Source organism: Martes martes (assembly GCF_963455335.1).
Source record: "Martes martes genome assembly, chromosome: 12".
Classification (NCBI taxonomy): Eukaryota; Metazoa; Chordata; class Mammalia; order Carnivora; family Mustelidae; genus Martes; species Martes martes.
The window spans coordinates 93,401,990-93,539,048 of NC_137900.1; the positions used below are offsets into that span (position 1 = coordinate 93,401,990).

At 62.7% G+C, this 137,059-nt stretch overlaps 2 protein-coding genes across 3 annotated transcripts; both read left to right on the forward strand.

Annotated features, from left to right (window-relative positions):
- The first annotated feature begins 16,859 nt into the window (after positions 1–16,859).
- Positions 16,860–81,900, forward strand: NACC2 (NACC family member 2). Of its 2 annotated transcripts, XM_080820581.1 has the most exons (7): positions 16,860–16,899; positions 54,803–55,230; positions 55,594–55,750; positions 73,364–73,528; positions 75,289–75,394; positions 75,755–75,852; positions 77,162–81,900. In XM_080820581.1, the coding sequence occupies exons 2-7, from the start codon at positions 54,865–54,867 to the stop codon at positions 77,665–77,667; spliced, it is 1,398 nt and encodes a 465-aa protein (XP_080676707.1). In that variant the 5' UTR covers positions 16,860–16,899; positions 54,803–54,864; the 3' UTR covers positions 77,668–81,900. The 2 variants fall into 2 exon arrangements, with proteins under 2 accessions (XP_080676707.1, XP_080676706.1); XM_080820580.1 differs by having other exon boundaries at positions 54,803–55,750.
- A 23,422-nt stretch (positions 81,901–105,322) lies between these two features.
- On the forward strand, positions 105,323–125,106 carry UBAC1 (UBA domain containing 1). Its single transcript, XM_080820582.1, has 10 exons — positions 105,323–105,592; positions 109,645–109,765; positions 110,667–110,740; positions 114,192–114,299; positions 115,326–115,428; positions 115,741–115,849; positions 116,497–116,725; positions 119,839–119,925; positions 120,589–120,727; positions 124,510–125,106. Exons 1-10 carry the CDS (start codon positions 105,455–105,457, stop codon positions 124,623–124,625), a joined length of 1,224 nt encoding a protein of 407 aa, XP_080676708.1. The 5' UTR covers positions 105,323–105,454; the 3' UTR covers positions 124,626–125,106.
- The last annotated feature ends 11,953 nt before the right edge of the window (positions 125,107–137,059 follow it).

The window sequence follows — 137,059 nt, forward strand, 5'->3', positions numbered from 1 at the left end:
AGGGACGCCGTGTGGGGCTTCAAGGGGCCCACCTTGACCTTGCGGCCGGGGGTCTGTCGGGACGACAGGGACAGTGTGGCCGCGCCGGCAGCGGGTCCCAGCAAGGTCCCCGGGGCCAACTTGTACCCACCAATGAGGGAGTAGGGTCCTCACGGGGCCCGGGAATAGGTCCCTGACCCGAGTGCACAGTGTGAACTCCATCCCGGGGAAGATCCATCCGTGTGCGCGGGGAGGACGCTGGCTGCAGACCAAAACGGTGGCTCTTGTTTAACCCAAAGCCTTGGGAAAACGAGAGATAGGTGGTAACACATGGTATCTTTATTTTGTAAACGTCTCCGAGCTTCCATGCGGGGATGCCCCTGTTCCTCGCCCATGACAGCGACCCCCCGCCACGCTGCTGCGCTGGCCAGAAAGTGCCACGGAAAGGCCGCCGACCCGCTGCTTCCGGGATTTTGTGGAACTGGGTGTTTTCCCAGCAGAAAACAGCCTCAAAGTTGTTCCGGGGTTTGGCTCGTGGTGGCAGAGCTGGTAAGCGGCTGCGGTGGCTGCGGGCGCGGGCGCTGGCGGCCACCAGAGCCGCGGCCCTAGCAGGCCAGCTTAGGATGGTGCTTGGTGAGCGAGAGGCCTCCTCCACCGGGTGGGCCTCCGGCCAACTCCCCCATCCCATCTTCAAGGACGGCGTGCGGAGCCATGGGCCGAGCAGTGGGAGAGCAGGGCTGGGATCCGAGGCTGCAGTCAGGACGCTGCCACCCAGAGAGGGGTCTCAGCCTCAGGGCATCGTGGGGTAGGGTGGGGGGAGCGACCTGTGAGGGCAGCGGCTTCCGGTTGGGGGCATTCTGCTGAGATGTCATTTAGAGCAGACCGTGTGCTCATTATGAGCTCCCTGTCTTGGGAAAAAGGACTGACCTGCAGGCCTGAGCGCAGGTCCCAGGGCCGGGCCGGCAGATGCCAGGAGCTGGAGCGGGCTTAGGAACCAGGAGTCATCCTTACAGAGCTGCCAGGCCTCCGTGGCTCCTGCCGCCTCCTCCCTCCCAGATGGCCCAGGCTGCCTTCAAGGTGGGTGGGGGAGGGAGTGACCCGGGATAGCCACTATGTCAGGCCGAGTGAGCTGGGAGGGCAGGGAGGGCCCCTGCTGCTCATGCTGGACCCCCGTGGGTGAAGACGGGCCCAAGGTGGGGCGGAGGGAAGAGAAGAGGAGGAGGGTACCCGGAAGGTTCTGCAGGTGCCAGGCTGCCCCCAGTGACAGCGCCTGGACGCAGGTGGTGGCAAGTTTGTCCTTGACTGGGGAGGTGGGGGTGAGGAGCCGGGGCTCCGCTAGAGCGGGCTTGGGGGAGAGGGGGCTCCAGGAGGTCTCCTAGCCTGGCAGGGGGATGGTCCAGTCAGGGTCAGGCTGGGTCTGGAGGTCAGGGTTAGGACAGAAGTCGGGGGGGGGGGGAAGGCGGGGGGGCAGAGAGGGAGTGGGAGAGGCGGGAGGAGAGAAGCAGTTCCCTTGAACAAAGAGCCGGGGCACCGAGTCCCGGTGTCCCTGAGGCGGGAGCCAGGGGCGGGGGGGGGGGGGGGGGGGCAGGAGGAAAAGCCCCAGTGGCCACGCCCTCGCGCTCCGGCTGGTTTCCGGCCCGTCCCTCTGCTGAGGGCCTCCCAGGGCCCGCGTCCTCTGCGGCCAGGAGGAGGGTGCGAGGGGCTGTCAGGAGGAGGGGAATCAGCCAGCAGAGGGGCAACGGCGAGCAAGGGTGGTGCTTCGGGAACTTCCAGAAACCAGAGGCTTATGTGAGAAAGTCTGGGTGCCGTCCAGACCCGGGGCAGTAGGGACGTCTCAGGAGATGCTCTCTCTGGTCCTGCGGGCACTCCTGGCAGCCCCCAGGAGGTCACACCTGGAGGGGCAGTCGGACCCCTGTGTCTTTCCCGTCTCCCCTCCCCCCTGCAGCATGGTGGAGGGCTGCGGGGGAGGGACACAGCCCCGCCCCGGACGATGGCTGTGCAGGCGCCGCCTGCTCTGGAGCAGAGTGTGAGCCCACTACTGCGGCGGAGGACAGGGCGGTCGGCTGGGGCTGGCTGCACAGACATCGATGGTCCCTGACCTTGAGAGGTCCCTGTCACTGGCAGCCTGTGATTGGAGGAGGGAGCTGGCGGAGGGCAGGCGCTCTGTGCTGAATCAGCCCTTTCTGGGCCGGAGCGAGCTTCCTTCCCTCCGCAGAGCCCAGTGCTTCTCCTTTCCCCCCCTCCCTGCTGCTGCTGGGAAAGGGCCTCTCTGGGCCAGCCCCTCTAGGACGGCCAGCCGCCCCATCCCCTCGAGGCCCGCCTGCCGCTCTGCACCAAGCTGCGCCCAGGAGCCACTTTGCAGAAATCCCAGCAGTCTGGCGTGCCTCCCTGTGCCTCCCTGACAGCTCCCAGAAGAGGGAGCGCCCCGCCTCACCAGCATCCTTGCCCAGAGGGGACAGGGAGGACGGGAGGGAGCCGCTGAATCAGCGGCTCGTGGGCTGCGCCCCTCCCCCCACCCCAGCGGGCAGCGTGCCCAGGCCTGCTGGCAGCTGTGTCACACGGGGCCTCTGGCAGAGTGGCTGTGGCTCTCGCTGTGTGGCCGCCTCTGCGCCTGGTGCTGGGGGAGGGCCTGCAGGAGGGTGCATGGTGAGACGGCTGCCTCGGCCTGGGACGTAACCATGGCCTTATCCAAGAGAGGCCAGAACGCCGCTCCTGGCCGCCAGGCTTGGGAGCCCAGGTTGAGGCAGACCCCCTCCGCCTTTGACCGGTTCAGCCATGTCCCCTGCCACCTTGACCTGGGGCTGGACGCTGACCCTGAGCCCTGGGCCGGGGATGGGCTTCACCGGTGGGAGGATGATGAGGCTAGGTCGCTGGGTGGGGCAGGCAGTGTGGTTGAGCAGGGCAGGGCCTGGGGCCCCCCGCCCGAAAGTGGGCATCCCTCTAGAGGGGACAGCCATGCCCCAGCCTCCGGAGTCGGTCAGTGGGAGAACGTCTCCAGAGGAGAGCCCTGCAGGCCTGTGTGCGAGCCGGAGGAGCACACGGCCATTCGCTCTGCGAGGAGGGGCCAGGGCTCCATTCCGCTTTCTGAGCACATGAGTGCCTCATCCAGGCTGCGGCATGAATATTCATGCAGAAATCAGTCGGTCCAGGCTGACAGAGATGGGTGATGGCTGGGGAGAGCAGCGGGGGGTGGTCAGGTGGCCTCCCAGGAGGCGTGTCCCCTGCCCCGGGTTGGCACCAGGTCCACTGGAGGGGGGGGAGGGGGGGCTTTCCTTCCAGGGGCACCCAGAAGAGGTTGTGCAGGTTTTGCCGTGGACGACGCTTTCTCGGGTGGGCAGGGAGGGGTGCTCTTCCTGCCCTCTCTCGGGTCAGGAGACACAGTGCACATGCCACTTGGGGCCTACCCTGACCCCCGTGCCCCACTGGTGGGGATGTTTCTGCCCACGCGCTGACCTAGGTGAGCAGAGACGGTGGGTGTCCAGGTCTTTGCAACAGCCCAGCCACACCCCTGCTCCAGGGCCCCTCTGCCCTCTCTCCACCCCCCCACCCCGGCCCCTAGGCTCTCCTCCTCCAGGACTGGAATGCCGCCCAGCCGCTGACCTGCCCTTCACCTTTCAGAGCCGAGGGGGCCCCCACCCGCTCCCTGCCAGCCCACACCAGGCAGGGGCAGCCCTCGGACAATACAGTTCTGAGTTTTAATTGTGAACTCGTTATTGACAACAACATCCTGACATAACGTCCTGGGAATTATCTGTGTTTTTCCAACTGTGCTTCGATCTCCCGCTCGCTGCGTTCCCGGCTCCCGGGGGTGGCGCGAGGACCCCCCTGACGGCGCCGCCTGCAGCTGAGTCAGCCCGAGCTCGGCACCACCTGCGTGGGGAGCTGCTCTCCTCTGAGCAGCTGCAGCCCCCTCGACCCGCCAAGCCACGGGGGCGTGTGTGTGCCTGCGTGTGCGCTCACATGTGTGCGTGATGCATGCGTGTTTGCCACAGCCCGAAGTTCCGAGTCTGTCCCTGCGCACCCCGAGAGCGGGCAGGGCAGGGTGGACTGGAGCTGGGCCTGCCTCCCTGCCCCCGCGGCTCCCTCCAGGCCTCTCAGAGAGGAGAGGGAAGCCCCCAGTGGCCCGCTCCGTTTGCCTTTCCCACGTTTGGCTCAGACGGCCACCGAGCCGACCGCATGGAGGGCATTGCATCCTCGCCACTGCCCTGTGCGCGTCTTTGCACCTCTCCGGGACCAGCTTTTCCTGCGACATGTGGGAGTGGAAAGCAAGAGCAGCTAGACACAGTCTAGAGTGGATGGAGCTGCTGGCACACCTCCTCCTGGAAGGAGGCTGGGGTTTCCTCCCGGGAGAGCTGCAGATGGGGGGGGGGGACTCCCGAGGAGCCCAGACTGCCGCAGGGGGCCAGAGCTCCGTGTGGCCCTCTCCAGGGGCAGGTGCTGGAAGCCAGGGGCGGAGTCTGCAACCCTGCCCCGGGGAGGGGAGATGACTTTCTGCCCTTTGCGGCCAGGACCTGTTCCTGGTCTTGACCTCAGGGGCAGGCTGGCAGACCTTCTCCCGGGACGCGGCGCATTCACACAGCGAAGGGCCGAGGGGGCTGTGCTGTCTCAGTCCATCCCCTGTGGCTGGGACGGAGCGCCACGGCCGGGCCACCACCACAGCTCTGGGGGCTGCTAGTCCAGAAGCCCGGCGCCCGCACAGTCCGTGTCTGGTGGGGCCGCTCACAGACGCGACTTCTCGCTGTGTCCTCCCGTGGCGGGAAGGCCGCAGGGGCCTCTGGGGTCGCTCCGCCGGCGACCTCCTCCCCTCCCAAGGGCGTCCTGACACCTTCACCCGGGGCGGGGTTAGGCTTCAACACAGGACTTTGGGGAGAACACAGAGTCTTTTTTTTTTTTTTTTAAGATTTATTTATTATTTGAGAGAGAGAGATTGATTGCATGTGTGCAGGGTAAAGGGGCAGAGGCAGAGGGAGAGAGAGAACTGTAAGCACACTCCGCACTGAGCAAGGAGCCCAATGCAGGACTCGATCCCAGGACCCTGAGGTCACGCCCTGAGCCGAAGCCAGACTCTAACAGAATGAGCCACTCAGGCGCCCCAGGACACACATTCTGATGACAGCACGCTCCTCGTGCCCCTAGGGCCTGACACCTTCTGAAAGATGGTGTCCAAGGTCGCACAGCGCCCTGCAAGCTCAGCCTCGCAGGTGGGACGCCTCCCTCCAGAAGCGTCTGTGGGGACAGATGCCTACAGGGGGTGGGCTTCTCAGGGGAAGGTACTGCCCACCCCCCCACCCTGGAACTGGCCCTGGAGAGCCTGCCCTTAACTCGGCAGGGGTCCCCCACTCTCTGCCCCGGCCGTGTGGGTGCCTGACTCACCTGCGGCCGCCCCCCAGCGGTTGCGCCCACCCTGGTGTGTCCGGCCAGGCTCTGCGGTCCCTCCCGGGGGAAGGTGAGTCACCGCCGCCACCCATCCCTCCGCCCGCCCGGCAGCAGGAAGCAACAGCTGCGTTACAGCCGCACAAAATGTTAGAGAGAAATTTAGGACAAAAGAAGAAGAAGATTGGAGCATCCAATTTAAACCAAGGGGAGGCACACGGAAGCCAACGCGGTGCTGCCCTAATTCACTCGCACGGAGCACCACGGGCTCCGCAGCCGCTGCCGCGAAACCAAAATATTCACCCAGTTTCCTTCTGTGGAAGGGACCCGAGCTGGCCTCCAAGGACTCACAGATGTCCCCGGGCCCCAGGGCGCGGCCTCAGATGGCCCTGGGGCCTGCAGAACCCCTGGGGCCGTGGGGTCCCAGGCAGCCCTGGCTACCAACTATGCATCCGGCCCGCAGGAGCTCACGGCGCCCCAGCCCTGCACACTCCTCCTCTGTCCATCACTGCCCTGCCCGAGCACGTGTTGGCCGGCCAGCTCTGCCACCCTTGGGCGGGTGTTCCCAGCTGGGGGAGCTGGTCTGGTGCAAACAGGGGCTGCCCTCGGAGAAGGGCTTTTCGGGAGTCTGGGTGGGCAAGTCTTCATCTCCAGGGCGGCTGTCGGGCATCTCCAGCCACTACAGGAGGACCCACCTCGTTGGTGCAACAGGGGGCCGAGGGCTGGTCTGCGAGCCGGTGAGTGGGAGGCGGGCGAGCCGCAAACCCAGCGCCGAGCTCCTGGTGCCCCTTCCAGCCTGGAGCGGGCTCTGTGTGCTGATGCTGAGTGGGGAGACCATCCCTGCCGGAGCGGGCGCAGCTGCAGGCGGACCCGGCCGTCGCCTAGCCCCCCACCTCTCGGGGAAGTTTAGGGACCTCTGGCCTGCACTGCAGACATGTTCCAATTACGAGAATTAACTTCCTAACAACGTGCCGGCTCTGCCTGGGGTTTGAAGGAGAGGCGGATTACACGAGGAACAGTCTTAAACCCCGGGGTCTGTTCAGTCCTTCAGCAAAATGCCCTGGGCAGATCGTCCCCGGGCAGCTTTGTAGGGGGTCAAGAAGAGGCGTCCGTACCCGCTCACACACCCACCTGGGGCCGGGTGCTCTCCCCGCCCACGGGAAGCCCTGGCTGTGGCCGGGCCGGGCCCTGCACCCTCACGCACCTTACCCCTTGCTGGGAGTCTGGCAGGGGCTCTCGCCTACCTCCCCTGGCGTGTCGTTCCAAGCACAGGGCGGGCACAAGCTCGTCGGCTGTGCTCCCTGAGATGTATTCCTGAGCTCCTCGCAGGCGAGGTTGGGGATGGGCAGGGATGCAGTGCTGGGCGGTGCTGGCTTCTGGACCCTGCCCTGCGGTCTGTGGGATTGAAGCCAGTGTCCCTGCTGATGCCCCCCCACATTGCACAGAGGTACCAGCGCCTTCCCAAAGTGCTCTGGAATGTTCCAGGACGCATTCCTGGAAGCCTGGCTTCCCAGTGGTGTCGTAAGTGCCTTGAAGGTCCCAGGACCCAGCAGACACAGGGCTGTGGGGGGCGGGGAGTTTGCTGGTGGGGCTGGGGCTCCAGCTGCCACGGGGACTTGTCCATTAGCACAAAGCCCAGGCCTGAGTTAAGGCCACACCTTGTGACCAAAAGGCCAGCTCTGGCCCGTTGCCCAGACTGACCGCCTCATTTGGTTGGCCAGAATCAGAGCCACCAGGTCCTTACCCAGAACTTTCCAGGGCAAGGAACAGATGAAAAGGACCATGGCCATGGCCAGCAGGGACTGGGGCTGTCGTCCCACCTGCAGTCCCAAACACCACCCAGAGCAGACGGTTGAGTCCTCGAGGGGCCGGGGCTGTCCGTCCGTCCCTCACTCTTGGCTCCCTTCTCTCGCGGACCCCGTGGGCCACATGACCCACCCAGGCCGGAGAAGGGGGACAGTGCACAGCCCTTTGGACTCCTCCTCGGAGGTGAGGTTGTAAGCAGGAGGCCCCTCCCCTGGGCGGCCACACGGAGTGACTTCAGGAACGTGCTCAGTTAGTCCTCCTGCCAGCTCTGGGCCACCCTTCTCGACGACTAGCTGCAGGCCATGACTCCCGCTCCTGCCCACCCGAGCCCTGGAGTGTCACCTGGGTCAGGGGTGGAGAGTAGAGCCCTGCCCTGGAGTGTCACCTGGGTCGGGGTGGAGAGTAGAGCCCTGCCCTGGAGTGTCACCTGGGTCGGGGTGGAGAGTAGAGCCCTGCCCCCTGTGCTGCTCCTCTGAGCAAGACCCTTGGCAAGACTGGGGATATGGAGCAGAGGACTTGGTTCTCCCGCAAGCCAGAATGGGGGGGAGGGGAAGGAGGAGTGGGAGTCACGCCTGGGGTGTCCCACGGAACCCCCCGCTCACCTCCCTGGCCCCAGACCTCGTGCCATCTCCAGAGGCCCCGGTCTCAGGGTCAGGCCGTGGCTGTGGTGGGCCCAGGAGCAGGGACACGGCTGGTGGGGGTTTGGAGGGGCTACGCCCAGCACTGTGTCCAGCTCCTCTGAAGGGATGTGCCCACCGAGGGGCAGAGACCCCGAGCATGAGCTCCCAGAGTGGGAGGGCTGAGTGGGGAGCCTGTGGTGAGGGCACCGCTACCCCCTCAGGGGGCCCTGGTTCACGGTAGCGTTCACCCCGAGGGCTCCATCTGGGTGCGGTTCCTCCTGCGGGCGCCCAGACCTCCCCCGAGGTCGGGGGGGGGCAGCCCGTCCCGGAGGGTTCTCCTGGTGGGCACACCTCGGATCCCAGTGCAGACCCCACCACCCCTGGCTGGGCCTTGACAATGAAGTTTAGTTTTCCTGTGCTCCCAGACCCCCAAGCACCTGGTCTTCCTGGCAAGACCAGACCCAGGGTTGAATCTGCAGGGCCCAGCCGCCCGCGGGCTGCCTGGCGGCAGGAGGGAGTTCCTGGACAATGCGCAGTAGCGTGTACGTGCGACCCCAGACCCAGTGTTCCTGCCCTGCCGTGCTCCATCATGTCCAGCGCACCCCCCGTCATCCCCGAGGGCTCTGGGTCCACGGCTGGCTGCCAGCCCCGCTCCTGCAGTGGGGAGAGCAGGCCAGGCCAGGCCCCATGGCACTCTGCATGGATCCCAGCAAGGACAGGCACACTCAGACCCTAATGGGCATCCTGGCCACCTGAGGGATCCCCTCAGCAGGACAAGGGCCTGGGGTGGGCAGAGGAGGAGGGGCGGGAGGTGGGGGACCACGCAATGCAACAGCGCGGTCCAGAAGCCACTAAGTGCTTGTGGGGGCGGGCAGTCCGACCCTGTGGCCAGATGCTGAGATGTCAAGGGAAGACCGGGGCGCACCACTGGACTTGGGGCAGTGATGACCCCCAGTGACAGGAGGGCCTTCCATCCCCGTGCACTGAGCCCTGGCCGCGTCTGGTCCGATGCCGGGGGCCGTGTGACCCAAGCGGGAACCACCCAGGGATTACTGCAGCCCACAGAGGAGGCTTGATTCCCCCAAAATGTCCTCCCATCTTCCCATCTGGGGGAGTGGGCATCACAGGCCTCCCACCTGGGTCCTTCTGGCCCCCCCCCCTGGGGTCCTGGGAGGATCCCCAGCGCGTCTCCTGGAACCCAGCAACCAGGAGACCTCTTCCCCACATGCACGGGGTCAGGAGGCTTGCTTGGCATGGGAGGAGTGGAATCCTGGCTCCGCTGACTAGGCGGTCCCTTCCCTCCACACCTCCCACCTCCCCCTGCGCCACTGGGAGCCTGTCCCCCTCCACAGACACTCAGCCAACGCCTGGCAGGCTGCTTCCTCCTCTCATGTCCACGCATAGCATTTGGTGTTTTCTCGTGGAAAACAAGTATCAGATTCATGTCTTCCCTGCTTTTAAGCACAGAGCTCTGGGGCGGCCCACGTGCTGGGCAGCCGTCCCCAGACCGCGTTCATCTTTCCGCAGTGAAGAGTTGCCATTGAACGTGGACCCCCTGCATCCCCTGCCCCCCTCCAGCGGGTGACCCCTTAGGGATTTTGGTACGTGGGATCTGGACACGGCCCCGCTGCACGGGGAGACCACGTGTGGATGTCCCGTCGAAAGACACCAGGCTGTGTGCACACCTTGGCCGTTGTGAATGGGGCCATGAGCACGGGGGCGCGCAAAGAAGGCTTTGAGATTTTGACTCACATCAGAAGCAGAACTGCTGGGTCGCATGTAATTCTCTTCGGTTCGTGAAGAACTATCCTCCTTTCCCTACGGCGGCCACTCCAGCCGGTTCCTGGTTCCGGCTCCACGATGGCCTCTCACCGTGTGCAAGTGGCTTTCTGGGCCGTGGCATTCTGGGGGTTTAACTGACTGCGCCCCCGTCTCAGACAGAAGGCCCAGGAAAGCTGCCCGGCCCACCCTGCTCTCCCCCCGTGTCCCAGGGCCGAGTCCCGGGCCTGGCACACAGCCCTACTCATGGACGACCTGGCCTCCTGCTCTCTGGGGGCAGGTGTGCGGCCTGTCCACCCCGCACCAAGCGACGGGCCCTGCCTGCCACCCTCCTGGGCTGCCTGCGCTCTGGCTGGGCCTGTCTCCTCACCCTAGGGGCCAGGTTAAACCATCTGCTGGGGTGTAGAAGTGAGTGCACCCCAGGAGGAAACCCAGTGCAGTGAGAGCCAGCCTGGGGGTCCGAACGGCTTCCCTGAAGACCCGAGTAGGGTGGAACCTGAAGTAGGACCTAAAGGATAAACGGGTCAGAGTTCACGCGCCGACACAGGGAGAGGAGGGATCCCAGGCAGGGGGCTGCAGGTGCAAAGGCCCTGGGCACAGACTGGCGGGCCCGTGTGCTACAAGGACAGGGTGGGTGGGTGGAGGACAGAAGCTGGGCAGTGGGCAGAGGCCGGCTGCTCAGGCCTAGAGGGAATTCCCTGAGCACAGGGTGAGGCCCCGTCAGCCCTTCTCTCCACTCTGGCTGCCCCCTCCCCCTCCCCCTTCCCCCGTGCTTCTCATCCTTGGACGCCTCCCTAGTTCCCAGCTCCTGTGTCCACAGGACAACCAGACTCTCCATTAGAAACATGGAAGTTTGAAATCCCCCTCGTAGAGGGTCTTCATCACATGTAGGAGTCTGTTGCCCGATTCAGTACAGAATGCGATTGGTCCCCCTTCCGGTGTGAGCCGATGCCTCCTAATGCGGATGCCGCACAGACAGGATGCGGGGCCTGGCAGGCGGGGCCCAGAGCCGCCAGAGCTTGCACGCCGCCCCGGGCTTCTGAGAGCACCGCGATGACGCCCGAAAAGGGCCACCGGAGACCGCCCGTGCCCCTGTGTCTCAGGCCCCCATGAGTACCCGCAGCCCTGCGTGTCCCCAGAGGGGAGAGGGGGACTCCCAGGGGCGGAGGGGCTGCTGATTCTCCAGAGCCGTGGTAAGAGGAGGAATGACCGAGGGACCCAGGGGCCTGGCTCTGGGGCAGCTAAGCTGCTGGCCCCTTCGCTGGAGGGGCCTGGAGGCTCACCACCTGCTAGCACTTCCCATTGTCCTTCCCCTCCTGCGGGAATCACACGTGCTGCCCTGCACGCAGGCCCCCCAGCGCCCAGGAGCCGGGCCAGAAACAAAGTGAGGTAGTTTCCTGGGGAGGGGTGTGGGCTGTGTTCAAGCTTGCCCCCTGACAGGAGCCGGGGCCTGATGTCTGGAGCTGGGCCGTGGCTGGATGGTGGCCCGGGGCCCTGGGGCAGATGGCCCTGGACGTCCCTGCCGGGCTGAGTCAGGGACAAGCAGGGCTGCGTAGGGAGAGAGGAGCAGGGTGCTGGTGCCCGGGCTCACGGCAACCGGATGTGAAGACATGGTGGACGTGAGGAGACACTGAGGACATCAGGGACGGTTGGGAAGGGGTTCCCTGCTTGCGCTTGCGAGACTAGGACAGGCCGCTCCCCTCATGTGATACAGACAAGATACTTACCAAGTTCTCTGGTCACTGTTCTAAAGAAAGGCCGGCCCTGGAGGCCCTGCAGGCAAGCCATGGGGGACGGTCCCTGGAGCGAGAGCTCCTTTTCTTTCCTTTCTGTTCTCACCTTCGCTTAAGAACCTCTCGCTTCACCTCACCCTTTGGTGGCCCCGAGATCCATTCTCCGACTCCACGAGACCTGAATCCTGCAACATGGCCCAGGGCGGCCATGAGGTGCGGGCAGCTCTTGCTCCCTCCATCCTGCGGACCTGGCTCCCCCCGAAGGCTCCCCCAGTGCCAGTCCGGGGTCCCGGGCAGACGTGCTGAGGAGGGTAGGCCACAGGATCCGGTGGGACCGTTTGCTGGGCTCGATTCGAATCCAAAACTGGGGATGGGGTGGGCAAAACCCAACAGGGCACAGTGGGGGCCGGACTTGGCCTGCGAGTCTGGGGGTTGGGGTCTGCGGCATCGCTGGCTCCTGCCCCGCTTAGATCGACGAGGCAGGTCTGCTCCCCGAGCCTGGGGTGAGACCGGGGGCCCTGCTCCAACCCTGGCTGCGAGGGGACGGCCCGAGCGCCCAGGCGTTCAGCGACACCCCCCCGCCCCCCCGCGCTGCCTGGTTGGCACAGAGCAGGATCCTAACAAAGGGGTCCTTTGTGGGCCGCTGGCGTGTGGCCGCACACGGGCGGCCAGGGCCTCTCCTGGAGCTTCCCGGGGGAGGGGCCGGAAGCGGAGCCTCATGGCTTTTCTTTTTTTTTTTTTTTTTTAAAGATTTTATTTATTTATTTGACAGGCAGAGATCACAAGTAAGCAGAGAGAGAGGAGGAAGCAGGCCCCCTGCTGAGCAGAGTGCCCGATGTGGGGCTCGATCCCAGGAACCTGGTATCATGACCTGAGCCGAAGGCAGAGGCTTTAACCCACCGAGCCACCCAGGCGCCCCAGCCTCATGGCTTTTCTGGCAGCTGCCCGGTCTCGGGGTCAGGGTCGTCCCTGAGTTAGCCTCTGCTGGGAACGCGGGTGCTCGGGGCGATGGCAGGACACCCCTCCAACGGCCGCTCCCCACTGGGGCTGAGGAAGAGCCCACCCGGGGCAGCTTCCCAGGGAGGGTGAGGGACCCACCATCAGTCAGGTGTTTACTTTGGCTCCGGTGAACTCCTCCTTGGACCATAGAGAGCAAACCCCACGGCGTCGAAGGCTTTCTGGCGTCCTTCTTCTGTGCCGACAGGCCAGCGTGGGATAAGGAGGGCAGACACCCTCCTTCACTGCCCCTGCGCGGGCCTGGCCCTGGCGCCCAGGTGCAAGGACGCGCGGTGGGCACCCGGCTCCCACTCAGCTCAGGCCGACAGGACTCTGCGTGCACCTGCTGGGGGAGGCTCCGTTTTCCTGCTCAGCCATTTATGGGGCTGGAGTCTGTTCTCATGCCAGCAGACCCGGCCAGGGTCTGACCCTGGGGTCCCCTGCCTACTGCTTCCCGTTCTGCCAACAGAAGACTCTGGACACTCAGGGACCCCCAACTCAGGCAGGTGGACAGGGGCTCCGGCCCCTCATCACTGAGGGCACAGCACCCCTCAGACTCCCACACTCCCTAGACATCTATGGTCACCTGACCTGTACCAGGCATCCCACTGGGCCAGGGCTAGGGTGGTGAACAATATGGGGAGCTGGTGCCTGTGGGGGCGGGGGAGAAGGGGGCTGTGAATGTCAGAGTGGATTAGCACCCGGGGTTGGGTCAGGGAGAGTCAGTGGGCAGCGGCCCATCTGTCACTTTTATATGGGAGGGTTGGGAAGGCCCAGTCTCCTGGGATGACTGGGCAGAGACCCAAAGGAAGTGAATCGTCAAAAGACATGGCGGGGGGAGGGGGAAGGTACGGGTAGTGGGAAGGGCAGGTGCAAAGTCCCTGGGGCAGAAGGATGCCAGCAGTTGGAGACACAAACCAGTGCGGCTGGAGTGGCGCTGGGCGCTGGAGCTGCATCACGACGAAGTAGGGGGGAGTGTGGGCTGGGGACCTGGGTCTTGGCCGTTGCAAAGACTTGGGCTCAAGTTCCGTGTGGGAGGGAGTTGGGGGACACTGAGGGATCTGAGCAGAGGGCATCTCTGATCTGACATGTTTAGAGGCATCTCTGTGGTCCTGTGTGGTACAAGACCTGGATGGGGCAACGGGGTGGGGGGAGCCGGGGGACCCCAGCTTCGGGGCTGCCGCGGTCACTTGAGGAGAAGGGGATTGGACTGGGAGGGTCTACGGAGAGATGATGGGTATGAGAAGGGGTCAGCTGTACGGTGGAGCTGCAGGCCTAGGGGACCCACGGGACCCGGGATGGGAGAAAGGTGACCCATAAGCTGGTGTTTGGCCTGAGCTGCCCAAAGGGTGAGCGGCCATTTGCTGAAGCAGAAGAGGCAGGGGGAACAGGCCTAGGGCACGGTGAGGGACTCTGTCCGGCCATGGCACGGAGACGGCCATCAGCCACCCAAGTGGGCAGTCGAGGAGGCAGCTGGCTGAGTGCATCTTGAGTCTAGGTGTGTTTGACCGTCCTTAGTCCTTCGAAACAAGCCTTGGATGGAGGAGGTCAGTGTCTTCCAGAATATATGCAGCACAGTGCGCAGACCTGACCCCCAAAACCGCTCACGGAGGACGCCCGGGACAGAACCGTGGAGGAAGCAGAGTTTGGGGTATGTGTGGCTGGAGGAGCCCTGGGAGGGGAAAGGTGCCCCCCCCGGATCCCTCCTCGATGGATGGCCAACCCCGGGGTGGTCAGGTTTGCACAGAGCACTGAGCCACCTGCAGGACCTGCCAAGGCTTGTGGCGTCCGGGGGAGGACAGACAGGTGGCCAGGCACTGGTCCTCTGCCTTGCTCTCAAGTGTCCCTGGGGCCCCCACCCGAGACACCCCCCCCATGGCTTATCTGTTTGCAGATTTATCTCTTGTCACGTCCCTCTCCTCGCCCCAGCCCCCGCCCCCAGCCCTATGCTCTCTGCATTAGCGAAGGACCTGACACCAGGCCGGGCTTTCCTGAGCTGAGAAAGCCCCCATTGGCACAGCAGAGGGGCTGCGGCGCTAATCAGATCCCTCAGGAGGGGACTGTGGCCGCCCCGCCCGCCTATCAGGCCACACCAGGCTGACTGCGCACCGCGACTAACTCAAACGCTCACAGCGGAGGCGGGAGGCGCTCGGGCGCACACCCCGAGTTCCTTGGTGACCCAGGCTGGGAGCCCTGGCTGAGCCAGGCCGGGGCTGGCTACACGTTCGTCCCAAGCTGCGTTATTCTCGTTAGCAAAACAGGAGCAGGAACAGAGCTAACCTCACAGGATTGTCGGAACAGAAAGTTGGAGCGCCCAGAGTGCGCCCAGGACACGCAGCCCGGGCCTGGAAGTGAGTTAGCGGGCGAAAGCATTCGTATCTAAACGTCTGGGTGGCTCAGTCGTTAGGCAAATGCCTTCGTCTGGGGTCACGATCTCGGGCTCCTTTCTGCAGGGAGCCTGCTCCCCGCCCCCAGCTTCTGTTCCCTCCTACGGTCTCTCTCCCCTTCAAATAAAAAATCTTTGTTACAAAATAAAAAACAAAATGTGCTCGCGCAGTAGACTCACACCCAGATGCCCAGAAACCGCACCGAATCCTGGTAGTTACCCTTGGGGAATGGGTTTCTGGTTCCCTGTTGTCTTTTAAAACTTCTCAGTGTTTTCCAAATGTCCTCCATTAAAGAAGAAAGACTTCCTTTGATATTTAGAAAACAAAGTGAGGGAAACGATCGGAATGTGGGAAGTGTGAACCAGCTCCCCAGGTGAGCAGGGTCCCCCAGGGAGTGCGCAAATGGAGGTCGCGGTGCCCAGTCTTCACTGCCTGCTGGGGGGCGGTCACCCCTCCAGACCTTCTGTGGGGCCTCATGGGCCACCAGGAGAGGACCTCGGGGGCCTAGTGGATGGCTTCTTTGGCCTCACCCTGGGCTGCAAGTGCCCAGAGACTAGTCTGTCCCTGCTCACCATGTCATCCGTAGAAGCCCCAATCTCCAGGGGGCTTGAGGAGAGGGGTCAGGGCTGGGAGGAAGGATGCGGGGGCGGGGCTGGGGGGTTTGTGTTTCCACTGCCCAGGTGGTCCATAGCACTTAGGAGTCAGCGGGAATCCCACGGCTGCGGGGGTGGCCTGGAGGCACCCAGTCCCCGGCCCGACCTGTTCCAGAGCCTTCTGCAGACAGCCCCTGGGTGGGTGCTGGAGGTTTACCTTCGCCTCCCTCACCTTACCTCCGGAACCACGTGACCACGTGCCAAAACACATGACTGTGTCTCTAGTGGGTAGAGAGAGGCCCCCTGGACATGTCAGACTGCCCCATGGGGTTGGAAGGGGCAGTAGACTGGACTGGTCTGGAGGTGAGGAAACCAGAACCCTGTTTGGGTCTGAGGGGTGATCTGGGGGTGTCATACTCACCCTGCCAGAAGGCAGGGCAAGGCAAGAGCGAGCTGGTGGGAGGGTGTTTTCTGTGCAGACCCGCAAGTTGGGGTTGGTGGTCTGTCTATGATCAGGGTGAAGGACCCAGCTTGAGGGTGGGGACGGAAGTACTTGGACCAGCTTCTAACCATTGTCCTATGAATGACCTTGGCTAACTGGCAGGGCTTTAGCCCTAGCCTCTGACTCCCAAGGGGTCTAGAACATTCTCTGGGAAGGCGAGTGGACACCTTGTTCTCCACGCTAATCCCCTCCTCCCGACCCCAAGCTCAAGATGACTGTTCTGGTCCCTCCCTCATTTTCCCACGAGGACCCTTGTGGGAGGGAGGGAGCCACGCTGCCTCTGGCCCGGGAGGACCACTGTGGCCTCTCCTGACCCCAGACCCCAGATTAGGATGGGGGCGACTGAGAAGGGGGCGTTCGTGGGTCCCTTCCGATGTGTGGCCTGTTTCACTCAGAGGCGCAACTCTGTCCACAGGAGCGAACCTCGGACAAACCTGGAGCCGCAGGGCTGGGAGGGGAGCGGCGGACGGCTGGGAACGCATCCCAGTACTCGCCAGTGTGCCCGGATCACGCCAGGCCTGAAAGCAGCCCCGGCCAAGTTCCCGGCGCGAGCAGGAGGCCCCGGTGCCCGGCGTCGGGTTCGCCCAGCGGCGCTCCCGCATCCCCGCGGTCCTGGCACGCGCTCCCGCCGGCGCCGCCTCCCGGGGGCCGCTCGGTGCAGGCTCGGCCGCCGCGGGGAGGGGGCGCTGCGGAGCCCGGACCCCCCCCCCCGTACCCCCCGCCCCCGGCTGCGCGGGTCCGGGCGGGGGCCGGAGGGCGGGGTGGGGGAGGGCGTGGGTCCGGCGCGGGGCGGGACGCTGGGGGCGGGGGACGGAGGGCGGCGCGGAGGGGCCCAGGACCCCCGCCCCCCGCCCCGCCCCTCGCCCCGGGACGCCCCGCGCCCCCTCCCCCCTCGGGCGCCTCCCCCCGCGCGTCCCGGCTCCCACCTGGCGGCGGGGCGCGCACCCCGGGGCGGCGAGTGCGCGCGCGAGGCCGGCGCGCTGTCCCTTTAAACGGCCCGCGGCGCCTCCCCGCGCCCCGCCCGCCGCGGTGCGGCCGGTGCTGGGCGAGGCCGGAGAAAGTCCATGTGAGCCGGAGCGCGGGGACGAGACTTCCTGCCGCCGCAGGCCGGACCGGGCCGGGCGCCCGCAGGTACGCCCAACTTGGCGCCGCCGGCCGGGCCCCGCCGCCGCACTTCCCGCAAACTCCGCGGCGCGCCCGGCCGCCTCCTGCCGCAGTGCCCGCCGGCCGCCCGCAGCCCAAGTTCGCGCGCGCGCCCGCCCGGGGCCCGGGGAGGCGGCGGGGCCCGGCCTGGGGAGGCGCCGACCCGCCCGCGCCCGTCCCGAGCGGGGCCGCGAGCGGGGCCCCGGGCGCCTCCCGCCCCCCTCCCGGCCGGCGGGCGCGGGGCCCCGCTCGGGACGCCCGGCCCCCGCCCGAGCGCGCCGCCCCGGCCCGGCCCTCCCGCGCGCCGAGGCCCGGGGCCAGGGTCCGAGAGCGGCCGCGCGGCTGCGCATCCGCCGGGCCGGCGCCTCTCCCTCCCGGCCCCGGGGGTGGGGGGGGTGCTGGCTTGGGCGTCCGTGCGCCCCCCCGTCCCTCCCTCGTGCGGACCCCGGCCCGGGGAGAACCTGGGCGCCGGCTGCCCCGGGAGGGGGCTGGCACCTGTCATCCGCGGCTCTGACCCTGCGGAGCTGAGGTCTTGGTGCTCAAGCCCCTTATCCGAGGACCTCAGAGGTGACCTCTGAGGCTGCTGCCCGCGCCCACGCCCATGGCCCCGGGGGACGACCCAGGTTCTTCCGAAGTCTGCCGCGTTGGGGGCGGTGTTGGGGGGGGTCATGAGGTCAGAGGTCACTTCCCGGCCCTTGTTCCGGGCCTCTCAGAAGTTTGGTCTTGGGGCTGGTGATTGCCAACTCTCTCCTGCCGTCCTTTAATTAAACTGTGGGTTTGCAGGTGGTAGGTGTCCTGGGGCTGGCCTTATAGGCCGTCGGCCCTGCACCCGCCCTCCTCCTCCTCCCTCTGGGTCGCCTCCAACTCCGAGATGATGTGGGCCATGGGCAGTCGGGCTCCTCCTCTCTAGGGGTAATGCTTGGGGCTCCCGGAGCACCCAAGTGTGTGTCCCCTGGTGGGCGTGTTCTAGCTGAGCCTGTCCCCGGTGGGGGGAGCTGGGGGGGGACAGTGGGCCCTGGAGGCCGGGGTCCTGCCTGCCCCCAGTGTGCTGGCCCTGGAGGAAAGCTGCTCGTTCTCTGCAGTCTGCAAGCGTTCCGCTGGGCCCCTCCCCAGGCAGCGGGAGCAGAGACCCAGGCCCACGCCCCCCCCTTCCCGCATCCTGCACCCGCAGGCCGTGGGCCACCCTCCCGACTGGTCTGGTCTGGTGTGGTTCCTTCCGCAGGTCTTCTCGCTCCACCCCTACCCCGTCCTCCTCCTCCTCCTCCTCCTCTGGAGCCCCTGAGCGCCGTCCCCTCCCCCTCCAATGTGCCCAGAAGCAGGGGCTCTCCGCACTGATTCACTTAAGTCTCCTGAGGAAGCCGGACACACGGCCTCTGTCGCTGGCTGTTTCACAGGTGAGGAACCAGCTTGGCACGCAGCAGCCAGGCAGAGGGTCAGGCAGCGGGCACTGCCTCCCACCTCCCGAAGAGCCACCTTGTGGCTTCTCCTGTGGCCCCCTGTGGCGCCTGTCCCTCCCAGGAGGTCCTTTGGCATTTCAGTAGGGTCATTCCATTGTTGGGTGGCACCTTGGTTGGAGCCGGAGCCAAGGAAGCAGGAGGAGGAGACCCACGGTGTGGGGCCCCTGCTCGCTCCGCGAGCCTGCTGGGAGGAGCGCAGGACACCAGGTATCACTTGTCACCTCGCCCAGAGGTCTGAGCTCAGTAGCCACACCCAGGGCAGAGGCGGTGCTGACCAGAAGCCTACTCTGCCCACCCCTCCTGCAGCCCTACAGAGGTGCCCCCGCTCCGGCGCCCCCGGGCTGCACGAGGCTGTCTCTGGGATCTTTCCCTGGTTTCCAGCTGAATCCCGAGCACGCGTGCCTCATGGGCCGGGGTGTCGGCACAGGCTGGGCGGGCATCTGGAGCCAGGGTTCCTGGTGAACCTTGGCCTCAGGGTCCCACCTGCCTGCCTTGCGTCCTGGGCTAAGGTGGGCCTTGTAACCACCAGGGGACGGGAGATGAAAATTGTGGCATTGACCCTTTCCAGAACTTTCCCAAGGCTCCACCCCACACCACTGCCTCTGAGGCCTGTGCTTCCTGGAATGCAGAGCTGGGGGTGGGTGGGGAGGGTCAGCCCCAGGCCTCCGGTTGCCCCAGCACTGGCCGTCGCCAAGGGAGAAGTTTCCATGTCCTGAGGCCTTGCTCCCGGGTGCCCCGAGCTGCCCGGTCCGCGGCTACCCCCCCCCCCCACCCCGGCGCAGCACCGGCACCTTCCATCTAGGCTCCCCTACCTGGGCTCTCCCTGCACTCTGTTGCCCGGAGGGGAGGGCTGTAGGGGGTGGGAGCGGCCCCCCAGGCTGGGGGCAGCTGTGGTCGGGGTCTGTTGAAGCGCAGCCCGGGGGGCCATGGGGAGAAGGCACGGGGTGGCTCTTCCGGAGGCGAGGCGGGAGGCAGCGCCCACTGCCTGATCCTCTGGCTGCTGCGTGCCAAGCTGGTTCCTCACCTGTGAAACAGAGCCAGCGACAGAAGCCTCGTCTCCTGGCAGCGTCCTCGGGAGACTTAAGTGACAGTCAGTGCCAAGAGCCCCTGTGCCCTTCTCTGGGCACCTTGGGTGGGGGGTTGGGCTCTGGAGGAGAGGAGGGAGTTGGAAGGGGTAGGGATGTAGAGGGAAGACCTGGGGAGAGCCACACACTACCCCAGGCCACGCCAGGTCACGGCCCTTCACCCGGGAACACTGCACGTTGCAGTGGGCATGCCGGGGACGTTTGGCAGAGGCTAGGTTCCGGGGACGCCACGAGCTGCCTTTCCATTCGGGGTAGCGTCAGCCACTTGGTTTCTGCCTGAGGCTGGTCTTCCAGGCCTGGGCTTTTGGAAGGGAGCAGGGCCCTGTGATGTGCTGCTGCTGGGGGAGGGGGGGCGGGCGGTCCCAGGGCAGGGGCGGGCGCGGCTAGTCTGAGCTGCTGCTGGGAGCGGCGTCAGCTCTCAGCCGCCCTGCTTTGGGAGCTAGTGAGGTCCGGTAGGGGCTGGGGTCTGCCTGGGGCTGGGGAGTGCCTCGGGATGGTTGAGGGCTGGCTGGGTGGGGCCTCTTGCCCACCCCAGCCTGCAGGGTGGCCTGGGCCCTCCTGGAGCCCCTCGCCCAGCGCCGTGCTACACACCTGCCTGGCCCGGCCAGCCGCCCGGTCTTCCCCGAGATGAACAGTCGGGCTCTCGGGTGCTTCTGCAGTTCAGCTTGGGGCTACAGCCCGTTGTCTGCTCGGGTCTGCACCTCAATTCAGGGGTGTGTGGGCCCCACCCTGGGACCTGTGGGTGAGGCCTGTGTGGCCGCGGGCCGCCGCGGGTGTGTCTGAAAGGTCTCGCTCCTCCGTCGCGGACCTGGGCTCCAGGGACCTCGCGTGTAGGCCGGGGAGGGCAGCGAGCGCCGCTGTCCTCAGGGCAGGGCAGGGATCCTGGCGATGTCGCCTTCTAGCCAACGCTTGCTCTCACCAGGCCTGGCTCTCCGGCTCTTCTGCTGGCCAGGGCTCCCTCCTCGCATCTCCTTCCTCCGCGGTGACCTCTGGCCTTTGTGCTTTCGAGTTCAGGTTTTGGAAATGGGGCCTTGATGGGGCCTTGGATGAGGGTCTGGCGGGCTGTGGGTGGACACAGAGGGGTCTGGAAGTGGTCATAGACGTTTGGGACGTGAACTTTGGAGTGAGGCTTGCTGGTGGCCGCCGTGGTGGTTAGCATCTTCAGAGTGGGGCAGCGTCCTTGAGGGCAAGGGCAGCGGGAGCACATCTGAGTGGGAGAAGGAATGGAGGGGGGTCTGACCATGACCCTGGGCTCTCCAGGCCCCTCCCCAGCCCCCTACCGTGCATGCCGGCTGGCCCTGGGTTCAGGCAAGGAGGCCGTGAGGCCTGACACAGAGCTGCAGGGGCTCTCCCAGGTCACATCCCGCCTGGAGCTATGTGACCTTGGATGCTGAGCGCACCCTCTCTCTGCCCCACCCTGGCCTGTGTGTTTCCCTGTGAAGTCGTAGCTTCCTTGTCTGCTCTTGGGCTGAAGGTGAGCGCGCCGGCCTCGCGCCTCTGCAGGTTGGGCGCAGCCTGGAGGCGCGGTCGGGTACCCTCCCTGGAAGTGAGCCGGAGCCAGGGAGGGGCACGTGTCCCTTTAAGGGGAGCCTGCTTCTCCTTGGCTCTGGGGAGGACGCAGGCATGCTTTCCTCCAGGCCTTGTTCTGCGTCCCAGGGGGAGGAGAGGCTGGCCCCGGGTCTCTGAAGGAATCTGCCCCCTCCCCCTCGGCCTGGGGCCCTGGCATCCAGGAGGGCACATGGCCATGGATGGGCCCCGCCCAGCGCCTGCCTGTGTGCCGGGGAAGCAGGCAGGTCGGGGGCGGGACCGCAGGGGCCTGAAAGTGCCCATATATAGTCACTGGGTTTGAGCAGAGTGCCGCTGTGAGCTGTGTCCCAGGCCCAACCCCCTGCCCGACTCCCGGGTCCCCCGGTGGGAGGCCTTGCCTGGGGGTGGGGTGGGCTGGGGGGTGTTGCTGAGAGGAGGTGGATTTGGGGTGACACTATCATGCAGAGCGGAGGTGCTCTGTGAGTGTTTGTTGATTGCAAATAAAAATCTCTTGAGCCCTCCACAGTCAGGACCAGGTGCATCTCTAGGAACTGTCTTTGGGAGTTGGAGCTAGCACTCTGTGGCTGCCACACCCAGGAGAGCTGCCCGGGCTCCTCGCCCGTGGGTGTTGGGGGTGGGACGCCCCAGCCCGGGCCCCACAAAACCCTTGTGTTATGGGGATGCCCCTAGACGCCCGCTCCCCACCCCTCCAGCACCAGGGCCGCGCACTCTGATGGCTGCGTGCTGTGGATGTCGCATCCCTCCTGGTCTGCCGGACGCTGATGGGAGCCTGGACTGCGGGGGTGGCCCCATGCCTGTGTTTCTGGCCTGCAGGCCTTCCTGGGGCTCTCCGGCCTGGCTTCCAGCTTCTGCCCCTGCTGTCTCCTTTCTTTGCCCCGTCCCTGTCCCTGTGCCAGGAAGGGAGAAGTACCCGCATTCCTGACTTCTGTGCCGTTAAAATATCGCAATGTTAACATAGTTCTGCTCGTTTAATTTAGTTTCCATCGCGGTGCCGAGCGCCTCTGAAATTGAGCATCCTGATACTTTTGTCCTGTCAGCAGTTTTTTCTTCCCTTTTTTTGGGTATAAAACCATTAGAGAGGCAAGATTAAAAAGATACATTACAATTAAAATGTTAATGAAATCTGCATCATACAACTTTTGGAGCCCTTTAGGCATTAATCTTGCCTCTGTCATGTCCATTAACTTCGGCTAAGCTTGTTCCACACTGACCCCTGCTGAGAGATTTGTGCTATAATTGGATTTTTTTTTAATAAAAAGGAAAAAGAAAAGGCTTTTAAGAAAATAAAGGTTGAGTGGTGGCTCTGGCTCCTAAGCGAAGGGAGGGGGGAGCAGGGGAGTACTCAGCCTCCCCCTGGAGGGCCCCCCCTCTGAGCAGGGTGGGGACCCCTGCCCCCCCAGCTCCAGCGCCCCCGCGGCTGCCCCAGGGTCCCTCGGACCATCCACTGGGGGGGGGGTCCCTGGGACAGGACGGCCTCCCCGGGGTGTTGGACGAGCTTCTATTTGGGAACGGGTGTGCAACAGTCAAGGCTAAGCTCACCTGCCTGCGGAGAGGGTGCAGAGCCCAGGTGCTGGGTGCAGGGGGGACGGGGGCATTGCCAGCCGGGCCCTTGGTGGGATGAGGAAGGGCCGCGGGCACCAAAGCCTGGGGTTTTCTCAGGATTGTGCATCCCCGGAAGGCTGGCCTCCTGGGCACTGGGGTCTCCAGCAGGAGGCTGGGGCTGGGGCCTGTGGGAAAGGGGAGCCCCTTTGGCCTCCTGTCAGGCAGTTGGGATCCCTGGTGAGTGTGGGTGGTAGGTGCCCCCACGGAGTTCTCTGTGTGGACTTGCCCTGGGTGGGGGCGGTGCCGCAGCTGGACAGGATGCCCCGGCCTGGGTGAGGCTGGGGTCGGGGGTGGCCAGTGGCCAGTGGTGTCTGGGTCCAGCCGGAGGGGCGGGCTTTCCCGGACCCCAGTGCTGCCGTCGCAGCCGTCACCGGGAAGCTGGTCAGGTGGTTGGCAGTGGGGCTGCTACAGACAGATTTCATGTCTGTGTGTTTTTGCAACACCTTTCTATAAAGGGAAACATAATTTAAAATATGATTACTTAGTGTTGTAACAGCCGCCTCAGCGCTCCACGCTATGCCGAGATCATTATCAGAGGCTGATATTAACTTGCAAAGAATATTATGCAAATTGCCTGCTGGCTCCTCCGGGAAGCCTGCTCCCGGGATGGGCGTGGGGCGCCGGCCAGTGCCTCCAGGGGGACGCTGAGGGACAGCAGGAGCAGGGGCAGCCCGGACCTGGTGGAGGCTTCAAGGGGCGTCAGGATGTTTGCTGAGCGCGCATCGTCTCCGTGCTGGGACCTGGCTTTCCCAGAGGTTCCCGGGATCCATGCAGATAGCCGGTGTGGTTCACTGTGACCAGGTCTGGGAGGAGCTGGACCTGGGGGTTCATGAGCCCCAAGCACTTGTCATTCCCTGAGGGAGGGACTGAGGTCACAGACACCCCCCCCCCCCGGGTGCTGAGGCTGACTTAGCACCCTGGCCCAGCCCCGGGGGGGGGCGCAGTTTAATGGCTTCAAGGTTTCCTTCCAAGTCCCCTCTCCTTGTGTCTGGAAGAAATTGGACAAAAACACCCCTGACCTCACGTGGCAGACGATGTCCACTTGGAACTGGAAGCCTGGTGGCGCCCCACAGCCTCAGGTCCCCCGTGCTTCCCATGATCGTGGTCACAAGTGGGCAAGGTCAGGAAGGCAGGGACCCGGCCGGGGGTGTATGTCAGGCCCCCGCCAGTGTGGACGGGAGGCTCGCTCTCCCTGGGGTCATAACGGCCAGGAAGAGGACTGAATTGGAAGCCGCTGGGGCTGGACGGGACCGTGACAGTGCCCAGGATGCTGCCAGGGCTGTCCCCAGGCTGCGCCCCACCAGTAGCCACTTTCTCCAGAATCTGGGCGTGTCATCTTGGGGTTTCTGAACTCCGTTCCTCACTGTGCTGCTGTCGACCCTAGGTAAACACGGTGGCCTCCCTGGGCCTCGGTTCCCCACATGTAAAATGGGGGAAGGCCAGGCCGTCCCCGGCCCGCTGTTGCCCCCACTGACCCGGCAGCTGCTTCTCTCTTTCCTGCAGAGATCCTCCTCCTCACCCCCCCATTTTGTGACTGCTGCTCTGAGGGGTTCCCTTGGGTCCTGTGGGCTCCAGGAGGGGAGTGATGTTTGCGTGGGGGGAAGTCAGGCGGGCAGGGAGGGCATGAGCCCTGTGGGCACCTGGTGGGTGTGGCCCCGGCAACAGCTGACCCTACCCTTGGTGGCTTAACAGCGACACAAGTTTGTTCTCGCCACCGTTCTGGAGGCCAGAGCCCAAAGTCAAAGAGTGGGCCCGGCTGGTTCCTTCTGGAGGCTCAGGGCCGAATCTTGGCCTCTCCCAGCTCCTGCTGGTGCCGGTGGTCCTCGGCCTCCCTTGGCTTGTAGCCCCATCCCTGCTGTCTCTGCCTCGATGGTCACACGGCTGTCCTCTCTCTGTATGTCTGTGTTCAAATGTCTCTCTTCTCACGAGGACACCGGTCCCAGGGGCCGGGCGCGCCCTAAGTCCACAACAGCCTCGTCTCCGTCCTTAACTGATCACGTCCGCAAAGACCCTGTCTCCAGGGAACGTCCCGCTCTGAGGCCCCGGGTGGACATGGGTCCGGGAGATGCTGTCAGCCCAGTGTGTATGGGGCAGGGGGTGGTCACAGATACCCTCCCGTGCCTGGCGGCGAGGAGGGGGGCTTGCTGGGACAGGCCGTTTGGTTCTGCCCTGTGCTTGCCTGGGAAGGTGGGCATCCAGACACGCAGACAGTGGCCACTGCTCCGACAAGGAGCAGACGGTGGGGCCGAAGGGCCAGTATCAGTTGGGATGTCTAGAAGGACCTTTGTTCTCGGGACTGAAGCCGGGGTCGAGGGCAGGAAATGGGGCCGTGGGCGGAGGAAGAGTTTCCTGAGACAGTGTCTGGTTATATAAGTTTCGGGACGGGAGGCAGAATTTGTGTTAATTGTTGTAACCTAGTTTAGTTGGCCAGTCCCTGTCACGTGAGGGGGCCAGGGAAGGCGTGTCGGTCACAGAGGAGTCCCCAGGGCTGGGCCTGGCTGTGTGCTGGCTCCCAAATGCGGCACACACTGGGGCCACTGGGGTCCGCTGGCCCGTCCTCCATCCCCCCAGAAGAAAAGTGAGCTCCTGAAGTGAGGGGGGGGTAATCCAGGAGAGGAGGCGGGTCCCCAGAACGGGCTGGGGCAGCAGAGCGTGGGAGCAAGAGCTGGTGCTGTCCTTGGGGTCCACACCAGGCCGGACCTCGAGGGGCCCCCCACTCCTGGGCCCGGGACTACAGGAAGTCGGCGGCTGCCTCTGGAGAGATGAGATGCGGGCCTTGGGGCCTGCCTTGCTGGAGGAGCAGGGTCCCCAGTCTCTCCCCGCGCCCCTCCAAGCCTCGCAGACCCACCTGGGCCGGGCTGGGCTGCAGAGTGAGGCCCCCAGGTCGTGGGGGGCTGCCCAGTGGTTCTGCTCTCGGTCTCTTGTCAGATTCTTAATAACTCAGGAAAACGGAAAGGGAAACGACTTCTGGAATGATTTGAGAGTAAGTTGCCCTGAGCGGTCACCGCGTGCCGTGTGCACGGCCTCTGGTGGGGTCTGAGCGCGCCAGCCCGGGGCGCCCCTTGCGGCTGGGGCGGCGCTGTGGGCCCGCGGTCCAAGCACGGGCCAGGGCTACCTTCAGCGTTGTAATTCAGAAAAATTCTAGTTGCTTATGTATAAATTTTGTCATTTTAACCAGTTTTAAGTGCAGTCCAGGGGTGTCAGGCCACTCACACTGTTGTGCGCCGTCCCTCTGCCCGTCCCCTCCGTCCGTCCCCAGAACGTGGTCCTCTGCCCAGACTGGACCGCGTCCCAGTCCACACGGGCCCCCTTTCCCAGCCCCCGCCCCTCCCCCAGTCCGCAGCGCCAGTGCCTCTTGAGTCTTTCTCTTCCCGCTCTCCCTGTGTTGCGGGAAACACAACATCGCGTCTGCTATCTTGACCGTTTTTGAAGTTTTGTGGCTCAGCGGTGCCAAGTGACCGGCCACCGGCCACCTCCGGGACTTGTCCTCGGGCAAGTAGGAAACTGGTCCCCGCGAGACAGCAGCTCCCCTCCCCGTGTCTGTGGGTCCCACGGTCCCGGAGCTTCACGGGGGCCGGTCCTGCGGTGTTTGTCCCTCTGCGTCCGGCTGCTCTCACGGAGCGCGGTGTCCTCCTTCACGGAGCACCGCGTGGGCTCCCACCTTCTAGGGCTGAGCCACGTTCCACGCGGTAGACGGACCACGTCTGCTTGCCCATTTACCTGCCGATGGACACTTGGCTCATTTCCACGTCTGCGCTTACTGAGGAATGCCGCTGTGAGTGTGGGTGCGCTATGACGTGTCTGAGCCTTCCTGTGTCTTTTAGGCTCCCTCAGTCTGGAACCTTCCGTGCTCTTTCTTGGCCCTGGAATCCAGGCCGGTTTTGCAGAATGCCTCCCAGCCTGGGTTTGTCTGAGGCTAATGTGTGGTAGCCAGCAGGCTCCCGGGAGTGCATCTCGGGTGGGGAGGCCACGGTGCGTGACCGTCCTGTCCGCCGGAGGTGGCCTCTTGTCACTGAGGGACACTCTGTCTGCTCTGTGTGTTTCCACGGGTAGAAGGCAGTGGGTGCCCTCCACCCGTGGGCTCACGCCGCACCCCTCCCATCCTGCCTCTGGCCACGCTCCTCTGTGTGTCCTGTGTGTCACCAGCTCCTTCTCAGGACCCCCTCGAGCTGGTGAGGCCTCCTTTGGACTGGACTGACCATGTCTGCAGAGACCGTGGCTTCAGTAAGATCACATCGTGAGCAGCAGTACAGGGGCGGAGGCCCTGTTCCCGGTCCCACCGTGCCACCACCTCGCTCTCTCCTGCCCCTAGTCTCGGAACGGCAGAGCCGGCCCCTGACCCCCTGAGCAGGGGTGTCCCTCCGTCCCTGGGCTGGGGTTGTGCCTCTGACCTTCCTCCTGGGCTCCCTTCTGCTGGGTGTCGGGGAGGGTGGTCTCCCTCTCTGGAGCTGAGGGGCGCCGCAGGGTTTCCAGCCTGGGATCGGGCCAGCACATGTGGAGTCCTGCTCTGGAGGGGGGCCGCCGAGTCTGGTGACCGTCGTGTCTGCCCGGCTCAGACGGAGGAGGAGGTCCTGTAGCCAGAAGACAGGGCCATTCCTCCTGCTCCAAGATTGGATGGGATTGAGGCAGTCAACAGCAAGTCCTAGTCCTGAAGGGGGCCATACACGAAGGTGAAGTTAGCAAAATAAAATTAGCCACTCTTGGAAGACATGTTTCTCTTTGGGAAGAAGGAAGGAAACCAGCACCCAGCGCTCGAGGATGGCCGGCAGGACTGCTGGGCTGCCAGCCAGCCCCATGGGGGGCATTAAGCCGGGTGCACAGGACCGGGGCCGGGGCTCTGCATGACCCGCCAGCTGCCGAGGGGCACTGTGCACCGTGGACCTGTCCCTAGGGCTCCAGGAGGTCCAGATCTTCCCACCGATGGCCCCAGGGTCATGGTGTTCTCAGGAAGGTGCTGCCCGGGGCAGGCTGGTGCCTCTCCCTGACTGTGGGTGCTGTGCTCTGGGCTTTATAGGCAAGGGCGCCCCAGGCTGGGGTGTGCATGGGTCAGCCTCCCCCGGGGTCAGGCTGCTGTCCCCAGTGAGGCATTGGGAGGAGACAGGAACCCTGGTGTCCAAGAGGTCCAGCCACCAGCTTAGGGCTGCAGGCCGAGGCTTGGGATGGCCCCGCTGGTTGCTCCCCTTGTCTCGGACACCTGTGGCCATTTAGGAGGGGACCCCCACCCCCCGCAACAGAGGGCCTGGGCAGTCACGGCTTTACTTTGGAGTCGGCCCAGAGCTGCTGGCTGGGGGGTCTCTGGAGAGCATCTGACACTCCCCTCATTTTCTGCAAGGGACAAAGAGCTGAGCAGGGGCCGGTGATGACCGTCCCCACTGATGGTTTTCTTGGGGTCCCAGGGTGCTGCTCCGGGGGAGACTTGGGTGGTTGCTAGCTGCCCGCCCAGCCCTGCCCTGGTCCCGGATCTGCCTGGTTACACGGGGAGGTCCTCCAGTCAGGCAGGCAGGATGAACGGGGGGCTGCTGCCGGGGTCAGGACGGCCCCACCGGGGACCCTTAGGAAGGGGCAGGTGTCCTGGTCTGGGTGGGGTGGTGCGGCGGCGGCTGAGGCCACAGCCACAAGGTGGGGCCGCCCCTCTCCTGGCCGGCGGGTATTCCTGGTTTCCGTTAGTCCTCCCTGTTTCTTAACTGCGCTTTCGTAACAGTTATAACCGAACGGAGCCACGGGGCGGGCTCGTTCGAGCCCCAGCAGCTGTGATTACATTACAGTCGCTGATTTCCAAGAAACCCCACGAGGGAATTCGTTCAAGCCCGCCGTGGAGGCGGGCGCCCTGCACATCTGAGCTGCCAGGCCTCGAGATGCCGCCCCTGTCCTCTGACTGCCGCCGAGCAGGGACACTGCAGGGACAGAGGCCCCCGCCAGCTCCTGGTGGCGACCATGTCGGCAGGTTCTCAGCTAACACACAGCCTGACCCCGTCCAGCCTTCGCTCGGAGCCCCTGCTGTTGAGCTGGCTGGCCTGGGGCTCCGGCCACCTCTCTCCCTCTGCGTTTCTAGTGGCTTAGGGGCCTAGAGGTTCCCCAGGTGGGCATCTGGGTCCTGAGTTTAGTTCAGTGTCCGCCCTTGGGGACTCTTTCCCAGGCTCCTTGTCCTGGAGTAGATGAACACGCGTGGCTACGTCATGTCTTTTCCCCTGAGACTGTTGGAGATCCTTGACCTTGGGCTGTGGTGTTCTAGGTCAGCCCCTTCTGTTTGTTGGAGCAGCCACCCGTGGGGTTGGCCATCCCTGGGAGGGGCTGTCCAAGGCTGTCCCCACACACACTGGCTCCTGCTCACGCTGCTGGGCCTGGGCTGGGGGCTGCTCATGGTGGAGGGGGGTTTTCCTGGTGCCAGCCTGGGGCCCAGAAACACTGTCCTTGCGACTATCAACAACACAGCTTGTTCTTGAATGTATAAAGTCAGCTTTACACTCGTGCTGGAAATGGGGTCTGTTCACCCGTTACTGACGTCCCAGCCAGTCTGGGAGGCCGTGTTGCCGCCCGCCGCGTGGGGTGGGTGCTTTACTGAGTCGTCCCAGCTCAGGTCCGGGTGGCCGTGCTCTCCCCGAGCTCCTTCTGCCTGGGAAATCAGAGGACCCCGCCCGTGTCTGGAGAGGAGACCCCCCACCTGGTCTACTCTCTGCCCCCCTAGAGTAAGGTGAGCGAAAGCCCCACACGGTTTCCTTTGTCGGCTGCGTTCTGCACAGCCTGGGTGGGGGTGGTCTGTACGTTTGCCGTAGAGTTGATGACAGTTGAAGAGCCCAGTGCGGTGGGCTGACTCGGGCAGGGCCGACCACACAGCTTTCCCTGGACAGAGCCCCACAGGGCGGCGGAGGGAGGGAGGGCCCCATGGCCGCAAGTGGGACTCTACCTGTGCGTGGACCCGGCCTCCGCCTTCGTCCCAGAGGCCGCGCTGCTTCCCCCCTTTCTTGCTTGAGGGCCAGCTGAGGCAGGAGGGGCGGGCCGGGTGTCCCTTGTCCAGGCTGTGCCTGGACGGGTCACAGGCTGAGAGCCAGGGAGCTGGGCCCCCCTGAGGGTATCCTGGGCAGCCTGGGGTCTGCAGGCTCTGCCCCACCGGAGCCGAGCCAGTGTGAGGTGTCCCCTGTGAGAAGCCAGACGGCCACACTGGTGGCTGGTCCCACAGGGGAGCTGGCTGGCTGGCCTGGCCCCGTGTCCCCACAGGCTCCTTGTGGCCCTTGGCCCTCACTGTGGCTCCTCGTGGTTGGTCTCGTCCGGGAGGAATGCCCAGACGTTCGAGTGGGTGGTTTTCAGGTTCTCTGCCCTAAACTGATAGAGTGTGCACTTTGTTTTAAAAAGCCATGATTGAAGTCAAATTAACATATTTACCTTCAGTGCTCCCAGGGGAACCGTTAGGGATCGGGGAGGTGCGGCAGCGGCGGGCACAGTGACGGTGGCTGGCGGCAGTGGCGGCGGTGGCGCCGGCTCTCCCAGCTTCGGGGACAGGTGCGAGTCCCGTGCTGGCCCCTGGCTTCCCCACCGTGTCGCGGCGTCTCCTGGGCACCCTGCCCCTGGAGGAGGTGGAGACGGACTGCGCCCTGCCCCCCCCCCACCTTGGCCCCCCACGCCTGGGCCCTTGTCCCACTAGTTCTCTGGCACTGGGGTGGGTCCCTCTGGCCCATATGGCCTTGGTGGCTTGTGGCCCAGGAGCACTTAGTCCCGGAGTCCTGCCTGGACCAGGAGGCCTGATGTCTGCTCTCGAGGTGCAGGTCCGGTTTCTGGGCCAGCGAGCCCGTTCCTTCCCAGCCCAGACCCTCGGTTTCCCGGTCTGTAAGAGGGGGACAGGGTGTCGCACTGGAGCTTAGGTAGAAAAGCCAGCAGGACCTGGACGTCGCGGCCGCAGGCAGTAGGACCGGGATCCTTGAGCCCCTGCCCCGTATGTCAGCTTTCCAGGGGGACATGGAGTTCTGGGGTCTTCGGAGTTTGGCTGAGGGGGTGGCCATCCTGGGGAGCCCCCTGCGGCTGCGGTGCAGGGTGGGGGTGTGGGGACGCAGCCTCTGGCCCCCCGCAAGAGTGATTTTTTAAAAACGCGTGCATGGATTGCTGAGATAACTTGCAGAAATGTTCTTCGCAGAAGCGGGAATGCAGCGACATCACGTACCCGATTTCCTACCCTGAAAGGCACGGTGTGGGGCGTGGAGTGCTCGGCGACTGCCCCCCACCCTTCAGTGCACAGGCTGCGGCGTTCACCTGCTCTGTTAGGCGCACCTGGCCATACGACGTACAGAAACGGTCACGCATCCTGAGTGCGGACTTGGATCCGTTCCTCGGCAGCTGACACACAGCTGGGTGTGCGGAGGGGAGGGGAGAGTCCGGTTCAGAGCGCCCTCCCGGACCGTTGTCCCCGCAGCCCGCCTGCCAGCCCGCCGAGCTCCCGGCAGCTGGATGGGTTTGCTGGTGTTGAGTCTCCAGTGAGGGTGTGGGGTGCCGCTCCCTTTGCTCTGCGCCCCGGCCGTCACTGCGTCCCCGTGGGCACCTGTTGTCCTGGGCGTGCTTGCTGGACAGGTGTCCCTGGGGGACTCTCCCCGTCTTCAGCAGCCGATTTGTTGTGGGCTCTGGGGTTGGTCCTGCTTGGGGGTGCTGGCAGGCAGCCTCTTCCTGGGGCATGGGGGGTGCAGGTAGGTGCTCCCCTAGCCCTTGCTCTGTCTCCCCGGTGACTAACCCTACCCTGCCTTCTGCTTGGTGCCTTTGGATGTCCCCCCCGGTGTCTGGTCTTGGCTCCCCGCTTCCTGCTGACGGGCTTGTGGAGTTCTTGAGATGTTCTGATCGTAAGTCCTTGGCTTTACAGGTCCTCGTCGTCGGTCCTGCCTCCACACCAGTCTTTCGAATTCTCGATTTCTGTGCAAGGCGGTTCACCAGCCTCTTCCTTAATGGCTGGAGCTGCGTGTCCTGCTTGGGATCTTTTTGCCAAAAGCCACGTTTTTCTTCTGTGCCTGACGTTTGACTCTTGCACCTTTCACACGGAGGTTTGAAAGACTATCAGTTAAAAGATTTTAATGGTGCAATAGACATGACATAAAATTTATCATTTTAAGCATTTCTAAGTGCACAGTCCGGGGGTGTCAGCCCGTTCACACCGCTGGGCACCCTCCCTCCGTCCATCCCCAGAACGTGGTCATCTGCCCACGCTGTACTCTGTCCTGTTAGACATTGACCCCCGCCCCCGCCCAGTGTCTGTGGTCTGACTCCTCTGGGGCCTCCTGGGAGTCGATCCTTCGGGATCGGTCCCTCTGTGCTGGGCGGACCTCGCTGGGACCACGTCCTCCTTGTTCATCCGCGGTGTAGCCGGTGTCAGGATTTCCTTCCTTTTTAAGCCTGAATTATGTTCCGTGGTGTGGACGGGAAAGCTGGTTCAAAGAGCATTTGAGGAACTGAGTATTTATAGTCACTGAAGGAAGAATGCTGGGGTCCGGCTGTTCGGTTAGTTACAAAATTGCTTAATGTCCCCAAGGACAAGAAAGCCAGAGCCTTCAGGGTTCTCTTTGCTCCTGGGCAGAAATCATCATTTGTGTCTCTTTCGGGCACAAGTCTAAGAGCCGACACCACAGGGTCTGGGGCGTGACCATCGTCAGACAGCAGGTCAGGCGGGGATCTGAACTGATCTCTTCGTGAGACCAGACGTCCTGGGTGGGCCTGCGGACCCTCCCCCCATCGCACTGGAAGGGCACACAGTTAATTAACCCTCTGCTGTCTTTCCAAGCTTCGGAAAGTTGTTCTTAGCAGGATCCTTTTGTGCTCCTGAAAGATCTCCAAATACAGTTTTATTTATTTATTTTTTTAAACTTTTTAAAAATTTTATTTATTCATTTATTTGACAGAGATCACAAGTAGGCAGAGAGGCAGGCAGAGAGAGAGGAGGAAGCAGGCTCCCCAGTGAGCAGGGAGCCCGATGCGGGACTTGATCCCAGGACCTTGGGATCATGACCTGAGCCGAAGGCAGAGGCTTTAACCCACTGAGCCACCCAGGCGCCTCCAAATACAGGTTCAAAAGGCGTGTTTGGCTGCGTTCCGTCAGGTCGATTGCACGGGGCGGCAGGGGCCCCCGATGGGTACAGCTGGCAGCCCCAAGGCCCTGGTGCCGGGCAGCCTGCGAGCCCCAGCAGCCTTGATGACGGAAGGAGACCCTTGTCCTCTCCTCGCCCTCCCCCGCAGAGCCCGGGACCCTGTCGGTGTTCCGGAGACCCGCCTGGGCCTCGCAGTCAGCCCACGAAGTCGCCTGGTCCAGCTCGTCGGGTGCGAGGGGGGCAGGCTCTGCAGGGGCACTGCACGTGGCTCGGGAAAGGGCGAGCGGCCCCAGAAACGGGGAGCAGCCCGGGAAGGGCATTGGCTTCTGAGTCATGAGACTGGGGAGAAGGCGCTCGCGCAGGGCACAGTGTTCCCTTGGGAATGTCCCCACACCGTGTACAGAAGAGGGGCTCGGGGCTGGTCTCCGCAGGGAGGGAGGGCTTTCAGGCCCAGGATTTCAGGACCAACACTCAGGTTCCGCGTCACCCTCCGCGTGGTTGGTGTAGGCCTTGGTTTGCAGCCCGTGTCCCCGTGGACGGAGAGGCGGCTGGACGCCGGGTCCCCTTCCTGGAGGCGGCCATGTGGCACACCTCCTCGCGGGTCACCCGCTCCTGGCCAGCGACTTCGGGGAGCAGAAGCCCCCGCCGATGAGCACGAAGGGCCGGTTCCTCTCCCGGGGACCCCGCAGCGCCAGCGAGTCGTACGGGAAGGCCCGCGCGTGGCTGGGGTGTGACGGCTCCCTCCCCAGAGGCAGGCCACAGGTGGCAGTGAGGAGAGGCCCAGCCCGGAGGGCCACTCGGGAGGACTGTGCTCCTGTGTGCGGCGCCCGCCGGCCCAGGCTCAGCCCGGGAGCGAGCTGGCTGCGGGGCCGCTGGGGAGGTGGCGGGGGGGGGCTCGGGTGCAGCGGGAGCGCCCGTGGGCCCCGAACCTCTGTGGCGGACAGAGGCTCGTGGGAACTACAGAAGAGGGTCTGGGGGTCACGTAGGGGGAGGTCCAGCCGCGGTCACTTCAGGCGCTGATTTGGAGGAGACGAAATCCGTGTCGTCAGGGGAGACCCACGCTCTACGGAGCGGGACAGTGCCTGGCTCTGGCCGGTGCCCGTGGATCGAATAATCCTAAATGACCTTAGAAATGACGAGGGCCTTTGTAAGGAAACCGAGCTGCTTTGGGATAGAAGAACTTCATTCATTCATTTATTTTTAGAAGTGCGCATATATTTTTTTTAAAGATTGTGTTTTATTTGACGCAGAGAGATCACAAGGAGGCAGAGAGGCAGGCAGAGAGAGAGGAGGAAGCAGGCTCCCTGCTGAGCAGAGAGCCCGATGCGATGCGGGGCTCCATCCCAGGACCCTGAGGTCACGACCCGAGCTGAAGGCAGAGGCTTAACGACTGAGCTGCCTGGGCGCCCTGAGAGAAGAACTTTAAGTTAAAAAAAAAAACAAAAACAGTCAAGGTCTCGCCACAAGGGGTTGGGGGGGCGGAGACACGCCTGGGGGGTTGAACCTCTGCCTGCAGCTCAGGTCATGGTCTCAGGGTCCTGGGATTGAGCCCCACGTCGGGCTCTCTGCTCAGTGGGGAGCCTGCCCCCCACCCCGCCCCGCACCTGCCTCTCTGCCTGCTTGTGATCTCTCTGTCAAATAAATAAAATCTTGGGGAAAAAAAAAAAAAAGATCTCAACACGGTCCACGCAGAACAGCAGGAGCTGCTCGGAGATTGGGGCTCCGCCGTGGGGCTGCAGGGGAGGGCGCCGTCGTCGGTGCAGCCCCGGGGCCGGGCTCACGGAAGTGCGATGCTGGGCAGCCCAGGACTCCCAGCACCTTAGAAAAAATTCTGTTCTGTAATAACCCACCAGAATGGAGCAAACTTGCCAAATTTTAATATTCCGTGCCGTCTCTTCCGTTACTGCTGACAGGCATCACGAAGCAAGGGAAAGAAAGATCTCTTCCGGCCGACCTCCTCCAGCTCCCCGTTTATCTGTTTGAAGTGTTTTGTCCTCTGTCCCTTTCACAGTCTGGAACAAGCAGACGTCTGACGTAAGACGAGACGCCTCTTCTCCCCCCGATAACAGAAGCACCCCCCTCAGTGTCCTTGCATCCGTAGACCCGCGTCTGGGCCGATCGTGTCCCGTCCGCGTCTGGGCCGATCGTGTCCCGTGCTCTGATGCCTTCAGGCTCGGTGACTACCTTCTCTCCGCCAAAGGGGCTGCGGTGAGCAGTGGACCTACCCGTCGTGCACCATGTCCCAGCTCTGGGCAAAGCCAGAGCACGCTCCCCGGGAGCCCCTCCGGTGTGCGAGCACGCATGTGCAGGCAGACGCGCACACACACACACACACATACCCTGTACCAGTGCCTTTCACACCTCGTCAGAGTGGCCAGGAACGTGCCCATCGCACCTGTGGTGAGTGAGGTCGGCCGAAACACCTGCTTCCTGCTCGCCGTCTCGGTCGTGCGGAGCTGGCTGGACACGGCTGGACGGTATGGACGAGTGGTGCTCTGGGGTGTGGGAGGGAGCAATGACTCTGGAATCCTATTTTATGGTGACACACCAAAAACCAACATAGTCGCTTTTTTATTTTTTTAAACTTTGTGTTTTGAGATGTTCCTAGATTCACGTGCTGTTGCGAATGGTCAGAACGGAGAAACAAGGACGTTGTGTAACCCTATATGGGAATGTTATTTGATCACAAAAAGGAGTGGGTGAATTTTACGGTCTATGGATCGGATCTGGCCAAGTGCACCGTCCCCAGGAGACGCACGGGGTCCCTCCAGCCCCGGTCCCGTTAGCCTCTGGCGGCGACCACCGTGGTCTCTCCGGTCAGCCATCCGTCTTCCATCCTCACCGGCATTTGGTGGTTTGGTCGTGTCTCTCGTGGAGGCATTCATTTGCGTTTCCGGTTGGCTGTGAAACCTTCCATGCGCTTGTCTGCCATCTGTGTGTCCCGTGCTCTGAAATGTCTCCGTGTCTTCGGCCGATGTTTAGTCGGACTGGGTTTTCCTGTCGAGATGTGTAGCCTGTGTACTAACCTTTAGTCGTGTATGAGCCCGTGCCAGGTCTTTTCATTTTCCTAACGGTCTTTGGCTGAGCAAAAGTTTAACATTTTGATAAAGTCAAGTTTACGAGTTTCTGCTTAGGGAAGCGCGCTGTGTCTAGCCCTAGATTCTGGAGTTCTTCCCTGTCCGTATTTCTCATTTTCAGTCACATGCGGATCTCAGTCCATTTTGGATTAATTTTGTACATGGTGTGAAGTCAAGGTTCATTTGGTTTGCCTCTGGGTGTGCACTTCGCCCCGCACCATTTGCTGAAAAGGCTGGCTGTCCCTCACTGACTTTGCTTTTGCGTCTTCGTCAAGGGTTCATTGGGCTTCTTCCTGGGTCGTCTTCAGGGTTCTCTCTTCTGTTCCCTGATCTGTCTCTGTCTGTCTCGTGCTGTCTTTGTTAGCTGTAGCTGTCTGGTAAGCCCTGAAATTCAGGCAGCCTGGTTCCTCCCACTGAATTCTTCTTAGAAGTTGTCTTAGGTCTCTTGGGGGACCTTGGGGGGCTCAGTTGGTTAAGTGTGTGACTTCAGCTCAGGGTATGATCACGGGATCCTGGGATCAAGTCTTGCATCAGGCTCCCTGCTCAGTCGGGAGCCTGCTTCTCCCTCTCTCTCTGTCCCTATACCTCCCCCTGCTTGTACTCGCTCGCTCTCATGAATAAGTAAAATCTTTTTTAAAAATTCTTAGTTATTTTAGTTCCTTTGCCTTTTCAGATACATTTTAGGTTAATCTTGTCTATTTCTATGAAAAAACATGCTGGCCTGTATTATCAATCTGGGGAGAACTCTTTGGGGGAGAATCTTTCCATCCATGAATATGGTATGTCTCTCTGTTTACTCAGATGTAGGTTTCTTTCATCGGCATTTTGAGGTTTTCGGCATACAAGTCCTGTACATCTTTTGTTTTTATTTACATGTCATGTTTTTAAAAAACTCTACTCCCTACATGGGGCTGGAACTTAGAACCCCGAGATCAATTGTCATACGTTCTACCGATGGAGCCAGCCAGGCACCCATTACATGTAGATTTTTTTGAATGATCATAGGTTAGTATTGTATTTTTAATTTTTGGTGATTAATAGTATATAGAAATATAATTGTTTCTGTTTTATCTTGTAACCTTGATAAAGCCACTTACTAGTTCTAGGAGTTTTTTTTGGTGGATTCCCTGGGATTTTCTATGTAGACAATCCAGCCATCAGCAAATAGGGACAGCTTTATTTCTTCCTCTCCAATCTGTGTATATTTTCTTGCCGTATTGTGCTGTGTTGAGAGTAGTGAGGGCAGATGTCCTTGCCATGTTCCCCATCTTAAGGAGAAAGCACCAACTGTAGGATTTTTGTAGATGCTCTTCTGTTAAGTTGAGGAAGTTCTCTGAGAGTTTTTTTCATGGGTGGATGTTGAATATTGTCAAATACTTCTGCATTGAATGGTATGTTCATGTGATAGTGGGTTACATTGACTGATTTTAGAATATTGAATCAGCCTTGCATCCATCCCTGGAATAAATCCCACTTGGTCATGGTATATAACTTTTTTAATATATTACTGAATTCTATTTGTTCATATTTTGTTAAGGATTTTGCATCTCTATCATGAGGAACATTGGTTTGCGGTTTTCTGTCTTTGTGCCATCTTTGTCTGGTCTTGGTATCAGGGTAATACTCATTTCATAAATGAATTGGGAAGTGTTCCTTCCTTCCTTTTCTATTTTCTGGAAAAGATTGTGTACAAGTAGTGTTAATTTATCTTATGATGTTTGGTGGACTTCCCCAGGGAAACTGTCTGGCCTTAGAGATTTCTTTTTTTGACAATTTTTAAAAATTACAGATTCATTTTCCTTAATAGTTAGAAGGCTATTCAAATGTTGTGTTCCATGTTAGGTGAATTGTGGTAGGTTTTTATTCCCTTAGGAACTTGTTATTTAATTTAAGGTGTTGGGTTTATGTGTGTGAAATGGTCATTATTCTTTTTATGTTTGTGGGGTCTGTAGTGATATCCTGTTTCATTCCTGATACCAGTAATTAATCTGTCTTCTCTCTCTCTTTTTCTTTGTCGGTCATGCGGGAGGTTTGTCAACTTCATTGACCTTTTAAAAGAACCAACTCCTTGTTTCATTGATTTTTTTTTTCTATTTTCAATTTCGTTGATTTCTCTCTCATTATTTCCTCGGAGTTTATTTTGCTTATTTTTCTAGGTTCTTGAGGAGAGAGCTTAGATTATTGATTTGAAAATTTCCCTTTTTTCTACTGCAAGCACAAGTGCTATACATTTTCCTTCCAGCCCTGAATTGCTGTTCACACATTCTGATATGTCGTATTTCCTCTTCACTTGACCTCTTGAGACTTCCTCTGACACGTGGGTGACTTTGAGGCACAGGTGTTGCTTCTTCCAGATGTCTGGAGATATCCTTGTTAACGTTTCTGCTAATGCATTCCTTTTTATTTTTATTTATTTATTTATTTATTTTTAAAAGATTTTATTTATTTATTTCACTGACAGAGATCACAAGTAGACAAAGAGGGAGGCGGGGGGTGGGGGAAGCAGGCTCCCCGCCGAGCAGAGAGCCTGATGTGGGGCTCGATCCCAGGACCCTGAGATCATGACCCGAGCTCAAGGCAGAGGCTTAACCCACTGAGCCACCCAGGCGCCCCGCTGATGCATTTCTAACTTGGTTTTATTATGGGAGAACACATGGTGTAATTTCTGTTCTTTTAAATTTCTTGAGATTTGTTTCTTGGCCCAGGACATTGCTCATCTTGGTGTAGGTTCCACACACACTTGAAAAGAGTGTGTATTGTACTGTTGTCGGGTGGGCGGCTCTGTTACATGCTCATCCTGTTAGTTGACTTTGGTTCTCTGTACCTTTGCTGATATGCTGTCTAGGGCTGTCTGTTGTTGAGAGAGGGTTGTTGAAGTCCCCAGAAATAATCATGTATTTGTGTTTCTTTTTTAGCTGTTCTGTTGTCCATACACATTGAGGATTGCTGTGCCTTCTGGGTGGATTAACCCTTTGATCCTTGTGAATTGTCTTTCTTTGTCTCTGATGATTTTCTTTGCTGAAATCAACTTTATTTGATATAGCAACCCGTTTTCTTTTGACTGTTTTTGCATGGTTTATCTTTTCCTGTCTTTTTCTTTTCAAATGGCCTGTATCATGTTTGAAAGTGAGTTTCTTGTAGACAGCATATAATTGGATCTTGTTTTTTCATTATTCTGCCAATCTCTGTCTTTTAATTGGTATATTTAGGCCATTTATATTTGATAGAATTATTGATATGCTAGGGCTTAAGTCTGCCATTTGACTTTTTGACGTGTTTGTTTTGTCCTTTTGTTTGTTTCTCTGTGCCCCCTAGACATTAAAATTCCCTAGACATTAAAATTCCATTTTGACGTATCTGTAATTTTTTTCTTTTCAGAAGAAAGCTTTATTAAGATATAATTCACATACCATACACTTACCTATAAGGTACATAATCCAGCAGTGTTTACTCAGAGTTATGTGACCATCATCACAGTCAATTTTAGAACATTTTCTTCAACCCAGAAAGAAACCCTACACCTTTTAGCTGTCACTCCTATTCCCTCTTTTCCTCCCTGATCTTCTGCCACTTCTGGCTCTAGGCAACCACTGATTTGTTTGTTTTAATTTAATTTAATTTAATTTTATATTTTTAAGATTTTAATTTTATTTATTTGACAGACAGAGATCACAAGTAGGCAGAGAGGCAGAGAGAGAGAGGAGGAAGCAGGCACCCTGCGGAGCAGAGAGCCCGATGTGGGGCTCGATCCCAGGACCCTGGGATCATGACCTGAGCCGAAGGCAGAGGCTTTAACCCACTGAGCCACCCAGGCACCCCTTAATTTTATTTTTTTTTAAAGATTTTCTTTATTTATTTGACAGAGATCACAAGTAGGCAGAGAGGCAGGCAGAGAGAGAGGAGGAAGCAGGCTCCCTGCTGAGCAGAGACCCGATGTGGGGCTCGATCCCAGGACCCTGGGATCATGACTTGAGCCGAAGGCAGAGGCTTTAACCCACTGAGCCACCCAGGCACCCCTGTTTTGTTTTTTTGTTTTTTTAAAAGATTTTATTTATTTATTAGACAGAGATCACAAGTAGGCAGAGAGGCAGGCAGAGAGAGAAGAGGAAGCAGGCTCCCTGCTGAGCAGAGAGCTCGATGTGGGGCTTGTTGTGGGGCTTGATGTGGGGCTCGATGTGGGGCTTGATGTGGGGCTTGATGTGGGGCTCGATCCTAGGACCTGAGATCCTGACCTGAGCCGAAGGCAGAGGCTTTAACCCACTGAGCCACCCAGGCGCCCCAGCCCTGTTTTGTTTTTTAAAGATTTTACTTACCTGGCAGTGCACCAGCAGGGGGAGTGGCAGAGGGAGAAGCAGGCTCCCGGCCAAGCAGAGAGCCTGATGTGGGACTCGATCCCAGGACCCTGGGATCATGACCTGAACTGAAGGCAGATGCTTAACTGACAGGCATCCCCACTGACCTGTTTTATGTCTGTAAGTTGCCTGTTGAAGACATTTTATATAGATGGAACCGTATAATAATGTGGTCTTTCGTGGCTGGCTTTTTGTACTTAGTGCAATGTTTTTGGGGTTCATGTCGCAGCACATGTCACTACTTCATTCCTCTTTATGGATGAATAATAGTCCATTGTGTGGCTGTGCCACATCAAGAGTTTATTCACTCATTGGTTGGTGGACCTGTGGGTTGTTTCCACTTTCCGGCGATTGCGAGTAACACTGCTACTCATATACCGGTTTTTGCGTGAACATTTGTTGTAATTTCTCTCGGTCCTACCTAGGAGTGGGGCTGGGTACAGCAGGCGGCAGCTCCGTGCTTCACCTTCTGAGGACCTTCCAGATTGTTCTCCAAATTTGGCTGCACCCGTTTACGTTCCCGTCACATCCTCACCAACACGGTTCATCTGTCTTTCTGACGATAGCCATTCAGCTGAGTGTGACGGGCTCCCTCATGACGGTTTTGATTTGCATTTCCCTGATGGCTCGTGGTGTGGAGCATCTTTTCACATGCGTGTTGGACATTTGTGTATCTTCTTTGGGAAATGTTACCGATGCTTGGCCCATTTTTAAATTGGGTTGTCGTTTTATTGTTGAGTTGTCAGGGTTCTTCCTGTAGTCTAGTTACAAGTTTCTTATCAGAAGTACGATTCTAGATATCCCCTCCCATTCTTTGTCTTTTCACTTTCTCGATGGCTCCTTGGATGCACAAAAGTTTTTAAACTTAATGAAGTCAAGTTTATCTGGTTTTCTTGTGTTGTTTATGCTTCTGGGCTCATATCTCAGAATCCGTTGCCTGACCCAGGGTTACAGAGATTTACCCTGCGTGTTCTCTCAAGAGTCGTATAGTTTTGGCTCTTACATTCAGATCTTTGATTTGTTCTAAGTTAATGTTTGTATATGGTGTGAGGTGAGGACCCAACTTCCTTTTTTTTTTTTTTTTTTAAGATTTTTTATTTGACAGAGAAAGAGAAGGCACAAGCAGGAGGGGCAGCAGGGAGAGGGAGAGGGAGCAGCAGGCTCCCCACTGAGCAGGGAGCCTGATGCAGGGCTCGATCCCAGGACCCCGGGACCATGACCCCAGCTGAAGGCAGACACCCAGCTGACTGAGCCACCCGGGCTCCCCTCCGACTTCATTCTTTTACATGCGGATGTCCAGTTTTCCCAGGACCATATTTTGAAAAGATTATTCTTTTCTTATTGAATGGTCTTGGCCCCCTTGTTTCTGGACTCTCCCTTCACTCCACTGATCTGTGGGTGTGTCCTCATGACGGTACCACACTGTTTGGATTACGATAGCTTCATAGTAGGTCTTGAAATTGGGAGGTGTGAGTGCTCCAACTTTGTTCTTTTTGAATAATGTTTTGGCTGTTCTGGGTTCCTTTTATTTCCATATGAATTTTAAGATTGGTTTGTTAATTTCTGTGACGATATCTGCCGGGATTTTGATGAGGACCACACTAAATCTGTGGGTCGTTTTGGGGGGCACTGCCACCTTAACAGATGTTAGTTCTTCCAGTCCATGGGGTGTCTTCTCATTTATTTAGATCTTCAGTTTCTTTTGACAGAATTTTGCAGTTTTCAAAGTGTAAGTTTTTACACTACTTCTGTTAAATTTATCCCTAAGTATTTTATGTTTTTTTTAAGTTTTTTTTTTTAATTTATTTGACAGAGCGAGATCACAAGTAGGCAGAGAGGCAGGCAGAGAGAGAGAGAGGAGGAAGCAGGCTCCCCACCAACCAGAGAGCCTGATGTGGGGCTCGATCCCAGGACCCTGGGATCATGACCCGAGCCGAAGGCAGAGGCTTAACCCACTGAGCCACCCAGGCGCCCTATTTTATGTTTTTTGATCTTAGAAGTGGGATTATTTACTAAATTTGTGTTCAGGTTGATCATAGCATGTAGACATCGTTTTGAGTTTTGTGTACTGATCTTCTGTCTTGTAACCTTGCTGGATTCGTTTATCAGCCCTAGTAGTTTTTGATCAGTTCCTTAGAATTTTCTGTGTTACAAGATCATGTCCTCTACAAAAAGGGATAGTTTAACTTTTTTCTTTCAAACTATTTTTATTTCATTTTGTGCCCAGTGGCCTCTGCTAGACCCTGCCCTCCAGCGTTGACCTCCTTGTGTCCGCCGCACGCTCGCAGAAACAGCCACTCTTCTGATGCGTGTGGTGTCGGTTGTGGGTTTTCCCGTATGCGCTGTCTTCAGGTTGACAGAGTCTCCCCGATTCCTGCTTTGCTGAGTGTCTTTGTGTTGCTTATGAGCTCCGTGTCTGTGGATGACAGGTGTTCGAATGACCTGACAGACTTCAGAGCCTCACTCCAGGACCCCGTCTTCCCGGAACTGGAAGTCTAACACAGTGTTCATTCCAGTTTTTACATCAGTTTGAATTACTTAATAGAGTTGACAATAAATTTTCTATTTCTTTGTGGTCTCGAGCATAGTGTTAAGGTAATGCCAGCTTCTCTGGCTGGTCGAACAAGGAGTTTGGAAATAAGGAGAAATAAGGACTTTAGGAAATTCAGATTAGCTACTTTCCTCATGAGAAAACACATCCAGATCTTGACAACAAAATGCACGCTAGATTTTCAAGTCAAAGAAAAGACATCAGTGCCCCCCACCCCCACTACCTCAAGTTATCAGAGCGGTCTGATTTGTTAAGGATTGTGGAAATTTGGAGTTTTATAGGGAAATAACTTTCGAACTGGTTGCTTCTCTGAAAAGGGTCCCCTCCCCCTTAAATGCTAGCTCATTTACAACATTTGAGGTTCCTTTTCTTTATGTTTGGTGAATTCTAAAGGTTTTAAATTTATAAAATTGTTTACTATCTACTAACGTGGAAGGAAGACACAGCTCTTTCTTTAAGAGACTCTATAAGTCATGAACACCGATCAGAGTTAGGAAAAATTCCAACCCGATGTGAGAAGGGGCGCATCTCGGGTCTAGACACAGAGAACCTGCAGTGTTAACCACGGGTCAGAAGTAAACACAGAGAGCAGCTCACCTTTCCTTGTCCGACAAGAGAGAGTGGTTTCTCACACCGTGGACCTGAGCTGTGGCCTTGATTGATGAGCAGACAAAACGGATGGCACGGATGAGACCTCTCGTCTGCCCCGCACAGTCTCATCATGCTCAGACCAGAAAGCCAGACCACAGGCACCTCTGCCTCCACCCGCTCACTGGCTCACAGCTCTGGGGGTGCCTCTGGACAGGGTGGCCTGGACTAGCCTCGGTCCTGGTGACCACTCCTCCCTGGTCCTTGCCCTGGAGAAGGGACGTGGCCCGAACCCCAAGTGACACAGGGTTCAGGTGGGCAGACTCACTAGGCCAACAACCGGAGATAAAATGGTCTTGGAGGAAGAAAGAAACTGCAGAAGCACAAAGACAGCTCAGGCTCCCTCTGGGAGATGGGGTCTCGGCACTGTCCCTGCAGGCCAGGCCCCCGGTGGCTGTGTTTTATAAGGTATGAACAAGAGCCTGGGGCCAGTACAGCATTGCAGAGGTGTGTTGCCCCTGGGGGAGAGGCTGGTGGGGCTGGAGGCTGCCTGGGAGGGCGGGCACTGGGCGAGCAGGTGGTCTCCTTGCCCCACTAGGCTAGTGTCCTGCAGAGCAAAACTCCTCATCCTTGGGGCTGTCTTTTCCTGTAGGGAGAGAGCTTTGCGTCTTTCCTGGACAGAAACGAACGTGCTGGTGTGTAACTTGACAGAGCCTAGCTGGACAGTGAGTCGGAGGGTGTCCTCCCAGACGGTGCTTGTCTTGGAGCCGTCTTGGGGGAGGCCCTGCTTCCCTGTGATGGTGAGGGGACATCTGCTTTACCTCCAAGTGTTTGGTCATTCTCGGCACAGCGTACCAGCCATCTGGACCTGATGCTTATCTCCTGAGCCGCTCCCCTCCCCTGCTGGCCTGCCTGCTCGGAGCCTCGCGGCCCTTTCCGACCTGGTCTCGGGTGTCTCAATGGGGCAACCCGTTGGCTCCGGGTGCCACACGGGCCTCGGGCTGGCAGAGGGCAGCGTGTCCCCCCCATCCACCATTCCCCACCTGCTCTCTCGGCTCCTTCCTCTGTGGTCTCGGAGCTTCCCTGGCCCTCCAGCTGCTTCTGCGGGGCTGAATTCCCAGCTGACCCCTCAGTGGCCAGGGCCCCCCAGGGAGAAGGCCAGACCTGGGAAGCCTCTTGTCCTTCAGGACCAGGCCAAGCCTTGTCGTGGAGCGGGTGCCCACTGTGGGTTCGAGGGGCTGGAGGTGGTCCGTGACCCAGGCCAGTGCTGCTGGGATAGCAGGAGCCCTGACCTCGTCCGCTCCACCCCCACCAGGCAGTGAGTCGGTGGCCGCGGCCTCCCCGACCTCCGTGGGATTCTAGGGCCTCTCCCCAGCCCCTGAGCGGGGTCGCCTCCATACTAGAATGTGGTACCGGCGGGCCTTGTCCCGACTCTGTGACAATCCAGGATGAGTCGCGTGATCTGAGGTGCGGGTGCGTTACGCGCGCACACACACACCTGTCCCCACCTCCTCTGCTCCCCTTCCGCCTGTGCAGATCCCCCCGCCCCCAGGCTCTCGGGCAGCGTTTGGGTCTGGGAGGGCTTCGGTATTGGGGGGAGGACGCGGTGAAGGTGTCGGCCCATGGCCGGGTTTCCATGGCTGGATACCCAGATAGCCGCTGCCTGGTAGGGGGTTGAGCCGGGCAGGGCCGGGGCCCCGGAGTCCGGAGGGTGGTGAGGCCAGGCCTCTGGGCCCTGAGGGTCTCCGGGGAGCGTGGTACCCACCCAGCGGCGTCCTCCATGGTCTCGCAGGCGTGTCCCGTTGCTGTTTGGTCCTGTGTGTCGACTTCTGTCCTCGAGGTGTGATGCGCCTGTGGGTAGGGGTGGGCTGGGCCTCAGCCCGGGGGCCCAGCAGGCGTGGCTGACCCTCGGGGACTGCACAGAAGGCCTTTCACCCCCTTGTGTCGGCTGGCCAGCCTGTTCGGGGGTCCAGCCCCTCCCAGGGGTCCTGCCCTTCCCGGTGTGAGCACTGAGCCCTCCGTTCCCGGGCACACCGGCCGGCTCGTCAGCCGTCTGTGCCACAGCTTCTGCGAGGTCTGGGTGTCTGCAGCCCCACTGCCGCCTTGCCACGGGAGCCACGAGAGACATGGGGCGGGGACTGACGTGAGCCCTGATGGGAGGGGAGCAAGGTCCTGCCCACGGTCCTGGCGCTACGCGGCATTCCCCGGGCTGTAAAGTTTGGTATTTATGGTCTTTATTTTTCCTATCAGTAATTACCTTTTATGGCCCCGGCTGTAAGCCGCAGCCCGTGCCTCTGATCGTGGGCGGAGCGCAGACCCCCCCCCCCCCGCCCCCACGCAGCAAGATGCGTCTGCCTCGCACGAGGGCTTGGGGAGACCGGGGTTTGTGGTTATGAGCCTCACACTGCAGCATGAGCACAATTACGTGCGGCTTTTATCCGGCCCCCAGGATTCTTAGTGCATTATCCGTATTTCCTTTAATTTGTGGGATTTCTAGTAAATGGGCTTAAAAATAGGTCTGGGCGTGATGCCAGGCAGATGCGGGCAGCAGGCATCTCTGTGTCTTCTCTAAAGGCAGCGTGGGGCAACCCCTGTGTCACTTGGGCCCGTGCCTCCCACGGGTCCCCCGAGGTAGTCCTGCCACCGCACCCAGGAGGAGCAGGGCTGTGCCAGGGCTGCAGCTGGGGCCAGGGCGGGGCCGGCTGGTGCCTGGGCTGCTCGGGAGGCAGAGCTGGGGGCATTTGGGGTGTGGGTGAGGGCTGGTGCCGGGCTGGGCCAGGTGGAGGCTTCTCTGTGCTCCCCGGCTGGCCTCTTTGCCCCGGGGCCCCACATGTACCAGCTGCAGCCCGTCCCGCGGGGATCTGGAGATCTGTCCGTCAGTGCCACCTGCTGGGGTCCTGGATGCCCCTTTGGTGCCCACCTATGAAGGTGGGCACTGTGTTGGGCCCTGACCAGCTGGTGTGGCCTCTGTCCCCCTCTCCCTGGCCCAGAGCCTCCTGTCCTCTAAGCCTCTGTGCCGTGTCTCCTGCAGACGGAGGGTGGGCCCAGACGGCAGAGCCGAAGCCCACCCAGAGCGGGAGCCTCCTCGGGACTCGAAGACCCGCTCGCCCATCCCCGGCCCTTCAGGGCCAGGGTTCCATCCCCCAAGTGGGCATCGCCCCAGGGGGGGGACCTGTCTGGTTCCGCACTCTGCTGGGCCAGCTGAGCAGGCAAGAGGGCCAGAGTGTCCAGGGGGTTCGACACGGGGACAGGGCGATGGAGACAGCCCCGACCCACGGGGTACACCCTCATGGGCCACGGGGGCCTCCGTGAGCCGGGCGGCCACGTCAGGTGGGTAGCTGGGTGTCCTCGGGCAGGGAAGAAGGCGCGTGGCTGGGAACCCCTTAGGGAGAAGCTGAGGCCGGCTGGCCGGCCTGGGGCGTGCCCCTGGGCTTCTGCAGGCCTCTCCTCAACCCCACACTCGTCTCCCACTTTAAGGCCAGCAAGGCTGCGTTGGCTGGGGAGAGGCTGGGGACCCTGCTGCCCAGCCCTAGGTCAGGTGGGCCACCGTCACCAGCAGGCAGCTTGCCTGGAGCCCCCAGGTGGGGACTGCTGCGTCGTGGCCCCCGGCTCTGTGTAACCCCCCCCCCACCCCCCGCGGCTGATTTAGTATTTCTGTGTCGGTCTGATTTACATTAGGTTTTTAAGCATAATTAGAAATGCGGGGAGCTTTGTGTCTTACCTCGACTATTTATGGCACGATATGCAGATGAGGAAGGGCTATGAATATTAACGGACGGGGGTGGGGGCGGTGCGCCGTGGAGTCCCTGTGGGTGAGGGGTTGGTGACCGGCACCAGGCGGCGCCGGCCTCCGCCTGCGGGGGACCCCCACCCAGCCCCCAGCTGCTCTGGGACCCCCCCACCTCCCCCCACAGGCCAGTGGCCAGGGAGAGTGCCCCGCGGGCTGAGGATGGGGCCCAGCTCCCTGGGCCCGGCCAGCTCAGGCTGGGCAGCCCCCGAGTGCCCCGGGGGCCAGGAGTGCAAGGGGGGCCCCATGTCAGCCGATAAGGGAGGAGGAGGCCCGTCCGCAGGCGTGTGGAGCTCGCTTTTTAAGTTATTAAACTATGCCCGAGGGACACACTCTTCCAGCTTACGTTATTGAAATTACAAATACGGTGAGGGAGATCGTCGGCTCTGTTCAAAACAGTGCTTCCTTCTCCGGAAGCCTTCCGGAGCCGCTCTGTGGCTCGTGTGTGCCGACCTGAGGGACCGTGCACGCCGTGCTCTTGGCCCCCAACCCCGCACCCACACTGAAGTCAAAACATTTGAGAGGGCAAGGGTTGGTGGCTGGCGTGGCGGTGGCGGGCGGTGGCTCGGCGGAAGGAGCCCGGCAGAGCCGGGCTCGCTGGGCCACACCAGCCACTGGACTGTACCCGTGTCAGAGCCTGCACCGTGGACGCCTGTCGAGATGCAGGACCCGCTGTCTCGACCGAGGGGTGTCTTCCCAGCCTGAGCCCAGCCCCCTGGCCCTGCCAAGTGGCTCTGGTGGCCATTGGTGGCCTGCCCGGCGCGCCCTGGGTCCTTGGGCGTGTGCTGCCTCTCTGAGGACCAGCCCTGTGTCTGTGGCTCTCTCCTTGGAGGGGGGCAAGGGGAAGGATTGATAAGCACATGTTTGAATTTGCAGATTCTGGCTTGCTGGCCTTTTCTGTTGGGGAAAAAAAAAAGGTTATAGGCAAACGTGTGTTAAAACTGGCTCTGAGGCTTGATGCTGTCCAGGCTGTGGTCTGGGGCGGAGGCTGAGCCAGGGCAGAGGTTTCTAGGGGCCTGTGTACCCCTTGCCCTGGGGTCTCCTATGCCGCCGAGCCCTGGGGGCCAAGTTGCCCCTCTGTGGCGGAGCTAGCCTGCCCCAGCTTGGTGCAGGTGCGGAAGGCTGGGGAGGGGTGGGTCCCGGCCCCTGGCCCTGTGCAGGGTCACACTGTGGGTGCCGCGGTCTCCTCGTCTCCGCACCCACCCGGAGAGCAGGGGCGGGGATAGAGGTGCAGCTCGCTAAGCGCACAGTACGTGTGTGTGTGGGGGTGCTGCACGTGGGGGGCTGTGCGGGAGGGGCTCCTGGCTGTGGAGACCCCACCCCTGCTTCTGCTCGTCCCGGTCCAGGAGGGGTGACGACGGGCCCTTCCATTAGCAGCGAGGCTGAGGCGGCGCAGCCTGGTTTTATGATGTACTAAAAGTTTAATGCAAACCTGAGGCCCAAGCTGGCTGGGGCCTCGCCCGGTCTGGGGGGACCCGGCCCGCCCCGAGCTGGGCAGTGGTGAGGAGAGCCAGAGACCTGGCCCCTTGACCCCAGAGGGGCCTGCCTCCCCCTGCTCTCGGAGGAGCTGCGTTGGGGCTGGAAGGGAGCTTCTGCTCCCATAGGCCGGAACCAAGCCCGCACTGTCAACTGAAAAGCCGAGGCCAGTGCTCCTCGGGCCTCTGTCCAAAGTGCGCCTGCCTCCCCGCCGACCCCTCCTCACCCTCTCCTCACCGCCCGGCCCTGCTTGTGCTCATTGCTGTCTCTGGGGAGCGCCTACACTTGGAGGACCGGAGGACCGTGCTTGTGGCTGGCTGCTCCCAGGACTGGGGGGGCTCCACGGGGCGGGAGGCAGGGGTGGGTTCCACTTGTCCTGGTGCGCCCACCTGCCTGCCTGTCTCCCTCCCTGCCGCGGTGCACTGGCCCCGCATTTGCTCAGGCCCGGGCCTCTTATGAGACCGGAAAAGTTAAATCCTGCGCGATGATTGTGTTTAATGTCAGTTACTTGCCTCTCCTTTCCTCGCTGGTGGTGACCCTGAAGAAGGTAGACGGTGCATTTTTCTGCTGGGGCGGGGGGGTGCTCCTTGGGTTGGAGGGCGGGGCCGGGAGGGTGAGGGGTGGCAGGCTGGGGTCCTGCAGGGCTTCTGAGGAAGTCTGGCCGGGACCTACCTGCAGACCTTGGGGCTGTCTCGGTGGGGGCCTGGGAAGGAGGCCCCTCCTCTTGGACTGTCCATATGCCTCCGGTCCTCCGGGCCCCAAAGGGAAGTCCTTGGCGTGCTCCTGGCACCCGTTGAGGCCCAGTGTGGCTGGTCTTGGCCTGGCCACACCCCAAGAATCCGGGCCCCACCCGCACCCTCTCTAGGCCCTCGGGCCTGTCCGGGAGCCTGTCTGCAGCTCCCGGGGCCCATGGCCCACCCGCTTCTCCTCGCGCTCCTTCCCTCGTCCACCTGCAGGCGGCGCTGCGCTTGGGGGGCTGGGAGGGGCTTCGGTTGACAACCGTAACCCCAGGTCCCAGATCCTGGCTCTCCCTCAGGGAGGGGAGTGTGAGAGGAGACCCCCCCCGTTACCCATGTTTCCTCATTCTGGGGGAGGTCTGTATGGGGTGGGGGCCCCCGGGGCTGGCTCAGCTGCAGGGGCTGGACTCTGGCTTTGGGATTTCCCAAAGTGGGTTCCGTTCTGCAGGGCGTTATGGGGGGGGGGGGGTTCCGTGGTGCGGTGGTTTTGAAGATGGCTGGAATGGATGGAGAGATCTCTGAGGTTCTTCCTGGCTCTTCAGAACCTTCCGGATGCCCGCGGGCGGAGTGACTCTTGCTGTGGGGGGGACCGAACGTGTGTTCCTTGGGAAGCAGGGAGTTGGGGAAACTGAGGCACAGAAGGGGCAGGTGTTCTTGGTAGGGCTGGGCCCCGCCGCACAGGGAAGAGCGAGGGGGTGACCCCGCTGCCCTCAGCCCTCTCAGGTCCGGGGGCCCTCCTCTCTGGCCACCGTGCGCCGGTCGGCCATGGCCTGTCCTGCTTTCAGGGTTCTGGGCACGTAAACTAAGCCTTTATTTTATTCTTTTCTCCTGAAGTTCAGCTTTGTTTGCATCCCAGTCAGGGCTTCTAAGAAAGACTCTAACACCGGCGCCCCCGGGGCTCTTGGGGGGGTGCTGGGCTGTGGGGCAGCTCCAGCCTGCAGGTGGCTTGAGGACACAGCGGCAACGCCACCGCGGGCCTCTCTCCCCAGAGACCGGAGGGCCTCATCACCTTCCAGGGGAATAATGGGCCGGCTCTGGCCTGCGGGCTGGCCTGCGGCCCTGGGGCACGGGGAGGCGGCGGGGGCGGGGGGGGGGGGGCGCGGGTGGTGAGGGAGAGAGACCCACCTGCACTACCGCCTCCCGTCCAGGTCATGGCGGGTATGCGTCCTCGTGGTGCCGTTTGCTAACGCCGTCGCCCTCCACCCTGGGGTGACCGTCCAGGGTAACCCTGGCCCCTGCTTCCCGGACGAGCTTCCCAGATGGGGTCCCATTTGCTTGAGGCCGCGGGACGTGGACACAGAGTAGTCGGGTGGGGCTGGCCCAGGGAGTTGTCCTGCGGGGACCCGAGATCGCAGCCCTGCTGACCAGGCGGGACCTGCCGTGTGAAGGGACAGGCTCTGAGGGCCTCCCGCTGTCCCTTGCTCTCAGTTGTGGACCTGGTCACTGTTCTGCCCAGCCCCAGGCAGTTGGGACCCTCTAGCAACTGGTGCCCAGTGCACCTTTGCTGGCCTCTGTCCGCCCCTGCCAGCCTCAGCCCCAGAGCCCTGGTCTGGCCCCGGGGAGCGTACCTGGCTTTCTGGGAGACTCCTGGCAGCCGGAGCTGCGGGTCTGTGCAGGGGCCATGCGGGGGGCTCCCCTCCAAAGCGCTATGCACAGGCCAGCGCAGCCCCACTCCTGCAGCCCTCCCGGGCGTGCCCAGCATTTGGCTAAATGCCCACCAGGCATTGTGCAGACCCCCCTGGCCTCGCTCAGCTCAAGAGTGGCACCTGGCGGGCTTCTCGGAGGAGGTGACGAAGAGGCAGAGTCCTGAGGTAGGCAGGTCTGTCTCCGGGAGGACAGGCTGTGTGTCCGGGGCCCGGGGCCTGAGTCCTGCACCCAGGCCAAGGCTGGCCCTCCTCTCCCCTCCCCTCCCCTCCCCAGCACGGCTTCCACCAGTTTTTGGCCTCTGGGTGTCCCCTTTCCCCATGTCTGCTCTGCCTGTGGCCTGGTCTGCCTTCCTTTGTGCCTGGGTGGCATGTCGGGGCTGTGTCCCCAACCCCCACTCCAGGGCTTCAGCCCCCTCATCTGGGAGCCATTGGGCCTCTCCTGGGCCCCAAGAAAAGGGGACTGTACCTAGTCTGGAGCCTGACAGGGCTTCTGGTGGGGGCTTCCCTGCGTCAGTCCTTCTGGGTCTGGATCTAGGCAGGCTGGCAAGGATGCCCCCCACAGCCCCCACCCTGGGGTTGTGCAGACTTGAGCATCCACGTGAATGCCCGCTCGGGGCTGTTGGTGCCCAGGGCAGCCGAGTGGCCGTCCCCCAGGACCAGGGCAGCGGGGACCAGGCTGGGACGGGCGTGTGGCCCGAAGCCCGCCCGGCCGCCGGAGCTCTTCCATCTAGGTAGAGGCGAGGGGGGGGCTGAGGTTTGGACTCGCTCCGTCACGGGGCGGGGGGTGTGGGGGACTGAGGGCTAGGCCCCCGGGTCCCCCGGCTGGCCCCCGGGTCCCCAGAGCAGTGAGCGGGGACCATTTCTGTCAACTCTGCAGTCGCAGGGCTTGTCACCCTCCCCCCCAGGGTAGTCCTCTGAGCCGAGGTGGGAGGCCTGGAGCCGCCCCGGGGCGCTTCCCCACACCTGGATTTCTTCCTGTGCCGCCTTCCGCTTTATCTGCTCTGGGAGGCTGAGCCCGCGTGTGTGAATGGGGAGGCACCAGATGGCCCTTTCTTTCTCCGGATGCCACTCGCCTGTGGGAGGGCTGCTGCCCACCCCCCACCCCTGCCGGCCCCTCCTGGCTGCGCCCACCAGGGTGTCGGGCTGGCAGCACACCCCCAACCCCGGGCCGGGTGCTGCAGAGGGCCAGACCGTAGCCACTGCCAGCCTCGTCCCTGCCCCTCTCTGTAGGGACCTATGCTCTGCCCAGGGCCACGGTTGGCAAGAGGGGAAACCGAGGCTGGGGGGGTTGCAGGTGGTGTGAGCCCAGAACGGGACGGCAGAGGCAATGTCTGCGAGGTCTGTGGCCACCCCCCACCCCGCCCAACTGCACTCACAAGTCTTGACAAGACCCGCCTCAGGGCTTGGGGGGCAGGGGGACTCTCCCGGGCCAGTGGGCTGGGGTGCTGGGCTGCCCTGATTGGGGCTGCTGCTCTGGGGACCCCAGGGCGAGGTGGGAGGTGGAACGGGGCGCTGCGGGGCGCTGGGCCTCCCACTTCTTTTTCTTCACCTCCTTTCTCATCCTCTCATGCTGCTCTCCCCCCCCCCCCCCCGCTCCTGGGGTCCCTACCCTCATCCAGCGCCTGCCCTGTTTGACCCGCCCCCTCGTCCCCCATACCCTCTGGTCCCCCTTGTCCCCCGTCCCCTCATCCCCTTGTCCACCCATCCCCTTCCATCCTCCTTGTCCCCTACCCCCCAACCCTCCATACCCGTCATGCCCTTTGTCCTCCCACCCCGTCCTCCTGCCCCTACCCCCTTGTCCCCCCATTCTGACATCCCTCTATCCCCCTTGTTCCTCTGCCAACTTGTCCCTGTCCCCCTGCCTCCATCCCCCTCATCCCCCTCCCTCTCGTCCCCTGTCCCCCTGTGCCCCCTGTGCCCGGTCCCCTTGTTGTCCTCCCCCCTCCCCCACTCTCATCCCCCCCACCCCTGGTCCGCCCCGCCCCCGCCCGCCCCGGCGGAGTTGGTGGCTCTGCCAGCCCTGCAGACTGTTTGGAATAGTTTAAATGCTTTGACACTCGGGCTGTCCTGGATGGCAGAGCGGCGGCTGACTGGGTAATTCGCATGCAGAGCTGCACCATAAATCTGGGCGCTCAGTTGCCGTGGTACCGCGGAGCGCTCCGCGTACAGTACAGTATTTCTGCCATCTTTGTTTGCATTGCGGTGAGTCATCAAAGTCTGTCTTGTACCAACACCCGGAGCGTGCATTCCTGTGGCACCAGCACTCCACTGTTTTGAAAGCCGGGGCTGGAGCTGGCATTTACTGGGCTCCCAAATCAAAGGCGGCATTCATTCCGGAGAGCCGCCCGAGTGTCCGTCTGCATCCGGCCTCTGCATTTAGATGCTGTGCGCTGCCCCGGGAGCCGGGCTGGGTGCAGCTGAGCTGCGGCCGCCGAGCCCAGCGCCCAGACTCCCTGCCCTGCTCCCTCCTCCCTCCTCCTCCTCCTCCTCCTCCTCCTCCTCTCCCGGCTCCGCGCGCCCTCCCCACCCCAAGGGCTCCCGCTCCGTTTGCTGCATTCCCGGAGCAGCTGGCGAGCCTGCCCCTGCCAGGCTGAGCGGGCAGTGCCGGGCCCCCGGCGGCTGCCGCCCAAGGTAGGTCTCCCCCGCGGGCCGGTGCCACGGCCGGCCGGCAACTTCTCCGCGGCGGGGGCACTGCGGGCCCTCCCCCAGCAGCCACCCATCTGCCCAACTCCCGTCGCCGGGGTCCGGGCGCTCCGCCCTCCCTCCGCCCGCCCTCCCCCGGCCCCCGGCGCCTCTGCGGCCGCCTGCACTTTCCTCCCGCGGGACACAGCGGCCCTTTGTGCGGGCGCCGCTGTGCGGAGTTGGGCCGGCGCCTCCTCCCCCCTGCCGGCCGTCCCCAGCCCCCCCACCCGTGAATCCGGCATCAGATCAACCTCCCGGAGCCCCGTCCCCAGCCCCTGGGGCACCCGGCGAGCCCTTGCCGGTCCCTCCCCCAGTCTCCCCCGACCCCTTTAGTCACCTGGGTTGGGACCGAGCCAGCAGGGATTGGCCGGCGTGGGGAGCTGGGGGACTGGGAGCGCGGGCAGGTGGGGCTGCGCCAGGCTCCCCAGTGGTGGTCCAGCTGTGGTGCGTCCCTGGCGGTGTCCGTGGCCTGGGGAGCGGGTCCCGGGGGAGGGGCGGTGGCGGGCGCGCCCGACTTCTAGCTTCGGCTCACTTCCCTGGGCGCCCCACCCTGGCCCTCCTCGCAGTGGGGCAAGGGGCCGGCTTCTCAGCCAGTGGAACGGGACTCCCCCCTTGAGGGCCCTCTGTGGGGCAGCTCCGAGGGAAGAGGAGAAAAACAAACCAGGAACCAAAAGACCCCCTCGCAGGACCCGCTTGGTTTGGGTTCCGGCCCCCCCAGGGGAAGGGCCGTGTGGGGCCCTTTGCTGCGAACTTTTTCCTGGGGAGAAGAGCTTGCAGACGGGGCCCCGCCACCCCCACCCCTCCCAGCCGCCGAGGCTGGCTGTGCCCTGTTCCGTGTTCTGTCCTCTGTCCTTCCCGTCCTCTCTGTCCTCCCGGAGTGCAGGCCTCCGTTTCTGTTCCTGACTTCTCCTAAGACGGCGCGTTCCTGCCCGAGGGCTCTAGCGCTGTCCTGGGGGTGGACTCTGGGAGCTGCACAAGGTGTCGGGGGCATCCCCCCTCCACCACCGCCCCCCGCTGGAATGTGGCTGTGCAGCTCTGAGTCCGGTGGGGTGCTGGCCCAGCCAGGGTCCCGCTGTGAGGAGCTCGGCCCCAGGACCTCCCCTGGGCCGTCTGTCCACTGGGGAGGGCCCTGCTGGAGGGCCTGGGGCGGGCGAGGAGGAAGGGCGGGGGGGGGTCGTGGGCCTGCTGGGGTGAGCCCTGGCCCTCCAGCAGCCTGATCCGGGTGTCCTGCGCCCTGTCTCCCTACAGATGTGCCCCCCTCGGGCGCTCCCGCGCTGACTGTGAGGCGAGCCCTCCAGCGCCTGCCCACCATGTCGCAGATGCTGCACATCGAGATCCCCAACTTCGGGAACACCGTGCTCGGCTGCCTCAATGAGCAGCGCCTGCTGGGCCTCTACTGTGATGTGTCCATCGTGGTCAAAGGCCAGGCTTTCAAGGCCCACCGGGCCGTCCTGGCCGCCAGCAGCCTCTACTTCCGGGACCTGTTCAGCGGCAACAGCAAGAGCGCCTTCGAGCTGCCGGGCACCGTGCCGCCCGCCTGCTTCCAGCAGATCCTGTCCTTCTGCTACACGGGCAGGCTGACCATGGCGGCCAGCGAGCAGCTCGTGGTCATGTACACGGCCGGGTTCCTGCAGATCCAGCACATCGTGGAGCGCGGCACGGACCTCATGTTCAAGGTGAGCTCGCCCCACTGTGACTCGCAGACCGCCATGATCGAGGACGCCAGCTCGGAGCCCCAGAGCCCCTGCACCCAGCTGCAGCCGGCCGCCCCCGCAGCCCCCCCCTACGTCGTGTCCCCCTCCGTGCCCATCCCGCTGCTGACCCGCGTGAAGCATGAAGCCACGGAGCTGCCGCCGGCCGCCGGCCCGGGCCTGGCCCCCAAGCGCCCGCTGGAGACGGGGCCCCGGGACGGCACGACGGTGGCGGCGGGTGCCACGGCGGCGGGCGCAGCCCCGCTCAAGCTGCCCCGGGTATCCTACTACGGGGTGCCCAGCCTGGCCACCCTCATCCCCAGCATCCAGCAGGTGCCCTACCCCCAGGGAGAGCGGACCAGCCCGGGGGCCAGCAGCCTGCCCACCACCGACAGCCCCACCTCTTACCACAACGAGGAGGACGAGGAGGATGATGAGGCCTATGACACGATGGCGGAGGAGCAGTTCGGCCAGATGTACATCAAGGCCACCGGCAGCTACGCAGGTAACGCGCGGCGGGAGCCCGGCCCGTGCCCCAACTGCCGCCACCGGCCAGTGGGGGCGGGTACTCCTCTGGGCCCTGTGCGGGCACCGAGGTGGGGCTGACCTCTGGCCGTGAGCGCTCGGGGAGGCCGCTGTGCCAGGGGAGTGCAAGGGACGGTCCCCAGCCGAGGCTGAGGACAGGACACCTGACATTGGGTGAAACCTCCCCCCGGAAGCCACAGCCTGGGCCTCACGAGAGGACAGTGAGGACCTCAGTGGCCCAAGGGCTCATGGGGTACCGTGCGACCCACCTGCTCAAGGCCTTAGTGACCCAGTGGGGCCCTATCTGCCTGACCTTTGACCTCAGCCCTTCCCTGGGACTCAGGAAGGTCAGAGACTCCCCTGTATCCGGCTTGTGTGCTGCTGCCTCCTGGGGTCCAGCACCAAGGGACAGGCTGGAAAGTGCTTGTTGAACTGAGTGAGCGGCCCCCCAAGGTATTTGTGGGGGGGGTCCCCCACTAGGGGCCTGTGTACCGGGGATGCCCTGACTGGACGTGGCATTACATACTACGTCCCGGTTCCTGGAGACTGTTTGGGGTCTGCTGGGCAGAGGGTCCAGGAGTTGGGGCCCCGGATCGGGTGTCCACCTGCCTCCGTGTTCCCCGAAAACTGGCTGTGTGCCTGGGCCCGCTGCCTGCTCATTTGCATGCAGGGCCTGTGCCCAATGGATCGGCTCTGGACACGTGGTGCTGGTGGGAAGTGACGTCCCAGAGCTGCGGCCCCGAGGCACAGTGTGCCGACTTCCCTCCCCTCTGTTGCCCTGTGTCCTGGTGCCCTGATGGGACAGATGCTGCCCGCCACCCTCATCTACTCCATGTCCAGCCTGGAACCGGCCAATCCGACCTGCTGGGAACCTCAGGACAGCCTCTCCCCGAGAGCAGCCAAGGACGGGGTGGTCTGGCCAAGCTGGCGCCTTCTCAGCACTGTGGGGAGCAGGGAGTCTCTGCTGGGGGCCCCCGCCTGCCTCCTCGGGGCCTTGGGTGGACAGTTTTTCCATAGGACTAGTGAGTTCGTTTGAATGCACGTGGTGGTAGTTAAGTGGCTTCACAGGACAGGAGTGCAAAGACCACGTTGATCTGGGCGTGGTTCTTCCTTGGGGCGACAGAGGGAGGGGTTGGTGTCCCGGTACCAGGATACAGGCTCTGGGCTCGGGCCTTAGGGGGGCCTCTGGGAACCTGTCCCATGTGTAGTTCCCTCTGCCCACTGCTAACAGCCACCCTGGGGGCCCGGGAAGGGCAGTGTAGAGCCCCAGACTCAGCTGAAGGGAGCCAGAATCTGCCAGGGGTCCAGGGGCAGGGACTATCCACTAGTGGCCCACCGTGGGACGTCATGGATCCAGGAGAGGACCCCAGTCTCCAGATGTCTCCCTCCAGTGTGGCCATGGGCCTTGGCCAGAGTGGGGTGCTGAGGGAGAGGGCGAGGTGTTGGGACTGCGGAAATGAGTCCGGGGCCTTCTCAGCTGGACTGTAGCGGCCTGCCTCTGTGCTTGGGTTTTCCAAGGAGCCATGGGATGGTGGCCATGGGAAGGGCAGGCTGGAGGTTGGAGGCCAAGCTGTCCTGGACCGCTCTGCTTTGACCGTGACCTGGCTTTCCCACCAGCATCCCCCCGAAACCTCCCCCCAAGACAAGATGCCGGGGACACACGCCTGGCCCAGGGCCGTGTACCTGCAGGGGGTCACTCATCCATCAGAGCCCCTTGCCGCCTTCTCCCTGGGGATGTTGGAGGCAGGATGGGAAACGGGAGAGGACAGCAGGCCTCGGCGGGCAGTGCCTGGGGCCGGCCTAGGGTGCTACAGTCTGGGTTTTCTCCTCGGTGAGACCATAAGTGGGGCAGTGGGGGGAGTGCGATTTCTTGGTTAAAATCTAGGTTATTGGCAGTGACGTCGCTGGCATCGCCGGGCGCCGGGTGAGCTGGGAAGAGGGTGGTGGGGGAGGGGGCCGTGGGGGCAAGCAGGCAGCGAGAGGGGCCTGCCCTCAGAGGCTGCCTGCCCACGCCCCAGGCTCCCTCTGCGCGCCGGCTTGGTCGGGTTGGGGGACATCCTCACAGCCCCTTGGGCAGCTGGGCAGCCACTGCCCTCAGTCTGGCGCCCGGACTTGGGTTGGGCAGGCTGTTGAGCCGGTGCCATCGGGATGTTCCAAGGCGCACCCTGCCACATACGGACACGCGGGACCCTCTTCCCAGCCCGTTTCCCCACCTGTCCAGGGAGAGCTGGGCCCGGGCGACCTCCCAGGGTCTCTGGGCCAGCCTCGTCTGTGCAGGAAGGTGTGGGAGCCCACAGGGGTGCCCCCATGTCCACCCTCCACCTTGTCAAGACCAGCTTCTGTGTCCCGAGCCTCTTGCTCTAGAAATGAAGGAATTAAACATGACAGATGAAGTTAGGGGACCGTTCCCCAGTGGTCCCGCCGTGTCCCCACAGGGCCTGTGTCCCCTGTGTCTCTTGGGCTTCTCGTCCATCCGGCGGAGACACTACAGCTGACTTACCTAGTCCTCAAGGACACTGGGGTTGTTCTGAGTTGCTGCTCTTAGGACTGAGTGACCAGGAGGGTGCTGAGCAGGGGCAGGGGGCATCGGTAGGGCGGGTCAGGCTCCCTCCCGTCTCTCCACAGCCCCCGGCTTGGAGCAGGGTCTCCTGGGGGCCTAGGAAGCCCCTGCCCCAGCTGTGAGCCAGGGCAGCGAGCGGAGGAGGCCTGCCCTCTCTAGGCCGTGGGGGTCGGTGGTGGGGCACAGAGGTGCTGGGTCTGCTCCTGCCAGCCACCCTTGCCACGCTCCTTGGGCACATGTGTACCCACGGGCCGTGACCAATGGTGGCCCAGACGGAGAGAGACAGCGAAGAGGACCTTGAACAAGTATTTAATCTTGGCTGGGGGTCACCCTGAGGCAGGATGGGCGGGAGTGATGCTTAGGGGTGGGGAGAGTGAGCCAACCAAGGGTGCCCTGGGAGGGGGTCCCTCTGCCACCTCTGCCGGGGGGTGGCTCTGACTGGAGGGGCCACTTTCTGCACCACTGCCCCCTCCCCCCACCCCGTCAGGGCTCCCGTGGCACCTTCTGCCATAGGCTCAGCCCCTCCTCCTGCACCTGCGGGTGTCAGAGACAACGGCCGCGAGCCAGGCACTTCCCACCGGGCCCTGCTGGCTCCCGGGAGGGGACCCCCGTGGGCCGCTGTCCGAGGCGCACAGTGGCCCCACCACCCGTGCTTCGGCTCCCCCGGGGCCTACCTGTGTGCCCGACCCTGGACCCGGGATGGGGTCCTACCTGCGGCCCACGTCTGTTCCCTGTTCCGCCGGCCGGGAGCCGAAGCTGCAGGTGACCCCTGGGACTCCGGAAGGACAGAGAGTGTGTGCTGTGTCCTGGACCCGGCCCCGCCCGGCGCCGTCCGTGATGCTGGTTCCGTGCCGTCCCTGAGGGAGGCCATCCCGCGGCTGTCCATCGCTGCACCCCAGCCCCCTGCCTGTCGGGGCCGCACCCACCTGTAGCCCCGCTTCTGGCCTGGGGGTCTCGCAGAGAAGGGGAAGGCAAGGTTTGCTCTGTGAATCCCAACCCCAAGCTGCCCTCCCTGCTTCCCGGCCTGGGTCAGGGCGTCCACACTGCTGGAGCTCAGCCCCAAGGCTGGGGGGGCCTGGGGAGGAGCGGGGCTTTTTGTCCCTGGTCTGGAGAGGGTCGGGCCCCAGCAGGGGTGGGGCGGGGGTTCCCTCCCTGTGAAGGCAGTGCTCCAGCCCGGCAGGGGAGGTGCCGGCCCTGAGGGCAGGAGGCTCGGCTCTGCACTCCAGCTGCAGTCTGGGGCTCGTCCCTGAGAGCCTCCGGCGGTGGCCTCCATGGTTTGCTGGTCCTCAGCATCTCCTGTCTCGGGGACAGGACAGAGCCCGTCATATGTCACGTGTAACCCTCCAGCCTGAGGACCCCGGGGTTTCCTCCTCTGTCTGTTCCCGGGGTCGGTCTCTACCTCCGTGCAGTGGGTGTGAAAGGCGCCTGTTCTTGTCTTGGCTGTGGCGACAGAGCGTGGTCACTGCCCGCCCCGGCGGCCTCCCAGAGGCTCTCTGTCCGTCTGGACATGCCGGCCTGTTCTAGAATGTCAGGGGAAGCATCGTGCACTAGGCACTCCCGCTTCTGTCTGGGCAGAGTGCGTGCGGGGCTCGTCTGTGCTGTGAGGGTCAGTCCTCGGTTCCCTCCCCAGTCTGGTGCTCAGTCAGCTGTACGCATACCCAGGCCGGTTCCGAGCATCATGGGTCTGGTGACTAGAAGCAGTCGGGTCCCGCGGTCACCGTGGCACAGGATACGGACCTGGGCTTTGACCACGTGGGGCTGTAGCTCCTTCCACGCGACCCGGGGTTTGGACTGCGGGTTCCTGCGGTCCCACCATCCGTCTTTTATCCGAGGCCCTCACGTCCACGGGGTCGGACTTTTGATGGAGCTGTTTCAAGTCTGTCCTCGTGGCCCTGTTCCTTTATCCTCCTGCCGACACCTCCTTTCACCTGGGTGTGTTTTACGATTTTATTCATTATTTGAGAAAGAGCGGGTGCGTGAGAGGAGGCAGGGGAACAGAGGGAGAAGCGGACTCTGCACGGAGCACGGAGCCCGACACAGGGCTCCATCCCACGACCCTGAGATCATGACCTGAGCCAAAATCATAAGTTGGACACTCAAGCTCCCCTGCGGACACCCCGGCGCCCCTCTGCCGGCACCTTTCGGGTTGAATGTTTCCTTCTTGGCCCCACTGTTGACGCGCTCCGTGCCTCGGACGCCTCCCTCGGCCGGTCCGCTTCCTCTGCAACGCCGCCCCTCCTGCCGCCGCGCGCTCCTGTCCCCTCTGGCCGGGCCTGCCGTGCACCCACGTGCTCCCTGTGCTCCCATGCAACGGCCTCCCCCTGCGCCGCTCTGCCCGCCGGAGAGAGCCGACTCTCTGGGTTCGGTTTCTAGTCCGTTTTAAAATCTAAGTCCGGGGCCGCCTGGGTGGCTCAGTTTTGAGCGGAAGCCTCCGACTCTTGATCTCAGGGCTGGGAGGGCGCGCCCGGCACTGGGCTGCAACTGCGTCTGGACCCTGCTTAGAAATAGACAACAGGTAACAGGTAATGATCGGTGAGTAACTGACGTCCATCCTGCTGCTCGGTTCTCCCGTCTCACCGCCGCGGGTGGTCTTGTCGTGGCCTCTGTGCGCCAGAGCCCCTCCCCACGCCACCCTCGTCGGGTCCCCGGGGACCCCGGCTCCCCCGACTCTTGCCCTGCTGCTCTGCGTTCTCCCGGGGATGGCCCGGGGGGGCCGGACCGCATGGGTGTTCCGTGCGCCGTGTGAACATGTGGCCACAGCGGTCGGGCTGCTCCTTCACCGGTCACGGGGCGTTTCCGTGCCTCCTAGTCCCCAGTAGTGAGAGCGAGGCCGTGCGCACCCTCGTGCTCCTGGAGGCTCCCGTCCCGCGGCGTGGGCCCCCGCGGTAAGGCGGCGGTCGCGTGGCAGGCATGCGTCTGACTGGGGGACGCTGTCCGGCTCTCGCCGGCCACGGTGCCGTGGGTCACGCTGCAGCCAGACGGGCCACGCATGCGCCGACGCTGGGCTCGCCGTGTTTTAAAGCCGTTGCTGCTGGGCCGCGATGGTGTCCCTGATGTCGGCTTCCTCCCACGTGTCCGCCACCCTCGTGCCGCCTGCCGCCGTGCCCCGACCCTCGGCCCTTCTTCCTGCTTGTTTGGCTCCCGGGCCCCGGTGGCAGTTGTGCGTTCCTCGTGGATTCGGGAGGAGCCTCTGCTGGGTGCGTGAGTTACCGACGTTTTCTCCTGGACTCCGTGTTTGTTCGTCCCCTTGACAGTCTCTGCTAAAACACATCCTCAGGGCGCCCGGGGGCTCCGTTGGTGAAGCGTCTGCCTTCGGCTCAGGTCATGCTCCCAGGGTCCCGGGATCGAGCCCTCTGTCGGGCTCCCTGCTCCGCGGGGGGTCTGTTTCTCCCTCTGCCTCTCCCCCGCTTATGCTCCTTCTTTCTCGCTGTGTCTCTCACATAAACAAAATCTTAAAAAAACACAAAACAGACATTTTTTAATGTCGATGAAATCAAGCCACTAATTACAGTTGACCCTGAACAGTCGGCTTTTAACCGCTGGGACCCCCTCCTGCGCGTGTGGACGGTCTGCGGCCGCCGCCGTGAGAGCGTGTTCGCGTCCCTGTGGTCTTCCTGGGTGGCACTTTCTGTCCTCCAGCTGACGTCACGGGAAGAGCAGGTCACGCGGGGGATCACGTTCGCTCACAGACCGTGCGCTGTCGTCAGGCTTGTGGTCAGCGGTGGCTGCTACGTTGTGGGGGGGAAGGTCAGAGTCACACACGGGTTTTCCACGGCGTGGGGGCCCCTCGCCGTCACCCTGTTCACGCATCGGCTGTGTTTCTCTGCGTTGTCTTCAAGTCGTTACTCTCAAGAGTGCAAAGGTTCTCCCCTCCGTTCCCGTCTACGTGTTCTGCGGCTTTGGGTTTTACGTTTGGTCTGTGGGTCGTTCTGGGTTAATTTTTGCAGAAAATGTGAGGTTCTGTTTTCTCTTTCATGTGATGTCCAGTTTCTTTTCAAAGATATTTAAAATACAAAAGAAAGCCCAGGTCGCCTGGGGTGCTCAGTGGGTTAAGCCTCTGCCTTCGGCTCAGGTCATGATCCCGGGGGCCTGGCATCGAGCCCCGCGTCGGGCTCCCTGCTCGGCGGGGAGCCTGCTTCCCCTCTGCCTGCCGCTCCCCTGCTCGTGCTCTCTCTAATAATCTCTTTAAAAACATGAGAAGACCCGGTTGGTATTTATTTTGTGTGGACGCGGGTTTCCGTCTGGTGCCGTTTTTCTTCCGCTTGAAGAATTTCCCGTGACGTTTCTCACGGCGCTGACGCCAGACCCGCGGTGAGTTCCAGAAACTCGCGGGACGGTCTCAGAGGCGCCTCCGTCAGTCGGCCTCGCGGGCGTGGGACGTGCGGGGGTGCCCCTGCCCTGGGCGCGGGTCTGTGCTGGCGTCCCCGGCTCGCGCTCGCGTGTGATGGACGCCGGCCTCCGGCTTTCCTCCCGGGAGACCGCAGGAAGTCGCCGTGTCTCCGCGGGCACCCGTCTTCGTGGCGGCTCCGTTTCGCTCCTGATTCGGCTGCCCCCGGCTCCCCTCCTTGGGCTCCTCTCGGCTCAACGGCGGCATCGCGGTTGGGTTCCGTCGCTGGGCTAAAGCCTCCGCCCCTCACGCCATCCTGCATCATTTCTTCACCGGTTTTTCTCCTCGTTGGGGCCACCTTTCCGGGTTGGTCCCGTGTCCGCTCATTGTCAGTGGATCTGGGACTTGGTGCATGTCGCCGTGTGGGGCGCCCGCAGCTCGTGTTTCCAGGCCTCTCACGGTGGCGCCGAGTGGGACTCAGTAGCAGCCTGTGTGGTGGCTGCGGGCGTGGTGGCCTGTGCCGGGAGCGTCCCCTCTCGTGGGGGCAGCTGCCTGTCCTCACTCTGCCTGTCCCGGGTGCGTTGCGGAGACGACCCCGCCCGGCCTACGCCTCCCGCTCGGACACGAGAGGTTTATCCGCTTTTCTTTATGATCAGTCGGTTTTTGTGTTTTGTCTAAAGAAAGACCTTTCTCTCCACATTGAGATATTGACTTTCCTCTGTGCTCCTTAAAAAAAAAAAAGCCAAAACTTTAGATTTGAAATCATTTTAAATGCGCAGAAATGTCCCCACACGTGCCGTCTGCTCGGACGCGCTTGTGGGCTGGAAGGTGCCGGGTCCGCTCTGCCGCCCCTTCGTCTGTCCCCGGAGAGGCTGTGGGGTCTCCGACCCCCCGAGAGCACGTTGCCAGAGCCACGCCCCTCTGCCCCCCCGGCAAGTGCTCGTGACACACGAGGACAACGTCCACGGAAGCACTGTGCTCCCGCCAGCTGTGAAGCAGGGCCCTCCGAGCCGCGGTCCACGGGGCGTCCCCGCGGTCCCCTCCGCCCCCCGCGGCTGTTCTTGGGCCCCGGCTCGGGTCGGCGCGATTGTGGCCGTTCCCCGCCCTCCCCTGAGTCTGGGACGGTCTCTCGCTCCTTGTCCCTCAGGACGCTGGCCTCTCTCGGAGCGCGGCTCAGCCACGGTGCGGAGCCCGTTTGGGTTTGGCGGGTCTTGCGTCGTGACTGGGCTCGGGTCGTGCGCGTCAGTGGAGCTCCGCAGGGGCCACGTGGGCGCCTCCCGGTGTGGCCTCCAGGAGGCACCTGAGGGCGTGACGGGTGACCCCTGCCAGCGAAGCCGGGCTCTTCCCTTGGCGAGACGAAACCGTCGCCCCCTCCCAGCCCCCAGGTTCAGCGCGCGCCGAGACGGCTGCCGGCGGCCGTGGTCTGGCTCCTCAGCCTGGGGTTGGCTCTCCGGCGTCCCTGCCACGGACGGCGTCCCTGCGTCCCCCGTGTACCTGCACTTGTACTTACTGCTAGCATAGAGGGTGTTTACAGCACTTTTCACCCCGTCTTATCCCACGAATGTTCCAGGATCGACTCTTTCCTTTTGGGGGGTCGGGGCCCGTGCCACCGTCCCCGCCGTCGGAGCTGGGATTCCTGGATTCAAAGCCACGTGGTCAGGCCGGTGTCTCCAAATCCGGTTCAGTCCCGGGGTCGTCCTGCCCTCCCCTTGCGCCGGTTCTCCTCCTAACAGCCGGGATTCGGACGCAGGAAAGGCTTTAGTGTCTGCGGCACGTCTGGGATTGAGGTTTTCATGGGCTGCGACGGGGCCCAGCGCTGACCCTTACCCTGCCTGACTCCCCAGCAGGTCAGCCATGGGTCCGCGGGAGACCACCTCCTCCCACGGCATCGCTCCGCGAGCCTGCCTGGGCCATGCCCTCCCCTCCCCCACCGAGTCCCCCCGTGCGTCCCCCCACGCGTCTCCCCGTCCCTGGTTCTCTTCCTTATGATGGCCGGGCCTGCCTCCTCTTCGCGTTCTTACACACACGCCTTTTAGAATCGTGTTGTCCGACGCCATGCCAGGCTGTCTGCTGGGGCTCGGCTGGGCTTTGCCGTCGCCTCCGGCCAGGCCTGGGGCACGCTCAGGTCCCTGCGGTGCTCCCTGTTTCCCTCCACTTACGCCGTTTCCGGACTTTTCCTGGGACTGTGATGGTGGTCTCTGCCCGCCCGTTGTCAAGTTATTTAATAGAAACTCATTTTTTGTTTGAATCTACATGGTATTTAAGTTTCCTCTTTCTTGTCATTGGTTGTTGTGAGTGTTACAGGAACAAATGAGGTTTATTATTTAAAGAAAAAATCTGGCCTGAGCTCACTTACGTATTCTGACCGCTCACCTGCGGATTCTTCCAGACTCTCGGGGTGTGCAGCCCCGGCGTCGGCCCGCCCCGGGCTTCTGCTGCTGCTCCTGACCGTGCGGCTCCCTCTCTGCCCTGCCGGACTGGCCCGGGCTTCCGGCTCGGCCGCCGCCTCTCCAAACGCGGGAGCAGCTTGCCATGGTGCGTCTTTAAGTGGGGTCTTCGCTCCAGGCGCTTGGGGTGCGCGTTGGGAGAGGAAGGACGTTCTTGTTCTAGGCGAAGAGTGTTTTCTTCTTCTTTTTTTGTTGAGTGTTAAATTTTAACCAAAACTTTGTCTCTAAATATTGAAACGGTCACGTGGTTCCCCTCTTCTCCTCTGCTACTTCTCTGAGCTATGGACGGGTGGGGGGGGGGAGCCCTCTTGAATATTCAAATAAGACAGAACCAAAACCTCACACTCCTGGAACCCGCTCAGCCTCGTTGCCGTTGACGCTCACGATTTGGCTTCCTGATTCGTTTTCTTTTTCCCCTGTGTCGGGTGACTGCTGGGGGGCATGCGGCACTGCCCGGGGTCCGACTCCTGGAAGGGGCGTCGGGCGGAGAGGGCAAGTGCAGAGCCTGCGTCCGGCCGCTGGTGAATCGGGGCAGGGGGGCACCCGCTGTGGTCGGAGCCCGGCCGGGGCTGCGTCCTGAGCGCAGCCGACGCACATGCAGCCCCGACGGCCTCTTAACCTCGGAACTTTGCCGAGCCCTGTCCGGCAGGCTCCTGCCCCGCGTCCTGAACCCTGTTAATTTCTGCCCTTTGTCCCTTTCTTTCTCTCAAAGAAAGATTTTGGGATTTTGTTTCTCTATTTTACACCTTTATGTGTGTTTTCACTTGAGTTTGCTTCCACTTTCTGGGTCCCACTGCCTCTTGTCTCCCCAGTGCCGAAGGCAGCCGTTTAGACGATCGGCTCCTCCGACTCTCCACTGTGCGCGCGGAGGGCCGTGCGCTCCCTGGTCCGTGCGGCCGCCTTCCGGGTAGTGCGTTTCCCTTGTCGATGGCGCAGACCGCGTCCCCCGTGTCCCTGAGCTGACCCACGGGGTGGGCGGCCGGGGTGCGGCGCTCGACTCCCAGACACGTGCCGGGCTTTCCGGTCACCTCTTCGCCCCCGGCCAGAGGGTGTTCAGAGCGGCTGTCCGCCCCCGCGCCCCAGCCATACCTACGAAGAGCACGAGGGCGTCGTGCAGCCTGGAAAACCGTCCCGGCCGGGTGCGCTGCGCACGCTCTGCCGCGGTTGCTGTCCTCTCCCCGTTGAAGTGGCCGTCCTGCCGCTCCGGCGAGTCCTCCGACGGCCGGCTGGGAGGGTCAGCGCGCTCTCCGGCTGGCGTGGGCTGTCGGGGCGGACGCCGCGGGTCCGCGTGTGGCTTCCAGCCTTTCCTTGTCCTTCGCAGACTTCCAGTTTTAAGTCCTTTTTAGCCCGGTCCAGTTACATTTCGTGTAATTACTGACAACTCCGGGTCTCCTGTCCCGTCTCACTGCTCCCGTCTGTTCCCACAGACCCCCCCACGCTCCTCTGTTTTCCCTCTACCGGTCGGTCAGCCTGGTTCTCTTTCTTTCCCCTTTTCCTCTCTTGTTGTAAGTCCGTGCGCTGCTGTCTCCAGGGTTAGCGTTTCACGTCCATCCCGACGGACGCTTCTCCTTCACGGACCTGCAAGCCTCCTGACCGGGCTCTGTCTTCGTTCTGGGGACGTTTTCAGGGCCCCCAGCCCTTCTCGGCCGTGTCCCGAGCTGTGCTGACGCTTCCCCGCACAGTGTCCCGGGGCTCTTTCCCCTCTTCCCTCTCCGTCTTCGCTGGGGCCTCTCGGCCACGATGGCCTCCGTGCACACTGGCCGCTTCCTGGGCTCCCGGGACATGGGGTCGTCCTCTCCCCTACATTCAGTGTCACTTTGACTCTTTCTTGGGACTCTCCTACTTCCCTTCCCCTTCTCTGCCTCAATCTGGATCGTCTTCCAGATCGAAAATCTTGTCACCTGCTCTGTTCCGTCTCCAGCACGGATCCCGTGTCCAGGGTCTGATTCTGGTTTTCCGGTGAAGTTCTCCGTCGCGTCCCCACACTCCCTGCGTGTGTGCAGAGCTCTTGTCCGGGACGGATCCCCAGGGGGGTCTGATCTCATGTCTTTTTGTAAATTGGGGTTTTATTACTCATTTCCCCGTGTTCCTGGTAATTTCTTACTGAACGCCGGACCGTGTGTGAGAATGAACGTCCAGGAGCCCCCACCGGGGCTGCTCCAGAGAGAGTCTGCTGGGCCCTCCCAGGTCTCGGCTGGAGCTGGCAGGATGCCCTGCGCCGTGACCAGTCCTGGGTCTCGGCTGAAGGCCTGCGGTCCCCAGAGCACTTCCTCCTGGCAGGCCCCAAGATCTGGTGTCTGTTTATCTTGTATGTGGACACCGCGTTCTTGATTTAACTTTTTCTTAGTTTCTTGGTGGTCATTTTTCTGAATCTCGTCCTCCACATGTGCTGCTTTGTGGTGAAAGGAAGTTGAAGGAAAGCCAGGAGGTCCCCCGGGCTGGGGCACCTTGAGTCTGCACGCTCCAGGCCCCGCGCCCCTGCTGCCCGGCCCCATGGCCGCTGACCGCTCAGCTCAGGGGGCCTGGCCCTGAAAGTTAAGCAACTTTTATGCAGCTTCTGGAGTTGATGATGTTGGGGGGACACTCCATGGCCGGGCAGGCATCTCTGGGGAAGTCAAACACATTTATATATTTATTTATTTGACAGAGATCACAAGTAGGCGGAGAGGCAGGCAGAGAGAGAGGAGGAAGCAGGCTCCCCGCTGAGCAGAGAGACCAACGCGGGGCTCGATCTCAGGACCCTGGGATTATGACCCGAGCCAAAGGCAGAGGCTTTAACCCACTGAGCCACCCAGGCACACCTAAGCACATTTATTTTTGGGGTGCCTGGGGGGCTCCGCCATTAAGCATCTGCCTTGAGCTTGGTCAAGATCCTGGGGTCCTGGGATCGAGTCCCGCATCGGGCTCCCTGCTCAGCGGAAGCCTGCTTCTCCCCCCCACCCTGCTTGTGTTCCCCTCTCTTGCTGTATCTCTATGTCAAATAAATAAAGACTTAAAAAAAAATCAAGTCAAATAAACACATTTATTTTGGCATAGCTGATGTACGTCCATCATCGTGAACAGAGACCACACCAGGGAAGGCTGTCCTCCCAGCCGTCCCTCTGCCTCTCGCTGTCTCCCGGAGGCCTGCGTCTCGTCTTTGTATAGCGCGTGCACGCGCACTTTACCTAAACATGTTCCCCAGGCACAGAGCCCTGCTGGGTTTTCATGGTGACCACTGTCGCCTGGTGTCCTGGGCCGTGACCTGTCCAGTCGTGTGCAGGGGACAGGGGACGGAGAGGCGGCTTGCATCTCGAGGCCGGCGCTGGACGAGCCTTGGGAGCAGACAGAGGGGTGGCGGGCAGGAGGAGTTTGGTCAGATGGGCAGTGACAGAGCGCCCCTGGCTTTGCTGGGACTCCGTTCGGGGGCTTCATGGGGCCTCCCGGGGCCAGACCTGGGTGCTGGACACAAGACTAGCGGAGCTTGTGGAGTCTGGGCCCAGGCAGCGGCTGCGGCAGGTTTGAGTCGGATGGGGAGCTGCCCAGGGGACATTTTGGGCATTCTGAGCTGGAACCAAGGGGCGGGGGCTGCGGCAGGAGGACACGGCTCGGGGCTGCACCGGGTGCTGTCCGGGTGGAGCGGTCTCAGTCCTCCCCTGTGGCTGGCTGTGTCTGTGCCTTCCCGAGCGCGGGGACCCAGAGGCCTGCTGCGTCCCTCTCTGTGCTCCCGGGGGCCCTGGGCAGCGGCGTCTGCACACACGTCGTCCCCACTCCCGGCCTCACATCTCTTCCCACTTGTGTTTATTTCTTCTGGGCCTTCCCAGCCGGACTTACTTGTGCCCAGCGTGTCGTGTCTGCTGGTTCTGAGATGCCCTGTGTCCTTGCCCTGGAGCATCCACGAGATGGGGTGATCTTGCCGTCGGTGGGGGACGTGGCTTCTCCACGCGTCCGTGATGACCCCCAGCACCCCAGGCCCAGGTGCACCTTGGGTAACCGCCGCTCCCGGGGTGCTGATGTGGTCGTGTCCTGGGGTACTGCTGCCGGTCTCGGGGTGGCCCTTTCAGAGCTGTGGGTCTGGTTGGTGCAGAGCGGGGAGGCCGCCTGGGGCCGAGCAGGGACAGGGCGGGCGGGCGTGGGGGCGGTGTGGCACGTGTTCACTGTGCAGAGCAGCTCCGTCGGCCTCCACGCGGCTGCCATCGGTCCCCCGGCCCCACGCTGTCCTCTGTAGTCACCGGTCAGTTCTCTCTCCCCAGAGTCCTGTGTTTGGGACCCGGTCCCACACACCAGGTGTGGGACCGTGGGAGACCGGCCCCTTCCGTCCCACCGGCGAGTTTGAGGCTCCCCTGTACTGTGCCGCGGTCTTCCCGACGTCCATGTGGCGGTGACCTGCTCTGCGGGCGCTTGGCCGTGTCCGCCTGCCGCCGCGGGGCCCGGGCTGTCTCCAGCCTGGCGCGTTGGTGAGCGGAGCGCGGTGAGCCCCCTTGCTGGGGGCCTGTGCAGACTGTGTCCATGTCTCATTTCTCCTGGGTGAGTGCCTCAGGTGGGACCGCCGGCTCCCGGGAAGCTGTGCACCTGTGTCCCCGCGTGCGCGCCCGCCGGCCGGGGCCCCCTGCCCAGCTGCTCCGCACCCTTGCGCCATCCGGTGCGCCCGGGGTTCGCGAGCTGCGCTGCTCCGTACGCGTGAAGTGGGGTCTCTCTGTGTGGTTTCTGTGCTGCTTTCCAATGGCCGATGATGTGGAGCATCTTTTCATGTGCTAATTGGCCATCTGGACCCTCTCTGGCCGAGTGTCTGTTCAGATCTTTTGCCCATTTTAAAAACCAAACCATCCGTCTTCTTGCTCTTGAGTTTTGGGAGTTTGCGCTGGATTTTCGGGGCAAGTCCTGGGTCAGTGTGGTCTGCGGACCGCTCCTTCTGGACTGCGGGGTGGGCTTGTCTGTGCCTTGTCCCCACACGGGAGGTTTTCGTCCTCATCTGGTCGGTTTTAACCCATTGATTCTTTTGTGGGTTGTGTCTGAGCTTTTAGCTGAACCCAGGATCACAGAGATTTTCTTCCAAAAGGTTTACGTTTTTGTGTCGTACATTAGGTCCATGACCCGTTTTTACTCTTTTTCGGGTAAGATGTGAGGTTTAGATCCAGGGTAGTTTTGTGGTTTCCTTTTGCGATTTGCCCACATACAACCTGTTCCAGGGCACCCCGTGTCAGAGCAGCTGTCCCTTCCCCTGCGGCGGTGAGTGACCCTTTGTCACAAGTGAGCCGAGTGTGTCTGTGCGGGTCTGACTCGGGCCTGTGGACGGGGGTGTCCCTCGCTTGCCCTCATGAACCTCGCAGGCTTGGTTACAGTCACTACAGTCGTGAGAAGTGGACGGTGTGATTTAGCGTTTTTCTTTCCATTTGGTTGTAAGTTGTATTTCCCCATATAATCACGGACCAGGGGTCCCTTTTCTTCCTCTGCCATTTTAACAAACGGTGCACACTCTCATAGGGTGGCAGTCCCCTTCTCTGTCCCCCACCTGCCCGCCCGCCTCAGTGGCGCTCCGTCCTCTGCAGGCGGCCACTGGCCCTGGTGGGGGCTCCCCATGCCATCCCTGAGGTGCACCTGGGGACAGGAACAGAGTCGGCCCCGGGGTCCCGCAGGCTGGGGGATCTGTGTGCTCTGCTTGGGGAGAGAGCCCAGCACATTTTCTAGATTCCCAGTCAGGGAGCCACGGGAAGGGGAGGAAGTGCCGGAGAGGAAGCTGGGGAGCCTGCCGGGGTCCCTCCAGGCCCGCCTCGCCCACTCTGCCCTCTGTCGGTCCCCCCCCAGCCCCGTTGTACTGAGGTTGAGCTGACAGACGTCACCGTGTGAACCGCAGAGTGAGGACCCACGTCCCCACGGTCACTGTTCGTTTCTCAGGAGGGCGGCTCTGTTGCACCAGGACGTACACACTGGGGTTTCCTGTCCCGCTGGTGTCCGGTGCACCGTCCAGGGCCCGCGGGCGCGCTCGCGCTGCTCTGCTGCCGTCCCCTGGTCTGTCTCCAGGACTCTCCATCTTCCTGACCTGAACTCTGCCCCGTTACACACAGATCTCCCCTCCTGCGGTCCGTCCCTGCGGGTCTGAGCCCTCTCGGGCCCACACAGCGGCAGAGTCTGGCGGGATCTGTCCTCTGCTAGACTCATCTCCTTCAGCGCAATGTCCTCGAGGCCCCGTCCGTCCTTCCTTGGCTGGACTGTGCAGCGTCCCCAGGTCTGGGAGCGCTTGGGGCCCTTCTCAGTGCCCAGAGTTCCCCGCAGGGTCCATCCTTGCGTCTGGTCACAGCTCTCTCTGTCCAGTGGTCTGAGGGGCACTGTTCGCCTGTCCTTGGTCCCTGTCCCCTTTGGCCCAGACCAGCTGCTACTCCAGATCCTTCCGCGCAGGCCCTTTCGATGGTGACTCACGTTTCCCGCACTGAGCGATGACTCCCCTCTCGGTAGAGATAGCTAATCGCTCTTTCGTGTGCCTCTCTCCCCATTCCACGGTGCCAAAATGTTTAGAGCCCTCAGTCCTGGAAGCCGGTTAAAAACGGGGCCATCGATGGGGACGGGGGTGGGGTGCCTCGATGCGATCTGCGGGGCGGCCCGTGGGCTGCTGTGTCCCTGCCCACAGCCCACCGAGGGGCCCCCCGTCCCCTGTGCCCCCACGGCCCCCGCCTCCGTGCCCCCCGCACCCCCTGCGTGTCCCCTGCGCCCCCCACCCCCCGCACGCTCCCCCAGGTCCACCAGAACCTGGTCACACGCTGCCCTCTCTTCTCCGCTCAGCTGTGGGCTGCTGCGGCGGGAGATCTGGGGCCGGGGAAGGGGCGGGGAAGGACTCCAGAGCACCTCTCCAGATGAGCCACCGCTCGGGTTCGGTATTTTTAGCCGGCGCGGTATCCGGCGCTCGGCAGAGCAGAAATAGAAGAGGCTCTTTTGGATGTTCTGGATATGCCGCTCCCTGCTCTCGGGAGCCGGGCTGGGGGCTGGGGGGCTGGGGGGCTGGGGGGCAGGCGTGCCGGGTGCAGACAACTTCTGCTGTTCAGAGAGACACGGCAGGACGCGCGGTGGATGGCGGGGTTTCTGCTGGTGAGCGCTCTGCACGTAAACGCCGCGGGCCGGCCGCGCTGCGCCGCGTCTGCGTGTGTAGTCACAGCAGGCCGTGGGGGGACGGGGGCGGGTAATTATGTTTTAAAATATCCGGGTTGTTTTCCCTGTGCTCCCTGAGCCTCCGGGCACGCCGGGTTTAGAAGAGCCTCTGGCGCTCTGGGTGGCTCCGTCCCGCCCGGTGCCCCGCACACACCTGCTGGGAGGTGCGCCCGGCCCCCAGAGCGGCCCAGCACCCTCCGACCCGTGTCCTGGTCCGGGCTGGATGGGCTGGAGCTGCAGGCCCCCCTCAGCTCTGGTCTCAGCCGCCTGCCCTCTCCGCAGAGGCCCACCCGCAGTGTCCAGGATGCCAGCCCCCCAGCGGCTGAGTAGGTCCTCACCTCTCCCCTCCGGGAGCTTGAGGCTGCACCAGGCCTGGAGGCCTGGGGGCCGGGAGGGTCTGCCCAGGACCCTTCCTTGCCATCCTCCCTCCCAAAGCCCCTTTGCAGCAACCCCCATACGGCTTCCCCAGGTGCTTGGCCCAGCCTGGCCCCTCCCGCCCTCAGTGCCCACAGGTGCTGATTCTTCCTATAAGCCCTAAGGGGGAGTGGGTCACAGTGCAGAGGGGACAGCTGAGGGGACAGACTGGCCCCAGCCTCAGTGGTAGCCGGGTACACCTGCCCTGGGCCTGCCTGATGGAGAGCAGGTTCCCACGGCCAGACCAGGCCTAGGGGCGGGGGTGGGTGGCGGCCACCTCCTTGCCCACAGCCTGCTGCCCTCGTGCTTCCCTGTCCCCTGCCCCATCGGGGCCGCGCACGGGGCCGGTGCTGTTCCCGGCCTGTACTTCGTCCCGCAGAGGGGCCGCTCTCCCTGGTCAGACCACGGGTCTGGCTCCCTCGCGCTGGCCACTGTCGTTCCTGCCTTGTCTGCAGGCCTCTGCCTGGGGGACACCTCGCGGGCGGTCCCCCCAGCTCGTTTCCGGATCTGGAGGCGGGCAGCCTTCCCCTGCCTTCCTCCGTTCGCTCACTCCCTCTTGTCCTCCCCGCCGGGCTCAGGACCAGGTGGGCAGGGAGAGAGAATGGAGGGCGGGCACGGAGTGGGTCTGACCCGGGCCCGGGCGGGAGGGAAGGGCGTTCTCCAGCTCCGTCCCTGTCCTGGCGCAGCCCGAGCGCGCCCCTAACCAGATCGGGTCTGTGTCCACAGTGCAAGAGAAGCCGGAGCCCGTGCCCCTGGAGAGCCGCTCCTGCGTCCTCATCCGCCGCGACCTCGTGGCCCTGCCCGCCAGCCTCATCAGCCAGATCGGGTACCGCTGCCACCCCAAACTGTACTCCGAAGGGGACCCCGGCGAGAAGCTGGAGCTCGTGGCAGGTGAGCGTCCCTCCCCGCCCCGCCTGTGTGTGCAAATGTCCTCTCCCGCTTTCTCCTTGGAGCTGTGAACAATGTACTCATCACCAATCAGTCAAAAAACAGAAGACAGAACATCTTAAATTTCCCCTAATTTCCTTTTAGAAGAATGTGTCATTAAGAGGAGTTATTCAATTGAATTAATTTAGCATTTTAATTGAATCCCCTGGGCCGGCCGCACGCCTGATTGGCAGGGACTGCAATCACGATTGTGTTTTAATTTAGGTGGCAGATAAAACCAAATCGAGTTCGCGCGCTGGTCCCCTCCCCCAGCCCCCAGAGTGTCCCCACCGGATGCAGCTCAGAGTCGGAAATGGAGTTTGATGAAAACAGACGGCACCCGTTGGGGCCGGGTGCCTTTGTCAGCAAATGCCCTCCTCCCCGCGTGGGGCCGTGCCCCTCCTGGCAGATCTAAGGCTGTTTGCGGGGAACCGTCACCCATGCTGGGGGAGGTGGAGCCATTTGCTGGGAGTGTCCTCCCGTGGTCACTGGGGGAGCCCCAGACGGGCCGGCCAGCACCCACGGGCGCCATCCCTCCTCCTCGGTGCTGTTGCGCACCCACCGGGAGCCTCTGGGTTCCCCCAGTCCTTTTTGCCCCTCCCGACTGCCGTACCCGGGGTAGTGCTGTGGGGCTCTGCCCGACTGTCCCCTCTGCTGGGAGCCACGGTCCCAGGGGGCAGCCGTAGAGCAGGGCAGAGAGGGGTGGGGCACACCTGTCTGTCAGGGTTTGGGGTTGGGCCGGTGAGGGCTGGCCCCCTTCCCTGGCCCGACCCACAGCTAGACATCGGGGGGCGGGCCCCCCATACCCCAGCCCCTGGCACAGAGTCCCTTCAACAAGGGAGTGCCCAGCCCGTGTGGCCCAGGTGACCTGCTCTGCTGTCGGCCTTGAGCCTCTGACGGGAGACGGCCTGACAGGGGCCTTCGCAGACACTCGGTCAGACAGCATAGACCCAACGCCCCGATGGTGGTCTCCATCCAGGGCCCCCCGGGGCTAGAGCACCCCCACATACCTTCCTTCCACCCTGCCCCGCCACTTCCCTCCCAAGGTTGTGTGGGGTCTGTGATGGCGGGTCCTCGGGGAAGTCCTGACGGGGACGGTGGGAGTCCTGAGGACCCCACGCACGTGCCCTTGGTGTCTCCTTCTCCAGAGTCTGGGACACTGAGCGACACGTGCGTCCGCTCCTTTCCCCGCGAGCAGAGTCCGGCCCCACGCTCTCGGCGGGCTCTGGCCTCGCCACTGCCGGGCCCTGCTGGGTGCCTGGGGCTGGATGAACAGGGCCGCATCAGCTCGCTGAGTGCACCCCTGCCTGTGGCGGGCTGCACCCTCCCCCCGCATGTGCTGGGCCGCTGACCTCCCTGATCCCGCCTCCCCCCACTGCCTGAGGGGCTTTGGTTTTGGGGAAGGGACGGAGAGGCGAGGAGGCAGAGCGGGGGACGCCCTCGAGGCCGGAAGGGTGACCTGGGGACCACGCTCGGGCACGTGACCGAGGGCACCTCCTGCAGGTGACAGGGCCTCGGCACAGTGAGGGACCCCTAGAGCGATGTCCCCAGCCTGTGGGCTCCCAGGCCCCAGGGGAGCGCTGCTGTTGAAGTCAGGGCGGCCTGGCGCTGCCCCCTGCTTCCCAGCAGCCCCCGGCCCGGGCGCGCCTGCTCTGGCCCCCGCGGCCCCGGGAAGCTCGTGGGCCCGGGTCGTGGGTCACGGCCTCTCTGTCTGGCGGTCGCAGGCTCCGGGGTCTACATCACGCGCGGCCAGCTCATGAACTGCCACCTGTGCGCGGGCGTGAAGCACAAGGTCCTGCTGCGGCGGCTCCTCGCCACTTTCTTCGACAGGTGCGTCCCTGGGCGGCTGTGGGGGCCGCGCGGGCCTCTTGGCGACGCGCTCACCGCGGCCTCGGGTCCACGGCCCCCCGCCGTGCTGATGTCCCACCGTGGGTCGGGGACGCGCGAGGGGACACGCGCATCGGAGGAGGCCTGGCTGCCCCGGACGCCCCCTCCCCATAAAATAGGAGCCGCGCGTGCTTCGCGAGTAGGTCAGCGGAGCCCGTCCCCGAGGGGCATTGCTTCCCTCCCATCTCTCGGAGAGTGGTGGGGTTAGGGTCACCCGACCCCCGAAGTCAGTAGCAGTGCAGGGGGGAGGCTGGGAGGGCAGGCCCCCCGGCCAGCGGCCTCACTTCCCTCCCGCCCCCCCAGGAACACTTTGGCCAACAGCTGTGGCACGGGCATCCGCTCCTCCACGAGCGACCCCAGCCGCAAGCCTCTGGACAGCCGGGTTCTGAACGCTGTGAAACGTGAGTGCCCCGGGGCGCCCGGGGGTGCTGGGGGGGCTGGGGGAGCTGCCGGTCCCCTGAGCTGCAGACCGTGGCTGTGGGAGGCGGCGTCTCCTGCCGGCCCTGCAGGGCTTGGGGGCGGAGGGGGGAGAAAAAAGAGCAGCTCGCGGGAGCCAGGTCTCGAGGTGTTAACGTTCTTGGTGGGTTTCCAAGCGCGATGGATTCAGCTGCGTGCGGAACTATTTTAATATGTGAAATAGATCTAATTTTCCTTTTTGAACAAAACCCCTTATTTACATTTCGAGGTTATTTTGAGCCTTTGCCATCTGCTCGCCGGCTTCTGCCTCCCGCTCCTGGGCGCGGGGGTGGGGTGTCGTGGAGCCCGGTCCGTCTCCGCGGCTGACTGCTGCCCCCGTCCCAGCCCCCCGGCCCCAGGAAGCGCGGCCGCCCTGCTCGGGCCACCCTGGCCAGCCGCGGGCCCTCCGGTGGCAGTCAGCACGCGGAACACTGTCTTACTTCCTTGCTTGGAACCCATGTCTCGTGAGACCGATTTTGTTCTAGAGCAGGGAGGGCCCTTTGTGATCGGTCATGACAGTCCCAAAGCTGGCGGCCGGCTGGGCTCCGGGAACCGGGGTTGTGCGGCGATGCTGGTGTGAGGGGTTTGCCCCAGGGACCTGCGTGCCGCCCCCAGGTTGCTTGCAGAGCTGGGTCCTGGGGCCCCCGGGGCAGGGGACTCTCAGTAACATTGGAGTGTGGGTGCGGCCCCGGCCGTCGTTTCCTCCTGGTGGGGGCTGGGTGCAGGACAGGTGTGGCCCGGCTCCCACCACACTCCTCGTCCAGGAAGAGCCTCTGTGAGCCCCCAAGAGGCCTGAGCCTCACAGTGGGTAGGTGCAAGGGCCACCTGACTTGGGGCCCTGCCCCGGTTGCCCTTCTGGCCAGAGCAAGGTCACTGAGCAGGCTTGTCTCAGCAGGCCCTGGGACCCAGGGTGGGTGGGACAGAGCAGGAAGGTGAGGCCCAGAGATGCTAGGGACCGGCCCAAGGCCACACAGCCAACCGGTGCTCAGGAAGGGCCCACGGTCTTGTGCTCCGATGCTGACTATCCCTCTTCTCCTGGACATTCCGGCCCAAGGGAATAGGGCAGGGCCTCCAGGATCAAGTGGTGAGAAGGGTGACCACTGGTCTGCCAGCTGAGGCCAGGATGGACCCTGGGGCCAGCGGCCAGCAGGGTGGAGGCCCCCTTCCCCGCTGGCCCAGGAGGACGGCTGCAGCACACGAGCGCCCCGATCCCCGGGTCGCTGACACCGCCCCTCCCCACCCCCATGTTCGCAGTGTACTGTCAGAACTTCGCCCCCAGCTTCAAGGAGAGCGAGATGAATGTCATCGCCGCGGACATGTGCACCAACGCCCGCCGGGTCCGCAAGCGCTGGCTGCCCAAGATCAAGTCTATGCTGCCCGAGGGTGTGGAGATGTACCGCACGGTCATGGGCTCCTCGGCGGCCGGCGTGCCCCTCGACCCCGACTTCCCGCCTGCCGCGGCGCAGGTGTTCGAGCAGCGCATCTACGCGGAGCGGCGGGGGGACGCGGCCACCATCGTGGCTCTGAGGACTGACGCCGTGAACGTCGACCTGAGCGCCGCCGCCAACCCCGGCTTCGACGCGGCCGAGGAGGCGGACGGGGCCGGCTCGGTCATCCAGGAGGTGGCCGCGCCCGAGCCACCGCCCGCCGCGGCCCCGAGCCCCCCGCAGCCCTTCGAGCAGGCGGGCGCGAGCTCCAGCCGGCCGCAGACGCCCGCCGCGCCCCGGAGACCGGAGGCGTCCTATGCGGGGACCCTGTAGAGGGGCCGCCGGGAGGCTCGCGGCCGGTACTAAAGCCGCTTGCATGCGTTACTAATACAAACAGATGTGATCAAGCCACTTACTACGGAACTGCTACTGTTGCCTGAAAAAAATGTGATTTTTATCCTGCTTGTATTTAAAGTTTATGAAGGAAACAATTGCGTTCGTTATACTGTAAAGGGTTAGTCCGCTGGTGACCTAGTTGCGAGGAAGGTCCCAGGGCTCCTTTGATACCTGCGAGGTCCGTCTCCAGGCCGTGGGCCCCTGACCCCGCTCCGGGAGGGGCGAGAGCCTGCAGCCCCCAGTGCCCGGGAGCCGGATCGGGGGGCCTGTGGCCTGGGGCCCGTCTCCCAACCCTCGCTGCTCACTCGGGGGACCCTGCCAGCCCTTTGGGGCCAGGGGCCAGGGTTGGGCCTGCAGGGGCCAAACTCCTCCTTTTCCCTTCTTCCTGAGACTCGGGGGTCAGGCCTGCCGGGCCGGCCGCGTGCGTGGGGCGCGCGAGCGCGTGTGTGAGTGTGCGTGTGTTTGAGTGTGTGCGGGGGCAGCGGTGTGAGCACAGCAGGGGGCGGGAGAGCTCCGTGCACCTCCACCCTCCCGCCCTGCGCCCCGGGGCCCTCCCGGCCTCCGCAGCTCCACGGCCTCTGGTGCCCCTGGGCCCCACGGGCGCGGCCGCTGTCCCGAGTGCCCGCCAGCTCCGCCCGGCTGCCCGCCGTCCTGTGGTGCAGCCCCGCCGCCCTGGGCCATGTTGGGATTACATTTGTTTGTTTTTGTCTTAATTCAGATCTAGTTCATGTATGGTTTGAAAACTTTCAGACCCAAGAGAGCAAAAAATTAGGGAGGATTTGGTGTCCCTGCCCTCAACCCTCTATGCCTGGGTCTGGGTCACCTGTGGACTGCACCCCGCCCTGCCCTGGCCCAGGTCCCAGGGAGACGCAGCAGGGATGTGTGACGAAGGAGGGGCTGGAGGCCCCGTGGCCAGGCTGGGCCTGAGCGGGTCCCGTATCGTGCTGCAGACCCTGGGCCCCGGGCTGGGGTGCCGGGTGACAGGCGGGAGGAGCCCGGCAGCAGCAGGGCGGGCGATCCGGAAGGTGGGGTTGGGGGGCGCAGTGAGGAGGGGCCTGAGAGAAGACGTGGGCTGGTGAGGCTGGAAGGCTCACTTCCAAGTTCAGTTGCCGGTCTTTGGTGAGCGAGGGCGCGGGTTGTGTGCACGCGGCCAGTGGTCGGGACGCTTCCTCCTGAGTCCCAGGCGCCCCCCAACCACCTGTGAGACCAGACGCCCTTCCGTTCCCGGATGAAGGGGTCTGTTGCCCCCCCCCCCCCCGCCCAGCACGCTGCCTCCCCCGACCAGGTGCAGAGCAGGCCGGCAGCCCCTGTTCTCAGCCTCCCTGGGACCCACAAACCTGAACTTCCCCCAGCTGCGGGCCTGCCCTGCGGGGCTGCGGCACCCGCGTGCTCGGGTGCCCTCTGACCACGGCCCTGCGTGGAGAGGCTTCCGGGAGAACCGGGCTGGGTGTGGAGCCCCCAGGCCTCCTCCGGCCGGGCCACACATGGGCCTGCCCTCCAGAAAGATCTGAGGGCTCCCGGGAGGGAGTGGGGGCACCTCGGGCAGGCCCGTGGGAGCTTGTCTCAGCCCCTGTGCCCGAGAGCAGCGGTGGTGGGGGGTCTGGGCCCGAAGGGGCCGCCCTCCTGACGGGGATCCGAGCCAGCCTCCTGGCCCAGAGGTGAGCCACACTGTCTCCGCCTCTTTCTCCCCTGACCTGGGCCCAGCTGGGGTTGCAGCTGCACGGGCCTGGGGCCCCAAGGCCACTCAGGACCTAGCCCTCCTGGAACTGAGAGACCCACCCCCCAGCCCCCTCAGGCGGCCACTGGGGGTGTGGAGGGGAGGATGGGGAGGCTTGGCCCCCATCCCTCTCTGCGGCTTCCCTTCCCGACCCTGATGTGCACTTTAATTTGACCATCCCTGAGGACCCTGGGGAGACGCGGCTGGCCTGTCCCGGCCATCAGCAGAAGGGCTCGCGTGCTCGCTCTCCCTGTCCCCCCCACTCCAGAGTGGGAGTGGCCCCCGACCTGAGGCCGGGACACGAAGGGGTGACGGTGGCGGCGCCCGCACAGAGAAGGCCTGACCGCTGTTCAGGCCAGCACAATGTCCTGTGACCTCTGTCCCTTAATCGTGTGTAACCGCCGTCTGTTCCGTTGTTCTGGGTCGGGAAGGCAGGAGCGATGCGTGAAACTTCAGTACTTCAATGTGAATGGGTCCTGAGCTCCCCCTGAGCCCCGGGCGGGCCAGGCCGAGCGTTTTGCACTAATGTGTCCCGCGGTGGACGTGGGTCCGGAGCGTCTGCGGACGGGCGCGGCTGATGATTGTATCTGCCGGGGCGCTCCCTCCGTGTCCAGAATGTTTCGCGGGGCGGGCGGCGGCGGGCCTGGGCTTGGAGGGGCCGTCCAGAGTGCCTTAGAATCTTCTGATCATTTCCCCAAGGAAAACCAGTTAAAACCGGACCCTCCCCTCCTCTGTTTACAAGACGACTAATCCCTGTCCTGTGAGCGTGATCCCGACTCACCCAGACCCTGTAGAGCGAGAGACAAGCCACTCAGTATTTATGACGCGTCTGCACCTGACCCCCCAGCTTGACTAGTAGCAATACACATACACTACGTAGACTAACACAGAGCTGAGTTAGACCCGCGCCTTCCTGAGGAGGAGAGAAGGGACTGGACCCCGTCGGGGCGGCCGTGGCGGGGGCCGGCTGGGCCCCCACCCTCGCCCGCAGGAGGCAGTGGGACGGAGTGCAAAGGTCCAGAAGCAGGGACGGGGAGATGGGACGGGATACCGTGAGCTGGCGGGGCTGCCCGGCCGGCGCGCCTCGGTGCTTGAATTCTGTCTTGTGTTCTGTGCCGTGTCTGCTGTCACCCAGAGTTCTCTGTGGTCGCTTAACTTCGCGTTGGATTCACGCGTCTTGCCTTGCCCCTGACTGTGGCCGTGGCTGTGGATGCGTGGCCGCGGGGAGAGACGGTCCTGGGAGCCCCCCGGCTGCGGTCTGGTCTGTGGCGTCTGGTTCTGGGGCGGTTGTGTTTGGAGCTGGGAGGGGGGCAGGGGGTGGGGGCTGGGGGGGGGGACGGGGACTCTGGGGTGCCCGGCCCTGACTTCCCCTTGAAGGGCGGAAGGTTCTAGAATCAGCCCTGTGCCACCCCCGGCCACTTACTGCTTAGCTCCCCCTCTCGGGTTATTTTTATGAAAGTATCTTGATGCCAGTGGAAGGCCAATGGCCCATTAACCACCTGAAAACTGTGAGAAAACCTCTGTTTGCCTTTGCCAGCAGTAAATCCTAAACACAGACCTGGGAGTCTAGAGCTGCCATTTCAGAATGTTGCTGGTGCGTACGTTTGTCCTTCTGTCAGCCAGGCCGCTCCGAGCGCGTCACCCGCCGCCGGCCGGAGAGCGTTAGGGCTTTGGTACAAGACGTTTCTAATGCGCCAAAATGTTTTGGGTTTTGTTTGTTTGTTTGTTTTGTTTCTTTGGAAAAAAAAAACATGCAAAGGAAAATTACGCAGAATCTAAAGCGTTCGGATTGGACAACCTGCTTGAATTCCCATCAACTCCTTCGTTGTTAGCGTTTTGCACATGATTGTAATTTTTATGTCAAAAGAAGCCAAAACTTGCAATACTATTTTTAGCAGACAAAAAAAAAAAGAACTAAGTATAAAATGTATAAATATTTTTGACTTGAACATTGGATGGCACTGGGTGCAAACAGACCGTTCATCCTCTGGACGGAGCGTTTGGGAAAAAGAGCCTTTTTACAGAGACGGTTCCTGTCCAGTCTGGGAGGGGTTAAGTCCTGCTGTAACTCACGACTGTTAAACAATAAATAAATGAAATCACTGTTCCTTGTGCCGTGGAGCAGGTTTGTTTTCCTAGAACCACCCCCCCCCCCGCCCCGTCCACGCCCCCCCCCCACAGCGAGCAAGCCCGTTCCCCCCGCCCCTTCCCGCAGGTGCGTCCTCCCTCCTGCCGCCCCCGGGCCCCGCCGCTCAGCAGAGTCAATGCTGTCGCCTTTGCTGCCGCACTAGTCACAGCCTACAGAGACGTCCACCGGCCGCCAGGAAACCCAGGGCTTCCGCGGTGAGCCGAGCCCGAGCAGGACGTGAAAGTCCTTGCAAACAGAAGGATGCGATCGTTACTTGTAAAAGCGCTTTGTAAAATTCACATTTACAGAATAATAAAGTCAGTTCAAACCCAAGTGCCTTGCGCTTTGCTCCGTCAGTGGGACTGGGGGAGACATCGCAGAGCCGAGGAGAAAGCCGGCTGTTGGGCAGGGTGGCCTGGTGACTCGGGGCACCCCCAGGAGCCAGGATCACCAGGTGGGGGCAGGGGCCTGCCCAGGCTTACTGCCCAACAGGCGCACTCACCTCCCCTTCCCCCAGGGACGTATCTTACATGGGAAGGGGGCTGGGTGGGCAGGATGCAGGGAGGGGGCGTGTCACATGCCCGGGCAGGGCCTTGGGCTGGCCTGGGAGGGGCCCCTTTTCTTTGTATTGTCTGCAAACTGGGAGAGCCACTTCACCTGGCTCACCTGCCTGCCACCCGCCAGGTGTGAGGGTACCTGCTTCCGGTCCCCAGCCACCTCCTCCTGGGCCAGGTCCGCCCCACATGGACAGAGGGAATTGCAGATGAACGGCAGGTCTCCTGGCCTGACCGGGAGCCCCTGGTGCCCACCGGGTCCCTGCTAGGCCAGCTCTGGACTGGAGTCCTCAGATTCAGGCCGGGCCGCTCCCTGCCTCCTTGGTTTCTCTGCTGTGTCTGCAAGGACGTGTTCGCGCTAGGCCCCTCGCGTGTGTTTCCCGAGACACCCGGACACCTGCGAGGTGGGCTCCTGTCTTCCTTCTCTGCTACGCCGCTGGTCTCTGGCTGAGCTAAACCATGGGTGTATTTGCTCCCTTGTTTAGCGAGCTTGTCCCAGGGACAGGGCGCTTTGTGGACGTCCCCAGAATGGGGTCCCCTGTATCCACGGCCAGCACATCACACTCTCTCCCTGGGAATGCGCAAGGAGCCTGGCCCTCACAGGGCTGGGGAGCTGGGTGTACGTGTCCCCACCCTGCTGCCGAGCCCAGCTCTGGCCACGGGGACAGCGTGCCACTTCGGTCTTGTTTCCACAGCCACCCCCAACCCAGCTGACCAGTGTCATCTCGGGCCTGTGCCAGCCCCTTCCCACCCACGCCTCCAAGCTGCTGGACAGGGTGGACTCCCCTGTCACCTCCCTGGGCTGGTAGAGACACCCGTCTCTGGGCCACAGGATGCCCACAGGCCTCCAAACGCCCGATCCAGGCGGCCTAGGGCCAGCTGAGGCCCACGCGGGACGGGAGTACGAGGAGGGTCTGGGCTTGGAACCCAGTTCTGCTGGGACCTGTGACATGGGGCCTTCTGGTGTTTCAGGAGGAGCGGCCAGGCCCCTGTGGGCGGTCCCCCCGCCGCCGCCCCTGTCCTTCAGCCGGCCTCCCTGCCCTCACAGTCTGGGCAGAGGCTGGCTGAGGTGTCAGAAGCTCAGCCCTTTGTCCCTCCTGGGAGGAGGGTGCGGCTCAGCAGGACCAGAGGCTCTGCCCGGGGAGCCCTTTGTCCCCAGCATGAAGTGTCAGAGCCCCTGGGGTGGGGGTGATCCTGAGCCTGTGGAGGGAAGGCCTGCTGGTCCAGGCTGTGCGGAGGTCAGGGTGAGGGCCTGGCCGGTGCAGGGGGCCGTGCAGGGGGAGAGCAAGGAGGAGGGGGGCGGGGCGCTGGGAGCTCCCAGTCGTCATTGACGAGCTTTGAGTGGCGTGTTCTTCACAACCCCACCGGGTGGGCACCGTCCGTCCCTGGAGGGAGACTGCGGGCCTGCCCTGAGCACCCAGGGCCGTGCGGGCAGTGGCCTCCACTGTTGCCCAGGAGGCTTGGGGCGGGTCAGTCTCAGCTCTGCGTCATGTCCTCTCTATCAGGTGGCCCAGGAGGGCTGGGCAAGAGGGTCTGCCGGGAAGTGGACACAGACACTTGCGCAGGGACCACTGGAGGATCTCTGTTGGGACAGAAAGGGGAACCGTGGGCCAGTGGGCAGTAGATTAGGGCCCTGGGCCGGGCAGGGAGGGATGGGGTGCTGAGATGCCCCCAGCTTGGAGACATTTTGGCTACCGCACACACAGGGGACGCGCACACGGGGGGTGAGCAGGAGGTGACAGTAGGGCTTTACAGAGGTCTGGCCGCCTGTGTGCCTGGTGGGGGGATGCGATGCCATTCCCCCCTGGGTGCTGCTTCTTGGGCTCCCCAAGAGTGTCTGTGGCCAGGGGTGAGGGCCAGGGCTGGGGCCGGAGTAAGGTGCGGGTCGGGGCACCCCGGGTAGCCTCAGGGGAAATGCAGCCATGAGGGCAGGCTAGAAGGGACCTCTGGTCCAGGGCTGTTCTTCTGGCCCCCTATGACCCATCTCGAGGGGGCCTCCATCAGTCCAACGGAGGCTGTCCTGGGTGGGCCGGGGCTGTGAAGGCTGCTGTGATCCCAGGTCCCCACCCAGAGCTTCCTGGGCCTACGGAGAGAGGGTGCGGGGAGGGCAGAGGAGCCGAAGGGGGCAACATTCTGGCCCAGGCAGCGACGGCACCGGGGGGGACCTCCTCGGGTTCCCCCCCACCCCTCCCACAAACACAACCCACACCAGGGGGGTAGGTCTCACTGAGCAGACGCTGCTCCCAGCCCCCATGGGACCCATAATTGACTAACTGCTCCAGACAGACTGCAGAGCTGGGAGATGGATGGCGTTGCCTCAAGGGGTGGGGGCGTGTGGAGGCCCTGATTTCCCAGAAAGGCAGCCTGCTTCTCCAGGGCTGGCCCTCAGGGGCTGGGGAGACCAAGGCCTTGACTGGGGCCAGCCAGGCTGGGACAGAGCCCGTGCCCCAGGCTGGGTGCATGGCCTGGGGCCGGCCGGCTCCTGGCTCGGCTCCCCCTTTCCTGGAGGGGTGGGCTGGTGTGTGGCTGTAGCCCAGCTCTATCAGTTAGGGACAGAAGCCACCCTGGCGAGGAGCCGGCCATGTGTGTCTCTCTTGCCTCCCTGTGGTGGGGCAGGTTCTGGCGAAGGGCTCCCCCAGCAGCCCTGGGTACCCGTTCAGGAAGCAGCTCTCCCTGGTACGGGAGGTTCTGGGGGCCCCACGCTGGCAGCCCAGAGGGGCCCCACCTGCTCGTAAACCACCCCTCGGGGCGTCCAGCTCTGCGGCCCTCAACCTGCTCGGGCCCTCGGCCAGCCCTTCTGCAGCCGGGAAGGGACAGAAGTTCACCCCCAAGGAAGAAGTCATGGCCCCCAGTTGGGGGGCTGCACTTGGGCAGGGGGGGCGGAAGTCACCCGCAGTGGCAGGGTGTTCAGATACAGGCCCTGGGCAGCCCCCAGGGACAGTCTCAGCGGCAGGGGTGGGGAAGGTGACCTCCGGGGCCCCGGAGGTCCGGGTCTCCGTCCTGAGCTGCTCCTTCCCCTGGGCACACAGAGGCCTGGATGCAGCTTGGGGCTGGGAGAGCATTTCCTGCCCAGAGGGAAGTAGCAGCCCCGTGGACCCCGAGCCATCCCGGAATGAATACTCCCAGCCTCCCGGCCAGCTGGGACCCTGGTGGTTCAACTGTCCCGTCCCTTCCTCCATCGGCCTGGTCCCTCTCCGGGCCCCCGTCCTCGACGCCCCAGTGATGTGGCGCTGAAGGGACTCTCCAGGTTTGAGGTCCAGCTCAGGGCCCGGGCTGTGAGACGGGCACACGTCTGCCCATCCCCGGACTGCGGCTTCGGTCTCCAGACCGCAGGGTCTCTGCAGTGGGCCCCGCCCACAGGGCTCCCCAATCCCTCGTGGGGAGGCCAGACTCTCCCCTGTGCCCTATGGCCTGCCGAAGCTGAGGCCTGCGGAGGGGCGGGGCCGTGGGACACAGCCCCGCCCCGGGCCCACCCCCGCAGGCCGGGGTGGCCCCGAGGGCTGATGCCAGGGCAGGAGCTGCAGACCGGGCAGGCGCTCCTGCGAGGCACCTGCGCCACACAGACAGGGGACCGGGGTCATGTGGAGGGCGATTGGGGTGCAGAGCTTGGGGCGGAGAGGGATGGCCTTCGGGCCAGGACGGACTCCAGTCCTCAGGGAGGGGATCCGGGCTTGGACGGGCAGCTTCTCTCCCCGCCCACGGAGTGGGGGTGAAAGGGAAGCTCTGCTCTTTGTCCGAGGAGGAGGACGTGGGGCGAGGCAGTGGGGTGGGAGCGGCAGGGAGGGGAGGGAGGGGAGGGGAGGTCTGCAAAGCTGGACTCACCACCTGGAGGCTCTGCGGGGCTGGAAAGGGTCCCCCTGGACTCAGGGACCGGCTGCAGGGGTGTTGGCCTCTGTCTCCACACAGGCCCTGGGCAACCACTGGGCTTTACGACCCCACACACCCCTTCCAGTGCCTCCCCGGGCCGGGCTCCGTGCAGACCCAGAGCCTGCCTAGGCTGGAGGGCTGACTTGGGCCCTGGCTTCAGCCCTCATGGGGACTCCAGTCCCAGGGGACATGCCAGGAGGACGCGCACTGCCCAGTGCGGGTCCCGAGAGCATCTCCAGGACTGAGTGGGGGAGCCTCTCCCGCAGGGGACCCTGGACTTGGGCTGGAAGGGAAGCGTCAGGCCACCGCAGCCGAGAGAGCAGGACTGGCAAGGCGGGCACGTCTGGGAGGGAAATCAGGACCCAATGCCAAAATGCTCGGAAAAGCCCGGCCTTCATCGGGCTTTGCCGTAGACCCACCCCAAGTGGGAATACATCAGTGATTAGGCCTAAAAGCTCGGGCCATTTAGCTTTTATTCGATTGGCAGAGAGGCCCTCTGTGCCCTCTGCTTTTTGCTGTTTGATTATATGTCCGTGCTCAGAACACGGTCCTGGAGTGCAGGCCGGCTGCAGGACTCATTGGGATGGAAATCAGTTTGATTAGCTGCGGTCCATTCCGGGAGGACGGGGGCTGTGATCCAGGCGGAAGCCAGCTCTGCAGACTTGGAACTTTCTGAGGACACACTTGTGTGGAGGGACCCTCGCAGGAGGAGCCGTGGCTGGACGGGGAGGGCGCGGGGCCCCTGGGAGCACCCAGGGCTGGTGGTGTAGAGGGCTCCCTGCTGCTTTCTCCCTCCTTGGCCCTGGCGAGCTCTCAGCTCCCCTGGGCCTCAGTTTCCTCCCCATCAGATGGGATCTGGGGAGGAGTAGAGGGCAAGACAGCCAACCAGCAGGCCAAGGGAAGGGATCCAGGAGCCAGGAGACTCCCCGTCCCAAACCCCCAGGATGTCCCCATGTGTCCTCTACCCATTCCCAACGTCCGCGTTCATCCATGAACCCCAACCCCTGCAGACTGTGGGAGGAAGGTGCTCCATCCCCCCCAGGCCTGTCCCCCATCTTGTCCCCCTTCCAGAGAGGTCCTGGAGTCGGACCCTAGCCACACAGGTTCGTGGAGAAGCCCCCGTGTCCCTGAGTCCAGTGTCCAGGGTGGGCTGTCGGGAGGTTTCCCTGCAGAGCCTGCGGGCCCGCAGGCGCCCACGGTGCGCTCGCGGGACACCCTGCGCGTCTCCAGGGTCCATGGCGCTCTGGGCGGCGGCTGAAGGCCAGGAAAGGTGTCCTGCTGGGGTGCCCCAGAGCGGGCCCGGCAGGACGTCAGGGCAGAGGCCCAGCAGGAAGACAGATAGGGCGCCGGGCCCTGGAGAGAGGGGTCTCCTGCGGCCTCGAGTGCCAGGCCCACGACACCCCATCTCCTGGCAGACTCCCGGTCTGGTTCTGGGGTTGCGCTCCCCGAGACAGAGGCCCGGGCGGGCCTGCTGGGGCGGGGGTGGGGGGCGCCCCCCAGGAGCCGCAGCTGCGCGGGCGAGTCCCAGAGCCCCGCTTCTGCGCTGCTGAGTCACGTGCGCCCGGCGTCTGTATTTCGTGGAGCAGATGGTGGGCGCAGTAACACTTTAAATTAAGGATTCTAGAAGCACATTAAATTTAGATTTAATAAGACAGTTATTGTATGGAAATTAAAGACCCATTGATTATTCTTTGATTATTGAGATCCAGGCACCTACGGCAGGAGTCAATCGCCGGAGCGCGAGAGGCGCAGAGGGGGCCGGGCGTGGGGGCGGCTTCTCCGGCCCAGCCTGCCCCGCCCCCGGCCTGGAGTTCCCGGAGCCCAGGCCCTCCCGGCTGACCTGGAGCACAGGGTGGAATCCCGGTTTCCTCCAGCCTGCGGGGACCTGGGGGAGGCGCGGGGAAGGCTGGGGCCCTTCTCAGCATGAGGACGTTGCGCCGCGAGGGACACTGCCCAGGACGGGCCCCTGCGGACCCGGGTTGCCAGTTAGGAAACTGAAGCCGAGAGGAGAGGCCAGGGAGAAGCCCGGGCCCCTCGCCCTCCCCATCCCCCTCTGCTCCCTCCTCTGCTCTACTCCATCTCCCACCCCACACTGGAGTCCCCTCACCCTCCTGGTGGCCTGTGGAGCCTCCTGGGGTTCTCCCTGCGATGCCCACCATCCCTCCCGCACTCACTGAGACCCCGCTGCGCGCTGAGGTCCCAGGCTGTCTGGGGGTGGCTGTCAGGGACATGCCCTCCCCGTCCGTGGGAGGCCGGTGGGCAGCGTGACGTCGGCCTCCACAGAGAACAGGGCCAGGACAGGCTGGGAGGCAAGAGAGGTTGCCCTCTACCCCTCCCCAGAGGAGGCCGGTCAGCTCAGCCCACCTGGCAGCCCACCTGGGAGGACAGAGAGAGAAGAGACCCCCGGCAGGGGGTCCAAGGCTCCTCCCCCAGGTCTCATCCAGGTGCCCACCACCCTATGGCCCAGAGGGTGGCCACCCTGACTGTCCACAGAGGTGGGGAGGGGAGAGCTTGGAGGGTTTGGACCCCAGCCTGGCACCAGAGCCCAGGCCAGGCTGCCAGGGTGGACGAGGCGGGGAGGGGAGCCCCCCCCAGCATCCCAGCCCCCAGGGGATGTGCCCTGTGCATCTGCGCCTTGCCTGCCTCCTCCCGGTGGGGATCTGCCCGTGGGCACTGCTCACTTCTTCTGTTTAACCAGCGAGGCTTCGGCTGGGAAGCTGTCGCCGGCAGTCTGCAAACATCCCTTCCCGCCTGCCAAGCGACACCAGCCGGCAGCTTGGCTGGCAGTCGGCTCACACAGGCTGCCCGGCCCGGCACCCGGCTTCCTGCCCGTGGCCGGGGAGGGCTGTCCCCTGCTGCGCTCCGGGTCTTGCGGCCCCGCGACAGGGCTCTGGCCCCCGCCTGTCCCCCAGCCTCATCCCTGGGGCAGCCTCGGCAGACCTGGGAGGATGGGGAACCCCGCGGCTGGGAGATGCCGTGGGAGGAATTACAGAACTCTGGGGAGACAGGAGGTGTGAGAAGAGATGAGACGCTCTAGGAGGGAGCAAGTGTCCCTGAGGTTTGGGGGCAAGCCACCTCTTGAGGTCAGCCTTGTGCCAATGCCCAAGTCCCCTTCCTTCCCGAAACACTCGTGCCGATACCTGCCCTGGCTAGAGGGGCTCCCAGGCCCAGGACCTTCCCAGCGGAACGGGGCCCTTCGGAAAGGAGGTCTGCCTGGCGCCAACTTCGGGATGGGCCCTCTGTGGGCATGAGGGGCTGGCTCGGTCTCACCGGGGTCAGACTCTGGGGCTGGCAGGGCAGCCTCTGGGGGGCCCTGGAGCCCTGGCCCCACCACTCCCCCGCAACCTAGACTCCCCTGGCCGGAGGGAGAGGTTTGGGGCTGCCTGGAAGCCCCCCATTTGGTGCTTGGAACCCCCTAGCCTCCGACTGCTCCCAGGGCCCCAGGAGCGTCCACGCTGTCCACGCTGTCCACGCTTAGCTTTCAGGAGCGGGTTGCATGATTCAAAATTAATAATCTTGCTGTCTCATGGCCTCATAATTAAGTGTCCGGTCATCTGATTATTGTCAGAGAGCGATTTGTCCTCCAGCAATAAGGACAGCCTGCCGAAGGCGGGGCCGGGAGGGGCTCGAACCCCTCCGCCCGCCGCGCTCGCCCCTCTCGGGCTGGCGGACCCTCGGCCTCGGCTTTCTTTGCAGCCACCCCGGGGGCGCAGAGGTGCGCTGGACGGTCTCGCTGCACCTGGGGCTGCTGGGCAGAGGGGGCCAAGGAGTGCCGCGGCTCCTGGACGCCGGGCTGGCCTCGGGCTCGGGGGCTGCGGGAGCGCGGTGCCCCCAGGACCCGTGCGTGGACGCGTGTGAGCGCCGCTGAGGCGGCTCTCCAGAGCCGGGGGCTTCGCGTAGGAGCCCTCCCCTGAGCCTCGGTTTCTCCACCTCCTGTCTGCGGCGGCTGAGGGGAGACACCGTTTCTGCCGCACGGTGGGTGGAGGGGCCACGTGTAGACCACGGCCAGCGGCCGGCCCTGGGGTCTCTCCCCACTGTGTCTGGGCCCCGGCCTCCAGAGACCTGCCGGCCAGGTCAGGGGAACAGAGTTGGAGGCCCCAGGGGCTCGTGAGGCCTGTGCTCGGGACCCAGCAGAAGGCAACCACAAAGTCCCCTATGGTGTCCCCGGGGCCTCCGAGGAAGCACGGCCCGGGGCGCTCAGCTCCCTAGACCGCCCCCTCGCCTCTGCCGCAGGCCGGTGGACAACGGAGGACAATGGAGGACGACGGGGCTGCTAATCCCACAGGTCCCCTAAGGGCCATGCCTCCCCACCCCTGCGGGCTCCGAGGGGCCCCCTGATGGGGGAGGAGCATCCCCTCGGGCTGACAGGCGAGTCCCCAGCGGCGGGAAGCACAGAAGCCTCTTGCACACCCTGAACCTGCCCTGGGACCAGGAAGGAGGGAGGGCCCCTGAGCCCACAGGGGCCGCCCTGCACCTCGGGTCGGGAGCGTCCCCTCCGCCGGTCCCGTGCCCGCCCGTACAGCCCCAGGCATAATCCGTATTCCTTTGAACATTTAAAAATTAGGGCCAGAATAAAAGGTTTTTTCCGAGGGAGGAGAAAATGTGAAATAATGAGCTAACAAAAGGCTTTTGGTCAAACATAATCTTCTAACAAGGATGGAGGCCACAGTCGCGGTTGTCGGCCGAGTTTCCTTCCAGGAGCAGTTAAACGCGCCGCGGAAGGGCAGAGCAACGAACGTCTGAGCTCCTGCTGCACGTTTGAGCCCAGCAGGCCCCTGACGAGGGGGCACTAACCCAAGTGCCCGGGGCCAGCAGCTGTGGCCACTCCGGGGACGCTCGCCGGACCGCCCTGCCGGGCCGCGTCCAGCCCTGCAGGACCGTGTGGGGGACTCGGAAGTCAGGGCACAGAGCAGGGCTCAGGCTCGCAGCCGGCCCGGCCAGCCACGCTCCCACCCAGTCTGACCCTCTCTCTCCGCTTCCCCAGCACTCCGCTCCTCTCCCGGCCTCAGGCTCCCCACGAGGGGCGACTGCCAGAGCGACTGCCGACTGCCAGGCGTCTCCTGCCCTTACTGGTGGCCGGCATTGGCCGGGCAGAGGACGCCGCTGCAGCCCCAGCCCTGGGGGTCGGGGGAGAGGCCGCAGGGGGCTGTCTCCAGCCCTGACCGCCCCTTGCCAGCCCCCTCCACCCCCTGGCCCGGGACCCCTCCTGCGGGCTCTAGGCTTGACTTTCCCCGGGTCAGGGGTCGGGGTCGGGGTGGGGGTGGGCAGTGGGAGGGGAGAAAGGGCAGGAATGACAGCCCGTGGTGAACAGTGGTGCCGGTGTCTCAGCCTGTGACACCTGGTGGGGGGCAGCTTTGAGGGGAGGGCCGTGGAGCCCAAGGGGACAGCCTGGGGCCTCACAGCCTGGGGGGCAGGAGACGGGCCCGCTCCCGGGTTTGTGGACCAGTTCTCTGGGCCTGGGAGAAAGGGACGCTCCCCCCAGCCCCCAGGCAGGCTCCGGAGTCACCTCCTCCTGCTTCTTCCCTGAATTGTCTGGTCCCAGAGGGCCAGGGTGAGGGGCTAGTGCCTTTCCTGCAACTCGACCCCTTATAGTACGAAACCCTGTGAAATGTCGGTGTTGAGGACTCTTGTAAAGGTCACCTCGGGCTGGGGGGGTGCCCTACCTTCTCAGGAGGCCCCCCTGAGCCCCATCTCAGGAAGTCACTGTGGACCAGCCATCTGGGGCCAGCCTGGGATCCCCACTCCTGGTCCCACTGCCCGCCCTGCTTCTCAGCCAGCGCCCCGGCTGCAGATGCTTTCTCCGTGTGAGAAAGGCAAGCCGCTTTGGCTCGACTCCCGGTCTCCTCCTCCGGGCCCTGCTGCCCCTGGCGGATGGGTCACGTAGGGTTGGGACGGGACGGGCACCCTCCATCCTGCTTCGGCCCCTCCTCCCACCAGGGGCAGGTGGCGGGAGCGGAAGGGGTGCCGGGGCCGCGGCCCCCACGTCATGCTGCCGGCCTCCACCAACGAGACTCACTCTGAGACGGATCTGCGAAGTCTCACACCTATAACTTTAAATTAAAAAAGCCATGTGCTGCTTATGGTTCCACTGGCAGCTCCGCACGGCAGCCCCATAAAGATCATATTCAGTACAAGCCATTATGCGCTGAGTTTACTCTATATACATTTCTAAATGGTTCGGCAAACAGCGGCCTACTTATGGGCAGGGAAGGAGGACTGGTTCATTTGGGGTAACAAATGATCCTTGATTTGATTTTAACTGCAGTGACAGCCAAATTTATTTCTTATTTAATCACTTCCCTGTGCTGTTGAGAACAGGGCAATATTAGACGCCACAGCGCAGAGCGGCTCTGCGAGCCGCCGGAAGAGGCGACACGTCGCTTCTGTGCTCGGGGCAGAGTGAGGCGGCGGAGCGCGGCGCGTCACCGGACGGGGCATTTCTGTCCTTCAGCGGCGGCCGGCGCCACTCTGCCTCCTGCCTCCAGTTCCTCGGTAATAAGAATACGGGCGACGTGATTCTCTTCGCATTACAGATAAAACATCTTGATTCTTTATTAAATATTTGTATTAATTTCAAGTACTACAAAGCGTCTGTGCCGGTAAACCAGGCTCGGAGCAGGCGGTCGCCTCCGCTCGCTCTCCAGGAAGCGGCCCTTTCTGAGCGCGCGGCCTCGGAGAAGGTTTCCGCGGTCGCCGCCAGGCTCCCTCGGTCCCCGCTTTATGGCCGTGCGTCCGCGCCGCGATGGGCACGTGTTTGCTCCTCAAGGTCCAACGTTTCAGGCAATCGCTCCCCTGTCCCCAGTTTTGTGTTCTATCTAATTAGGAATTACTGCCCTGGTATCACGCCTGGGCACCAGCTGGGACATGCGACCCCTCTCTGCCACACCCGGGACCCTGGGAGCCACGGGGGCCGGGGCTGAGGGCTGGGGCAGCCCGGGTCCTCCCGTAGCTCAAGAGAAAGGAGAGTCCCTCGGCCCCCAGCCGCACCCCCACATCTTCCCTTCGCTCCTCTCTGATTCGATCGCTCCATGGGGCTTGGTCAAGGCGGCTCTGGCGACAACAGAATAGTGGGGACTTCTCTGGGTGGCCCTGGAGGGTGTCTACTCTTGGATGGGCGCAGGTCTCAACCTATCCCAGTTCAGAGGTGGCGTCTGTGAGGGGTGGGTGTCTGGGGCTGGGGCCCTGCAGACTCCAAGAGTCTCCTAGACTGGGGGTGTTCCAGTGGCCCCGGGGCTGTGCCTGGGGAGCCAGCAGAGGGTCTGTGGAGGGGATAGTGCGTGTGGTTCACTGCGACCACTAAGGACACTGCTACTCACAGTCCGTACACCTGAGATATGGCCACCGCCGGGCCCCCTTCACGGTCCTCGCCGCCCCACCCCGTGCTTACCAACCTGATCTGCGCACGCCAAGGCCCCATGGCCCCTCACCTCCGGGCCCTTGGCGGGCTCGGGCTGGGGGCTCTCTAGTCTCCAACCCCTGAATCCTCCACCGACTCCATGATCAGGGACTGTGGAAGGCTCAGTCAGGTCCTGACTCTGCCAGGCATGTCTGGAGACCTCCGACAAGCCCTGGCCTCTACACCTACCTTCTGGCCTGGAAGGGCTGCTGGGGGTCCTAGTGAGAGTGGGTGAGCCTTGGGTCAGGAACCCTGTCCCTCGGTCCCCAGAAGGACGCCTGAGGTCCACCTTGACCAGATGCTGCTGGAGGAGCAGTCTGGAAGGCTTCATGGAGGAGGAGCTCTGGAGCAGGCCACGTGTCCCGCATGAGCCAGGCCAGAGAAGGGACAAGCTTGGAGGGGGCAGGGCACGGGCAAGGCGTAGAGCAGGGAGATGGATGGGGGGGAGGAGCAGAGGCCAGAGTCCCCGAACGCCAGGGAGGATGTGGACTCTGGCTCCCTGGGGACACTGTGCAGGGGGAGACCCCGAAGGACACCTAGGAAGCGGTGCCTGGACATGGCCACACGCCAGCGGGACTCAGCACGAAACCTTCAAAGCTGCAGGTGTGTCTCCAAGACAATCTCGGAGGTGGCGAAGGGGCAGAGCGATTCTTGAACCCAGGTCAGGCCTGAGCCTGGGGCTGAGCGGCCACAGAGGAAGGAGGGCTGGCCGGAACCACTGCCCAGTCCAGCCCGGGGCTGGGGATCGGCCATGGGCAAGTGTAAGCCCCGTGAGGCACTCGGCCCAGAGCAGGAGGGACACACCTCTTGGCTTCTGGGCCGCCAAGGCATCCTCCGGGGGCCAGCCACGGACAGCGTGTGTCTGGGGATGAACTTCGCTGCCTCTGCGGAAAGTGCCTGCGTGGAGGAGGGAGGGTGCAGAGGGTAAGGGCTCCGGAACGTTGTGTTCCCACCACCTCCTGGGCAGGGACCTGATCTGAATGCAGTGTGTGGGGTGGGGGGGCCTCTGGGCCAGGCTGGGGAGGGGGGAGGAGGAGGGGACGCAGGTCGGGGAGGGTGGCTGGGGGAGGGGGAGAGGAGAGAGGTGGGGAGGGGTGGGGAGGGGGGAGATTTGCTGGGGAGGGGCAGGGGAAGGGGAGGGGATGGGAGGGGAGGGGGGCTGGGGCCTCCCAATGACCACCCCCATCTCAAGCCCCGTGACCATCCCAGGGAGACCCCGTCCATGGCAGAGTTGGATGACTAAAGTGGGGACCCCTCCAAATCCTGCCACCTCCCTAACGGTCTGGGTCCTGTTGGGGAGCAGGAGGTTGTGGGGTGCGAGCCACCGCCCCCTTCTGTGCCTCCGTGTGCTCTTCTCTTGGTGGGACTTGCTCCCCCCGGGGTGGGGGTGAGCCCATGAGTGACAGGGCGGGTGGGCACCCACTACCACAGGTGGGGACCGAGGTCCCCTGCCCTCTGGACCCCTGTGCCTTCCTGAGTCCCCCTCACCCACCCCTGCAGTCCGGCTCTGTTGCCCTGCAGATGGGGGCCCAGGGTGCAGAGGGGCGGAGGGGCTGGGGTGCGTGTCCTGCCTCCAGTCCCCACGCGGCTGTGTGACTGGGGGAGGTGGGGACTCACCCTCCTTACCCTGAAAGCAGAATGCTCCTCGGGTGTCCTGGAACCGAGCAGGGCGTGGGTGGCCCAGGCCTCCTGGCCCTCCGCACAGGGGTGGGATGAAGAAGGGCCGACATTGTGTCCCTACCGGGTTCCACGTGGCCCCCAGTTGGGACAGACCGTTGCCACCTGGGCTGTGTGCCAGGTCCCCAGCTGGCTGACGAGAGGCCGGTGCACTGAGCCTGCTGGATCCTGGCTCACTCACAGCTGGGCGTCCCTGGGTTGCTGCCTCCGTGGGGGGTCGCCAAGGTCGGTGGCGCACCAGCCCAGGGGGAGGAGGAGGGATTTGTGAGGCCCCTAGGGCCTCCCTCGACCCCTACAGGAATGGCCCCCAGAGGCACCCAGCCTCCCCCTCCTCACCCTGGGGGCAGGCACCTGGGCTGGGCTCAGCCCCAGGACCCCCGAGGGTGGGAAAGCCACGCGGCAGCCCACAGAGTCCCGGGATCTGCAGGGAGGTTCCGGGTGACTACAGATCACCTCCCCCATGAGCCTCAGTTTTCCAGAGGCCCCGATGGGAGTGCACAGGGGCCCAGTGTTGTAACCCTCATGACCACCCTCCCCGGGGCTGTGGGGGTCAGTGTCACCCCCCCCACACACACACCTCCTCCAAGCCCTGATCCCCTCCCCCCGAGGTGGCGGCAGAGGGAGGGCTCGTCCGCCCTCACAGCCTGGCCTCGGGCTGGAACCTGTGAGGCCTCTGTTCCGGACGTGATGCCTGCGGGGCCAGGCCCAGGTGTCTGAGGTCTCAGCCGCTGACAGTTGGGGTGACCCAGGGCTCTCTCGGGGAGAACAGATATGTGGGAGAGGAGCCAGCAAGCCCCTGGCATTAGACCTCACGAGCAGAGGCCACGCGTTGCTTAGAAGAAACTGATTTTGTTTTGTTCGCGTCCTGCTGACAGCGTCTTCCCTTGGCACCTCTAAGCGGCTTTGGATGGTTCTGGTACGGGGGATGTTGTAATAGGAGTTTTGAAATATTTCCGCCACCCCAGGGCACCGTGGGTCCTGCGGAGCGTGGGGGCCTGACCCCTGGGCCCTGGCTGGGCACCCTGCCCCGGGGTAAGGGGCAGGATTCTCCCCGTTGTGGCTCCCCCTGCCCACTCCCACCCCGCCGGTGGAGGCCCAGCCCCCACGGTAACGCCTGCGCTGAGCAGCGGCAGCCCGTGGACGTGATTGCGTTGGCCTCCGGGCGGGGGAAGGGAGCGGTCGGCGTTCAGAGAGGACAGAGGCTCAGTCTGGGAAGGTGGAGTGTCCCGGGGACGGAGGGAGGGGCGGCCGCGCGGCGGCGTGAGTGTGTCTGACGCCCCTGAACTGTGCGCTCAAAAACGCTAAGGTGATAAATTTTATGTTTTATATTCTTCACCACAATTAAAAGATATATACTTAAGAAAGTATCTGGGGGCCATGAACAGAGCACCACTGAGGGTATAAGGGACACAGAGGCCCCCTCAGGGGCCCAAAGTGGAACAGAGTGAGCAAAACAGGGTCATGTTGGACTCTAAGCCAAGGTCATAAATCTCTGTGGGCCACGCTGGTCTGGAGAGTGGGCGGGGAGACGGGTCTCCGAGCAGACGCCCCTCGGGGCACACGGTATGCACCAGCGTGGGTGGCCTCGGCAAGCCCTGTTCACCACGCCTCCGCTGGCCGCCAAGGTCACCAGGGTCACTGTCTGGCCTATCACCTGATGGTGTGCACCTGACACGTGGGCTGAGAAGGGGCACCTCAGCTCTGGGGTCCCCCCGAAACCGCCCCCCCAGTCCAGTCACAAAGGACACGTTGAACAAATCCCAGCTGAGGGCCATTCCACGAAATCCCGGTCCTGTGCTCCCCAGAGCCGTCAAGGTCACTGAAATGAGGAAAGTCCGAACAACCGTCCAGGCCCAGAGCAGCCCCTACGACAGCGAAGGGACCCTGGGCAGGCGAGAGACTTCAGTAAAAACTCAGGCGCTTTGACAGAGCGCGCACTTTGATTAACTACAAAAGTATGTTCCTGGGGGTGCCTGGTGCTCTCAGGGAGCATGTGATGCAGGCCTGTGGGGGTCCCTCCAGCTCCAGACCCCAGGCCAGCTTGTGGGGCACATCTCAGCACCTGAGCCCCGGCTTCGGGCAGGATCGTGGGTCCTAGAAGAGGGGCGCCCGAGTTAGGACACGCGGGCTCGGGGAGGAGTCAGGTAGACAGAGGGATGGTGGCCGGCGCTCTGAGAGGGTGTGCAGAGGGAGAGTGGCTGGAATGACCACATCTTAACCCATCATAATGTGGACAGTTTTGTTATGAAAAACACCAGAAAGCCATTAATGTAAATCATGAAATATTCAGCAAGGCAGTCACTTAAATGGCTCGTGTTCCCAGAATCAGAGGCGGGTGCTTCCTGCCTCGGGGGCGTCCGGACATCAGCTCTCTTGTGCGTGTGCAGAGGTCATTATCTCAGAACTGGGAAGTGTTAGCTCATCGCTGAGGACGCCCGCCTTGGAGCGGGGGAAGGAGGTGCTTCCGAGGCTGCGGCCACCCTGCCCCGCGCCCCCAGAGGTGCTGTCCTCAGAGTGGGGTGGCCAGGGTGGGGCCCCCCCACAGCTTTCCGGCAGCCGGGTCACGCGTGTGAGCCGTCCTCTGCATGACAGTCCTCCCTAAACAGGCAGCCCAGCCCAGGTCATGCTGACAATGCGGAGAGCTGCCATGTCCCCCTGTTTGCACTTTGCTGGTCCCTCACAGGCCTTCCCTCCTTTCTTGGGACAGCAGGCCGCAGTCGCGCAGCTGGTGAGTGTCAGGGCGAGTGTTTGGATCAGATCCGTTTGGCTCCAGAATCATGGTCTCGACCATCACGCCTGCCCCTGGAAAACTCCCCACAAGATGAAACAAAGCGAAAGAACAGCGGGAGGAGAACAAGAGAAGGACGGACCCATCGGGATAGCTGCCGACCCATCAAACACAGAAGATGACAGCGTCGGCGAGGACGTGGAGATGGGGAGCCTTGCGTGCTTTGGGTGCAGGAGCAGAGTGGTGTGGCCCCCATGGAAGAAATGACGGGGGGCGGGGGTGTCCTCTAAAAACTGAACATAGACCTGCCATCTGACCCAGCAATCCCCCTTTGGGTATGTCCCCTGAAGAATGGGAAGCAGGTTTTAAGGTGTTCGTGTAGCCACGTCCATAGCAGCTTCGTTCAAAGCAGCCAAAAGTAGATACAACCCAAGGGTCTAGTGACGGATGGACGGATGGATAAACAACGCAGTCCGTCCACACCACGGAACGTGACTCAGCCTGAAAGAGGCAGGAATCCCGACACTGGCCACACTGCGGGTGGACGAGGAGGACATGGTCCCCAGTGAGGTCCGCCCGGCACAGAGGGAACGATCTGAAGGAGTGACTCCCAGGAGGGCCCGGAGGAGCTGGACCACAGAGGCAGGGAGGGGGAGGGCGGGGGCTGGGGGCTGGAGTTGGGGGGATGGGTCAATGGTTAATGGGGATACGAGGCTCAGTCTTGTTCTAGGGATGGATGTGAATGTGCTTGACACCCCTGGACGTGCACTTGAAAACGGTTAAAACGGTCAGAGTCATGTCATATATATTTTACAACAATTACAAAGTTTAAAAGTGAGCACACGAGGATGGTGAGCCGTGTGGGTGGAGGGGCTGGACAGGCGTCCACGGGTAGCCCAGACGGGACGACGCCCGCCGACGGGGCGGCCTGAGCCAGGGCAGTGTTTCAGCACCGCGGAGAGAGACACGGCCGCGCCCGCACCAGGGTCCCGGACGGACGCCGTCCTGACCTCTGCCTGCCGGCTCCTCACTCTGGCAAAGCGGGCAGGGGTTTGGTAACATTTCCCAAGGACTTTGCATCTCAGGGCCTGCGGGCCTTCTCCAGCAAGGGTGGAGGGCGGTCCTGCCTGAGGCTGTGCACCTGAGGGCCACCCCAGCTGGGAAAGACTCTCAGGGGTCTGGGTCCCAACCTGTTCTGTGCTGACTGGGCATGACCTCAGGGAGCCTCCTGTCCATCTAGGGGCCTCTTGACTCTACCCACTGCCACGGGGGCTTCCTGGAACCAGGGCGCCCGTCTGAAGACAGGAAGGGTGCAGGGGAGGCCGGGACAAGGGACAGAGAGGGCCTGCCTGCTTCTCAGCTCCTGACACCAACCTTGTCCCCTGGGGTGGCACAGCCCCAGCCCATGGGAGAGGCTTGTGTGCTGTTCTTGTCCCGGAGGCAAGGGGTGTGGTATTGGCTTGTATCCCCCCGGCTGGGACGGAAACGGCACTCCTGGGTGAGCGGCTCTGCCCCCTGAGCCCCTCCCCCACAGCGCCGATGGCGTCCCTGGGAAAAATCACAGCACGTCCCACAAATGCCATTTCAGCAAAAAGCACACAGCCTTCCGGAAAGGAAGCCTCTGGAGGCCCTGGCCACTCAACTTCTCTGTGACAAGATCCCAGGGACAGTTGAAGACGTCTGGTTACGGTAAGGCTGCTCTGGTCCCCATCAGTGGCTTTCAACGGGGTGATGCCTTCTGTGCACGCAGTGCTGCCTGCCTATCCGAGCATGCTTCGGCGCTGGGGAGGAGAAGCATCCAGCCCCGTGAGATTTCCACTTTTTGCACCAACCCCATCCCTGGGGCCTGCGGGGCGGCACCTCGGTTGTCCACAGAGGGCACCGTGGGCTCCTGGAGGTCCAGACCCCGGGATGGACACACCTTCTGTAGCTCTGTTCTGGAAGAGAGAGACGTGGTGTGATGCTCCGAGAGGAGTTCTCGGGGCCACACCTTGTCCGTGCATGTTATTTCCAGAGTAAACCGGGAAATAATAATAAAACTGTGTCACGGCTCTCCCCGTCTCACAGGTGAGCAACCGAGGCCCAGAGTGACTCGCTCATTCATTTGTTCTTCACTCGTTCAAAACAAACAAGAGGGGCGCCTGGCTCAGTGGGTTAAAGCCTCTACCTTCGGCTCAGGTCGTGGTCTCAGGGTCCTGGGATCGAGCCCCGCATCGGGCTCTCTGCTCAGCGGGGATCCTGCTTCCCCCGCCTCTTCTCTGTCTGCCTCTCTGCCTACTTGTGATCTCCGTCTGTCCAATAAATAAATAAAGTCTCAAAAAAACCCAACAATAAGAACATGGCCGCCTGCTCTCCCACAAGGGCTGCACTGGGGCTGGGGTCCAGGAACCAGAGACGTCGGCCGGTGAGGCAGGAGAGGCAGAAGTGAGGACGGGGAGACAGGAAGGCCTGAGCTCGGATCCAAGGGGACTCACGCCTGGTAGGGGCAGCCGGGGTGGGCTCTGCAGCAGAGGGAGGCTGGAATGGAGTCTCGGGAGTCGTGGGGGGGGTTCAGTACAAGCTGGGGTGGGGGCTTTGTGGGTGCAGAGAGTGAGGAAGCCCAGGCAGGTGGGGTGCGGCTCTGGGCCCCCTTGGCCGCCGACCTGAGACCAGGCTGAGGAGGTGACCCCCCAGTCCACAGACGGCTGTGGTGGTGGCCCTTACGGTCTGTCTGGCGACAGGCTGGGGGCAGGGAGGCCAGCGCTGAAGAGGGCACCGAGCCTTGGGGGAGGGCTGGGGTCCGAGGAGCTTCCCACCTACCAGCAGCCCATCTCTGAAAAGGAGATCCTTCCCGTCTGAACGGTCATGGAAGGGAGACATGGCATCAGATTTTCCACTTAAACACGTGTTTAGTGAGCTGCTGCGGGTTCCTGGGTGCTTGGAACGGCCCATAATTTCATCAAGTGGTAGAGATCACACTGAGAAGACGTTCCCGGGGACGCTGCCGGGAGGTAGGCCTCCTCAGTCTGCCTGGGGGTGCCACCACTCCTGCTCCACGGAGATCGAAGATCCAAACGTCAGGGCCGTGGGTCCCAGTACTCTGTCTCCCCAGACCTGAGGCTGCAGCGAGAGGCTTAAGAACACCGGCTCTGGCATCGGCTAAGCCTGGCTCAAATCCTGGCTTGAGACCCCATTTCACAGGTGAGCAAAGGAGGCCCAGAGGGACTTAGCTAGGGTCACTCGGGGTCAGGATTTGAACTGGCCTCTGTCTAGCTCCTTGGCAAAGCTTCCCGCCTCCTCGGCTAGTGACACCGTCGTGGCCAGGAGGATCTCAGGAGCCAAGGGTACACCTGCTTATAAACTGTGACGTGCCCAGGGGAAGGGAAGGGGCTGCAGCCCACCCGCTGCTCAGGCAGCGATGCTCCGTGGGCTGACCGTGGGTCTGGACCGCGTGATGGGGAGGCCCGGAACCCCCACCCGGTCCCCTACAGGGCAGGGACTGGACCAGAAAGTCGCTGCCGTTTCATTACTTCAGGGCCTGGAATAGTACTCTTCATGGCAGCTTGAAAATGAAATAATGAGTCTGTCCTTTTAAAAAGCAAATCGTGACCCTGGAATATTCATGAGCCGTGACTTCCCAGAACGGCAGCAGCGTGGGGATTAGCATTCGGTTAAGTCAGCAGCCCAGGAATTTAGGGAAATGCACTTGTCACTCTGAGGAAACGAGTGATTAATACTTTTCCTGTTTGCGGGGCCCCTAACGGGTGAATTTCTAATGTAATGATTAATTAACCTCGGGACCACTCCTATCTGCCGGGTCCCGAGGTTTCAGTCCTCGAGGGTGGAGTGCGTCCGGCTCGCACAGACCCAGCGGGGTGGGTGCCCGTGACCTCTTGGCTGGGGCTTGAGTAGGGTGTCCCCCGAGCCCACGCCCCACCAACCTCAGCCTGGCTTCACTTGGCCACAGGGTCTTTGCAGATGTGATCGGTTAGGGATCTGGGGATGAGGTCGCCCTGGATTTACGGAGGGCCCTGCATCCCGTGACAGGTGTCTTCTAGAAGGAGGAGAGACAGGGGCATGGGGTGGAGAGGGGAATTTGGGACCCAGGGAGCAGGCCCAGGGAAGAGTGAGCAGCGACAACTGTGGGGTGTTTCCACGCGGACGGACACCAACTGCAGGCTGGGGACAGACCCCCCCCCCCACAGAGGGGACCAGCCCTGCCCCCACCTGCGGCCCTCAGAGCCGGATGAGAGTAGATTCTCGGTGCCAGAAGTCCCCTGCTTTGTGGGACACTCCCACACTCAGTGACCTGGGGGGGGGTGCCAGACGGAGGACAGCTAAGTGTAGCACCGTCTCCTGGAAACCAGGAGCCCCCCCAGACCTAAGCAGCAGGTGCTGGGTGCCGGCTTCTGCGTGAACAGGTTAAATAACCAGATGCCTGCCCCTCCGGTCTCTGGGCCTGGGTCTCCCACCGTAGGGTGTTGGCCCAGAGCTGTGCTTTTCAAACTGGGATCCCCAGGGCACCCACAGGGGTGACAGGTTGTTGCTTCTTGTTGGGTACCTCAGTTTCCCCCTCAACCACCTCCTCCTTCCTCTTGCCATCTGGAGGAGAGCTCTTAGGCATCCCTTACAGCCCGTCCCCAGGACCCTCGCAGGGGGGTGCTTGCTGGGCCCAACAGGGCTCCCAGCAGGGGCGCTGAGAGGACTCCAGCTGGGTCCTGCCTGCGGGACCGCGGCTCACCCCCGCCCTCTAGCGGTCGCCCAGAGACACCGCTGGGCAGCCGCTGTTGGAGGCTTTGGGTCCCCGCAGGGTGGGCTGCCCTGGGGGCCAGGAGCTCCAGGACGGACGCCCCTCTCAGCCAGACTTGGAGTCCCCTTAGCCAGGAGACCTTCTCCAGCCTCTATGGCCTAGCCGCTGTCTGCTGGGGGCCCAGGAGCTGAGTCCCGGCGAGAGTCAGAGGGTGTGGGGACACCACGGGGAGGGAGCTCATCCTCTTGGCACCACCCAGGGCAGCTCGGGCTCTTCCCGGGCACTCTCGGTGCTGGGACAGGAGCCAAAGCTGGCTCTGCTGCATTCAGGGAAACCCTCGGCTCCTGCCGAAGCCCCGTTGGGTCCCGGGCCTGCCACGTTCAGACCAACCGGCCCTTGGTCCTGAGAGCGCCTCCCGGAGTGGGTGGCCACCTTACTCTGTTGTGCTGCTGCACTGCCGGTACCTGCAGGGGCACCCAGCACACAGGAGGTACTGAACAGACACAGGTGGGAGTCGAGGCAGGCGCACCAGGCAGCTCTTGCAGGCAGAGGCTGTGACGAGTCAGGTGCACAGTGTGCTTTAGGGACCAGCCTCTGTCGGGGGCGGGGGAGGCAGGGGTTTGACATGGGGAGAAGCTCAGCTGGCGGTGGCCGGGCCGGTGGGGAGCTCTAGGGCCCGGGAGAGGCTGGGTCTTTATACGCCACGGCTCAGCCGCTGCAGAAGCGGGAGCTATGACCCTGCAAAGCAGCAAAGGCAGCTGCTGACTGCTCCCCAAAGCTGGGGGGCCGTCCTCCCTCTGCATGTCCACACGTGTCCTATCCTCACCTAGAAGAGGAAACAGCTCGGTGCCTTCAACTGCCTTCCGGCCCGGTCCCCTCGGACGCCCCGCACATGCACCCCTGCACATGGAGAGCAGAGCTCAGCATCTTCCCACGCCACCTTCTCCTCCTCCCCTCGGGGGTCGGCACCGCTGTGCACCTTGTCACCACGCTGGAGGCGCTCACGGCACCCTGGATTTTGCTCTCGCCTCCCCCTGCCCTTCTCCATCAGAACTATTCCCACACGGGGCCGTGTCTCCCGCCCACATGCCACTGTCTTGGTTCAGGCCCTTCGCATCACCCTCTGGAAGGGTGCAGGAGCTTCCTGGCTTTCTGCTGCGTCCGGGCTGGCTCCTGTCCTCCTCCCTACTCCCATCAGAGACCCCGCCACCGACATGCAACTCCCACGGCCTCCGGTGAGGTCCACGTGCTGTACTGTGGCTTCCTGTGTCCTCGCCCACCGGGAGCCTCCAGCCTCCCTCCCCCTCCCTGCCAGTCTCCCAGCCATGCTGAGACTGCCCCCCCTCCCCCCACGCCATTGCTCCATCATTCTCCACGTCTCATCCTCAGCCCTCCTATGTCACTGGGTCCCGTAGGCGCCCCCGGTGGCCGCCTCCTCTCTGGCTCTGCTTGCTCGGGCATCCTTCTGTCCCAGAAGACCGTGTCTTATGTCTTCCTAGGGCAGAATTCCCGTCTCCGGCCTTAATCATGCCTGTGCGCGGGGTGACCAGCGGAGGGTCTGACTCACGGAAGAATTACTGAACGCTGCTCGGGACAGAGGAGATTCGGGCATGGTCAGGATGATTCTGGGGGAGAGTGAGGGCATGTGTACAAAGCAGCTCGGGGACAGTAAGTGGCCGAATGGCACAGACGCTGGGACCACCTTCCCATCTAGACCGCCAGCCTCCTAGAGCAGGAGCCGTATTCGTCTCTGCGCGGTAAAGGAGTTTTGGATGAAGGAAAGGACCAAGTGGTGGCAGGTCAGTCACCTGGTCTCGGTCTGGCCCGAAGGGCTCCTTCCACGTCTGTCATCCTCCCAGGAAGTGCGTGCAGAGTCTCCCGGTCAGGGGCCACAGCTGTCGGCTAGCGCTCTGCCCCCCTGAGCCGAGGTTCGAGGTTCGGGTGAGGCCGGGGACCCGCCTTCCTAACCAGTTCCCAAGCGCCGCTGCCGCTGGGCTGGAGACCGACTTGGGGACGTCGCTCCAGAGCCTGCGGTCAGCAGCGGTCAGGGGCGCAACTAATGCTCCCGCAGGCGCCTCGTCAAGCGGTAGACGCAGCAGCGGAGGTCACCCGGGCTGTTACTTCAAGACGTGAGCAATGTGGGCCCGGGGCAGACGCGCCACCGACTGAGCGCCCCGGCCTGACCCTCCGCTGCGTGCGCGCGCTCCCCGGCCTGACCCTCCGCTGCGTGCGCGCGCTCCCCCGCCTGACCCTCCGCTGCGTGCACGCGCTCCCCCGCCTGACCCTCCGCTGCGTGCGCGCGCTCCCCCCCCCGCCTGACCCTCCCCTGCGTGCGCGCGCTCCCCGGCCTGACCCTCCCCTGCGTGCGCGCGCTCTGCCCGATAAATAAAATCCTTTAAGACGATGTCGTCTGTGTAAAGACAGTGTGGACCGTCTTTCACTGCTCTTCCCTCCGCAGTCCTGGGGACCGGCTGCGCACCCTGCATCGAGAGCCCATCTCAGAACGGACCACCGGACTCAAGGGTCGCGCGGGCCACGGCCGGAAGCGACAAAGCGCAGGCCAGGGCGAGAGGGAGACCTAGCAGCGCCAGAACGACAGCTCCCGGCATGCCCCGGGGGCGCCCTGTGACGTACTTCCGGCTCGGGGGGGGGGCGCCCGCCGAGTCTGCGGGAGAACCACATCTCCCGGCATGCTCCGGGCGCGCTGTGACGCACTTCCGTCGCGGCGCAGCCAGCGCGCCCCCGGCGGCCCGGCGGCGGGAGCGAGGCGACCGCTGGGCCCGCGGCGAGTGACGGGCGGCCGGCCGAGGGGAGCCGGGGCGGGGCGGCGGCGGCCAGCGAGCGAGCGCGCGGGCGGCCTGGCCCCGCCCCGGTGACCTTCACGGCCCGGGCGGCGGGCGCAGGCCGGGCGGCGGCGGCGGCGGCGCGATGTTCGTGCAGGAGGAGAAGATCTTCGCGGGCAAGGTGCTGCGGCTGCACATCTGCGCGTCCGACGGCGCCGAGTGGCTGGAGGAGGCGACCGAGGACACGGCGGTGGAGAAGCTCAAGGAGCGCTGCCTCAAGCACGTAAGGCCGCCGCGGCCCCGGGCCTGCCCCCGCCCCCCGGCCCCCGCCCCCGGCCCCCGCCTGGCCGCCCCCTCCCCGCCGCCCTCCGGACGCGCTCCCGCCCGGCGCCGGTCGTTGAGCTCCCGCGGCAGCCCGAGGCGCTGGGGGCAGGCGGGAAACTGAGGCAGGGGACGCGACGTCGCCGCGCCCGGCAGGCCCTCCTGGTTTCCCGGCAGCTGGGCTTGCTTGCCCTTGGGGTGAGGCCCCGGGAGCGAGGAGCAGTGCCCGGGGAAGGAGGGGCGCGCCGTGGAGACGTCCCCTCCCTTCCCTGCGGGCCGGCCTGTGGGCCAGCGCCCGGCTCTGGCCGCTCGTGCGGCCGAACCGGCGCGGGCCCGGCTGCCCCTGAGCCCTGCTTGCCCAAGGCCTTTACACGGACTCGTGGGCAGGGCCCGGGACAGGGCCGCGGCGCTGGGAGACGCGGTGTTCACGGCTCAGTCGCGGGCGCGCTCCTGGCCCGGCGGGCTCCTCGGGTTGCTCACGTCTGGAACGAGTCCTGGGCGGCTTTCCCTCTGCGCGCCTCCCCTCCGCCGGCCGCCCGCCTGCCCGGCTCTGGCCGTCCCGGAAACGGCACTGGGCAGGACAGAGCGCTGTCAGAGCGGAGCTCAGCCCTTCCGTGCGATGGCCCGTGCGGAGCGGCCTGCCCACCGCCGCCGAGCTCTGGGTTGTCGGAGTAACCGCTCCGGAGGCACTTTTGAGTCCCTGTGCGGCTGCCCTGTAACTGTCCAGGGCAGGCCAGGGAGCGCTCTGGTTACCAGTGAGCCCTCTTGGGGAACATGCTGGACGTGGGTGACTCTCACCAAGGAGGAGGGGGCTCTGGCCTGGCGCGGCAGGCCGTCCTTTCTTCTGTCGGGTGCTTTTGCCATGAACCCCAGGATGGCACTCAGCCAGCAGGCTGGGGGCTCCCGGGCCGTCCAGGCTGTGAGAGCCCGCACCGTTTGTGTAGCGCTGTGCATTTTAACAACAGCCTCCCAGAGATGCTGTGTCCCCTCCCCGGCAGCCCTCCGAAGACAGCAGCTCCCTGAGGGCTGGGCCTGTGTTCTCGGGTCCAGGGCCGGGCTCCCAGTGCGCCCCAAACAAGCGTGTGGATTAATGGGGCACGTGGGGAGGATTGAGAGTCCAGGACCGTGTGGACATGGCAGGCCACCTGCTGAGTCAGGCAGGGAGAAGTCGGGGGTAAATGGGGATGGCATTCAGCTTAAGTCACTACTTTACATAGCCATCCTAATGCTGTTTCGTGAAGGGGACCCGGAAATGGGCGCTGACTGGTCCACAGATGCTCGCTGATGGTTCTCCGGAGCTCTTGGGGGTCATTAGGTAGCCGATTTGAGTAAGATGCTAATTATCATGTACCTGATATTTATCATTCCAGCCGGGAGTGAAGTGTGTCGTTTGGGATTTTTCTGGCACGCTCCTACTTTGAATTGAGATTTTATGCCACTCTGCGGTCTCTCCCGGGTGGAGGAACGGCACAAATCACGGGACCTGGGAGCTGAGTCGTCAGAAAGTCCTCCCACCTCCGCGCCTGTCCTGTTTCGTAGGCAGGGCGTGCTGCCTCTCGAGCCAGGCAGGACGTGTTAGTCAGGAGAGAGCATTCTCAAGTTGTAGCCTCGAGTGTCCCCCCGAAACCATTCCCTGAATGTCCTGTCGCTGCGGGCAGCGAGGCTCGGCCTGTGCTTGAGCATCTGTTTCCTTCCCACTGTGCTCTGGTGTGGGCTCAGGTGGAGGCCTGCCCGTGGAGGGGACAGTGTGGGTGTCTCCCCACCCCCGCGGTGCTGTTGGGAGTGTGGTGCTTTCTCATTGAGGGTATCTTCGTCAGAACTCTTGGAGAAGGGCACCTGGGTGGCTCAGTGGGTTAAGCCGCTGCCTTCGGCTCAGGCCATGATCCCAGGGTCCTGGGATCGAGTCCCGCATCGGGCTCCCTGCTCAGCAGGGAGCCTGCTTCTCTCTCTGCCTCTGCCTGCCTCTCTGTCTACTTGTGTGCACGCGTGCTCTCTATCTCTCTTACAAATAAATAAAATCTTAAAAAAAAAAAACCTCTAGGGGAGCTGGGGTGCTACTCTTGCTTTGCAATTTTTGGGGTTTTATGTTGATTGAGATCTTTCGTGAAATTGCCATGACATGATACGATTCCTGTCCATACAGCTGTTAACGTTTCTTCTTTCTTTCTCTCTCTTTTTTTTTTTTTTTAAAGATTTTATTTATCCACTTGACAGAGAGAGATCACAGGTAGGCAGAGAGGCAAGCAGAGAGAGAGAGAGGAGGAAGCAGGCTCCCTGCAGAGCAGAGAGCCCGATGCGGGACTCGATCCCAGGACCCTGAAATCATGACCTGAGCCGAAGGCAGAGGCTTAACCCACTGAGCCACCCAGGCGCCCTCTCTCTCTTTTTTTAAAAGATTTTATTTATTTGTGGGGCGCCTGGGTGGCTCAGTGGGTTGGGCCTCTGCCTTCGGCTCAGGTCATGGTCTCAGGGTCCTGGGATCGAGTCCCGCATCGGGCTCTCTGCTCAGTGGGGAGCCTGCTTCCTCCTCTCTCTTTGCCTGCCTCTCTGCCTACTTGTGATCTCTGTCTGTCCAATAAATAAATGAAGTCTTTAAAAAAAAAAAGATTTTATTTATTTGAGACAGAGCAAGCACACGGGCAGGGAGGAGGGGCAGAGGCAGAGGGGGAAAGAGGGGGAAGCAGACTCCTCTCCAGCAGGGAGCCCGCTGCGGGGCTCGATCCCAGGACCCCAGGATCATGACCTGAGCCACCCAGGCGCCCCAGGCTGTTCGTGTTTCTTAGGTCACATGACAGTGTGTCTTGGGACGACACAGGATGTCAGGTGTGGGAGCCCCCTCTTGGCTCTCCTGGGGAGGAGACAGGCTCAGGAGGTGTCGCGGCCTCCCTGCCCGGGCGTTGGGCTCTTGTGGGGCTCTCTGGCTGCCCTAGCTCGCCTGCTCCGAGGGCTTGTGCTGAGAACAAAGACCCAGAGTGAAGTAATCGCACAGTACGGGTGACTCAGCCTGTGTTGTGCCCCTGGCACGGTGCTGGCATGCCTCACGCTGGTGGTGTCAGGAGCCAGATGAGGATTGTTTTGGAAAATTGTGTTTCATAGACTGTATTCTGGACATGTCGAATCCACCAGCCTGCAGGTTTCAGAGTTAGAAGAAGCACACCCAGTATTTCTGGGAGCAGAGCCAGTGTGGAATTCAAGGCGAGCGAGGGCGTTGGTGTCCGCTGTTGTAAGCGGTAGGAGCGCATCTTCCTCTGGGCTGGGCCCAATCTTCACCCCCTTCAGCCCGGCCAGTTTATGTGACTGTGCGACAGCGCCCCGAAGCCTTCACGTCCCAGGCGTCGCTGCAGCCCCCTCCGGCCTGGATGTCCGTGCCCCCCACCCTGGTGCTGTGTTCTGGGGTCCCTGGGGTCCTGTGAGCTGTAGCCATGTGCCAGTCCACCCCCTTTGAATGCCCAGGAGGGGCCTGCCAGCGGCTCCTGCAGCTTCAAGGTCCATGTGGTGGTCACTTGGTGAACCAAGGGCCACACGGAGGCTGGTTGCCCTCGGGCTCGTGCAGGTGGTGAAGCGGTCCGGCCCCTATTTCTGGCTTTCGTGGACCAGCTTCTCTCTCTGCTCCTCTCAGCCCCTTCCCTTGTCCGGAAGAGAGAAGCGCACAAATCATACCTCCATCTTTCAGGGAGCGGTGGCCCTGCGCTTTTCATTTTTACATGACTCTCTGGATCCTTCCAGACGAAGGAAGCGATTCAGGTCGCCTCTAGCAGCTGGGGGTTCTGCGTCAGGCTGGGTGCCTGTTTCAGGACGACTTAGCTGGTCGGTGGATGGATCGCTGCCCGGAGGGATCAGATGTTGTGGCATTTTGTCCGCCTTCCACCATTCGTGGGGGGTCTTTGACTTCGTCTGTGCCTTCATTTTCTAGCTGGTAACCAGTAAACGCCTGGTGTGGCTCGGGGTGTCAGGTCCTAATATCATTACAGTTATGATTTATTTTGTCTTTAAAAAATGACTCCCCCCCCCCAGTGTGCCCATGGGAGCTTGGAAGACCCCAAAAGCGTGACCCATCACAAATTGATACACGCTGCTTCGGAGAGGGTGCTGAGTGATGCCAAAACAATCTTGGAAGAGAACGTCCAAGACCAAGGTAGGGGCCTCGCAGGGCAGCGGCGGGAGCCTTGGCGCAGCTGGGAGCAGGGGAGCAAGAGGCAGAGGCGCCCTTGACATCCAAGTCTGTGTTCCAGGCTGGGGCCGAGCAGGGAAACTGGGTCAACTAAGATGCTTTTATTCTTCCTTTGTTGAAACAAAGTGTGCATTATGGGCTGTTTGTGAAAACCAGCGCACGCTGAAATTGGACAGGCAGCATCCATCTGAGAAGCCAGATGTGAACTTTATTTTTAACTCTGTGTCAGAGCAGAACCAGGGCCTCGGGAGCCGCTGCCAGCTTCCTTTTGGGGTGGGAAAGTCCAGTCACGGCCGTTTTTTCCGACGCCCTCGGAAGACACTCTGATGCCGTGCACGCCCGTTCACTTGCTTCGAGTTTGTGTCGGGAGGTGCTTGGGGAGAAGCTTGTAGTTTTGTGTTTATCATTCGAAGGGTGATTTCAGTTCGGGGATTCTCCTGAACATACTGTTTATAACCCCTGCCGGCGCCGTCCAGCCCACGGCCAGGTGGGAGCCGGCCCGCCGTGCGCACGCGGCCTCGGCCCGCGGCAGGTGGTTCGCTCTGAGGGCCGGCCCCAGCTCTCCAACCTCAGGAGCCCGAGCCTGTGGGGATGAGGGCGTTTTGTGGCACCTCTTCCCGTTGTTTGCACGGCTGTGCTGTGTGTGCCTCCTCGGCCACCGGCCACCTGTGTGACCCGTGGCCAGGTTCTTGCCGCGCCCCTGTACGCGGGCAGGAAGGCGGGGAGGCGCGGGCGTGCGTGAGCTCCGGGCCTAGGCGGCCCCTGGGGGAGCCCCCCGCTCCTCTGGCCGTGGGTCCTCTCGCACCCATTTTGCCATCTCACGGAGGAGATCGGTGACCAGCTCGACAGTGTCTTTTCTCCCTAGATGTCTTGTTGTTGATAAAGAAACGTGCTCCGACTCCACTTCCCAAGATGGCTGACGTCTCGGCAGAAGAAAAGGTGAGTTTCCGAGTGTGGAACTGGAAGTCTTGGTTAGTCTCCACCCTCCGGCCTGTGAGAAAGAAACGCTCTGGGAATGAGTCATTCCCAGACCCAGCAGGGCCCGCAGTCAACTACTGGCGGGGGTTGGGGGGGGGTGTCTCCTGTCGCGGCCGAGCCCCTCCTGGTCGCTGGTCCGGCGGCCACACGGTCTTGGGGTTGGTGCAACTCCCGAGACGCTGTCAGGCCTGCCTCTCATCGGGCGAGGCCTGTGCCCATGGGACAGGGAGAAGGAGTGCAGGGAAGGGGTGGCGAGCGGCGCCCTCGGGCCCCTCTCCCAGGATGGCAGGCAGACCCCGCACCGTGCCCAGTGCAAAGCCGTGCCGTCCAGCGGGCAGCCATGCTAATTTCACGGTTTTCCTTTGTTTTTCTTGGGTGGGGTTTCTTGTTCGTGCTTCGAAATGCTCGGGACAGCACTCATCCCGAGAAAGCAGGCCGGACTCCGTGGGCTGGGCCCCGCGCCGCTAGCGGGCTGAGCTATCTGAGGGCCTGCTGCGGGTCCCGCCGCCCTGGGCTTCGTGTGCCATTCTTATCTGTGGCCACACCTGGCCGGCACCGGCTCGCCCACAGGCCAGCCGCTCACCCCATCTCTAGGAGACAGATCTGGGCCTGCCCTGCCCCGCCCTGAGAGCCGCCCGCGCTTCTCAGGTTACAGTGTTGGCCCTGGGTGACCAGTGTAGATGGCAGGGTTCCCACCGCCCCTGCGCCTCTGGGTGCCTCGCGGCAACCCGTGGACCTCACTTGGTGGGTCACCTTTTCTGTGCATGTATTTGCGAAGTGAAACATACGACGTTAGTGCCTATTTTTGAGAATTAGTCTTAATTTTAAGTGAAAGTGATATGCATTTCTGAAGTCAGATCATGTAACCGGTTTCTTAACAAAAGCATCCTCCTCCCACCAGCGTCACGCGCTCTAAAGGCGACCTCTGGGGGCTCTTCCCCCCATTCCTTCAGTAATTCTTCTGATTTCAGAACCACACGCGGAATTAAGGATTTCTCAGAATATCAGTTTTTGGTTCTTGGGCTCCTTGATGTTGGAGGCTTAGATCCTGACACCGGTTGAAGGTCTCAGGGCTCCCGTCGGTGTCAGCGTGCGCGCGCTGTTTTCCGTCAGGAGTGAGGGTACTTGGATTATTTTATCCTTTTTCATGTGACTTCGTTTCTCCTGGAGTCCGCGATTGCCTCGTCGACGTGTTTTCTGCAGGTGTATCGCTAGGCTTCCGGATAGATCCTTCTGAAAGCAGGGCCCCGCATGCGAGGCTGCCTGCCGGCCCCTGTGGCCCCGGCCCCGGACACGTCCTTCCGACTCTTCCGAGCCGCCTCCCTCTGCCTCCTGGGTCTCCAGGCCTGTCGCGCAGCACGGCCTCGCCTCACCCCTGTGTCAGAGCCTCTGAACCTGGTGTATCTGGACACTTCCTGCTGCCGCCCGTCACAGTACCACGGACACAGCCGCCTAGAACTGCGCGCAGCTCCCGGTCTGACCTGCAGACCTGCGGTCTGGGAGGGCTCAGCTGGGCCCCGGGCATTGGGTTCAAATCGAGGTGTGGCTGGTCTGCGTTCCTCCAGGGAGGCTCTAGGAAAGGGTCTGCTTCCAGATCCTTCGGGCGGTTGGCAGTGCGTATGGCTGAAGGGCCGGGTCCCGTTTCCTTCCTCTGTCAGCCCAGCTTGGGGGGGCGCTTTCTCGCGGCGCACGGGGCCTGCCGCTCTTCCTGCGGCTCTGGAACCAGCAACAGAATTTCTTATGTGTTGACTCTCCGGCCAGAAAGAGCCCCGTCCTTTTTCAGGGCTTACCCGATTAGGTCAGGCCTCCCAAGGTGGGTCATTTCCTTTGCTTCAGGTTGGCTGTGCCACAGCGTGACCTCACTGTAGGGAGCGGCCATCCTGCTCATGGGCTCTGGCATCGTGCAGGCATCATTGCCAGGAGTGGGCTCTTAGGGCCGTCTTCGAACTTTGCCGGCAGGATCCAGTATCTTGCTGTTGACTGTCCCCTGGTCTGGTGGCGCCTGGCTTCCTCCGGCCTCTAGAAAGGACAGGGAGTCTTGAGGCCCCTGCACTGCAGCGTCGAGGGGCTGTTGGGGAGGGCCGGCCGCGTGCGCACATGGGAAGGCGGTGGTCCCCGTTCCCAGGGTGGCTCCGTGGCCAGCACTGGTCGGGTCTGACTCATCTCCTGTGCGTGCTCCGTTCCGTCTGGGGTCTCTCCGTAGGTGGGGAGGCTGTTGAGGTCACTGGGACTTCACGACTTGATGGAGGTCTTCTGCCTCTGCTGCGCGTAGCATGTGGAGTCTGGAGACCCGTGTGTTTTTGTTCTGGAAGTTTCCCTGGATTGTTTTCAGGAATGCCCTCCCCTCATTTTCTCTTCCCTCTTTCTGGAGTTGCTGTTGGTTGGATGCTGGACGTGCCTTCAGGGCGATTTCCTGGACATTGTCCTCTGCCGGCTGCGGCCTGTTGATCTGGCCATGATAGTTTGCGTCTCCTGTGGGGACATGGCCTCCAGTGGTAGCACCCCGTCTCTCTGACGGTTTCTGTCGTGAAATCCTCTTCCTCCGCTTCTCTCTTCCATGCTTCCTTCTTGTCTTGGTCCCTGTCTTTTGTGGTGGGGGCTTCCCACCCGCCCCCGGCCCTCCTGGGCCGCCTTCTCAGTAAGAGGCATGGGGAGCTCACCCGCTGCTCTCTGTGCCCGGTGGGGTGTACCTGCCCCTGGGGTTCCCTGTGGGGCAGACCTAGCCCTGGGCTCCCCCTCCCCACAGTGGGAGGTCTCCTGCTCCGTGTCCCTGACGGGGTGGGGGGTGGGGCTGGGGCTCATTGTCGAGGATTAGCATGGTACCACCTTTTCTTGCTGCTGAGCCCAGGCTACCTGGCTCAGGGCTCCCCAAGTCTGCTCCCCAAGTGGTTGCCGGCTGAGCAGGGCGGTGGAGATGCCCTGTTCTCAGGTCCAGCTGCTCACTCCAAGCCCGGCGGGCTTCCTTCAGGCTGTGGTGTTGGCCTGGAGCTGGCCGGGCCTTGTTTCTGGTCGGGCTTCTCCATGCGCTCTGCTGAGCCCTGTTTCTGTCTGGGTAGATGGTCTGTGTTTCTCCCATTCTCGGTCTCGGAGTCCTCACAGTCCAGTCCGGACGTGCTGCTGCAAGGGCTTCCGGAAGCAGGCGGGGTGAGTGCGCGTGCGCTCCTGGCCCCGCACAGCCACAGCTCACGTGGGATGCTCTCTCTGTGGCCGCAAGGGACCGTGTGCGTCTTCTCTCCGGCCCTGCCACCCTCTGGCACGACAGGCAGAAATTGTGTCCCAAGTGAGCACCGAACCCACAGGGACCCTCTGCTGCTGATGAGAGTGCCTCTCTCCCTGTGTGTTCAGCTCACGTGGCCTTGCCTGTCACGGTTCTCGTACTCATTTGCGACTTTCTAATTACTCTTCTCTGCAGAAGAAACAAGAGCAGAAAGCCCCAGACAGAGAGGCCATCTACCGGGCCACCGCCAACGTGCCGTCCCACAACATGGACCGGGCCGAGGTCCAGACCAACATCAGAGACGTGAGTGCTCGCTGTGGGCCGTGCCGCGGGCCCGTCACATCTGCGTTGGGGCCACACGGCTTCTTGGCGGTGCTTTGGGAAGCCGGGGGAAAGGGCGGGCAGTAGCTGTGCATAAAACCGAAAATTATTCCAAAACAGAAGGTTTGAAAAGACATCGGAAGGCAGGACCAAGACTGATCCCACTGGGAAGATATTAGGGTTTTGCTCTAATTTGCCAAAAATTTGTAGCTAGAAGTCTAGACTCTTAGTTACTTTGGATTGGAAAGTTCTAGGCTAAATACTCTGTGTGTCCAGTGCCCTGTGGACCGTCTGAGAACTGGGGGGTACGCCCACGCTGCATAGGACTGGGACGGCCATCTCATCCGGGAGTACCACCACGCACCCTGCTCATTGGAGCAGCAGCGGGTTCCCTGCTGAGCAGGATGCCGGGCTCTGACCACGTCCCGGGCTGTGTTCGGGCTTGCCCCAGCAGTGGCTCTCGTAGGCTGTCTGAGGCCTGTTGTGGGAAAGACGGGCGGCTGATCCCCGTCTTGCCTGTGGGGTTGGGGACCGTCTGTCGGGGTTTCTGAATGCGTTCCCAGTGGCCGCCTTCCTCTATGGGGGCTGGCTGGCTGCCGCTGACGCTGCTGTGCCCGCTGGCCTCCGGCCGGGTGAGAATCGGAGGCCCGGCTCTGGGAAGCCCATCCAGTCAGGCTGATCTCTTCTGCTTACGTAGCGGGCTTGTGCTCTCCACGTTGGCCAGAGGGCTGGGCCGTGTCTCCAGATGTTTCTCTATGTCGCCAGCTGAGAAGCCGTGCGCACAGGCCGTCTGTGCCAGTGAGGCCGCTCCTCCCCGCCAGGCTCACGGCCCACCTGCCGCTCTGTGGCCTCACCCACCTCCTCTCCGTCCGTCTCCCCACTCCGGAACCGATAGCGGCGTGGTTGGGACTCCCAGATATGGAGTTGTAGGCCCAGGAGTGTGGTCACCCATCCAGGCAGGTCTCTGGGGCACTTGGAGAAGTCAGAGTCTCTTTTCTTCCCCCGCAGTTCCAGACAGAACTCCGGAAGATCCTGGTGTCACTCATCGAGGTGGCGCAGAAGTTGTTGGCACTGAACCCGGACGCGGTTGAACTGTTTAAGAAGGCGAACGGTATGAGCGCACCCCGGGGGACCGGATCCTGCGTTCAGACCCCACCACGTGCCCCCACCTCAGAGGCCGTGTCAGCCCCCCACGGTCCCCGTTCGCACTCCTCATGGTCCCCGTGTCAGTACTGGGAACACCAGCTCTGTTCGCACTTCCCGTGGCCGAGGGGCTCCTGCTCCGCCCACCAGCCGAGGGCTCCGTGTCCACGTGCTGCGTTTCAGGGGGGTTGGCCTGCAGGTGGGCCCCTCGGGCTCCGGGCTAGGGGGCAGCCCTCGTACTGGCCTGGCCCTCACAGGGAGCCCCGTCTCTCGCCCGCAGCGATGCTGGACGAGGAGGAGGATGGCAGAGTGGACGAGGCCGCCCTGCGGCAGCTCACGGAGATGGGCTTCCCGGAGACCAGGGCCGCCAAGGCCCTTCGGCTGAACCAGTACGTCCGGGCCGCCTCCTTCCCTTGCTGCCGATGCTGTGGGCTCCCCTGGGGTGACTTCCTCCGTCCCAGAGTTTTAGGTTGAACCGTGTGTAGTAGATGTGAGTTTTTAAAGTGAGACGTTTCAGTGCGCGTCCCGGGAATGACTCGGTGGGGTGTCTCAGGACAGTGGCCCTTGCCGGGAACGTGCTGTGGGTAGGCTGAACCTCGGTCCTCCCCGGGGCCATTGCAGGCACCATGTGGGAGCGTGTGCGTGTCAGGGATGTGGCGGCTGGCGGTGCGTACGGTGTCCCCCCGGCAGCCCCCCAGGCTTGTCGGGCCGCAGCCGCTCGCTTCCGCGCCTACACTTGGATCCCAAGCGCACAACTTGTAGTCCAGAGGACAGTCCGCGGGCTCTGCTCCTTTTTCCCTTGGATCTTGATTCTCACGTGTACCTCACGGGTTCGTTCTCCAGGCTTAGTGCTTGGGTTTCTGTGCTCTGGCTGGGGTCTTGGGGTCGTTTGGGGCAGGGCCCAGAGCTCCAGACCCTTCTGTACTGAGATGCCCGACGAGGGCTACCAGAGAGGCTTTCCTTGGGGATGTCAAGGAGGCTCGAGGCCCTCTGACCGGCTTGGGGGTGCTGGAAAGAGTCCCCTGTTGCCTTTCAGCATGTCGGTACCTCAGGCCATGGAGTGGCTGATCGAGCACGCGGAAGACCCGACCGTTGATGCGCCTCTTCCAGGCCAGGCCTCACCGGAAGGGGCACAGGCCGAGGCTGCCCCCGAGGCTGCCCTGGAGGCTGCTGGGACGAGCACGGGAGACGAGGAGCCCAGAGATGAGCTAACAGAGATCTTCAAGAAGATCCGGAGGAAAAGGGAGTTTCGGGCTGACGCTCGGGTACGTGTTCCTGGGCCGGGGGCGGCCAGGCGAGGTTGCCCTTCCTCCACGTGGAGTGTAGCTCAGTGAGGGGCTCGTAGACGGGCCCAAATTCAGTTTTAAGTTGTCCCCACATGGATCCCGGGGGGCGTTTCTTCTCCGGGTAGTTTGCTGAGACGTTTGTCATCTCCTGAAAGCCACAGGAGGGTTTCGTTTACATCGTCCCTGTTGGCGAGCCGCAGGCTTGGCCGGGACGCCGCCCGGAGGTGGGAGGATGGGGCGCTGCAGGGTGGCCTGTGGGCGGGGGGCTGGGCAGCCTCCGGCCATCTGGGAACCGAGGCGTCTGCAGGATCCAAGGTCCCGGGGCCTGGCCGGCACTGGCCGTATTCGGGGGCGACGTCGCCGTGGGTTCAGGCTGCTCCTTTGCTGTCATCCCGTTCTTGATGCTGCTGGGGCTGCCTGTTCTCTGCTGTTCTGCGCTGCTCTGTGCTGCTCTGTTCCTCCGCTGGCCTTTTGGTTTCCTCTGGGACGCGCCTGGTGCTTTAAGCCTGTGTTTTTCTTTCTGGTTACAGATCCGTGAGCTCCAGCTGTTAGGGCTCCGAGTCCACACGTCTGCTTCTGTGGGGGGCCCTGTGCCGTCTGGGCGGGCTCACCTGCAGGCTTGTGTTTCCGGGGCCTCCCAGGTGGCCGGGCTGTGGGCCGCCCGCCGTGGGTGGTTCTGAGGCTGTTCCCCTGGGCTGAGCGGTACCTCCCGCTAGGGGCCCACTTCCACGTTAGCTACGAGGCCAGGGCTCCCGGGCCACCGAGCGGTACAGGCTGCGGCTTGGCGGGTGTAGACCGTTTGCAGGGTCCTGGTCTTAAGTCCAGCTGCTCATCTCCTAGGGGCCCAAGGCCCACGTCCTGTCCCCCAGGCCACGCTGACGGCTCCTGCCACCTCCACGGCAGCCCCGCCTGTCCCGCGAGTTTGCTGCTCTTCTTGGCTTTCCGGCGAGCTCAGCTGTGCATCCGGCAGCGTTTCTGCTGAGCTGGAGCGGTGTTTCTGGAGCTCGGGTGTGCTGGGCCGAGCCCTGTGGGACGGGCAGCTGTGCTCTTGGGGGTGGTTTGTGCTCTGCCTCGGGGCTCCAGGCGTCCCCTGAGGGCGCTTCTGCGTTGTCCTCGTCTGGCCCGCCAGCGTGGCCCTGGCATGTGGGGACCACCTCTGCTGTCTCGACGTGCTCTTCTCCTGAGATGTGCGCTTCTGCTGGGCCTTCCCGTGGCCTCTTGGCAGTAGACGTTCTGTGACCGTTAGAAAGGGCTGTCGAGGCTCGTCCAGTCTTTGGTCCTACACCATTGGAGAGATGAGTCCGTAAGGTTGGTGGCGCTTGCGTGCTTCCCGGGAAGTCCGGGTCCGAGAGCGGGACTTGCACTTGAGACCGAAACAGACTTTTTGCTGTCGTGCCCCCGCCAGCCCCCATGCCAGCAGCAGCGGTGGGGGAAGCCAAGTGCAGCGGGCAGGGCAGGAGTGGGTGCCCGGACCCCTGGCAGGAAGGCGGGGCGCGTCCCTGTGGTCACTGTGCACAAGTCCTGGGGCATCGCTTCCCGGGCTGAGGCAGGGGTGAGTGAGGGGAGAGCCTCGCTTTTACGGATGGCCACAGGGAGGCAACCCTGTCCTTGGATTTAGTAGGGGGCTCTGGGCGAGCTTGTGTGACTTGGGAGTCAGACTGTGGCGTGGTGGGTCCTTCTTCCTGTTTTCGGGGGTGGAGCCCCCCCCGGGGTGGGAGCTGGTGCAAGAAAGCACGGGACGTGGGCTCTGTTGGGAGAGGCTGCCTGCTCGGCTCACCGGCGACTGTTTGGCTCCGGGGAAGGTCAGTCCTGACTACCATGTGCAGCTGACGTCCTTCCTGTCGGGTGCTCTTTGGGACACTCGACGGTCTGGTTCCAGCTGAGCCCGGCCCGCAGAGGGTGGCTCATGGGGGCTCCGCGGGTCACTGCCCAGCAATCTGCCCAGGCTCCTGGTGGAAGTAGAGCCGTGATGGTGGGAAGAAGACAGGGACCTCACAAGACTGTGATTTGATCTTTAAATAATTAACCTGGGGCACCTGGGTGGCTCAGTGGGTTAAAGCCTTTGCCTTTGGCTCAGGTCATGATCTCAGGGTCCTGGGATCGAGCCCCGGGTCGGGCTCTCTGCTCGGCGGGGAGCCTGCTTCCCCTCTCTTTCTGCCTGCCTCTCTGCCTACTTGTGATCTCTGTCTCTCAAATAAATAGAATCTTTAAAAAAGAAAAAAAAGAATTAACTTGATAAAATCCTTACCTTTTTTTTTTTTCCCCCCAAATTGGGTTCTTCTAAAAATTGTGTGAAAGTCAAGAAGAGGGACTCCTGGGTGGCTCTTTTGGTTGGGCGTCTGCATTCGGCTCAGGTTGTGATCCTGGGGTCCCGAGATCGGGTTCTGGGTGGGGCTCCCTGCTCAGCGGGGAGTCTGCTCCTCCCCCCACTCGTGCTTGCATGCTCTTTCTCAAATTAGTAATAAAAAAGATAAAAAGTTAAGAGTAAAGTGAAGGCCGTGGTGTCTTATGTGATTTTTGTCATGAAAATGTACGTCTCCCCCACCTCCCAACAACCTTGGGTCATTCCCTCTAAGAATCACCAAATGTTCGTGATACAGCTTACGTCTTAATACATGTGAGATGTTTAAAACTAATTTTAGTGTCAATTTTTAAAGATAAAATCCGAAGAATTCCCCCTCCCACCTTTTTTCTTCACAGATGAATAGTAACGTGGCCATTTTGGTCTCCACCCAGATCGGGTTTGCTTACATGGCCTCTTCCTAATACCTTTTATTCGGGGTCACGAGGCCATCTGCTGCGAGCTCCCATGTGGTCGTGGAGACCGTGGGGACCAGCCTGCGAGGGTCTGACGTGGACGTGGCCCCGCGCGGCAGTGGGAAGCAGGCTTCGAGCACGTCTGCGGCCGCACGGACTCGGGCTGGCCGTGGTCCGCCTATCGCCCGGGAGACTCGAGCGATCCGTGAAGCCGCCGGGAGCCAGACGCGTGCCCCAGAACGTCCTGTGCCGACCTCGTCGGCCCCCCGCGAGGGTGCCGCGGTGAGGTGTGGCCCGCACGCGGGGCTCTGAGCGGCCGGTGCCTTCCCCTGCAGGCCGTCATTTCGCTGATGGAGATGGGCTTCGACGAGAAGGAGGTGCTGGATGCCCTCAGAGTGAACAACAACCAGCAGAGCGCCGCCGTGAGTGCTGCCGCCGGGACGCCCTCGCGGGGGGACGGGGCCTGGGACCGCGGGGGGACGCCGCCTCGCCCTCGCGGGGGGACGGGGCCTGGGACCGCGGGGGGACGTCGCCTCGCCCTCGCGGGGGGATGGGGCCTGGGACCGTGCGCGTCTGGCTCCTGCCGCCGGCCGCCTGTTGTTTGATTCCGCGGTGAAACGAGAGGAGAGGGTCCGAGGGCATAAAACGTTTTACGCGTTCTTTGTCTTCCTGAGCAAGCACGTGCTCGGCGGGCGGGTGTGTCTGTTCGCTGAGCGCGTTGAAGCTGAGGCGGATCCCGTTCTGCGGACAGCGGCCCTGGGAGGGCGTGGTGGCCGGCGGGGGGGCGCTGCGCTCTGGGGACTCGGGCACCCCGGCTGCCCACCAGCCGGCTCCGGGCCTTCCCGGGGACGCAGCCCGGGGTTCCGTGCGTTTCTTCCTCCTCCCGGTCCTCTGGCTGGGTCTTGCCTCATCCCCCTTCAGCGACCGAGGACCGAGAAGTCGCCGCGGTTTGCCTGAGCTGCGGGGCGGGGGTCGGCTAGACCGGTGTGGCCCTTCCTTCCCAATGTCAGAGCCCCCAGGTCTGCGGGCAGCTGGTGCTGTGGGGGGTCAGGAGGGGCTCACAGGACCGGCTCTTGCATTTGCAGTGCGAGTGGCTGCTGGGAGACCGGAAGCCGTCCCCCGAGGAGCTGGACAAGGGCATTGACCCCGATAGCCCTCTCTTCCAAGCCATTCTGGATAACCCGGTGGTGCAGCTGGGCCTGACCAACCCGAAAACATTACTAGGTATGTGGCCTTCCTTCGCGCGGGCCTGTCGCACCCCACAGATGTCACCAAGCGATGGGGGGTCTCCACCAGTGTCCGTGACTCCTGCCTGAGTCACTGTGGGGCCGGCGCTCAGGCTCTGCCCGCGGGGTGGTGGTTCTGTGCGGGGGCCTCGGACGAGCTCCCGAACCAGTCAGGGTGGCTTGTCCAGACGCAGGCGAGCATGGGCGGCACCCACAGGCTGGACTGGGTGGGTGGAAGGCGTTTGCCTTGGTCCTTCCGGGGGTGAGGGACTTCTCTGGCCCCATTTTGTCTGTGGAACATAACGTGTGTGCAGAAGCGTGTGGGATTTTCCTGACTTAAAGTAAGACTAACAGCCACACATCTACGTTCTGCTTCAGAAGACAGAGTTAAAGGGGCATCTGCCTTTGGCTTGGGTCGTGATCTCAGAGTCCTGGGAGTCCCACGTCGGGCTCTATGCTCGGCGCACAGTGTGCCTCTCCCTCTCCCTCTGCCTGCTGCTCCGCCAGCTTGTGCTCTGACAGATAAATAAGATCTTTAGAAAAAATTTTTAAAAACACAGTATTAAAAAAAAGTCTGGAGCGTTCCAGGCCCCATGGGTCCTCTGGACGCCTCCCATACTGCACCCCTGTCCCCCCAGCCCTGGGAGTGAGACTTCATCTTCACTCGGGCTCCTCGGAGGCGGTGCCCCCTGTGTCTGTCCCCAGAGCCCCGTCCCCTCGCGCCTGCCTTCGTGGTGGGGTGGGTCCTGGGCGGGCCTCTGCGTCCCAGCGCGACTGTGCTACGGAGTGTGACTGTGCCATGGGGCATGTCCCCACTCTGCTGTCCCTGGGCCAGGCGTGTGCAGGTGGGGTCGCAGGGGTGCGTCAGGCCCTATGCACAGCCCCCAGGTCTCCCAGGATGCCTGTTGAGAGCGCCCGCCACCCAGGCGGGCACAGCTGTGAGCTTGTCCCTTTCCCACGGCTGTGAGGCCCAGCCCCTTCCAGGAGCCATGCTAGGACCTCAGCTCTGAAAGGCCCGTCCTGGGTGTTGTTCTCTGGAGCATTTTCTTACGCAGCCGCAAAGCCCCTCGTGTCTGCTGGACTTGGGCCCTTTATTCGTTCATTTGTATCTTGAATGTCGTGATCCCGTTCCTGGGGTTTCTGCTGCCTCATGGGGACGCATTTAAATGTAGTTGGACGTGTGTGTTTCATCTGGGAAAACTCTCTGGCCTCGAGGTGGGGAAGATACTCTTTGTTTGTTTCTAGAAGTTTTGTCGGTTTTGCTTTCCTTTTCTAAGTTGGTCATCTACCCGGGAGTGTGTGCGGTGCGGGCTGGGGAGGCCTCCTGCGGGTCCCCAAGTTCCGGGCTTTGGTGGCGTGTGTGTACGTGCATCTTCCTTCTCTGTGTGGGACGTGTGGGCGCCTCGCTGGGCTCCCCGGCTCCGCTGCTGCCTGCGGGCCCAACGGGAGGAAGGAAGGCGCTGCCTTGGGTCGGTCCACACCCTCTCCTGGAGGGTTTTCTTCTAACGCTTGCCCCTGAGGCTGCCCTCTGCTCTCGGCTGGTTTTGTCTTTTCTCGGAGGGTTCCCTCACGACGGACGTGGGGTTTCACTGGACATCTTTGCCCTCTGCTCGGATTGTCCTGCGGTGTCACGTTTGCTCACGGGGAGCCTCTCCTCAGGTTTTCAAAACAAGGGGGCAGGGTAGGTGCCACCCGGCTGCGGCCCATGGACGGCTCTGGGGGCCCCGAGGTGCCCAGCACAGGGGGGCCGTGTGTGTCGTGCCCCGGGCACTCTGCCTGCCTCAGGACAGCCTCCCGCGGCCGCCGGGCCCCCAAGTCACTGGGGCACAGGCTTGTGCGCACACCTTCCTGACAAGAGAGTTTAAGGTGACCATGATCGCTTCAGATGAGCTGAAGCGCTGGCCGTGGTCCACCTGGGATGAGCTGGAGAGGGTGCAGAATCCGGCGGATGTCTCCTCTGCCCCCGCCGCTGCCCCGTCACTGGCTTCCCTTCCGAAGCACCGGCGGGCCCGCGGGCCCGGTTTACCCTGTGTCCTGCTGGCACACCCCTGTGCTGCACGTTCTCCTGTCTTTGCCGTTTTATTATTTTCATAGATTTATTCATTTTAGAGAGAGACACACACAGGGAGCATGCGTGCAGGCGGAGGGGCAGAGGGGAGAGAATCCTGAGCGGGCGCCCTGCCGAGCACAGCCTGACGTGGGCCCGGTCTCACGAGCCCGAGATCACGACCTGAGCCGCCGGGGTCGGACGCTTCCCTGATGGCGCCCCAGGCGCCCCTTGGCCTTGCTGTTGTACTCGGAGGAGTTTAGCCCGTGCTGGTCCTTGATTCTGTGCAGAGGCCTTGGGTGGTGCAGCTCGCGCTGTGCCCCCTGTTCCTGCCACGGCTTCTCCCCTCGTGGCCGTGGGCTGGCCGCCCCAACCGCTGTCCTCTGTACCTCCTGCTTCGGGGGCAGCTCGCGCTCCGGAGGGCGGCATGACCGGCTCAGGGCCGCAGGCGCCGCGGGTGGCTGGTGTGCCCCCGCCCGCTCCGCGCGGACCTGCCACTCTTGTCCCCGCCTGCGCGTGCCGGCCTCGCGTCCCCCGGCGCCCTGGAGTGTCCGCGGCTCCCGTTGCGGCCTCGGCCTCCGAGCTTGGCCTGGAGGTCTTTGCGTGTCGACGCCCGTCCTTCGTCATCCATGCGGACTTGGTCGGCCTTTGGTTCTGAGTCATTGTCTTTCTGAAATTCTCGAGTGTGAGGCCTGCGAAGACCGAGCTCCCCACGCAGCCTGCTGGGTGGTGTCCCGCAGTCGGCCGGCCTCATGCTTTTGTTCGGCCCTTGGCTCCCCGGAGGAAGGCGGATGCGGGCTCCTCCCCCTCTGGACCCCCGTGCCGCCCGCGTTCCCTCTCGTTCTCCTGGATGCCCGGGTGTCCTTCGGGTTCTCTGCTACCTTGGCTTGGTTTTCAGAGGCCTTCGGTCGGGAGGGTCCGCGGCGATTGTTTCGAGGGCTGGGAGGGCTGTCCGTCCGAAACGCGAGGGAAGCGCCCTTTCCCGTGGAGCCACGGGCCCACGAGACCCTGAAGAGCTCCAGGCCGTGGAGGAAGCAGCCCCCGTGCCCTGCGCGTGGGGCGGCGGCTGCGTGCTGGCCGCGGGCGAGGGCCGCTCACACCGCTGTCTCTGGGGGAGACGCTTTCGCGGAACTGCCAAGACGGTTTGTTTCTTGCTGTGGAGTTGCTCAGTCGCGTGTTTATTTTGTGTTTGCTTCCTGATTCGTTTATTAAGATTTTACTTCGAAGTCGTCTCCACACCAAACATGGGGCGCGGACTCGGTGACCCCAGGTCACGAGTCACCTGTTCTGCCCACTGAGCCGGCCGGGGGCCCCTCAGTTATGTTTTTTAAAGCCCTTTCCTTAAGACGGAACATTCTGATTTTCCCGTCAGATAGTGTTAACTTTGCAGCAGTGTTTCCTGTCTTTTCTGCGTCTGGGGACTTTGCCTGGTGGGTTTGGAAGCGGAACGACGGACTCACAGGCTGTGACTATGTCAAGATCGCTGGTAGCTGCGGCCAGGTCGCTGTCCGGCGTTGGCGGGCCGGCGACTGCAGGGGCTGCTGCCGGCCCCCGGGACCGGGCTCGCGGTCTTTCCATAGCGGGTACCTGCGTGGGACAGCAGATGCTGCTGGGGGTGGCAGGGGGTTTGCGGGTGGCCCCCAGCGACACGAGGCCCGCCCTCCAGGACGGCACCGCCAGGCTCTTGGGTGCGGAGGGGCCGTCTCAGCCGGCATCACCCTGTCTTCCCACAGCGTTCGAAGACATGCTGGAAAACCCGCTCAACAGCAGCCAGTGGATGAACGACCCGGAGACGGGGCCAGTCGTGCTGCAGATCTCCAGGATCTTCCAGACCCTGAACCGGGCGTAGGCGACACGGCCGCCCCGCCCTGCTGCCCTGCGCCTGTCCCGGGAGCTCGGGCTGGCTGCAGCCGCAGCCCCCCTCCTACCCCACTCCCCCGCCAGGCGCAGGAGAGCATGGGGACCCCTGGCTGCCATGGGCGAGGGGGACAAGGGCGGGGCTGGAGGGCACCTTGCTGCAGCCGGGTGTCAGGGCGCGGGGCTCCTGTCACGCTTTGATCTTCGCTTGAAAATGCGTGCGATGGCCATGTGCGCGGCCGCGTCCAGCCTCTGACCGTGTGTACAGACGCGGCGGCTGCTCCGGGGGGGGGGGGTCGCCTCCCCCGACAGGGCCCCTGCGGGCTCTGGAAGCGCTCCTTGACCCGACCTGTAGCTGCTGCTTGTTCCTTGGAAGAAGGCATGTTTCCACCCAAAGTGTTAACGTCAGTACTAACTTAAGTAGAGGAATTCACAGATGATTTTTCTTTAATAAATAAATTCCCTTTTTCCTATCGTCTGTGCATTTCAGTGCCGGAGAAGAACCCGTTGGCGCTCCTGACAGAGTGTGCTGGGCTCTGCCGCCCGGCTCGGGGGCTGTTGCGCTCGTGGACTGTGGGCACAGTGCAGGTTCGGGCGTGCTCGGGGGGACTCCGCCGTCGTGAGGCCAGCCGGACGCACCCCAGGCCACCCTTGGTCCAAGCGGGGCACCAGCCGTCGGCCTCTATCACGTTCCCTTTTTAAACGTTACTTGAGGGCATCTGAGTGGCTCAGTCAGTGGGGCGCCCGGCTCCTGACTTTGGCTCAGGTCGTGATCTCAGGGCCCTGGAGTGAAACGCCCCCCCACCCTGCACACCCTCCCCCAGTGTGGACTCTGCGCTCAGCGGGAAGTCGGCTGGAGATCCTCTCCCTCTCCTTCTGCCTTCCCCTCACTCTCATGCTCTCTCGTGCTCTCACTCTAAAATAATCAATAAATATTTTTATTTTTACTTATTTTTTTAAAGATTTCACTTATTTATTTGACAGAGCAAGAGAGCACAAATGGGGAGCAGTAGAGGGAGAGGGGAAAACAGGCTTCCCGCCGAGCACGGAGCCCGATGCGGGGCTCGAGCCCAGGACCCTGAGGTCATGACCTGAGCTGAAGGCAGAGGCTCAACCCGCTGAGCCACCCAGGCGCCCGGAAGATAAATCTTTAAAAAAAAAATTGCTCGTGTTGCAAGATGAGAAAGTAGGTTGTAGCTTTCCTTTTTTTCCTTTTTTTTCCAACTCTGCTCGTTCCTCATCTCTTACAGCGGGTCTCAGAGGCGTCTCTGGGCTTCTCTGCTGACGCCCCTGCCTGCAGCCCAGCTTGGCGGGCCCCGCTGTGGGCCTCGTGGACCGGTGCAGGCCGGGGCCGCCTCGCCGCCGGGGAGCCTCGGCCCAGCTCCCTCCCCGTGTCAGCGGGGAGCGGTGTTCTAAGAAACTGTTCCCGGAGATCTGGGTGTTCTCACTCTTCTCTGTGTTCAGACTCTGCACACGAGTAGTGAAAGTCAATTTTGGAGGTTGCGAATCAGACGGTCTCCACCATTCGTTCCCACGGCTGTCTGGACAGAGGGCCAGGGACGGGCTCTGCGCTCTTACTAGGCGTCACGTTTTGTCTTTAAAGCGGCCGACTGCAAATGGCTCTTAGGCTTCGTGTCTGTTTTCCTTGGTGCTCTGTGGGGTGTCCCCGCGCCCAGCAAGAGCTGGGTGGGCCGTGTGTTTCTCGGACTCCACGGGACCGACCAGCGGCAGAGTCCCGGGGGCTGGCTGCAGCGTGTGCCCCCAGCAGCTGTGTCAGGGTGGGCGTGGGTGGACCGCCTCACCGGGGGCCTCGGGCTCTCCGAGCACACCTTCTCCACCCACCGCTCCGGAGATCCTTCAGGAAGAAGAGTGCGTCCGGACCCAGCTTAGAGCCTGCCCTCCGACCGCCGGAGCAGCCCGAGCCAGGAGCAGGGGGTGGAGACATCTGGTGCCGTAGCGCAGCCGGACGGCCAGCCCTCCCCAGACACCATGCCCGCGTCGCTTCCTGGAGACGGTTTCAGGTCGGGAGGCGGTTTCAGGTCGGGAGGCGGTGAGGCGTTTGGTGCCATCTCTCGGGGAGCCGTGGGCCTGCCTGGCTCTGGTTCCCATGAGGCTTCTCTCCCTGTTTGGGGGCCCGGGGGCAGCGGTCCATCGGAGGTGTGCGTGGGCGGCTGCATCCCTTGTGACTGATGAGAACCTGCAGTGACGCCGGTGTCCTGGGCCTGCCCCCCCCACACCTGCAGGAGGACCTCGTGGTGCGTGCCTGGTGTGTGCACGTGGCATCTGTGGCTTCCTATGCAGCCCTGGAGCTGCCTCAGCGAGGGGCCCTGGGAGCCGGCCTGCAGCCCTTTCTCCCCGTGGTCCGTCTTCGTGGGAGCCGCACACCGGTCTCAGGCTCAGCTTGGGGGAGTGGGAAAGGTGGCTGAGCTGAGGCCCGTGGTTCAGGGCACGGCTGGCGGTAGTGGTTTCTGTCCAAGGTGAGCCGTGGCCGGTTACGTCCCCCTCCTGTCCCTGGGAGGCCGTGCGGCTGCTGATAGCTCGCCGCCAGCTGGATCCCTGCCTCCTCCGTGACGGACACCGAGGATAGCTGCTGTACTGTCTGCAGTGAGATTTGGAGACATGAAGGAGTCACTCGCCTGGTTCGGGAAGGAAGGTGAGCGGTAAAGACAGCATTTTGAAGCAAACGTGCCCTAGACTCCCGGGCGGGGCCGTTCCCGCACCTGCGGGTTGTCACTTGCTCTCGGTGGCCGCGCCCTCAGGACAGCAGACCAAAGCACACGGACATTTGTGACCTAAATCCTGGAGCTCTTGATACCGTTCCAGATCCCGAGAGCGCAGTGTTCTCGTGACGGGCGCGGTCGCCGTGTTCCAGGCGGTTCCGCGAGAACTAAGCGCGAACAGCGGTGTGTTGCCCGCAGAGCTAGTCTCCAGGCGCAGGCGATGCCGCGGGGCTCAGCTGCATGTTGCCCGGCAGCCACGGGAAGCCACGCAGGCACGGAGGGGACGAGGCGCCGCACATGTGCGGCGGGCTCGGGGGTGAGGCAGGCGAGCCAAGGGGCCTGAGCAAGAGCCTGTGTGAGTGTGCCGGCTTCTCTCCACCTGCTGGGCGCCGGCGCGCCTCCCCGTCCTGCCCGCCGGCGCACCTCCCCGTCCTGCCCGCCCTCCTCGCGACTCCTTCGTGGGGGCCGTGGAAGGTGCCGATGCCCGTGTTGACGTCCCCTGCACCACGTCTCCTCAGTGCTTGGCATGTAAGCCGGCCAGAGAGGACTCGTGTTCGAAGCCCGCCGGGGGACCCGGTGCGCTTCGGCTTTCCTTCTTTGCTCGCACCAGGAATGTGGGTGCTGCCCGCCGGCGCTCAGGCTCGGGCCTGCTCCCGCTCGCCTCCGTTCTCATCTGCTGTCCCTCCCGGGTGGTGGCAGATAATGAAGGGCTTGGGTCCACGGGCCGTTGGATTGTCCCCTGCAGTGGCCCCCACCGCACGCTGTTCCTCTGGGGACTGAGCGGCTACTTTAAGTGAAATGTCCCCAAAGAAGTGGGGAGCGTGTGCTCCAGTCAGCAGAGCAAGGATCTGCGTGGAGTACACTGCTCCCCCCCAGGAGCACAGCTCTCGTGAGTGCCTGCGGTCGTCTGGGCAGGGGTACACCCCAGATCGAGTGTTCCAGAAGGGGCTGGTGCTGACCATGGTGAGGTGTGCGCTCCCAACACGTGGCCGGAGCCGGGACCGCCATGGGGCTCCGTGGCCGACACCTGTCCGCCCTATTGCCCTGTTGTTGACCCGGCGGCGGTGTGGCATGAGGCTGGGGTGGCCCGGTGCCGGGAGCCCGTGGTGGTCGGAGACGTGCTTTGGGAACGTGTGCAGGCCTGGGCTGGTGTCCTGGGCTCACCTGTGCCCGGGAGCCCTCGTGGGCCCAGGGGGAGAGCAAAGAGGAGCGGACCGGCATTGCCTGTGGGCGGAGGGAGGCACGGCCCTTCTCTCCAGGGCGCAGCGTGTGACATCCCACCCCTGGCACGCGGCAGGTCCGGGATGCGTGATGGGCGACAGGCCAGGGGACAAGACCTGGGACGTGGGGACAAAAACCCTGTCTCATGGCCCCAGGTGCTCCCTGAGGGCTGAGTTCAAGGGTGAGGGACAGAAACGTCCAGGATGACCGGTGGCACTGCTGTGTCCCATGTCACCTGCTGTGGAACTCCTGACACACGTGGGCAGCTGTTCGGGGCTGAACTGTGTCCTTCGGTGAAGGCCTGTTGCTGCCCCCTCCCCCGGCACCTCGGGTGCGCCTGCGTCGGGAGTCGGGGCTTTCACAGCGGGGAGCGGGGAAGACGAGGTCACCGGTGGCCCCAGTCTTCCCTGGGCAGTGAGGAGGTGGATGCGCCGGCAGGGCTTCTCGCCACGCTTGGGCCAGCCGAGGCCGCCAGCAGCTGGAAGAAGCTGGAGCAGAGCCTCCCTCTGGGCCCAGCAGGAGCCGGCCTTGGGCCGCAGCTCAGGACCCGGAGAAGAGACGAGCTGCTGGACGAGGGCTGGTCTGCGGGGCTGTCGCGGTGGCCCCAGGACACCCTTGCCCGGTCCGCCCCGCACACAGCCAGCCTGGAGTGCCTGGGGGGGGGGCAGTGCCTGAGGCCGCCTGGGGCTCCGTGTGGTGGGAGCGGCTGTGTTCATGACACGCACAAGTGCCTTCTCGTGACAAAAACGTGACGTGTTGGAGCCTCTGGTTCCCCGGGCCTTTCGCGACCCCAGTGGCAATTCCTATAATTTCGCTCCTGGCAAGAGCTGAGTCAAAGCCAAGTTTTGGGAGCCCAGGCCTCTGCGGTGAAAGGGGGAAAGTGACTCAGTTGTAAATCTCCGAGAAGTGTGCACTTTGCGCTTTTGAAATGGGGCAGGATGACGTCCGTGGCCTTGACGCGCCCCCTCGCGGTGTGGGGCGGCGCCGGCCAGGGTCCTGCTGCTCAGCTGGGCTCCTGCTCCCCGGAGGGACGAGGAAGTGCTCGCTTCTGGTTTGCTGGGCACCGGCTGTGCATGGCCGGCCAGGACGGATGGACCGGTGGGGAGAAGCCGTAATCAGTCCAGGGCACACTCAAGGCCCCTGACCCACAGTCCCCTCCCCTGAGCTCCTGGGTCGTGAGGTCCCTCCTGGGTGCCGCGTCCTCCGAGGAAGGGATCAGCATGATGGAGGCGATGGATGTGTGGCCCGCGTTGGCTCAGGCCTGGCAGCTCCCATGTGCCCTCAAGCCCTCCCTCTCCTGGGACGCTCTTGTCCCTGGGAGAGGGCGGCAGGAACTTCCCACCGTCGAGTGTTTGTGGGGCTCACAGCCCAGCCGGCCCACACATCTCCCCTCAGGGGGGTTCGAATCTAATGAACTCAGTTCAAATTAGCATCTTACCTTCTGGGTAGCGGTGATGAAAGGAAGGCCAGATGGGGGGCGTCGAGCTGAATGTTGGGTGCTGTGGTTGGTGGGTGGCGGATCTGACTTGGGGGTGGCCGACCGCTGATGCTGGCTCCTTGATTTGGGGAGGGTCACGCTTCTGTCCCAAGCCGGTGAGGGCAGACAGGACGGGCTTCCCATCCCGGCACGCGCTAGAGCTTGCCTGTGCCCCAGTCGTCTGGTTTTTTAAAAAGATTTTTATTACTTTTGGGGTGCCTGGGTGGCTCAGGGGGTGAAGTGTCTGCCTTTGGCTCGGGTCATGATCCCAGGGTCCTGGAATCGAGCCCCACATCAGGCTCCCTGCTCGGCATGGAGCCTGCTTCTCCCTCTCCCTCTGCCCCTGCTCTCTCACTCTCAATAAATAAAGTCTTAAGAAAAAAAAGATTTTTATTATTTTTAAGTCAACTGTACTCCCAACGTGGGGCTCAAACTCCCAGCTCTGAGACTAGAGTCACTCCCCCACCAACTGAACCAGCTGGGTACTCCCGTCCGTCTGTTTTCACTCAAACGTGTATGACACCAGATAAGTAGGCCGTATCCCCAAACAACCTGGGGCGCCGCCCTCCCAGCACGTGAACAAGTTCAGCAGCTCAGAAGCTCTCTGGATGCCATCAGTCGGTGGCTTTCGTGGCTGCCCCGTGGCACGGGCCTGACGGATGCTGTCGCTGGCTGTGGTGTTGGATTCCGTCTCCTCTCCTGCCCGCGGTGGGGCTGGTGCCGAATGGCTGGCCTCCTAGCCGCCCCGGCCTGCCCCGACCCTAAGCTCCAGGCGCACCCCACTCTGCTCATTAGTCCACGAAGCATGCTCTGGTCCCCTCTCAGTCAAGAGGTTCTCGGAGCTGTGCGCCAGGAACCAGGGACAGAGGCCCAGCATTTGTTTTTATCACATCACAGCTGGGAATCCCAGTGACCCTGCCCCACCCCACCCCATGGGAGCAGGTCACACACGTGAGCATCACCCGTCACACGTGTCTGTCCTGGGTGACCTATGGGGCCAGGAAGCCCAGCCCTGAGCAGGGGCCCCGCTGGGCTGGGGGGACTAGGCAGGGGGCCGCTGTGGCAGATGGCAGCCCTGGGCAGGAGGACTGTTTGGGAAGAGTGGGGAGTTGGTTACCTTGTTGATGTGGGTCTGGGGCCACTGGGACCAAGTGCCCCCGACATGGTGGCTTCAACCCACGCCAGTTTGTGGTCCTGCCTCACCAGCCACGGTGCGGGTGTGGCAGGCTGGTCCCTCCCAGGGCTCTGGGGAGAATGTCTGCCTTTCCAGCTCCTCGGGGGCTTGTACCCATGTTCGAGGCTGGCAGAGCCTACCCTGAGCTTTTCTCTGACCTCTGCTTCTGCCCTCCTGTCTTCTCCCTCTGACTCTGACCCTCCTGCCTCCCTTTTATGACGAAGGGCCCTGGTCCATCCCCGGCAGCTGGGACGGAGCGCTGTGTCCTCCTGCGGCGGGAGGGGGACAGGGGCCTCTGCGGTCCCTTCCTGCAGCTCCACTGGGCGACCTCCTCCCCTCCCAAGGGCATCCTGACACCTTCACCTGGGGCAGGGTTAGGCTTCAGCACGTGACTCTGGGGGTGACACCCACCCAGCTACAGAGGAGTCCTGTGACCAGGCCCATCCGGGAAATCCAGGACCATCTCCACCTCGAGGTCCTTGAGCCGGTGTCATCAGCCCATTGTCCTGCGGTGTCCGGCAGCACACCCCAGGCTCGGGCAGAGGACGTGGCTGTCTTGGGGGCGTCTTTTTCAGCCACGGCACCATTTCACTGGCCTGTCGATTGCAGGATAAACAGCATCCACTCGGCCTGACGCTCGGGGTGTGTCTGGGAGCCCGCGGGGGGCGGCAGGTAAATGTACCCCACAGGCCACCGCCTCCTCCCTGCAGGGCCGGGCGAGGGTCCTCTGCCGCGGGTGCCGAGGGCTCGCTGAGAGGCCGCCGTCGGCAGGTGGCCCACGGGGACCCACTCAAGCGAGCCCTGGGAGGACGGGTCTGAACACAGCGAGATCATTCCGGCCCGGACTGCGGGCTGGGCCTCTGGTGCGCGATCCGAGACCAGCCGGGCTCGGCAGGCGAGGCCGCAGCGCCGGGCTCCGGCTCCGAGGCTGTTTTCTCCCCACCACGTCCCTCACGCAGCCTTCCCAGGGTTCTGCTTTATTTTGACCTAGTCTCTCTGTTTTTTTCTTTTTAAAGAAAAAGTCGGGAGGTTGGCCCTGGCAAAAACACTTCTTTTCTTTTATAACAAAATCTTCCTTCTGGGCCATGGGATGGGCACGTGCGGACACCCCAGCGGGCCGGGCCGCCGAGGGACGGTCTGTCCGGCCCTGATGAGCGTGACGGCCGGAGCCGGCCACCGGGGACTTGGCACACCTCACGCTTCTGCGAGACTCTCAGGAAAACCGGAATATGCCAGATTTTAATGGAATCAAAACTGAAAATAGAAACATGTCATTTTAAAATTTCCACAAGGAAGAGACAGCTGCCGGGTTACTGGAAAAGGCTGAATCCGACTTTTCTTCAGGTCGCGCCCGTAGGAGCTCAGCAGAACGTGCGGCGGGCACTCGGAGAATCTGCGGGAACAGGGAGACGCACGGAGAACCTGGGGCTTGTAAAAACCTTATGGGGAAAATGGCATAAAAATAGGACGGAGTCGGGGGAGGCCCTGAGGACGGTCGTCTTGTTTCTTTGGGGGTTGGAAGGGCACCGGGGCTGCCTGCAGGGGAACAGAGCCCGGGAGCAGGTGGACGGCACCCGGTGGGGGGCAGGGCGCCAGCCCGAGGCCACCTGCTGCTGCTGGGGAGAATTTGCTTCCTTGTGTCTTTGGTGGACTTTTGAGGGACCAAGACAGTGACCTGCCTGCTCACACTCGAAGCGCGTTGGCCAAGGGGAGGACAGGGAGCCATTCCCCGGCTTGGGAGCTGGAACCCCACCTGCGGTCTCTCCGGCGGCCCCTCCACTTGCTTCCTCCAGGGCCCCAGGGCTGGCCGGACACTGGGGAGCAGGTCCTAACATCGTCTTTGGGTCTGGATGGGTCCCTGACAAATCACTCCTTCTGCAAATAAAACCAGTCCCATATTGACAGTGAAGTCAGGGTTTGGACCATCGGGCAGAATGTGTCTGGAGTTTGGGTTAAAGACAATGGCTTCCAAGCTGAAACTTCCAGGAACGCCCAGAGGCCTGTGTCAGTGGCTCCTCCGTACAAAGGACTTACCCAAAACGAAAACCAAGCCATCCAGTGGAGAGGCACCAATCCTGGAGTGTCACTGTAATGACGCTGACCCGTCAGTCCTAACTGCCTGGGGGAGCCTGCACTGTTTCCACGTTGTCCCCTCTGACACTGCCAGGTCCACAGGCTGCGGTCCAGGCCCTCGTACCCCCGCACCGCACCCTCGGCTCTGCCGTGTTTGCACCCACACGCCCTGTCACGCCCAGCGGCTCCCTGTGTACTCGGTGGGGAGATGTGCCCCTTTGCCATCAGCCTGCTGTCCGCGAGGAGAAGCCCCATGGGGCTGCCCTGCCGTGCGTGCCATCTCCAGCCCCGCCCGGCCCCCACCCACCCACATGCCTGGGCTGGGCTTCCTCCTGGCCCCTCACACCCGCAGCGCCTCCATCCCGCCCTCCAGCGGGTGACTGACCCCCCTCCAGTGCCCTGGCCGGGCCCTTTCTTGGGCCTGGGGTGGAAGGACGCCATCGTACTCCCCGTACTGCACCAGTCCTGTCGTGTCCGCACCCACAAGCTGTGGCCTCTCCCCTCTTGGACACAGAGACACCCCGGGGCACGCACGCTGGCCCGGGGCCATCACTCCGTTTTTCTGCGACTCTTGACTATGCAGTTCCGTTCGCTTCGCCTCTGCCGCCCCACAAGTCTGCTTGTCTGGATGGCTTTCTACGGGCCCCCAGGGCAGCTCCCTCTCCGGGTGCCGGCACCCCGACCTCCAGGCCCACACACAGGACCCAGGCTGCCCGCTGCCCAAGGTGATGGCCTTCTGGGGGCTTCTCCCTGCAGTGCCCCGTCGTCCACGGCTGGCAGTGCCCTCTCGGTGGCGGCATCCTCTATCCCAGGAGTGGACGTGTCCATGTAGGGTCCAATAGGCGTCCCAAATTTAAGGTGCCCAAAGCTACACCAGGCCCTGCTCCTTCTGCCACAAGCTGCGCCCTGGCCCTCGCCGTCTTGGGGCGAGATGAGTTGACCTTCGGAATTCTCAGAACAAAGTCCCTTGAGCGGAGACGGAAGGACACAAAGCACTGAAACTGACTGAAGAAGAAACAGACGATCTGAGTAGACCTGAGCCAGTGAAGAGGGAGAATTCTTTTTTTTTTTAAGATTTTATTATTTTCCTTTTTTGGGGGGGAGGGGCAGAGGGAGAGAATCCCAAGAAGGCTCCACGCCCAGCACACAGCCCCACCCAGGGCTCAGTCTCACGATCCCCAGATCACGACCTGAGCAGAAATCAAGAGCCGCACGGTCCGGTGGCTGAGCCTGCCAGGTGCCCGGGAGGGAGAATTCTTTTTTTTTTTTTTTTTAATTTTATTTATTTATTTGACAGAGATCACAAGCAGGCAGAGAGAGAGGAAGCAGTCTCTCTGTGGAGCAGAGAGCCCGACGCAGGGCTCGATCCCAGGACCCCGGGACCATGACCTGAGCCGAAGGCAGAGGCTTTAACCTACTGAGCCACCCAGGCACCCCGGGAGGGAGAATTCTTATGCAGCAGCGACAGATCTGGGCCCGGGCTTGGGCGTGGATGCTCAGCCCCATCCAGTGCCCACAGAGGAGTGGACGCCACTTCTGCACACACTTTCCAAAACACACAAGAGGAGGGAACACTTCCAACCCATTTTATGAGGCCAGTGTTCCCCTGACCCCAAAGCAGACAGAGACACCATAACGCTGGGCCGGTATCTCATGAACCGGGCATGAAGCCCTAGTGTCGTGGTGGTTAGCCACACCTGGGAGTGTGCAAGCAGGGCCGTCTGCGGGTGGGCCCCCAAGATGGCCGGGTCAGACGCCCCCTTGTGTCCTTGCTGAGTGGCTGTGATGGGGCGTCCACTCACAGACAGAGTGCCTTTGTGGGGGCTGTGGGATCTGGTGCAGCCCAACACCGAGGAGCCTGGGGAAGGCAGGCTCGGACCCGCACAGCTGACCTGCCCAGAGAGGTCCCAGCCGCAGACCCCAGAACAGCCCCATCTGGCACTGGTCCAGCTGGCAGCATCCTCTGCCACCGGCCCTGGCAGGAGGTACTCCCAGCCATGCCTTGGTGACCAGACACAGACCTCGCCCCGGCTCTGGGTCCTCAAGTGGTCTGTGACGGGCCCCAGCCCCTCCCGGCCACAGTCCACGAGCGGTCCCACCAGCACAGGGACACATGGCAGGACATGCTCCCATCGGTGCCCCCAGAGATTCTGAACGGGCCCTGCCCTCAGCTCCAGCCCCTCCAATCCTGGCCAGGGAGCCCAGTCCAGGCCACCCAGGAGCCCGGCGGAGGCACACATATCTGTGCCTCCAAAGCCAGGTCTGCAGACCTTAGTCGTGCCTGTGTAGCCCGAAGCAGCCGGGACTTGGTCAGCCACGGCCTGGGGCCCCACCAGTGACCCGGCTGGAAGATGGTATCTCCCCATCCCAGGGATCTGTAACATAAGCAGAAAGGGTCCCCAGGAAGAAGATAGACGTGTCATTTTAGCCCCCAGGCATGTCATGGAAGGACATCAGCCACCATCAGGGAACAGCCTAATCATATTCAAGATGAAAGACCCAGTGCACACTCGAGCGATCCTCGCGGATCTGAACCCCTCTGAGACCAGGGTCCCCGCCAGCCTCGGGACTCCGACCTGGACTCAGTCACTGCGAGAGGACTTCTGCCACAACTTGAGGCCGTGCCCCCACTGCACGAGGCCTGTGCTTACAAGCTCCCCAGTTTTGTTGTCAGGAGAGATACGACTCAGGGAAAGGTCCTTGACTTGTTGCAAGTAAACCCTTCCTCTTCCTGTCGTCGGACTCGGTTGTATGTTTTGGCTTAAAGCCCACCAAGAGGCCAACTCGGTTTTGGGTAACCGTTGCTATCTGAGGGCCCAGCGGCAGACCCAGCGCCAGCCCTACCAAACAAGGTCCTGGCTGAAGGCAGTTGCATCCCCCAGGGACCAGACGGGACCCACGCCTTGGTGACAAGCCTGCGATCCACGGCTCCCCCAGCAGCCCCAACGCCAGCCTCTAAGCCAGCTCCTCCCCGAATGACTGCCACACCGGAGGTGATCCCACCATCCTGAGCGGGGACAGAGGAAGCTGCTCCCTCACCCAGATAGGTCTTCACAGCCTAGAAGAGGGGTGGACTAGCCCCCCCTGCCCCCGGCATCTTCAGAGATGAAGGAGGGATAAAGACATCTCAGACAAACAAAAGCCAAGGGAGTTCATCACCACCAAACCCGCCTTGCAGGACATGCTGAAGGGACTTCCTCAAGCTGCAATGAGAGGATGCGAAGTGACAATATAAAAGCAAATGAAAATATAAAAGCATTATAGTCACATTCAGAACACCCCTCACCCCGCGACGGGCGTGTGAACCACTGCTGTCCCCAGTGCGAGGCGCAGAACGGGGAAGCCAGAACCGTGGAAACCAGCAGCAGCTACAGTAACCTGCAAACGGGCGCGCACACGGGAAGTCGTAAACTGTGGTGTTGGTGGCATAAAGCGAGGGGGAGGAGCAACGGCGTAGCTTTCGCACGTGACTGAAGGCGAGTGTTGTCGTGTTAAAATAGGCTGTTATGGGGCACCCGGCTGGCTCAGTCAGTGGAGCGTGTGACTCTTAAGCTTGGGCTCATGAGTTCAAGCCCCATGTTGGGTGTAGAGATGACTGGAAAAAAAAAAAAAGACTCTTATATCTACATAAAAGAGAAAGGAGTTAGAGCGCACCACTGCAAGAAATAAGCCACAAAAGAAGACAGTGGGAGAAGAACAAAAGAACAAAGTGGTACAAAACAGTGAACAAATTGGCAATTCTGAGTCCTTCCATTTATTAG

What these genes read in the sequence shown, in the direction of transcription:
- NACC2 (XM_080820580.1), top strand. Translation starts at nt 54,865, where the DNA reads ATGTCGCAGATGCTGCACATCGAGATCCCCAACTTCGGGAACACCGTG. An exon ending in GAAGCTGGAGCTCGTGGCAG is followed by an intron (nt 73,529 to 75,288) that starts GTGAGCGTCCCT and finishes TGGCGGTCGCAG; the next exon opens with GCTCCGGGGTCTACATCACG. An exon ending in CTCGCCACTTTCTTCGACAG is followed by an intron (nt 75,395 to 75,754) that starts GTGCGTCCCTGG and finishes CCGCCCCCCCAG; the next exon opens with GAACACTTTGGCCAACAGCT.
- UBAC1 (XM_080820582.1), top strand. Translation starts at nt 105,455, where the DNA reads ATGTTCGTGCAGGAGGAGAAGATCTTCGCGGGCAAGGTGCTGCGGCTG. An exon ending in ACTGTTTAAGAAGGCGAACG is followed by an intron (nt 115,429 to 115,740) that starts GTATGAGCGCAC and finishes TCTCGCCCGCAG; the next exon opens with CGATGCTGGACGAGGAGGAG. An exon ending in CAACCCGAAAACATTACTAG is followed by an intron (nt 120,728 to 124,509) that starts GTATGTGGCCTT and finishes GTCTTCCCACAG; the next exon opens with CGTTCGAAGACATGCTGGAA.